General features: G+C 38.8%; 3 protein-coding genes across 17 annotated transcripts; 2 read left to right on the top strand and 1 right to left on the bottom strand.

The window, feature by feature from the left end:
• The first annotated feature begins 24,317 nt into the window (after positions 1-24,317).
• On the top strand, positions 24,318-69,885 carry R3HDM1 (R3H domain containing 1). 15 transcript variants are annotated; one of them, XM_088521770.1, is made up of 27 exons: positions 24,318-24,455; positions 25,271-25,481; positions 31,634-31,675; positions 32,125-32,214; positions 36,165-36,279; positions 36,850-36,928; positions 38,425-38,484; positions 38,562-38,702; positions 41,135-41,243; positions 41,343-41,438; positions 42,654-42,691; positions 42,774-42,824; positions 42,947-43,173; positions 45,842-46,096; positions 49,239-49,393; positions 51,047-51,148; positions 53,205-53,459; positions 54,233-54,356; positions 58,719-58,867; positions 59,323-59,471; positions 61,208-61,311; positions 61,949-62,116; positions 64,997-65,166; positions 65,382-65,532; positions 66,497-66,579; positions 67,230-67,386; positions 68,473-69,885. In XM_088521770.1, the coding sequence occupies exons 2-27, from the start codon at positions 25,311-25,313 to the stop codon at positions 68,841-68,843; spliced, it is 3,612 nt and encodes a 1,203-aa protein (XP_088377896.1). In that variant the 5' UTR covers positions 24,318-24,455; positions 25,271-25,310; the 3' UTR covers positions 68,844-69,885. The 15 variants fall into 15 exon arrangements, with proteins under 15 accessions (XP_088377896.1, XP_088377900.1, XP_088377897.1 ...); XM_088521774.1 differs by having other exon boundaries at positions 67,230-67,314; XM_088521771.1 differs by having other exon boundaries at positions 53,205-53,417.
• Positions 69,886-75,197: 5,312 nt separating this feature from the next.
• UBXN4 (UBX domain protein 4) lies at positions 75,198-88,121 on the top strand. The gene is made up of 13 exons (XM_088521786.1): positions 75,198-75,299; positions 79,415-79,517; positions 80,360-80,388; positions 81,270-81,388; positions 82,042-82,210; positions 82,646-82,754; positions 84,293-84,347; positions 84,505-84,669; positions 85,348-85,475; positions 85,786-85,888; positions 86,212-86,343; positions 86,648-86,856; positions 87,457-88,121. Exons 1-13 carry the CDS (start codon positions 75,218-75,220, stop codon positions 87,593-87,595), a joined length of 1,542 nt encoding a protein of 513 aa, XP_088377912.1. The 5' UTR covers positions 75,198-75,217; the 3' UTR covers positions 87,596-88,121.
• Positions 88,122-89,107: 986 nt separating this feature from the next.
• On the bottom strand, positions 89,108-105,181 carry LCT (lactase). The gene is given in 17 exon segments (XM_088521790.1): positions 89,108-89,322; positions 89,899-90,135; positions 90,389-90,609; positions 91,369-91,503; positions 93,088-93,197; positions 93,450-93,652; positions 93,900-94,098; positions 95,139-95,429; positions 95,709-95,977; positions 96,281-97,840; positions 98,925-99,570; positions 99,940-100,627; positions 101,192-101,270; positions 101,600-101,702; positions 103,187-103,270; positions 103,788-103,867; positions 104,524-105,181. Coding segments are annotated over 17 exon segments (5,778 nt in total).
• Positions 105,182-109,078: the final 3,897 nt, after the last annotated feature.

Raw genomic sequence — 109,078 nt, forward strand, 5'->3', positions numbered from 1 at the left:
TCTGCTGAGCCTTGGAAGAATTCAGGTTATTCACACTGTGGGATTTGTACAATCCCTGTTCTTCATAATTAAGCCTGTAGTGTAAGATGCATCTCATCAGATTTGCATGATACCCTAGGGCAGGTCTTGCTTTTGTGATCTCTGTAGAAGACTGGAAGAGGAAAGTGGTAGATGAAACCAAAAGGAGAGCTCTTTTGTTTGTTTGTTAATGGGCGCATTGTCAGAAAGCAGAATCCTTTAAATTCATTTCGTAAATGTGCCCTTATTTTACAAGCACAGAATTATAAGAGAGATCTTGTGCCTGTCATGTAGTTATGGAGAGCTTTTGATTTGTCTTGTTTATTAGTGTGTCTGAGACTTTGGCATTTTATTTTGCAAAATTGTAAATTACTATCAGCATCAACTGCTACTTTTCTGGGGAGCAAAAATGAGGCCCCAGTAGTTGTGAGGGATGTGCAGTATCCTAGGATAGGTTTGTTAACAGATTTCTAAGAACTATTAAGTAAAGCTTTAGAAAGGGTGAAATAATTGAGTCATCTGAAGTGGCCCTACCATTTCCTTTATTCCTACAAGGAGGAAATTTTATAAGAGCACAGATGCTGCTACTTCATTTTCTCTTCCCTTATCCATAATTCTCTCTGTCGTTGCTGCTTCCTTCTGTTAACTTACACAATTTTATTCTTCTTGTTTTAATATAGTTGCCTTGCATTCTAATCTCACTCATTGTATGCTGCTAACTTAAAGTCTGTCTGTGAAACTGCTTCAGAGCAGTTGGATGTTCTAGATGAACTTCTTCTTAAATATAGCTCTCAATAAGAAATGTGAATCTCCTGTTTGTTTGGTGATTGATTCATTGCAAGGTGCCTATGGTTTGAGAAATTATATTTTTGAGAAAGAATTATACTTTGAGAAATATAATGCCACATCTTTTAAACGAGATGTTATACTTCAAGTTTCAAGGCATTGTATTTTAGGTTTCTCAAAGTAGTTGATACAGTTGCATCTGTTCATCCCTCCAGGCGTATGTGGGACTTCTGATAGTGTGTTCCTGCTGGGAGAACTGTTAGTTCTATGAAGCAATATACATGTCAAATTAGCTGCAACATGTTATAGATTCAGTTCTTAACCTTTAAACATATTGAGAATATTTTTCGATGAACAAGGCTACTCTGGTATCATTTCACGACATGCAAAAAATACCAATAATTTTGGATGTTTTGAATAGTATTAGGCAATAAAATTAATTTATAGGATACATATAGATTCTAATTTTTTTGGTATGCACTAAGTGTACACATGTATTCTATAGGTATGTACAGAATATGTAAGGGCAAAATATGTTAAGTAAGGGGTGTTTCATCTAATTAGCTTTCATGATAGAATCCTGGCACTGTTAGACTGGGAGTACTGTGAGAATGTTTGGGTTTGGGAGTCCAGTTAAGCTTTATTGTGGCATTTTTTTTTCATGTATCCCATGCAGGAATGATTAGATAGGAGTGACCCAGGAGCTTTTAAATGCTGCATTCAAAATCAAGCCTTTTAATAATAGATAAGTAGCTTGCCTCGGCAGAAACTGCATATAAGGTCATTCATGTGCTACTTTTTTAAGGAAAGAAAAGTGTATGTGAATGCCTTAGTCTAATGCCCATTCAGATAGACTTTATGTCTATCTGTGTTTTTTTCGGCTTTTCTTTGAGGTGGTGGATGGGTGCTGTATAATGTTATGTTAAGAGGTTTTGGAAATAGACTCGAAAAGCTCTATTTTTAGAAGATCATAAATCAGCAACAGTTTCCGTTTAAATATTGTTGGGAAAAATTGTCCTTTAGGCCCGCCCTAATCTTTTTTCAAATTTTGATTCATGTTTTTTTTTTGGAAGAGAGAGTTAGAGGAAATACTGTCTGAAAACAGATTTATGAAAGCTAAGCTGCTTTAATTACAGAACAGCCTCCACTGCTCCTCCTGTAAATAGGCTAGTGTCTCCCAGTGTAAAGTACAAGAATATGTTATAAGAATCATGTCAATGTGTCATTCTGTGATAGAAATTCTTCTGCAGGACAGAGAATTAAGTTCCCAAGAATGTGATATTTGGCTATCCTGTACTTGTATCCAGGTTGCTGAAGCAAACTGTAGATTTGGAAAGTGTGGTTATGGGGTGCTTATTCAAGAGTTTCTCTTTTATTCTTGATCTTTGATCTCTGAAGGGATTGGTGCTTTTCCTCTGTAGACACTGTTTTCTACATAAATTCTTATATACTACTTTGTTCATCTGTCAGCTTTTAAGTTTCTGTGTTCTCCTCTTTCCAGTATCTATATTGTTGTTGGTTTTTATTCTGTTATCCCAAAGATCCCATGTTGGATTTACAATTTTTTCACAAAATCTTGTGTGATGGGAGACTTGCCTGTCAGTTAGGTTACCATGTTTGTTTTGAAGAATTTTATTTAATGCTAAATGAACTTAGCATGAAGTGCCTAGTTAACTCATTTTGCATGTTTTTTTTTTTCCTGTAAAAGGAAGTAAATAGATGTTGTTGCAAATAACTGCCTCTGTGGCTATCAGATAGGCTATTGCCCTGATTTAGTTTTAGCTTTTTGTTGCCCACTTCCCTTTCTCCCAATCAACCTTTGAGCTTCTCATTGAGCTGCTAGTGTGAGCAGTTCCTGGACATTTCCCTTTAGATGGTGCGGGATGATGTAGGTCTCCGTTATACTGCCTAACTGAAATGTTCAGGGAGATGCACAGGAACAGTTTAACTGACAGATGGAGGAAATGGTGACTGGGAGTCAGATTGGTGACTTCTTTTGCTAGCACAGCTAAATCTAGAAAAGCTGTTGGTACACAGTTGGTGAAGGAAGTTTGAGCTAATTCAAGTGTTTTTTGCCAACAGCAGATTGAGGAGTGTTCTCTCAGTTCCTTTTGATGTCAGAGCTTTGTGCATAAAAGCTTTCTGCTGGCGGTGAGTAGGTGGGAGCAGTTGCATCATTGACCAGCATGATGGAGCCACAAGACTCCATCTGTTGTCTTCCAAGTGAGCTCAGAAGAATTTGGTATGTCCTTTTAGAGTTTTGAGAGATATTGGAAAATTGGTCCTCATATGATACAGGCTTTGATCAAAGGTTCAGTTTTGGCACCCAGATGATGCAGTAGCAAAATTAATAAATCGGTTTGTGGGGAATTCTTGTCCATGTTATCACAGAGTGGTTTGGAGCATTTCTTTAGAAGGTATAGAAATAAGCCTTTTCTTTCAAAGCATCGTAAATCTCTATGTCCTTTGTGTGAAGAGCTGCTTTGCTGATTTAGGATAGCTTGAAAAAGTATAAAAAGTAAAACTTCATGTCAGGAATGTATATTCTTTCCTCTCTTTAATAGTCTATTGAATCTATTCTCCAAACTTAAAACTAGAACTCTCGTTGATTTCTGTCTTCTCATAAAAGTAACTGGATAGTGAGGTGTGACAGCACTACCTTGATTCAAAATAAAGCTTGGTTTATCTTTTTGAGTTGATGCAGCCTTGTCCTTTTAAGTCTGGAAAGCCTGACAATTTCCAAGCAAGAACATTTTGCCAAAGGACTTTACTGTTGACCAGAGGAAGCTGACTAATTTTCTTGCGTTAATGACTGTTGCATACACTTAAGTGGAAGAAACTGTGGAAAATGGGTAATTAGATCCTTAGTATCTGCTGATTGCATTTTTACTATTAGAACTGGTGATAATGAGTCTTTGACTTTTACTTGCAGTGAAGATTGCAAGTAATTAGCCTTCTAGTTTAGGTGTTTCTTCGTTCCCTCCATCCCCCACCCCCCTTTTTTTCTTTCCTCTTGCATGGCAGAGATCTTTAATGTGCTTTCATTGCAAATAATCTTTAAAAGGATTCTAGGCATATGCTTCACTGCACGTTAAGTTATTGTCAGGAAAAAATAAGCTACCCTTTCAAGGGATTAAAGCTCTACTAGAAGCCAGTACTGGTATTGCTCTCAGATATAATCATTGTGGTACAACTGGGGAGGGGGAAAAAGAAATGCAGAGGCAGACAGCAAGTGGTTTTATGAAGACTATTGTAGGACTACTGATGCCTTTTGATTACACTTGCAGCCTAGAAAATGGATAGTAATCTCTTACCATGTTAAGCTTTGGGCTACTTCTATTAAAAAAATAAATAGAATTTTAATCCTAATGATTTGTGTGGTAAGACCGCACAGGTTAATTTCTCACATTTGAATGTGAGATTAAAAGTGCAGGGGAAGGACCATTCTAAAAATTGATGGCGTTGATTAGACAAGATATGTGAATCCCAGCATGTTTGGGTTAGTGTTAGCAGTTCTAAAGCATGTTCCTTGACTAAGTTCAGACTGATCTGGTGGGGTTGTTAGTTTGCTGGTGACATGCTAAATATCTGGACTCCCTCTTTCACTCCAGAAGATCAGTGAGATCTCCTATAGCTCTGCATTATATCTGTCTGCACTAGATGTTTTTATCTGAGCAACTGATTAGCTCTTACTATGATAAGAAGGACAGTTTTCAAGCATGCGGTTGATAGGCATTCCACTCTTATTATTGCTCATTAACCTCAGGACTCTTATTTTTGCAGTTTCACTTGTCGTTTTCCATATCCATATTTTATTCATGTCTTCATTCTATGCAAGTACATGGTTATATTAATAGATGAAAAAAGATTAAACTGTGTAAATTCAGTTTGTGTAAGTATATGTATATAAGTTAAATGTAAACATTGCTACTGTAGGGAAACTCTATTCTCTCAAGTATTCAATCTTTCATAGAAATTTAATAGAAAATGAACTTCAAAAAAGTGTTTCCTTTTATTTTTAAAAGTAAAATTATTCAATTTAAGTAGTTTTAAGTCTACTTACATATAGGTTCAAATAGATAGGTTTTCTCCATTTTTTAAAGAAAAGTGTGGCTAATGCTAAAAAGATTTCTTAACGGGCCATTTGCATGTAAAATTGGATAAATAAATTTAAAAAATAGTAGTTAGCTATCCAGGTACTTAAGGTGTTGCATTAACAGTAATTACCAGCAAAATAATGGAATGTTTCCAGACAAGTATGCAAGTTACGTACTGCATGAGTATGGGTGAAGACTGTGTGTGTCACTTAGTCCAGTCCTTTGCTATTGCAGAGGTTAATAATCCATTCATAACATCTTTCATAATGTATCTTAAAATTATTCAGACTGCCAGTTTTCTTCTTTCCTGCTGGCATGCTGTTACAAAAATTGATTCTGCATTGTCTTACGATTTTCAGCCTAGCTGGTTGTGGCAAGTTTATAGATGTGTGGTTTTGTGAAAACATTCTCCTCCAGTTTAAGTAGCTCTTCTACCCACCTGTTGTGTCCCACAGCCCTGCATGTTGTCTAAGAAAGACCCGTTCCTGCACAGTGTGTGTTTTGACTGAGCTAAACAAGATAGCCTCCTGCAGTCTCTTCCTCTGCTACCCATATCCTTAGAGTTAAATGCCTTTTTGCATATAAATTCTTAGCAGTTCAAATATTATGTGTGTGATGTCTTGTCAGGGTTTTATTATAATGGTATTTATGCCTCTGTAGCTTTTCTGGGGATACCTTAGATAGTAACTCTTTCTGCATTTGTCTTTCTCATGGCTATGTTGCATTGTGAGAATTGTCGTTTTATGATTAGCTGTTTGCCTTCCGTCCTGTTTCCAGCTGAAGAATCCTGGATTTAAGAATTGCTGTAAATGTTAGCAGTACTGGTTTCCTACATTCTTTATTTATCAAAGTCCTCAAGGTCATCCCACATAGTCCCTTTTTTTGCCTATGTTGATGGTACCTCCCATGCTTGTGATCCACAGATGTTAATATTACGCCTTGCATACCAGGGTCAAAATGAAAGAAAGCTGGTACGAGGGTCATAAAATTCTGTTGCTAACTACTGTTTCAATTTTTCCCCTTCGTACTTTTTTTTTTTTTTTTTCTCATTCTGAAGTCAAATAACACAATGGTGTGTATTGAAGTGTTGTGGGCCTGAAGCTTTGGGACCTGCTATAAAGAGACAGTTCTTCTAACTTTCTGAAGTTACTGCATATGCTGTCTTGAATCTGGTTTTACCTTTGAGTGCCACCTTTTCAAATTTAGTTTCCGTTGTACTATAGTAGTTTTTCTTGTTCTTTCATATTTGCAGGGGTAACAAACATTATGTTAGCAAGTTTTGACTTGGTCTGGTACCTGTTTCTCTCTGTTTTCTGACTTAAGACTTGGGGTGCTTTTCTCCTTTCCAGATGCTTCTTTGTTCTGCCCTGGGAGTCTGTAGCAAGGATAAGTTTCATAGGTATTTTAAAGAGGACTCCTTAGGTAAGCAACATACACTGTTACATGTTACATTAAACACATGAATATATATATTTATAAAGATTATTGTAATTGCTGTGTCTATATAAAGAAAAAGCTAGATCAAGGACACATGGATTATCCTTATCCCTGGATTGTTACACTACGAGGTTATATCAAAGTCCCTGTCCTGGATTGCCTGCAAAGTAAAGCCTTTTGGTCAGAAAGAAGCAGGATTCTAGTCATCTTAAAATATTAATATTCTTTATTTGCTTGAATATTATGAAAAATACGAATAAGACTCCTAAAGATGGACTGAGCAGCGTTGAAGGTTGCTGTCTATTTGAACTTTTTCCTTTTCTTTGAAAACCTTTTTGCCTCTAAATTTAGATCATTATACCCAAACTTAGCTAGGGAAAAGGGCCCTTGGTATTTTTTTTTCTTGTTTGTAATGACTCTATCATACACTCCTGTAGATACTCCTGTAGATACTCCTGTAGATACTCCTGTAGATACTCCTGTAGATACTCCTGTAGATACTCCTGTAGATACTCCTGTAGATACTCCTGTAGATACTCCTGTAGATACTCCTATAATCATATACAAAGTGTTTTTGAAGAAAAAAGGGGCTTGTTTCTGTTATCTGTCTTGTATGTGTTAGTTCTAAGCTACTTTTCCAGCACTGTGTTAGTTCCACATCTAGGCTTTGAAGGGCAACAGAGGCCCTTCAGCATGTAAACTCATTGTACTATTTGTCCTTGTTTTTTAAAGGAAGTTTTATCATACTCTAATCAAAATCTTAAATTCATTCTTCATTCCTCCCTCTCTTCTGAAGAGAGACATAGCTGCTATGTTTGACCCTACTAAATTTCTTTAACACATATTTGTGTTTCAGTGATTATACCGAAGATTAGAGAAGCGTTGGGAGTTGGTGTGTCTCCCACCACCCCACTCCACACCCCCCCCCCCCCCAAAAAAAAAAAAAAAGGACAAAAGTTATCACAGCTTCCTTCACTGAGCCTTCTCTGCTTAGGATAATGAAGCATTATTGCAGAGTGCCAAGGTGGTAGAAAACTTTTTTATTATTATTTTTATTATTTATTTTTCCCTTGTTAGTAGAAGGGAAAAGCAGCTCCCATCTTCCTTATGCTTGTGCCTGACCAATTATGCTGCCACTCTTCTGGTGTTGTGCTTTCATAGGTGCTACTTTCACAAAGTAGCAGAATGCTGGATTTACTGCATTTTACTATTCAACCAGAATTTTCAGGTTAGATTTTTTTTTTTAAAAAAAAGGAAAGAAAAAAAGAACATGCTTAACAGCCGTTGGCTGAGGCCACCATAGCAGTGAGACAATTGGCTTCTGTCATCCCTCTGACCAGAAAGTTGAACAAAGGAATTTACAAGATTCAACTGCAATGCAGGGCATTGCTCAGCACTGGATCTTAAACCCATTCAGACTGAAGCTGCTGCAGAGGACAGTAACTCATTTATAAACAATCCGAGAGGACTGGCTGGCTGTAAGTGCCAGATACTTTAATCCTCTGGTAAGGAAGAGCCCCCAGAATTAAGCCGTTCCCATTAGATGCTCCTCTTTGAATTGCAAATTCTGTAGAAAAAGTGTTTAGCTATAACCTAGTTCAAGAAGTTACGGCAATGTAGAAATTTTCACTCATGCGACTTGATTAGATGTCAACTTTTTATTGTTGTGAGGTCTCAATAGATGAAATTCAGATTGAAAAATAGTTCTGTCTGCAAAACATTCAGATTTGTACAGTTGTCACATGATGACAAATTAATATGTTTTTTATTCTGTGGCTTTTAAGTAGCTAAACTGAAACAAATTGCATTATATTTATTAAATACCTTTATGGAGAAGAATAGTTCTATTTGGTACAAAAGTATAAAATAAATTGATCATTTGTTTATTTTATTCTTTTTTTCAATAGTCTTTTTAAGTAGTGTCAGCTTTTAGAAATGTTTTTCAAAACATTAACATTCCTTTTTTTGTGGCATGAATTTGTATCTCTTCAATGAACAGAATATGTTCATCTAGAAATTTGGGAACTTTGCTTAAAATAACTACAAATTATATTGCTGTTTAAAACAGACCTGAGATCTGTAACAAAGTGCTTTGGGGGAGGCCCATTAGTGCCTCTGAACTTGGTGCACTCACAGGGAGGATCAGGTAAGACCTAGAATGAGTGAAAATAGTTACATCTTGTCACATTTGGGAAAGGAGGAATAGCCACAGTTGGCCTTGCACGATGGATAAAATATGTCCTATTCTCTTCAGTTATATTGGTCCCTGAATCTTAATCGGTTACAGTTCTTCCTGACCCTCTGCAATTATTGCTGAATCAGTACAAGCAGAATCTTAGAAATTTAGATTTACTTAGAAAAAGATTATTTTAGATTGTATATCATATATCTCATGATTTTTAAGCAGCAAAATAGCTGCTTATTTTTCTGTACACTAGAGCCATGGTGATTTTTCTTTTGGTTCATAATAGCAATCATTTTACATATTGTGTTAAAGTGACCGAGATGTTTCTGTAGAACTCTTAATAAATATTCTAGACAGGATTTATAGTATTTCCATTTGTGGTGGTGAAATAAGGCTATTACTTTTATAAATTTTGCTCTTCAGGAGTATGTATGAATAATTTAGTCAGGAGTCTAAGCTTTTCATATATTGCCACCTGCTCATTATTCAGAAATTTTAGTTAGTCTGCTGTTGCCCTAGCAACATACTCAAAATTAGTGTTGCATCTATGGAAAGCTTTTGTTTATCTAGCAAAGCCCACTATCCAATCTGTATTATTGCAGGATGTATTTTAAGTGGATACTCCTAGGTTTTAGCCATAGTTTTTTTTTTTTTTTTTTTTTTTTTAAAGTGACATTAATTGAAATTTGTTATCTCTGTTTTTTAACTGTTCACAAATATTGATAGTTATTTACTTTCCAAAAAGAATTCTGAAGTGTCTTAACGTCTGTGTGTAGTAATACCACTGTAATATCTTTTTTCTCTCTCTGTCTCCTGCCCTTCTCTCAATTCCATCCTTTCTCTCCCTCCTGTCTTTGTGCTTGTGGGGTTACCATTAGCCAAAGAGGAAAGAATAATTCCCTCTTCAGAGGTTTTGAAGCTATTAATGCCATAGCTAAAAGAAAACTCTCCTATAGCTTCAGTTGAAGCTCCAAGTTGAACATGTCCATCTTACAAGATATACCAATGCCATTTACTTCTGGAACAATGTCTATAAGTAGAGCTGAAGTTCTGGAATTTTTGAAGGGAGAAAAGTAAGCTGTGAAAATATACAACATTTCAAATCCTCTGTATTGACATACAGCAAGAGAAAAGCCACAATCCACTTCCTAGCTTTTTGTTTGTTTTTGTTTTGTGGCCCATACCCACCTTTTGCATTGTGTTGTCCCTTGCTCAGTTTCCCCCCAGAGTTTCTCACCTTCTCTTTCTGTGTGGGTAGCAGGTAACCCATGCCAGCTCTAAAGGCATCTTGTTGTTCCTGCCTTATCTAATCAACATGTTGATTTTCAGATTGCCTAAATAGTAACAAAGGTTTTCTACTGAATTAACAAACCATAGTCAACCTTTACTTCTACAAAAGTATTTATTTGCAGACTTTCGAGTCTCTCTTCCTCTGAAGCACTAGATGAGGAGTTTGAGTCCTTGCATGTGTGCGTGTGCATGCACGTGTATGTGCTTCCTGACACAAAAGGATGCTGGTAGCCATTACTGCAAGTCTGGAATGTTTTAAGGCTATACAAGGCTGTAAAGAGAGTATAGTTAGAAAGGACGTCTTGGAAGTCACAAGCTTTCCAGAAGGTACTATTACTATTTTCACGAAACATCTGCTTTTGGTTTATAGTGATCTTAAGGATATTTGATCTTAAGGATTTTTAATCTTGGCATCTGATAACTGGAGACTTCTTAGATATGAGGTTGTGGAGAGGTGCAGTAAAGAATAACTGAAGCGAGTTATAACTGTGAGATTGCGCCTACATTGCTCTTGCTGTATTCACGGTGTAGCTTCCTGCTCTCTTGGTTTTTAGGCATCTGATATCTGAAAGCATATTCCCAGGCTCACAGTTGTTTAGAATTCTTTGGGTGATAACGTAACAATTTGAAGTCAGCTTCCCAAACACAGATTTTTACAAACATGAGAAAAGGTCTGTTGTTTGGGTTTTTGTTATTTCTGGTTTCTGGGGGTAGATGTTATTGTTTGGACACTTCTATTTCAGCTGTGCCTTTGCAGAAATGAACACTAGTTTTGAATAAACATCTTGCAGGTCACTATTTCCGCTCACTTGTTAGAATCTGATGGTCACTGAAACTTTTTGCTGGGATAGACAAATGCTTAGTATTATTAGTAGCCAAGCAATGTCTTTACCAAAAAAACTTTTATCTTCCCAGCTGCCTAAATTTGAAAGCCCTGTATGAGTTGGCCATGCTTTCTAAATGAGATGCATGCAAAATCAGTACATTGTAAAGAAAGGTTATTTGTACACCCTGTACCTCATGGATACTGGCTTTCATTTCACAGGGGAGAAAAAAAAATGTGAGATTTGGGAGTAAAATAATGGTGGTGAGGAGAGAATATCCAGTGCGACAATACAAGTTTGCTCTGGGAGCTGGTACTTAAAGTAGATACTGTAATTAACAAAAAAAAAAAAAAATCCTGTTCAGCATATGAGACTTTCATATATCTGCCCCCTGCTGTTTCAGTTGGCTTATTCAGCTACTTCTGGAGAAGAAGAAGTTGGGTGAGAATGTACAAATGGAGACTGTTTAGAATAGACTGAATTTTAACTTTCTCTTGAACTGTAGTTTCTATAAAGGTATGAATATAAAGGCAAACATACCTTGTTTGTTAGGCTTGCATTAGACTGCTATTCTTGAGACTAAACTTACGTTTAGTTTAAGTTTTTCCTTTATATTTTACCAACAAGGAAACGGGTTAGAACACCTACAGCGAAATTATGAAGGCCTTGAAAGGCTTTTAAAAGACTTATTTTAGACTTCACAGAATGAAGGAGAATGGTTGGTAATATGAGCAGCTGGGAGTGGAAGGAGAGCAAGTTACAGTGATAAAGTTCATCTGACAAAACTGAGTAACTGACTTTGGCCTGGTGATATATTCTCTTTGCTGGTTTTGCACACTGTTTAATATGAGGCTTTTCTTGATTGTTTGCTTAAACTGCGGAAGCTCTGCTTTATTTGCTTTATTAATCAGCAGGATTTTCTCTAGATTCCTGAAGAAAATCTGTAGTTAAATGTGATCTGAGTAGTTCTTATTCCAGCTTATGAATTTAGAGTTTATACTCACAACACTACTTTTTTTTTCTTCCCCATCCCTCTTCATTGATCATGACCTTAAGGACCAGAATTTATGAAATTTATGACTACTTAATAACTGTAGGATTTTCTCCAATAAAATTTGTTTTCTATTGAGTCTTTCTCTTCCTAAGGGACAAGACTTGAATCGCCTGGTATGGAAGGAAGACAGAATTTATCTTTCAGTGTCTTAGTCACCTTGTGTTCCCAAAAGCATTCTTTCCATGCTCTTAGTAATACCTTCTTTTGATAAATGCTTTTTCTTTCTTCTTCGAAAAGTCTTGTCATATGAAGGTCCTTTTATAGAAATTGTAAATGAGTAAATATGCCGTGTATACAACACTTGTAATTCTGGCTATAAGTAAACATCTAGTTTTCCGAAGCACTTATCTAGTAAATCATTCCTTATAATGATTTACTAGATAAGGAGTACTTGGGAAAGATTTTTTTTTTTTAATTTAATATTCTGTGGATGCCAGAAGTATTATTCCCATTTATTTAATTCCTAGCATACAAAATTTAGACTTTTTATTTATAGTCTGTCATGGACAATCATTCCCACCAAATGGATACTTGCTTATTTTGTGTCTGTTGTCCAGAAGACACTTGAAATGTAATTGCATTTAGTCTTTAAGGCTATCTGTGCATAGTCAGTGTTTTGGAGTTGCTTAAAAATTTATGCCTTTAGCCTAATGTCTTCTGTATTTAGATCTGTGCATCATTTTGTTAAACTTTATAGCAATGCCTAATTGGTAATCAGTTTCTAAACAGTAGTAAAAATGATTTTTATATACTAGTAACGAACTAGTAACAACAAACAACTAGTAACAAACAAACAACATTTAATTTCTTCGAACAAAAAAAAGAACAGGGACAGACTTATTGTAGCTTAATCATTATACCTTTTAAACCGATATGGTGCAAATGAAAATTGCAGGACTTCAGGAGTTGTGCTCTTTTTTGGAAGAGAGGCTTTTTAAAGTAAGATCACAGGAACTAAATACAGAGTAGGTATTCATGACTACCCTGAACAGAAAGAAATAACTTTATCTGTACCCTTAGGTAAATTACATTTGTCCAGTGGAATATCTTGATACTTATTAGCAGTTCAGTAAACGTAAAAAACAAGCATGGTAAAGTGGATAAAATTCATTGTATGGTCAGAAATACAGTTCATGCAGAACCTATTATGTTTTGTAGATATGACAGACATTGCTAATGCTGTCTCCCTTGAATAATTTCACATTTAACTGAGAAAAGTTGTTCTCGTTTTCTTTTAGGTTCATAGATGAACTTCATTTTGCAATTCTGGTAAGTATTCCATTTGATGTAGCATCCCATCCTGATATTTTTTTTCCCCCCCCAAATAATGCTGCTTTGGGGAATTTGTGGAGTCTTCTCATTTTAATTTGCTTGTTTTTGTTTACCTCTTTCTTCAGTGTTATCTAGGTCAAGAAGCTCGTTTTTTAAACTCTTTTTTTTGGTCTTGGAAGAATTCATTGATTTCTTTCCTCAGGCTTCCTGCTAAAACCAAAAACTATGGGTAAAATCTCTTAAGTTTTAGCCTTGTGCTTCCTCCAGAAGTTTGCGTGCCTTTTTTTCTGTCCCTGGAATATAAAAGCCTGTGAACATCACTTTTTTTTTTTTTTTTTTTTTTTTTGAATGGATCCCTTGTGTCTTAAATGATTGCATATTGCAGAGATACTAACATCTGTCTCACCAGTATATCTGATGTAACAGAGCATGCTATCTTTTTGCTTTTTTGGCCAATTTAGTTTTTGTCTGTGCAAATGCTTAAATTGGCATTTTCTTTAAGACTTAATTCAGGGCAGTTCAGTCCCCTTTGACCATCAGATGCCCATTTTGAGCCATCTTGTGGGGTATTTTGGCCATGCATTGGGTTGCATAATATAGCCATAAATAAAAAAAAGATGAAAATAACAATTTTTTATAATCGCCTAGTTGTACTTATTTTTTCAGTGCAACTAACATAAAGGATTTTCTTTTAAGAGAGGTGTTTTGAAGTGGCTGAGGGGCATATCATCACTCTTCATCTTTAAGGAGCCTAGAGAATCTTTTCTATTTAACGAGCATCTGATTGCTTGACAGATGGTTTCTCTCTTAAATACGTTCCATGTGTTCGATGTGTTGTGCTTTTGTATAGCTTTAAATTTAAATTGAATTGAAACTCTGATATTTGCATATCTGTTGCTGAGATTAAAATGCCTGTTTTGTCAGATAGGATATGTAATTGAGTGTTTGATAGCACATAAAACTTCCACATGTTTCTAGCTGAAGATCAACTAGCTCGAAGTCACTAATGAACTTGTAGGCACCAAGCACTCCAACTCCTGTTCCCAGGATATAAGGTTTCTAATTTGTCAAAAGCATATTCCTTCTGCATGTTGTCTTAGTTAGAAGTCTTACAGACATTATTCTTACTGTACATTCAATTCAAATTATTTTCCCACCACACACGTTCTAATGAGTTACGTCTATATTCTTTTGCACATAGCTGAGTTTGGCATATCTCTGTATGAAGACATGTATAAAGCTGTAGATGCAACATCAAATGGCCATCTATGCAGTGTGGGTAACTTGTTTCCTGCGTAGTTTTTTTTACTAAGTTTAAAATTCTTTCCCATCTCTTAAAGAGAAATATTGATCATTGTTATCATTGGTGGTTTTCCTACGGTTTCATCATCGTGCTTGTAAGCAAGCCCCCATGTGAAGGAATTAGAAACATTGTCTTTTGCAGTTATCATAACTAGATCTACATTTTGAGATATTCCACAATAGGCTGCCACTCTCTCTCCTCTTTTCCTTTCTATTTCATTTGCTTCTCACTTCACCCTTCTTTCCTCATCTCCCACTGTAATAAAATCTGCCACCAGAGAGCATACCTTCCTGCATCAATCTATATGGAACAGCAGTAACTGTATTTTGATGTACTTTGAATGAGTAAGCTAAACAAATGTCTTAATGAGTCCTGTATAGGCATTATCAAGATTAAAAACATGTAGCCTGCATCTGTGAAGCTCTGGCGTGGAGCTGAATCAAAGAAATAGCTGGTTTGAGGGGTAGTATGAGGAGGTACAGTCAGCAGGTACCTCCAGCCTGGTGTATGCAAGGAAGACCAGCTTTTCCAGGAAGCTGTCACCTTAGATAAAGGAAGAAGTTTAACACCTCTTTCTGTGTGAACCCACTGGTCAGGGATGGCAGCTGAGATGCATGGAGTGTGCTCTGCTGACCTTTGCAGCCAGGTGGTTTGGAGGATTTGAAGATGCAGCACAAAAGGGAAGAGATGAAGAGAATAATAAATGTGGGAATATTTAGAAATGTCATGGACTGAGCAGTCTTGGCACCAAAAAAGCTATTTTGCCTTTCCTTTGTCACACAAATATATGTCCTGATCACCTATTTACCAGGATTGACGGTCTTCCAAGATCTTACCCCCCCATTCTGTGGAGTCTCCAAATGAGCAGTGGTGCCCCAGTTGTCATGCTAGCCTTACTTGGCATGTGTGATTGTTCTGAGAGGTCGTTAGAAAACTGTAAAAGTAAGGACTATTCTTCTGTAGTTTGACAATTTAGAATAATCTGAGGATTATTCTGCTGAGCATCATGATAGTGCTAAATGTGAGATGGTGTTAGTTTCTCATAGACAAGAGAGCTATAGATCTCTGGTATAGGTTTCAAAAGTAAATTAGCATATCACGTGATTGTCTTTTTTTACTTTAGAACTGGTCTGACTCTTTTAGAGAATGTGAATGGAGAAAGTCAATAAAATCTGTACAACCATTTTATAGCACATTTATAGCTTCACAAAGCTTTTGCATCGTGTGCTTGGGAATTGCTAACGAAGAGCTCTAGGCAGGCTCTGCGCGTTCCGGTGGCTGGTTTGGGCTCATGGCATTGCGGTGCCCAGCTGATCATTTTCTCTGTCTTGGTGCTTTGACAAGTGCCTCAGCTGTCTGCTTGAGCACAGCCCTACAAGTGCCCAAGTGATCTGCTTGGTGTGTTTGTGCAGTGAGCTCTCTGAGGGAGCAACACAGAGCCCTGAGGACTGCGGGAGGTATTATGGAAAGCACATCTTCAGTAATTCCACATAATGAAGCAAAATGACAGTGTGATGCAGATATGTGAAATCTCTGTTTTGAGAATATTATTTTAATATTCTATTTCAGGAGTATAACATCTATGGACATCTTTGCATTTTTTTTTTTCTTCGCCAAAGCTGTTTTAGGCCTAATCAGTTAGCATAGAGATCATCAAAAGTCTTTTTTTTTTTTTTTTTTTTTATAGTGACTTTTAAAAATACTGCTTTTCTCTTACCCAGTTAAATATTTTTGCTATTTTTTACTTACTGAATACTTCTAGCTTTGGGGAGATGATTGTAAAGACAAGACAGTTTGCTTCGGTTATGAAAAGAGGGGATTGTATTTTTTTTTCTTTATAATGTTTGTTATCTCCATTCTAACGAGGAAATATTTTAAGATTAAAATACTTCCTTTTTAAAGACAGTAGGATGTTTTGAACTGAAGAATAACCTTCAAATGCATGTTTTTTACTGCAGGTTGCATAATTTTTTTTTTTATTTTGTTCTTATGCCAGACAGTTTTTTGTATTGTCAGATTCACCATGAGATAATGAGTGTGGGTTTTGTGTGTGCGTTTTTTGGCAGGGGTGGGTGTTTGTTGCAAATCATGACAGTTGATTTCATCAAGATCAAGGTCGTTTGCCTTTTAAAAACAAGTTGGGCACTGACAAATCTACCATCAGAGCTGTTATAGCTTTAATATAGACCATACAAAAATTCACTGCCAAAGAACTGTATGGGGTTTTTTTTCTATGTTAAGTAATGAATAGCACATCAAATTTTGCATATCAGTATATCTAATTTGGATAATCCATAACCTTTATTTAAAAACAAAGAAAAAACCTACCAGCTGAGATATGTTTGTGTCTAATCTGACAGCACAGATGAAAGTAGTGATATTGGCCCATGGAAAACTGAACGCGTGTTGTCAGTTTGTGGTGTCAGGTTACTTTAAGATGCTCTTTGTAATTTATGCTTTTGCTCCCTAACATTTTTGATTGCATACGTAATCTTTAGCATCCATGGCCCTCAACATAATCTTTCATCTGTCCTGTTAACTCTAGAAGCCTATTTCTTGACTTTCTTCTCATTTAGAAGCAGCTTGAGAGGTAAGAGTAATTTCTCTGCTCTCAGGTTTCTCTGAATGATGTGAGCTTAGCCATCAAAATCTTTTTGTCGCTGCACTTGCTTCTCTAGCGCTTTTGTTGGTGCAGTGGTGTCAAGTGAGAAGGGTGTTCATTTTTCATACCCCAAGCCAGCAGGACTACGCTAGCAAAAATCTAAAGACAAGCCATGTAGTATTTTATAAGCATTTCTAAGTAGTTGTTTCCTTGTACCTTTCTAGACATGCACATCCTTTTTGAGGAGAGGCTCAGTCACTCAATATATGTAGTTCCTACTAACCTAATGCTTCACCGTTTCTGAAATGCATACCTTTTTCAAAGGTTAATGCTATAATATTGTTCAGGCTAAAATGGCTTTTGCATTCCACAGTAAGTTGCACTGTGCAGATGCTTGCCAGCAAAACAATGATACTAAAAAGTGTTTTCAATGAAATGTCATGGAATCTTTCAGAAATCTTTTCTGTCTTTCTAGCCTTTTCCCTCTCTCCACAACTCACCCCCTCCCCCCCTCCAAAAAAAAAAAAAAAAAAAAAAAAAGAGAACAGATCTTAAAGGTGTTGCAATCTTAAAAAGTGCTTAAACAGTTTACCGCTGCTTTAGTGATGTTTTGACTGTCTGAATGAGAGGGGGCTAGCCTCAAACTTGTTTTACAATATCAGAATTTAAGTTTAAATAGAATCTACTGAAATAATATGTATTGAAAATTGGGGCATGAACTCTGGTCTGTCAGAAGAGCGAGCTCTGTTATTGATGTTGTGTTGTTCCGCTAGTCAAAACAAGGATTGTATGTTTTAGACAACATCCTAGAATGCAGGCCTTAGTTGTCTGCCTTTTTTTTTTTTTTTTTTTTTTACAAAAAGTGTGTATTTTGGTGGTGTACCAAAAAAAAAACCAAACTGTAAGCCCATTAAATCTAACAGTAGGGAGGGTGGCACTGAAAAAAGCAGCCTTAAAGGAAGCTCTTTCACATCTTAGATTTTTAATGATGAGTATATCCTTAAGACGGTTTCATTCACTGTGAGGAAGCCAGGTGAAGTTGTTCATTTCCTTTGATGCACTTTGGTCTGATTGTTCATAGTCTGAAAGTGCAAAGTGAAGTCCAAGAAGAGAATTGATACCTGAATGATAGCACTTTGCGCACAGTGGAGCAGCCCCAGAAGATCCAGTGCTCCAGCTAACGGTGAAGTGTGGTTTTACATGCTTTTTTACATGCTTTTACAGATTATCAAGATGACCAGATGTTTGGCAGTTAGTGTCTGATAAATCTTATTGCAGTGCATTAAGATGATGTCCCTTACCCTTCAGTCATACTGACTTTGCAAAGAAGTCAATAGACAGCAATGTGATGGCGTTGTCTTCACACGAGTGTGGAGCTCGGTATCTTGGTGTAAGCAGGCTCTGAAGGTCTCTGAGCTAAGAAGCAAGGCCAAGCATGAGTGCTCGAGGTGTAAACATCTCTTCTGCCAACATTTGCTGTCAGGGTAATAGCTCCAATAGAGGGGACAGCACAGATAAGTAAGGGAGAAGATAACCTTGTGTAACCAGTGGAACAAGATTAACTAAAGCATATTTATGAGAGCCTTTATCAGGATCACAATTTCGAGATTTTTTTCCTTCTGTTTTCTGAATTTCTGTTGGAGAGAGATTTCTCAAATAAGTCAGCAAATAAATACCTAATGGTAGGCTTAATATTATTTTCAACCAGGTGATTCTTTTTTTTTAAAATGCTCCCTACACTCAGTAGGTGGTGGCATGTGATTTGCATAGGTAGTAGAACACATCCTGTTCTTAATTCACTTTGTAAAAGGTAGGGCAACAGCATGTTTCGCTTTTGTATGTTATGCTGATTTACTGTCATATTATTTCTTTGAAAATGAGGTTGCTAAATAGCTTGCTAAATTGAATCAAACAAGTATCTTCATTGCTAATGCAGTAAATAGTATAACTTAATTATTAGTGTATAGCTTAAACCTCTGTAGTTAGGGAAAACCATAAATCTGTTATGTAACTGTATTAAAGTTAGTGCAGCATGGATTCATTTGTATGGTGTCTTTCAGTATAAAGATGTAAACAAGTTTGTTTTTTTGTTTGTTTTCGTTTGTGCTTCCAAGATGGACAGTTTTATTTATTTAAATGCTACAGAAACGATAAGATTAGTCCTGCATGATCAAAATAACAGTTAAGAGACCAGAGGAAGTCTTTATTCCTAGTTAATAGTTTAATGGTTTCAAATTTAAGACACTAGGAAACATTAGGAACTAATGCTAAGACATTAGGAAAACATGCAGGAAGTCTGTGCACAGTGTTGTTTTTATGTTGGCATTTTGGAAAATGAAAAGAGCTGTCCCTACATGATTCAGTTTTTTATGCCTTGTAAATTGGAAAGTTACTTTTTATTTTCTGTTAAATGAACGATCATAAGATCAGCTGCTACAAGTTAATAAAAACCGTGTAGTGGCTTAAAAAGTCTTCACAGACTTAAAGTCTTACAGGCTAAAGAGAGTAGTAAATGAATGAGGATATGGAAAACTTTTTGATAGCAGTGAGTTCTTCAATACAGCTGCTGGTGACATGAATCTTACTTGCCAAAATTGACTGTTTCTTCCTCCCCTTTGAGTTTGTCAGAGTTTGTTGATCCTCAAGAAATAGGAAGCTGAATGCAATAATTCTTCCTAGTTTTTATTAATGTAAGATTGAGATAATTCAGAGCTATACCTTTCTGCTTAGGGCGTAGACACTTTCCCCTTTCATCCTAATAAAGAACTGTGTGTTTGTGTGTGCGTATGCATCTATGAATCAAAGAGCATAGAAATTGGTGAAATCCAGCATTGGTTGGTTCCTACTAGTTAGAAACTAATAACCTACGAGTGTGACTTCCGTGGGCTTGTGTATGTGTGTGGAAGGGTCTTTCTCCTAAGAGGAAAGTCAGTTGTCTAGCTAAGAGCTAGCAGAGATAGGAAAGTCAGGAGAAAAAAAAAAGTTTATAGTAAAAGCAAGGTGACAAGAAAAATGTATAATTGGCAATATCTTCTATTACACTGATGTAATCTGCCTTCAGCGATTTCAAAACTAAGTTTTGAGCACATGCCCAGCCTGTTTACTGAATCTGATGGTGAGGGTGGCTCTTGTCATACTTGTATACAACACTGCTGCTTCTGGCTTCAAATTTTAATAGATTAAATATTTTTATGCTTTTTGTAGCATAGATACACAGTACAACAGGTTTGGCTTTGTCCAAAGTTTCATGTAAACTTGAGGGTTTTTATTTCAGGAAGAATAGAGATAGATAATTGAGCGCTTTTAAGCCTTTGCTGCTAGGCCAGTAAAGTAATTTTTAAAGATAAATACAGCTTTACAAGTATGAAGATGAAATCTGAAGGGGGCTGAGATGACATAAACTGCTGCATACAGTATGGTAATTCCTGAGCAACTTGAAACAAGACTGATTTAGGGGCCTTATTACAGAACCTGACTTTTGACTGTCAGGGTAGGGGGTGAATCAATTACAAGTTCAGTAAAAGGTAGATAAATACTGCCCAGAGCAACGGATGCTGTTTAGACCTGTGATAGAATCTGTTCAAATATCTGGTGAACAGAAGTCTCTCTCAGAAAGATGCTCTCATCTTACCACCTTATTGACAGTTTCTACTTTGTGTTGAATACAGATTTCCACCCCCACCTTTCTAATCCAATCTAATCCAGTCCTGAATTTGATTGATACCAGTTCTTTGGACATCTGTTCCTGAGATCTCTTCCAGAACAATGATATCAATAATAGCTTTAACAAAGAAAGATAAATCACCTTCTGTTTTCTTTTGTGTTCTCTTTAAAAGAAAAAGGATTTCTTTTGTCATAGGCAAAATAGAGCTTCTCATCTGCATTGCCCAACAAGAGGGAGATGTAAGTCTTGATGCTTATTACAGAAATTGGATTAAGTTTAGTAGATGCTATTCCCAGAAATATCCTCACTCGTTACAAGTCAGTTTACTGGATTTGCAAATGACAGTTTTCAACTTGGAAATTGAGACAAAGCATCCAGTTTTCCATGCATCACGATTTCTGAGGCTTCTCTATCAAAATATGTACTAGTAACTTTGCTTTGTTTTCCTGTTTTTTATCCCTTTGCTTTTGAATTGTAGAAAATAAAGCAGTAAGAGAACAATATTGACAGTTTTTATGAGCTTCTATCTGAAAAGTGCAAGTACTTCCTGCCTGTTAAAGCAGGAGTCTGTAGTGATCATCAATAAAGGATGCTGAAAGTGGAAGCCATTTTTGGTGAGAAACATTGCTATTCATTTAATTCAGGCAAGTAATCAATGCAGCTGTCCTCATGTTTCTAATGTTCTACCCTTCAGTGTTCAAATCCGAACTTTAAAACTTTTGGGGTAATTCTAGAGTGGACATATGATGTCCCCTGTATTTAAATCAGCTAAACCACATCGCTATCTACTCTTTGGCCAGTGTTGAGTTTTGAAGGATATTTAGCACATGCTTTGCTCACTCCGTGTAAGCTAGGAAACAAGAATTGTCTCAGCTATGAAAATTGTCTCAATTAGAAGCTTGAAGCATAGAACATTTTCTGAGTACTAATAACTCATTGTGGCCCTTACACCACAAGGTTGTATTACAATAATCTGTGGTCCTTACTACTCAGAACATATTTTTCAGGTAGCAAAGATGAACCTTTTTATATATTTCACTGTTGATCAGGAGCTCAGAGTGTGTCATTTACCCGTGGGTGTGCATGTGGTAATTCCAATTGATTCAGAAAAAGAAAAATCCAAAACACATTATTCATCATTTCAAATGAATTGAAACTGCACAGCTCTTCTTTGATTTTTTTGTCACATTCATTGTACCTTCTGCAGCACAATATGCCCAGCCTTCAAGTCTGTACACAAAAAAAATTGCTCATAGTTCTGAGGCTGTTTTATAGGTGTTATTTTCTAAAACAAAAGGATATTGTTTCTGTGCAGCAATTTTATAGAATGGAAAAAACGCGAATGTTTTATAGAGTGGAAAAACGTGAATTTGAATTAAGTCTTCAAGCTTTACTGAATATATGTGCATTTATGATTTGTATATGGAATAGCAATTAAATAACATTTTTTAAAGGTTTTTGTTTACGTTAAGGTCCTTAAGGTTGTGCAACTGGACTTGCATGTTTTTTCCCTGTGTCTTTGGCCTGAGCTTTTGAAGAGGTTCCTCTGAATACAATACAAATATCAGCAATCAAAATCAAATAGTGTTTTCAAGTCTTGCTGACAATAAAGTGTGATGCCAGCTCCTTAAACCATCATCTGGATCTTCTTGGGAAGTTAAGCAGACAGTGCTGCAGTTCTGCACCTGTCTTATTTCCAATTTGTTATTTCATCTCTACTCCCCTCCTCAATGATTGAATGAATAGGGTGTTTTGAAAAACTTCAATACTATGGTATTGAAGTACAGCCTACTCTCCTTGCTTTTTTCCCCAACTTTTTCACTATGAGGTTTCTTATGCCTGTAGTATCTTTCTTCTCTTGCCAAGTTGTGTATTTGTTCGGTTCAAAAAACTTATTGTTTTAGACTTAATCCCAATATGCTGCTGTTTCATGTCACTGTGGTCTTGGTCTCCTGAGGGAGGGAGTAGATCAGTGTGATACTCGAGGTGTATGTTTCAGATCTGCAGTCATTTCGGATGAATAAAGATCTTCTAGCACTTAAGAAGGTGTCAGCTGCCACACACTGAAAGAATAATTTCGAGTTCTTCCTACTCAAATTTCTTCTGCAATTTTCTTTTGCATGCAGTTTTGTATTGCTTCTGTACATATATCCTCTGAAATGCTGCTTGGTGCAGTTTTAACAGTTGTCATCTTCTTTAAAAAACTTTTTTTTTTTTTTTTTTAAAAAAAAAAGGGCACTGAATATAAGCTATTGGAAAGTTGCTTGTTGTGGGTGAGAGTGATTTGTGGGGTTTTTTTAGTGTGTGTTTTGTTGCCTCTTCCCTCTCTCTCTACTTCCCATCTTCAGTTTTGGGTATTCACTAGGAGTGGGGGGTGTGTGTGTGTATATTTTGTTGTTGCTATTTTATATTAAAAATCTTAGTACATTAACAAAACAACAAACTGATAAATGTTTGCGCACTGTCCGAACTTTATAATTTTTATATTTATTTGTTTTTCTAGTGACTTCATACTACCAAATGCTTAAATGCTTTCAAATTCTTTTAAGCTAAGTTGCAACTTTTTGGCGACATTAAGGATCTTGTAGGACTTGTCCATCCATTGTCTCAACATGCTGAGCAACTCTTCATTTTAAAAGCGAATAATTTGGTGTTAAGTTTGTTACCTACATCGATCAAAACTTTGTGTATACCTGCTCAGTAAATGTCTTCATGGCTTCTTTCATTTCACACAAATTTGTTGTTCATTTTTTATTATATATTTTATTTCCTATATATGTATAATATACATGTTTTTATTTTCTTGAAACCATTCTAATTACCATATCGATCACGTGAAATTTAAGTAGGTTAGCTGGGGAGACAGAAGGTATTCTTGGTGTTTGCTGTAACACACATCACTTGCGCTCTTTGTCATAAGCCGTTCCTTTTTTTCAGAAAAGTGGGAATGCAAAAATAATTTATTTTTTTATTTCAAACTTTCACAGATTTAAAAGACAAAATTATGCTCTCTGCTTTAGGGTATTTTTGCTATGTTCATGGTTTATGTTTTGCTTGCATTAGATGTTGTTCTCTGCCACTTCAAATACATGCTTCCTTGTGATTGGTGGTATTATTTCTTAGGAAAGCAAATCTGGAAAACAGGGAAAACAGAGCATTCACGTTTTTATAGATATTTGTAAATCTTCACTTGAGGGCAGTTACTATTTCATTTGAATAAAATAAGAATGTCTCCTGTAACACAAGTTGCCTCAAAGTGTGGATTATTTATTTGCTTCTAAATCATTAGCAGAGGAAGTTGCTGTTACACCACTATAGTTCTGTGAGCTTTAATGGCCGATTGCTCCTCCACACGTACTGGTCCTCTCATTTCAAACTGTCTTTTCCAGCTACTCCGGAAGACACCTTTTTGCTTATAGAAAGAAAGCATTGCTGAGGAATGCCAAGAGAGTGTTTATTATGACTACTTGTTAACTTTGCAATACAGAAGTACCCTGGCAGTCTGCTGGATATTGCTGCTCCTGCTAGATAAAGCAAGGAGAATGAAAGAATAAAAAGCAGTGTTTAAAACAAACAAACAAACAAAAACTACAAATGCTGCAAGTGGTCCTTATTCTATGTTTGCATTAAAAGTCTATTCCCAGTCATCTGTTTGCTCCCTTCATACTCCCCAGCCAAGAAAATTGTCATGCCTTTTTTTTTTTTTTTTTTCTTCAGGCATTTGAAAGGGATGTTATTGACTCCAGACGATATAGTTCTGCCCAGGACTCTACACCAGGGATAAGGACATGGGACTCCTCCTGCCAGATTCCAGATGGTTCATTACAACTGACATCTTGGTTGAAAACTGTGAAAAGAAACTTTGGATTATTTTATTTTATTTTTGTGGGAGACCACAATTCCCAAACTGTAGAACAGATCAGGTAATAGTTCAGATACCTCAACTTTTTCATAATATTATTTGATCTTTTTTTATTGATGAAGGGATTAAAACATTCAAGTTTAGTTTTCATCTTTATATTGTTAAAGAATTTGGAAGTCGTTATTTTCACATCTTGAACTGCAACTGGGTATTGACTGTAAGTTTTCTTTATATATAAATGAATGTGTGTGTATATATGAAAATTTGCACAAGGGTTAAAGCTGTAGTTATTAGAATTCTCTTTTTTTATATTATGGCAATTGCCTGTTGTTTCTTCAGTGCTTTACTAGTGCTTAATTTTTACTGGTTTCATTACTTTCAGTACAGAAAATGGTTCCTGCACTCATTAACTTGCCAAGTTGTTACTTGGGATTTTAAAGGTTTAATTGAATTCATAAATGCTTGCACATTTTAGTGTATTGTTATTCTTCTATATACATTCAATCCTTTTAAAATACACTTATCTGTAATTCCCTCTCCCTTTTAGAATTAGAAGAAACATCCTTAGATTTTGTTGGAACTGAGTTTGATTGGAGTATTTGATTTGCCCGTGTTTTTAATACAGAGAGAAAAGTCGGCAAATGTAGCTTTTAGTTCTCTCTTGTATAGACCTCAGTTGCATAAGCCTCTTGATAAACACGGTTAAAGAGAAGATAAGCCCTCACTGTGATATAGAATATCAAAAAGTCTTATACTGAGAACAGGAATCGTGACAGCAAAATCATGTTTATTGTTGGTAGTTGTGTATATGTGTAAGTACTTTCGGGTGAATTTAAAACTATTTAGTCATGTCTCTCTTTCTTTACCCTCTTAAAGGCTCCATATTTCTTCTAAAATTTTAAAATAATCTTTTCTAATGAGGATGTCTGATATTGTTACGGTAAAAGATGACACTGATGCAATGAAAGGTCCAGAAGCTGAACTTAAAGATACAGACCCAGTTGAACACTTCATAAAATCAGAAAGTCAGGAGCAAATTCAAGCAGATAAGGATGAAAATTGTCCTGACAGCAAAAACAATATGCCGGTAAGAATCTTTTATTTTCCCCTAGTATGTTATGTTAAATTAATCCGTTTCTTGTGCTTCTCCTTTCTCATGATCCTCTTACATGGGTTTTTGGAACAGACCTGGAAAACCTGACCGGTGTTTTGGAAAGAAGTAAAGTGATTATTGCTTTCTCTTTCCTCTTTTACCCTACTTTAATGGTTTGATTCATATGTAAATATGAGGGTCAGGTGATTTTTCTCTTTAAGTTGAGGTAAATTAAGAGTTTTCGAATGAACCAAGCTATTGTCCTTATGTTTTTTTTTTTTCTTGGGTGCATGTGTTGAGTCTTTTCTGTCAGAGGCAAATAAAGAAAATAAAATCAGCATCTCAGGTTTTCTTTATTTTGCAGTTGCTGAATCACGACCAAGTTTGAGATGAGTCTGTATTGGAAACACACTGTGTAGTAACAGTATGGTTTGGTGAAAACACTGTGGTGTTGGGTGTTGCTTGTATGAAGCTACCTAGTGCTACAGCACAAGCGTAACCTTTCACCTTTGGTAGGGGTGAACAGTATAGGGCTTTTGAGCTCTGTGCACTTGCAGGTGGTTTGGTGTAGCTTTTATGGCAGGGCTATGTCACATAAGGCTTAAGTAGTCACATGTATGTAATTCAAATCCCCAGGAGCCAGAGGAGTCAAGTGAAAATTGGAAAAAAGACAATGTATAAAAACATCTTGCAATAGAGGACACTCATAGGGATGGGTTTAAGTGTTTATGGCAGCACATTTAATACCTCAGAGATTTATCTACAGAGTTGGTGTTTGGCTCACCGATGCTAAAGGATAGGTGACTTTTAAAGGCCACTGATATATATATATATATATGTGTGTGTGTGTATATATATTTTCTTTCTCCCTCTTATGGCACAACCTAGAAAAGGGAGCAGGTACCTAAACAAAAGCACAGTAGCTTCTGTTTGAAAAGGTACTCACTTTTTATAGAAATTTTCTGTCTGTGTCTTCTGTGCTCTAATAATAAACATGTTCCTGGTAAAAATCTTGATCCAGATAGTGAGTATAGCAGCGTTCTCTTGTGAGCTATAAAAACAGGGAAGCTGCTTGCTGAGATGCTGTTGCTCGGAACTGGGTAAAAAGCTGTTTGGGAGTAGTTTATTGCTTACTAACATTTAAATATTCTGTTGACTGAGGAAAGGTTTGTTTTCTAGGATAAAATACTTGAAAATAAATGTTGTAGAACACTAAAAGCAATATAATTTTGCACCTTAATATCTACTGGATTTATTATGGCTGACATCAGTGTCAAAATAATTCATGAAAAATTGGAATCCTTACAAGTTAAATACTGTAATAAATTAGAAATAACGTCTATATTGGCATCTATTGTAGGTAAACTGTTGTAGGTAACTGTTATAGGTAAACTGCTATTTATCTTTATCATTTGGATATCGCAGACGTTAGTTTTTTTTAAAAAAAAGTCGAAAGCCTACTTGATTTTACGCAACTCAGTAATATGGAAAAATCTTATTTGCTTTCTTTTTCAATGAAAGTGGAAAAGAGCTATAGCGTAGAAATTTCTGAAACTCAAGTGGCAGATTTTTCCTTCCTCAAAACATAATTTTTGTTTGTTTAGGCCCAGTCCAGAGAAACACAACAGCAGCACTTGTGCTGCTCTTGGTGGTTCTGGGACTTTGGTTTCTTTAGCCAGAGTGGTGTTTGGTTTTGTTTTTACCAGAATAACAAGTAGTGGCTGCTATAATTATCTGCAGTATGCATGACGAATTGTACAGCTGTGTGATGGAAAGGCTTTCTGACTCACACAGCTGTACTGTCTTTTTGCATCAAAAGTTGATATAAGTGTAGTGGATGCCCTAAATAGTGGGAAGATTTACAAGATGAACCTTGTTAACAAAACCCTTTTGGAAGTGTACATAATTGAGTTCTGGGAAGGTGCACTGTGATAACTCCTAGTGCAAATATGTTTGTCATATATTCGAGATTTTTTAATTGACAATATTTCTTCTGCTAAAATATAAAAGAAAGATGATGTGTGTACGTGCTGAACAAAACTTCTGGTAATATTCAGGAAAGGTAGAGGAGTTGACAAGCTTTTAATTAACAGGTCGTTAAATAGTTTGACTAGAGATATTTAACCACATGTGCTTTTTTCATTTAAGTGCAGTTTAAGTTTTATTGTAATAACAGCAAACTATCAGCAGTTTATTGTAATTAGGTGCGTTCCTCTGCTGAATCAGAATTTTGGAGCATGGCGGGGGAGTGTTGGTCTTGTGTGGTTGGTTTTTGTTGTTGTGTTTTTTTTTTTTTTTTTTTTCTCTAACTGACATAACTGCTCTGTAAGTTTCATTTATGAACCAATCGCAGTAGTAATTCTGAATACAGTTACCGCTTGTCTCGCAAGTTGTAACTTCTTTACAGCCTAGTAATGAACTGGTTACAATTATTCCTCTGTCTAAATCTTTCACTGACTGATGGCAGGAACCTGATTAGTTTTGGAACCTGATCACAAATATTATTTCTTCATATCCAAATTCCAGGTTATTTTGTTGTGGTGCATTAGGAAGCTGTTTGCCGTTTTACGTGTTTTTGGAGGTACTGTGTAAATGAGAAAAATAGCGCCAGTGTAATATAACTGATAAATATGAATGCATGATACATGAGGATGTCATTAGGGACGCTTTTGAATTGTTATACTTTGAAATGACCATCAAGTAGCATTCAAATGAGTTTGGAAATGAGAAGCACTATAATGGAAGTTAACTTTTACAGGAGTGCATGGGCTGCACTGTGGTAGGTTTCGTGGTCATCAGTGACTATTGCCTGATACACATGCTTCAAGATCACTCATGTGTTAAGCTTGTCCATGCTATATGACTGTATACTGAATTAATCAGAACACCAGGTCTAAACTGTTTGTCTTGATCAGCTGGTGACAGGACATAATATGTTACTATGTTAACATAATATTTATTACCTTTCTGGCTGTAAATAAGTGTGTTTGTAATGACTGTCATATCCACTTGATTTCATTAATTTAGCATTCTTAGCTTTTTGTAGTTTTAAGTGTAGTTTCACTATTGGCCGCATTTTTAAACAAACAAAAAAACCCACTTGGTATATTCATGGTAAATTTACATTAAACCTTGGTTCATGGTATATTTATTCCAGAAAAGGCTGCTTTGTTCTTATCCTTTAATCTATGCACTACATTGAGGGAGGACAGGGAGCTTAAGTACTCAAGACATCTCTGCTGTAAAAAAAGCTGCTAAGTGACTATGAGATCCTCAACGGGATAATAATTGTCAAAGCAGTAAAAGATTAGGAGAAAGAAAGCTGCATATTGCTGCATATCTGGCAAGCTGTGGAGAGCAGAAAAAAGTCACACAAGATCTGTGAACACAAGACTCTACATACCTGTTGTATGTAACGTATAGGCAAGGCAAACGCTGTACTGAGTGCATATTATTCTGGTTTGGTTTTGTGATAATTAAGCAGATATCTTAGTCCTTCGGAGGAATTAAACTGACGTTTTTTCCTGAGCAGCTAGAAGACTACACTCATTTCTTCTCTCTATATTAGCACAAGTCTTTCTTTGCTTTTTGTACTCCTCAATTGACTTTCCCACAGCAGTTCTTGTCTGCTGTGTTACAAAGCTATAGTTGTTATCCTTTAACTGTATTTTGAGACCTCCTTGAACAGACCTAATTTAACAGAGTGGTAAAAAACAAACAAACGACAACAACAAAAAAACTCGCAAGTCCTTATAATGTTCTTGGTTCAGGGCTATCCTGTCTGTGCTCTGAAACAACCGAACAGTGCTTCAGAGCTATATGCAGTTCCTTCCTGCAAACCCTTCTCACTGTTGAGTTTGCTGTGGTGTGCGTGACCTCTCTTTAGTCAGTCAGCTTTACCTGCCTGTACCGGATCCAGTCCAGCATTTTTTACCTCTCCGTAATGGACATTGGGGTTTATCTTCCAAATTACAGCTGGTTTAGAGGGCCTAAAGTTCCATTTTTGTCATCCTTAAAGTCATCCAGTTGTTAAGAAAACAAGGAGCTTGGGTCTGTCAAAGAACTAATATTAGTAGCTTTTCAGGGCATGAAAAATTGAAGTTCTTTGCTAGTTACAATGTTTGGGAAGGTTTTTACCTTGTGTGTAACTCAGATTTGATACATATTAGACATGGGAGAATCTTTTCTCCTACTGTGTTCTTCAGCCTCCCAGCTCTCCCCATGGCCACTGATGTTGTATGAGGTTCCTAAAAACTGCCAGGCACTCAAGAAATAGTTGCCTAGTATTGAAATACCTTAGTTGACTGCCCTGAATACATGTGATGCTTTAACTCTTTCCTTAAAATTTGCAAATACCCATTGTTAAGTGCAAAATGCAACATATTTAGTAGCAGTAGTATCAGCTAGGTTGGCTTTTCAACCTGGAAACAAAACTGGAATTGTGTATCCAAATGGAAGATGGGGTATAGCATGGATAAAACATTATAAAGGAATGTACTACCAAGGTTGTGTTGTTGTGGTTGAAATCTGAAAGTGGCGTTTGTTTTAAACCTTCTTGCAAAATGAACTAGATTCACTTGAGTTTTAATATATCAATTATATTTTGAGATGCATGCTTCACTTTATCTGGCATAATAAGATATACTTTGATATCTGGCTGCAATAGATTCAGGAGACTTTACTGAAGTAAAATGAGGTATGTGCTGGGTAGTTTTTGGTCATCATTCATCTAAAAGTAAATGAAATTGATTATTAACAGTTGTCATAATGGAAACAACACTGGCCTGTTTAGACAGTGAACCGAAGACTGTACTAGTATTTCCCACTGTTTTTTTTTTTTTTTTTTTTAATGATTAGACTGCTTATTTTGAAGCAAGCTAAGATGATTGATGCTAGAGTAATTGAGAGAGGCTGGGAAATGGTTCAGTTCTTGAAAGTTGAATAACTTGGTCTAATAGAAACTTTGCCAAGGGTGTGTAAGCTGCCAGTTTTCCATATACAATGTCTGCTTGCAGAATAGATGACTGGAGGGGGGAAATGTTTTGCTGTTGTCAACAAGACACAAATGCTCTGTCTTGCTCCAAGTTTGAGAACAGTTGGAGAGGTCTTTGTTGCTCAAAACTTCAGCAAGCTTCAGTTAGAAAACTGATGACCAGATCAGTTAATCTTCAGTTCTGTTTTGTTAAAATCTTGTGCAGTAGTGAAATAGGGAGTATTTAAATGAGCTTTCTTTCTGCTGTTCTTCAGCTTAGCTGGAGCAATATCCAAAAAAGACATTTGAGACTAGAGGGAAATGAGAGAAATAACTATTATTCTTCCCTGGCTTGCTGAAACTCTTCACTTTAGGTTGGGTGTTTAGAACAGACAGCTGGCAGCTGCCTAAATGGAGAGGTAATGGAGCTGGCTGGTATAGCCAGCCAGCAAGAGATAGTGGTAAGTAGATGTGTGTAACATTTTATTAAAAGGGGGGGGGGGGAAAGCTAACGAAAATGTATTAAGTAGTATAGAGGTAGAAATATGAAAAAGATCATATTGCCTTGATTTTCTTTTGCATTTTTATAAGCAGGAGAATAAATGCTATAGGGTGGTGATTTTGTCAAGTGCATTGGAGTCCCAAGAAGTTTTGACCATTAGCTGGCCCTTTTTAAAGTCAGTGTTTAGGGAGAGAGGGAGAGAAGGGAATGTATTTTTTTACTGCTCTTATGCTAGGCCACTATCTGTTCCCCTTGTCAATGCAATGTCTTTTTTCATGTAATCATTTTTGCACATAGCTTCATGAACTGGAAGCAAATCTATAAAACAGTGTCATGTTGCAAAGGAAATTGGGGCATAAGAATTTCAAATACAGGAGCTGGCTAAGAGTCAGCTGTCTACTAGACAAAACCAAACAAGAATGGTTGCTTCATGTTCAATTTCTGTAATATCTGTTGTTGATAAATGAAGAAAGATCAAGGATTTCACACAGTGAAAATGGGGGGGGAAAAGCATGTAGTTCTTCAGCTGAAGGTACCTCTTGCTCATTTCACAGATATGACCATCATGTTGGTAGTAATTATTACAACATTCTCTGTTATATAGACTTTTGCATTAATAAAATTGAACTGTGAAGTTTAATATAAACCTTTTTTGTTGTGCCTATCATTCAGCGGCCAGTGCAGTCTTTTGGACAGACAGCCAAAAGATCAAAGGTACAGTCGACTCGTGTGCTAGCATGCTGAGGAAGTCCTTTGAGCTTGGTGAAGCCTTGTTACTTTGTGAAAAGTGCCTTTAGTTTTATCATTTATTTTTGGCAATGCAGCTTTGTTTTGCTCTGTTGTATTTTTGCCTTGCTTAGTTGTCTGCTTTTGTGGTTTGCCTTTATATTTTTTGGTGGCTTTTTATTGTTATGGAGAGAAACTCTTTTTTTTCCAAAGAGTTTATTTACTTGTCATTAGCTGTGCTCTATTGTGCTGACAGTGCCTTCAAGAGCTGCAATTGTTTGGGTTTTTTCTTCATACAGAAAATTCCTAATAATGCTATTTTAAATATTAAAATGCAGTTTTCAGCCAATTTGTTTTGCATAAGATAATATGCAAAGCAGTAGCTTAAGATATCTATTTTAAAGCCAGAGTTTTTAATTATACATACTTTCCTTTAGTCAAACACAAAGTTAAAGTTAGTTCGGAGCCTTGCTGTATGTGAAGAATATCCACCACCTCCTACAGCTGAAATATCACAGGACCTCCAGGTAAAAATGTTACTGAAATTTCTGAAATGATTTGAAGTAACATACTGTTCAAAAGCAAGTTTTTTGGGTACTCCTTAAATATGTAGGCATCACTTTTTATTATTTCTTTTTAAATACAGCTTTCACAAAGTTAGTAATCTCAGGAGGAATCTTTTGCTTTATTTTTCTGAACTACTGGGATGTTATCTGGCGTAAAGAGAGGGGGGTTTTGTTGGTTATTTTAGCGTTCTAATGTCACAGAGCCTAAGTAGTGTGGGTCATTCTTAAGACAATTAAAGAACAAATTTGTGATTAATTTGTAGCATAGCTTACCAGCTCTTCAGAGAACTTAGTTGTGACTGCCAGTGTCTTGTAAATCAGAGAAGTACATGTTGAAGAGAAGAATTGAAGATAGGAGTTTGTTGTGGTATTGTTGTTGTTTGATACCAGAGTTCCCAACCTATGGGCCATGGGTCTTGCGTGACCTGCGAGAACAACTCATACAGGCAACTTCTTCGCCCCTTTGCTTTCTTTCCCGAGTATTTTTTGGGAGCAGCGCGGACAAGTTTTTGTAAGCAACACTGTTGGCGGCTGCACTTCGAAAGAATGTGAAGCATGAGATGTATGCGCTAATTGCGCTTTGTGTGCGTGGGGAGGCTGGTGGCTAGGTGAAGCGAGAGGCTGTCGTGTATGGCCCTCTCTGGCATTAGAATAAACTTCTCTGCTGGAAAAGGTGATAGCATTGCTTTGTAGCCTGCAAGAGACTGTTCCTGAAAAATGTTTGTGTCATTCTAAAAATATCTTTTAAGAGTAAGGAAGAATAAAATTCAGAATAAAGTTGCTGGTAATACATGCATTCTCTCTACTTTTTAATCAAAGCGTTAGCTTTGATAGGATCCAGGATCCTATCAAACTGTGAAGTATCTCTTTTAGAGTATCTCTGTAGTCTTGTCTGCAACTCTTCAGTCCCTCCTTCTATGCCAGTGTGTACAGAGCTCTTGGCTGTGACACTGCCAGGCATGTAGCGGTGCGGATGTCACTGAGTGCATCACTGGGAGGTGGCTCCCCAGCTCTAGTGGAAGGCAGTAATGGAAAAGGAGCTAGACCAGATGAGTTCTAAGGCAAATCACTTTATTTTCCTAATTATTCTTCTGTATTTTCTTGAGCAATTATTTCCAACAGGGGAAAATATGCTCTTTAATTACTGAGGAATCTGGATAAGATCTTGCAAATTTTAAGCTTCAGTTATAACAAGCACAGATGGTCTGTTAATAAAGATGCTACAGAAATGCTAGCTTATTGATTTATTGTATGAAGAAAAATAAAACTGATTAATTTGGTCTTTTATCTTCAACAGCTCAAATGGAGGAGGGGGGGAAAAAAAAGGAAAAAAAAACAGTGTCCATAAGATTAGTTGATACTGACTTGTGTAAATTCCCATTGGAGATAGTTTGAGATTGATTATAAATGTAGGTCCTTTGAGTAAAATTCATAATGCTTCCTGTGTTTCTCTCAGGTGTTTTAATATGCAAGTAATTTTCAGAGTTTGTTTTTTGTTTGGGAAATTGAGTGGGAAGATGGTGTTTATTTCTATTTTAGTATCAGGATTTGGTGACAATTCCTGCTGCTATGATCTGTTGACTAAAATAACCATCCATTTTACCAAAGTGTGATCTTTAGGAATATATCCATGTCCAGGGTGAAATAGGTAACAACTTGTAAGAAGCAAAATGTGGCGATGAGTACTCTGATAATGATGATATCCTCTAGTCGGGGAAACCAAGGCTTGTTATTAGCACTGAAGACAATGTTTTGGAGACCTGCATTAAAAGACAAAGGAATGAGGATTTTAGGTAGGAAGGTTGTTGTGAAGATTCAGTTAAATCCATATGCTAGTAGAGGCTAGCTATCACTAGGGAAGGATTAAAAGACGGAAGGAAAAATATGACCTACTTGATGCATGACTGCAAAGCTACAGAAAAATCTAATTAGATGTTGCAGTTTTTATACCATGAAATCATAAGAAGCAGCATTTGTTATACTATTCTGTATCACACTTTGAAATAGAATTGGTGCTAGTAGCAGAATTGTTTTACAACATCGCTGATTTTTTTCCTGCTTCTGTTGGGGAAAGAAATATAAAGACATTTTTCATTGTAGTTTTAAGTATGACTTAAGTGTTGCCTCATGTTTTTACTTTGGATGAGCTTAGTACAGTTGGATCAAATTTCTAATGAAGACAAATAGTCACAGTTTGAAAATTATCCTTGTCATTAGTGATGAAGTAAATTCCTTGCTATATTGGTGGATCTGAGTTGGAAATAGTTTCTAAAGATGTAGACCATGTTTTTTTTGTAGTTGATTTTCTTTTCTTAAATAACAAACAGTTAGGTACCTAGTGGGAGAAGAGTTGAAGTGTAATGCAGTTATCGGTGAGAAGCACGTTGCTTATTTGTATTATATTTGGGTTTAAAGTACATTGAGAAATACAAAGTTTTTATTTTGGAAGCGAAGAGAATTCTCGTGACTGGCAAACAGTGTTACAGAAGAGGTTATTTTTAATGATTGGTAACAGATTCTGCTAGGATAAGGTGTAGAAAACTTCAGAAAGACTGATTAACTTGTATTTCTAATGCGAGTTTGCAGGATATATGTGTATTAATTAGTTTAAAATTTGAAATTAAATATTTTAATAGGCAATGATAAAAATGGGATTTGATAAAACTAGCACCCAGTTTGTTTACTCAGTTTAATGTTAAAATAGTTCTCTCCAAAAACAAAATTTGACACTATCGTTTAAGTGTAGAATTCCTGTTGTCCACAGAAAGGACCAGGGTAGAGAGCAATGTGGTTTGCTAGGGCAGGAGCCTGAGCACAGGCTGTGCCAAGATGTGCTTGCACATGAAGGGTTCCTTTGCCTTGGTGGAGCCTGATCACATTTAATTCTAGACAGCTTTCGTGGAAAAAGACCAATTCTGTAGTATGAGAGATATTAGTTAGGAATAGTTTTACAGCAGGTAGCTGGCTATGTGAACGAGAAGGCTTTAGCAAAATCATAAATAAAAATAGCAACAACATGGGGAAAAATGGGTTTGAAGGAAGAGTAAGGACTTGGAATGGGAAAGGATTTGGGTGCAGGATGGAAGAAGAGTGGAAGGGAAAAATAGATTTGGGTCAGGCTGCATGGGTTGGGAAGGGGTGGATGCTCTAAGGAAGTGGAGGAGGGAGCATAAACTCTCTTGGTGTCAATTCTGCTGCCCCAGAAGCCATTCAGGGAGTATTAGTGTAGGAAGAAGGGGGAGTCCTCTCCAAGCTTGTGGTTTTCCTGCTCTTCTTCTCAGCATCTCACAGAATTCTACATTATCTGCTCTTGTTATTCAAATAGTGTGGCCTTCACTAACATTAAAAAAAAAATCCCCTTTCCCATAATTAGGGGACAACTGTTCATTTTAGTTAAAAAGGAAAACTGCTGTACATGAAAAATACCTTCCACAATAATTGTCTAATTGTATAAAAATACAGATTTTGAAATGGTTGCACATAAAGCTACTTTGAAACATGCAGCAATTTAGCAATCTAAGCCTTGATAATGATATGGTTTGTTAATTCTGTCTTTATATTTTGAAATTTCACGTTTCTCTTTTTAGTGAAATTTGGATTGTTGCTCTGTCTTAAGTAGATTTAAAACCTCTTTTTAATATATATTTTTCCTTGATATTAAGAAAAAACATGGAGGGTGAGGTTTATTTTAAAAAAATAGATGATGTGTACAACTTGTCTTTATAGATTTTTTGATTCATCAGTAGTTTAATTTGTGTTTGCATAAAGTGCACGCGTGATTATAATGAATATGAACGCAGTTATTTTAATTGCTGCTACTTAAGTATGCACATAGAGTACAAAACGGTTCTCATGGTGGTGTATATAGTTCAAAATAACTTCCATGATGACTAATTTTTGCTTTTTGACAGGAGAAAATCCAAATCCAGTTATCACAGTCTTTTGAGAAAGAAGAAAAGCCTGCAAAAGATGAAACAGAAAAGGAAAAGTCAAGTGATAAACTACCCAGAAAAATGTTATCGAGAGGTTTGCCATCTATTATTCTGCTTTTAAGATCTAATTATAAATCTATCTAGAATTCCATACTCATAAACTTGAGTAACTTTGAGGGAAATTCTTCAGAATTACTGTAGAAATAAAAATGTAGCATTTTCTCAAGACTAAAGTTCATTTCTATGTTTTGTGCATCTTACTGCATGAGTCTTTGCATATCAATCCACAAAATCTCTCATGTGTGTGAATAAATGATAGTCTGAGCTGATAAATAGAAGATCAGTTGTGCATCTGCGTTTTACTTGTGTCAGCATAGCCAAGTAGTGTATAGTGTATAAATGGAGCTATTTGTTAATAGATTCGTGGCATTATTGAGGTCTTTGTTCTGTGTTACATGTTAAATTGTGGTACTTGAGGAAGCAGTTGTGGGACTGGGTATTTGCTTGAGCCTTTTCTCTGGAAAAGTGGAACTGTTTAATATTGGGAATCATATGCCTAATATTTGGGCAGTTTTGACAAATATGATGATTTTCAGCAATAAGTTGTGGGAAGGTATTAATACATTTTGAAAAAAGTAATTGTGCTCTTCCTCACCACACTTAGATTCCAGCCAAGAATACACAGATTCCACGGGCATAGATCTTCATGAATTTTTAGTAAATACATTAAAAAACAATCCCAGGTGAGTGTGAAAGAACTTAATTCTCTGTTTTTCTTTCTTGTTGTTAGAAGTATAACACCTCCTTTCTCAGCCCTTAATTATGTAACACTGCATGTTATTTAGGATGACATTTTGGTGTGTAGGCTCTCAGAAACACCAGTCCTTTGTATCATGTGTATTATAGGAGCAGAGATTCAGTGCACTGGCATGGTTTAAATGCTTTTCATGTTTAATGAGCAAACAATGCGTTCTGTCTGTGTGCAGTAGTCTGTCCCGGGGTGCTAATAATACTGTGTCTCTAAAATTTGCATTTTTTTAGTATTTCCTTTTTAGAGACCAAACTGTCTTTTGTTTTCTTCTGCCTTTTGCTAAATTTACAGAGGAACTTGTTTTAACCTGAACCGTGTAACTCTTTTTTTGGAGATAAACGTCTTTGCTTTGCATATCAGCAACCAAATCTGACCCAACTCAAGTCTGTTATTTCTTTTAGTAATATAGTTGACGTGGTTCTCTTGCTTTGAGATTGGAAGTATGCTGCTCTCTATTTTCTTTACCCTTTGCCTCAGTAGGAATTGATACTAGTACTGTGGATGTACATACAAAACAAAAACTCTGTGGAATTGTATTGCTATTGCAAAGACTAATTCCACTTCTATGTGTTACTTCCATTATGATTTCCAGTACAATAATGTATTGAGATTCCACATTGTCAACCAAATAATATGAAAGGGTCAGTCATAAGGGTCCCACACTGTTGCGTCCTACAAAGCTAAAGCACAGTTCCCGTTAGATTCTTACTGGCCCTGTTTGAAGTCATAAAACATCCTAGTGAAAATGAAAAATTGCAATTGAAAGTTTGCTGTGGTTTTACATACCCAGTACCTGGAAGCTTAGTTATCTGCCATACACAAATTATGAACTGTGAAAATTAATTTCATTACGTTTTAATAGTCTACTGAAATGGGCATAAACATTTTTAGAATTTCTATTGTATGATGATTTAGCTTATGTTTGTTTCAATTCCCTAGAATTCGCTTGAATTCCCCTCTTCCCTAGTTGTAGATATGTGCAACCTTTCCATTCTCTGTAATCCAGTCCTTCTTGGTATCAATAATTCCAATGCCCCAATTCACAACTGAAGGGCCAGTTGAGGCTTATCTGAGAGTCTTGCTACCCATGTTGATCAAAATGACAAATGAACATTTTTTTCCTTTCTTCTTGATACCATCTTCTCCATGACTTCTACTTGTACTAAAGTCATTCAACAGAGATTACATGGAGGAACAGCTTCTTCACTAGGCAGGCTCAGTAAAATATAGCTTAGTGAAAAATGCATTATTTTTTCTTTAAAACAAAATAAGCAAACAAAAAAAACAACAAAAAATTGGTACTTGGTGGCCTTGTTTGTGATCTGCTGTCATCCATTGATCACAGATGTTGACTGTGTATTCTTAAGATGAATACAGCTGCAGTTATTGGTGTGTCTCATATGTGAGTTGCTGTGTTTTTATTTTCAGGGACAGAATGATGCTGCTGAAATTAGAACAGGAAATTTTAGATTTCATTGGTAATAATGAGTAAGTACTGTACTCTTATAGGAAGAAAAAAAAAGAGACTGTTCCTGTTTAATAAAGCTACTATTCCTTTCTTCCAGAGTTCCAAGAAAAAAGTTTCCCCCAATGACATCTTACCATAGAATGCTGTTGCACAGGGTAGCTGCTTACTTTGGATTAGAGCACAACGTGGACCAGAGTGGGAAATCAGTCATAGTAAATAAAACTAGCAATACAAGAATGTAAGTGTAAAGAATCTTGAAAATAATTGTTTTTGGTGCATGGATTTAGCATCTGGGATTTCTTAAGCAATGATGCTGCATCTGTAGGAATATATTTAGTCATTGGGAGCCGGGCAACAAGGTGGGGTGATTGCAAGGTCTTCACAGCTTGGGGTCCAGTGGTGTGCAATGATGTGATCTGCTCATGTTTAAAGCATTTGAAAGAAGAATGTTATCTGTAAACTAAGACTTTTTTTTTGGTGGTGGCGGCTTTCATGCAGAAAAGTATTACAAACTGTGTTCTCATAAAATACGTTTTTTTTTGTATATTATTTATCTCTTTCAAGATTTACATCCAGCTTTGAGTGCAATCCTCTCTTCCTTTGGAAAACAGTTGGAATATTTGGACAATGTAGAACAGGACAGTTTACAATAGGGTGAGGGGAGGGAGCAAGATCCATAGAACATTTTGTACTGTAAGGAGCTATTGGGAAAAGTTGGACATGGAAAACACATTGACAAAATAATGTTGCTTATAGATACCACACTGCCTTACAAAGTAAATGTAGCAGGGAAGCCATGTCTCATCAGTGCAAGTATACACAAGGTTAGCAAGTGATGGCCTGCTACTTGACTGAGGGCTGGAAAGTTCTTGGTGAAACCTCTAGGAAAATCCCTATTACCAAAGGTACCACTGGATTCCTGGCGTCTACAAATTCCGGGCACAGCTGACATGTTTCATTAACAGGACCTGTCTGTTCTCTGTCCTCTGCTTTTGTACTCTCCGGTTCTCTTTCAGAAATACGAAGAAGTAATGTGTTGGCATATTTAAGATTTTAGCACCTAGTTTCTAGTTCTGAGTTTGCATGACACCGTTCTTTAATTATTCTATAATTTGAGCACAGGTATAGTACACGGCTCCTCCATCCTCATTACTGTCCATATATAGATTCTGACTGAATTTTGGAGAACAGAATCTAATTATCTGCCTCAATTTTGGAGTCAGTAGAGCTAACATGTCCCACTGAAACTTCACTTAAGTAATACGTTCCTCCTCAGAATGCTTCAGAAAGCTATACAGAGTTTGAATATACATTAAATATGCATTTTTTTCACTTTGATTATAAATTCTGTGTGTGAAATTCTAAGTCTGAAGCTTTCAGTCTATCACTTCAAGCGTGGAATAAAAATTATTAAAAAAAAAAAAAAGCATATTTTTTTAATCTAATGTAGTTAAAATCCCAGGGCCTCTGGAAGCCCCCTATAGTTGTAGTTACTAATTAGCAGGCATTTCATCTAACCTGTAGACATTAGGATTCTTAATGTTTTCAGTATTCTTATTTTAAATCACTTTGGATATAAAATAAGAATTTGGAAAGAAAACCTTGGAGATCTGCTCCATGCTGAATAAAACCAAACTTACCTTTTCCTCATAGGCAGATTCCCGGCTCCAGCGCCGCTCAGTGATGTTACTGACATCAACAACCCAGTGCATACTGGGACGCCTCAGTGGAGTGGGAAGTTGGTGATTGCAGGGCAGTAAATTCAGGGACCTTTAAAAGAAAGAGGTAAGAGAGTCTAAAGGTTCTCTGAAATGCCTGCTAATTATGTCTGGGCATCCAGTAACTGGTAGTTAGGTTTGGCTGTTTAACAGAAAAAGTTCTCCTGATTTTTATAAGTGCCCTGAGTACTAAGTGAACAGAAATAGAGGTCATATGTATGCCATGTGTTTTATCGGGCAAATGATTTCTGATTTGTCTGAACATCTCATATCATACTAGTCATTTTATTGTCTAGGTAGTTGGTATCCAGTTTTGATAACAATAGTTTGCAAAATCTCGTTACTCTTTCACAAAGTAGATAAAATACCAAGACTGTTTATAATCTGTTGCTTAATCCTTTCACTGTTGTATTCTGAAGTTCTTGCTTGTGAGCATCCCTGTCATTCTTCTCTTGCGTATTTCTACTTTATCTTTGTTTTAAAAGTTCGTAAATTTTAAAGCTTTCTCCTACATGTATGTCCTTATCTTTTGTTTTCCTTTTAAATGAATTTGGAGTTATTGCAGCTCTAGCAGAAAGCACCAATCATCATTTCCATGCATGGCCAATGTTTCTTGCACAGCACAAGTCTGGATTCAAGAGTACTTCTCTGTCCCTCAGGGCATGTGATTGCTTGGCACCTTAATTGGAATTTGATGCAAAACCTTTGAAGGAAGAGATTTTAAAAGCAGGTTTGTTATGCCTCAGGAACAGGAATTGTCAACTGCACAGAACATCTTATATTTTTTGATACCGTTTCCATTGCCGGGGCAACAGACTGTTGTCAAAATTTGTCACTTCAGTTAGAATACTGAATATATGCATCACTGATCCATCATGCATCACTTGGTTCCACTATGTATAGTATACATTTACAAATCCATAAGTCTTTTCTTTCTAATGACTTTTTGTAGACCTGACCAAAAGTTTTCTGAGCATATAAAGGATGAGAAGAGTGATGATTTTCAGAAACGGTACATCCTTAAAAGAGATAACTCTAGTTTAGACAAAGATGACAACCAGGTAAATACTTACAGATTATTTTCCCCTTCAACTGAATATGTTTGACTGTATATTTATACTATTTTCCTCTAGAAGTTGACACTGTGTCACTTAATTTAGATGAGAATGCGATTAAAAGATGACAGAAGAAGTAAATCCATAGAAGAACGTGAAGAAGAATATCAAAGAGCTAGAGAGAGAATATTTGCACAAGATGTAGGTATCACATAAAATCTTACTCTTTTGGCCACTTGCCATTCATGTGTGTTTTTTTTTTTTTTTCTTGTTTGTTTGTTTTGAGATGATAAGAGCAGATAAGAATTATTAGTGTGGCTTGACTGAATTTTAAGTAATACTGAAACTATTTTTAATGTATTTAATGAATTACTGTGTCAAGCTCAGACTTCCTTAAAGAAGTATTTTGATGCATTCTCTAACATTACCTATTTCAATGCATGTTTTGCCCCTTACTGAAATTTAAGTTATGGCGTGTTAGTACTGCAATCCTTTCAAGTGTTAACTCAGAACAATAACTATAAAAATGACATTGTAGTTTCTCTCACTTCTGTCTTCATGTATCTAGTCAAAAAGTTCAAATGTGGCCAATTTTTAATAGCATTGACTAAAACAGAACAGATATCATTTCAAAAAATGTGTGTATTACTGCACTCTTTCTGACATTATCTGTATGCTCTCACATACCCCAAAAAGATCCTTATTCTGAAGAAGGGTTAATGAATTATAAGAATTCTGTAGAAAATTTGCTACATCCAAATATTTTTCCAAAGTGTTTTGTTTGCTTCAGCTACAAAAAGGATGGATTTTTACAGATAAAATTACCTTCTCCTTACCTTTCATACTTGTTTATCTTAGTATTGTATACTTAGAAAGATTTGTACCAAGTGTTAGAAGTTGGAGTTAATAATAGAGTTGAAATAGTCTTTCTCATTGTATACTCTCTCAACTATTTAGTATTTGTGTGCTTGCTCCCAAAGAGTTCAGAATACAGTTATTGCAGTAGTCAATTTTGTTGTCTTCATGCTTCAAGGGAAAGGCAAGGGTGGTGGTGTTAATTTGTTTATATAGACTATCCAGTCGCACAACAGTGGGAAGCTACATAAGACATGGAAGGTCCTATGCAAGAAAATAAAGCTTCAGAAAAATATCGTTACAGATAAAATGGGGTCAGCATTGTGATCTTTTTAGTGCTAATTGTTATTTCCTGCGTGTGGGCCTACTTTACTCATTTTTTTAGTGTAAATTCTTCACTGAAGAGGCAGGTGTTTCAGACAGCTTAACATACAGAGGATGCTTAGAAAGTTCATATATAATACAGAGGACTTTAGATTGCATTTTTTGTTTGTACAGTGTAGTGGGGCTATTAGTTTAGATGCCATTAATAGTAAGTTCTGTACTTTTTTCTGTCCTCAGTCCCTGTGTTCCCAAGAGAATTACATTATTGATAAAAGGTAAGAAAACTTGTGGTTTCGTTTTGTTTCGTTCTTATATTTTATTAAAAAATATTAAGCTGTCTTATTAAAATATCAACAGAATCCAGGAGGAAGAAACTAATAGTACACAACAAAGACGGCAGATATTTAGGTATTTGCATTCTTTCAAAAAACAAATCCCAACGTATTTTGCATGCATTTCACTTTTTTTCTTTTCTTTTCCCCTTATTTTTCAGTTGATGCTTTGCTAAAAGTTTAGTTTATATCTTACAGGATCAATAAGGAAGCATCGGGGAGATCAGCCAACAGCCATCAGAGCAGTACTGAGAACGAGCTGAAGTACTGTGAACCGCGTCCCTGGAGCAGCACCGACTCCGATAGCTCCAGCCGCAATCTGAAGCCAGCTGTAACCAAAGCCAGCAGCTTCAGTGGGATATCAGTCCTGACAAGAGGAGATAGCTCTGGAAGCAGCAAAAGCACGGGCAGGCTGTCTAAGACAGGTAGAACATCTGTACAAACACATAATTACATTGCAGTGAAGTATGAGATGATTTGGTTACTTAATGCGTATCACAGGTGTGCGTGTGTGTGTATATATATAATGAGGGGCCTCAGTCTCATAGGGGCCCTGTGCATACAACTCCGAGTGCAGTGGGTGCTGCATACATAGCATGGCTACACGCTTAGGCCTACAGTGCTCAAATTCAGATTACAAATTAAGACTTGGTAGGAATTAAAAGTGAATTACAGATGGTTTAAGCTAAATGTTTCATCCCATGTAAAGCATTTGAAAACACTTAACATATGAAACAAATATATTTAAGCGTTCAAATTGCACTAGATACCAACTCCTTAACTGCAGTGTGATAGAGCTGCATTCTGCAGTCTAAGGAAACTGTGCTATTACCATGCTAAATAGGGGGGAAAATAAGCAATAAATTCTGTAAATCATTAGTTACATTTGTTGTGCTCTTTCTTAGTACCATCGTGGAACTTGAATATGGCTAAAAAGTTTTTATTTAATTTTTAGATTGCTGAAAATTTGGATCAGTGGAGCAAAGTATACTGTTTTATTGTAAGATTCAGAAAAGTTGAAAAATACTCATTTTATAAAATTCTGGGCTTCAAAGGTGTGCTAACTTATTGATGTCAAAACAACCTCAGAAAATTGGATGCAAATACTCTGTGGGTCAAACTGAAAGAAATTTAGTAAATTAGTATTTGAATACAGTTATTTGATGCCATAGATCTTGGTTGTGGTGAGTTTTGAGTCTTGAAATAGATGGGTGGATTACAGTGGTGCTGTTTCAGAATATGAAGTAAATCTGTAAAAAAGCGGAGTGTGATTGCTTGGCTGTATTGTGTTTGGCTTTGCTCTTATTTATAAACTTTGTTTCAAATGAAAATCTGTTTACAAAGTTTTTGCTTCCCCTTAAACCACCACTACCTCATAATTACAGCATCACACTTTTCTGTCCAAATACAGCAAAATAGCTCTCTAGCTGTATAACAATACTTTGTCACCTGTATACTTATGTAAATTTTATTGCAAAACACCTCACTGATTTCTGCACATGCTTTGAGTTTGTATCCTCATACTGAGGACAGCTGTGTAAAAATATTTGGCATAACCCAAAACCAAATTAAAAGCTGACAACATTATACATAAAACATTCTTAAAAAGCCATCTATTCTGAACTGTGAGAGCATAAATTGCTTCTTAATTTCACTGGAAATTTTATTTCGGCCTTCTGAGAGTTAGCATCTGAAGTTCAGAATGCCTATTTTGGTTGTTGTTGCTTCACTGCAGTTAAAGGTTGTGGTGATTTTTGCATGTGTTTGATTATTTTTGTTCATTTTGGTCTACAATGTAATTGGCTTCAACCTAACTTCTCTACATAATCTAGAAGTGGATAATTTGTAAACAAATTTTAATCAAGGTAGCTCAGGTCGAGTGAGGATTGTGTTGTAGGATGGGTTGCCTTATTTTGCTATGTTTATAACTTGTAGGTTTGTGTTTCATTCCATTTTAAGGAAAAAAATAATAAATAAAAAAAATCTCTAAGAGCTTTGAGCTATACTAACTCGTCATCCACACAAGTGAAAGGGTCACAGTTGCAAATTTCTGTGAAGGTCTGCAAAGTGATTACAAACAGTAGATAAATATCATTATAGTACTTTTTTTTTTTTTTTTTTAGTCTTGCTTTCTCTTCTAGATTGTATAGAGGCAGTTGATGAAGAATATTTGACCAATTATTTTCTGTCCCCCAAATCCTGCAAGTATCATAGTAAAGACCTACTTGGGAGTGTGATAAATTGTACAAAGAGAGGTCTCTAGGAACAGTGACGTTCTTGAGACCTCTCCATGTCAGACTTCTGGAAGATTGCATTTCGTTGCATGCGCTGGCTTTCCCAAAGCTCAGGGTCTGATTCTCCACTGCCTTGCAATATTTGTAGAATATTTGTAAGATAATTGCTATTTTAACACAGTTTTATTTCAGTCCTTCAACTTTTGAATTGTTACGCAAGACTATTTAACCTAGAACTGCCATACTGCTGGATTCTTCTTCCAGTTGTGTTCTTGATTTCAACCTGAAAATTCTCAGAGGAAAACTGTGGTTTGCAGGGAGGTGGAGGACGAGGGTTGATGTTGTGCAACTTGCCTAGGTCTACAGAGCATGTAAACCTAGCTGGTGTGTCTGGAGAGGCTTTGAACCCACACATCTGCATTACCCAATGGCCTCTGCATAACAGTAGTTCTAGTGTGTGCATATGTAGTAAATCCTGCAAATTCAGACCACTGGATAGATTGATATGTGCACATGGTTCATTCTGGTATATATGAACAGCCATCTGAATTATGGATGAGCTGGACTGTGGTATGTTTGCAGGTGTACCAGTATACCTTTTCTTTCCAGAATATCCATTCTAGATATTAAAGCCTCCCTTTACAGTGCAAAGCAGTGATGAATCGACCCTTGGTTTATAGGAGGAAGCTTGTTAATGGTACTTCGGGGAGGTGAGGGGCAAGTTCATTGAAGAGACTATTGTTTAATAATGTATTAATATGCTGAGCTTTAAGGATAAGCATTCATAGATATATATTTTAAGTGAGCATGATGTCTCTTGTCACTAGGTAAAAACAATTTCTCGTTACTCCTTTCCTAGGTTCAGACTCTTCTAGTAGTGTAGGGTCATCCACGGGTTCTCTTTCTCACACCCAGCAGCCTCTCCCGGTGCCAGCTCTAAGCCAGCCTTCTCATGGCCCGCCGGCCGTCTATCCAACTGTCAGCACTAGTCACTCTCTTTCCTTTGATGGTGGCATAAGTGGGCAAGTGGCACCTACTAGCACTAGCTTCTTTTTGCTTCCCTTGGAAGCGGCAGGCATACCACCTGGCAGTATTCTGATGAACCCTCAAACAGGTTGGTATCCGCTTGCGGATGTTTCTTATTACAGTTGAGAACTTAGAGAAAAATGTGTGAATTGTCTCTGTGAGTTTTAATTTCAGTATTGTCTTTTCCTCCTGAAGTTGTGCAGTGTTTGTTCAATGCACTTAATTTAAAAAAGCATGACTCTAAAATAACAAGAATAAGTAAACTTGCTTGTTTTTCTCTAGTAGAGTTTTAATTTGTATGTGATATTTCAGTGGTTGACTTGCACAGAATAGGAGACTACCATCGCTGTTTTCAAGAAAGAATGACAAACAGCCATGGTTTGGGCTTTTGACTGGAGAGTTGAGTCTTCCACAGTACTAATATTAAATAAAATTTATGTGAGTTGAGAAAGGGACCGTGACCAAGTACTCATGTTGATTTGAAAGAATTTATCATCTTTCATTTCATTTATGTCTCAACATACATTTTTATTTTATGATTGTGACACTGCTGTCTCAATGCAAGGGAAATAGACACACATTTACATACTGTGCCTGAGCTCTTGTTTGTTGGTCTGTTACACATTGGCATATTTGGCCAATACTCCAGTTTTGGTGAGTAGCAGGAAAAAGTTTTCTTTGTAGTGATGCAAATCTGACTAGAGGTGGAGCTACTTTTGTGGATTAAAAAAAAAAAAAAAAGTTGGCATTGCCTGATCAAACTTTTACTCTGTTGGATAAGTTCAGAAATCCTGAAAGTTCTACAGATGAACTTCATTATATTCAAGTATATTGCATCTATTTTCTATTAGTTTTCTCTTCAGCATTGTTAGAAAGACCTTTTATTGAATTATTTGACTTCTGAAACTATATACATAGTTCTACTGAAATAGGTAATTCTCTTTCATTAACATAAATCAAATGTTGCTGGTTTATATTGAATTGGATAACATTTTAGATAGTGATTCTGTGTATTGATATGCAGCAGACACTTCTCAAATGTGTTAAAACAAGAGTTAAAGCTGTCCCTGATAAAAGTTGGTTATCAACTTATAACCAGCTGTAGCATTAAATTTTCATAGTCATTGTATTCTGAGTCAAATGTATTTGCTAATTCTAGAGTTAGGTTCTAGAGATGGCTCTGTAGGCTTAGCTTACTTAGTCATAAATTGATAGTCATGCTTTTTATACATGAATTTTTCTTCATGCGCATGTGAAGCATCTCAAGACAAATGTGGTGACTGATTAGTGAAGAGCTTTTACTAGACGAATAAGAACTTCTAGGGTCTCTGTATGCTAGAGTATTTTGAATATATCAAGTATGAAGATTGCTGGCTATCATTTTTCATATTGAGTTTGTAGCATGCTCATGCATTCTAATAACTCTTCAGATTTATTGCACAACAAGACACATATTGCAGACACTAGAAAGGATGCTATCAGCTTGAAAATGGTTACACCTTAAACATCCTACAATTTTTCATTTACATATTTTTTTTCCTGTCATCTTCCAGTTGGTTTCATGCTTGTCAATGTTTTTTTGTGTGATTAGTTTTGCTTTGTTCCTCCTGCACTGTTGGCCATTCTCCCTGTTGCTGTGTGGAAGTCCCATCATTGCAGCGGGGAAGGGCAAAGAAACACGTGTGACCAAGAAGTTGTTTTTCGTGTTTAAGATCTTGTACCGCACACACATGTGCATGTACACCCCACCTCAGAAGAGACAGCAGAATTGTAGACACTGGTTAGTTATTCATTAAAATTAGCTTGATTTCAAGCTGTGAATTGTTTTTAGTCAGTATGAACTTAAACCTAGTCATTAATACTCTTTCATAATACATTATTTTATATCTAATGATTGTCTAATAGAAGAGAAGGTACCTTTCCAGAGCAGACAACATCTAGGTTCAGATAAACTTATGAATTATAACTAATATACTTGGGTCCATTATATTTCACTATTGTTCCTTTGCCTTTATTGTCCCAAATTAGAAGAGTTCAAAGAGGATAATTAGTTTTTTTTAGCATTTTTGACAGAGGGTCTAATGACCTTGTGTCAAGAGAGTCAGTCTGCTCAGCAGATGAAAGCAGTAATGGAGAAAAGGTGATTCTTTATTCAGTCCCTGTAGTAGGCAAGTTAGGTTTTGGTGAACACCAGGGAATGATGGGAAGAAATAAAATCTGTAATGTTTAAGTGAATATTCCCAGTTTTGGGACATTAAAGAGAAATCAGTTAAACGGAACATAGCTTGACCACCTGCAACCTAGTTGTGTGATATGCAGGCAATGATTTTTTTTGAATGACTCTGTCCTTCTGAAGGCATTGGTTGCCTCCATCTCCCTACTGCTCACCCAGCAGCTCTTATACTGGCAGACCAATTGCATCTAAATATGGTGGAAGAAGTCTGTAAGAGCACTACAGTCCACTGGAAACCTTCTTTGTTTGCATTTTCCCTAACCGAAATAAATCATTCTTCATCTATTTTATGCATTTTTTTTGGTTCTTTTGCATTTAGTCCGCTACTGTAATATTGAAGCTGCAAATTACTAAATAGAAAGAATAATACTGCATTATTTGATTTGAAAGTTAAAAGAGAATTCATTTATGAATAGGGGGAAAGAAGCCTTTAACAATAACCTTATTAGAAGCTGTAGGAGTACAGTTATAACTACTGTATTTTACAGATTAAAAGAAAAAAATACCTTTGAGCTGTTCAGTGTTCAAACTGATTAAAGGATATTCATTTAATTGTCTTTAAATGTTCCTTAAAATATTACTTAAGAAGCACTTTTGCCTACTACTATTGCCTCTTTCAAACTACTTAATTAAAAACAGACTCTCAAAACTGAAAAAATAAAATGGCTATTTAAATTCACCAAGCAAAGACTGTTTTGTGTCTGTGTATTTTTTTTCCTTTTTTTTTCTATTTTTTTTTCTCTTTTTACCAGAACATTCATGTTTTTAACTGCATGTAGTTTGTCAAATTAGGTCAATTTGGTCATTACTGCTCCAAATGTAGTGTGTTTGGTGGGGGATGGCACAACTTCAGCATGCGAAAAAATAGTTATGATTTAATTTATTTTCAAATTTTGTAACTTAATTTTGCCTATTTTAAATACATTTACCTTTATTGCCTCCAAACTTAAATAATGCAGCTCTCTCCTTTGGCTATGTTTGTTCTCTAACTTCTCAGGTCAGCCATTCCTTAATCCAGATGGCACTCCAGTTGTGTACAATCCTCCAATGCCTCAGCAACCTGTTAGGACCCAAGTGCCTGGACCTCTGCAACAGCCACCTCTTCCCCTTCCACCTCAGCAACAGCCAGCAGCTAATCACATCCTGTCACAGGTGCACATGTCCAATACGTGGTGTTTGCATTGACTGTCAATAATATTGTATGCTGGTCTGATAAGAAGGCATCAGTAGGTTCTGCTGAATCATTAAAAAAAAAAAAAGGCAGTAGCTGCACTATTATGCACTGCATAGGTAACTGGACCCCCTCCTTCCCCAATGTTGTCAGGCCTATGAGTTTTTCTCATAACTGCACAGGCTAGGTAGGCTCTCTTTAAGAATACAGAGCATAAAGAGTGTTCTGAACCTGTTTTGTTATCAAGAATTTCTGCTGTCAATAGAAAGCAACATGATATTGCTATCACTTCCGTGGAAGATTAAAGTTAAAAATCAGGACAGGCATGTTGAACTGATGGACAGCCCTTCAGCCTTCTCCTCTTCTGGCTAACTTGTACTGTTGGCTGCTATCCCACTGTCTCCTCTCAGTTAAAGTTAACAGTTGACCTCCTAAGATGCTCAGTTGTGCAACTTGTGTGCCCCAGGCAAGGGATGTTTGCACTGATCGTGTAGTTTCATGATCAGTTTAAGCCAGTGTAATCTTAGATGGCTCTGGAAAATGGATTCTGCCATCATCCTTAGTCGCAGTGCCTGGCTAGTCCTGACATCAACAGTGATGTGGTCACTGGGTAGGAAACAATTAAACTGCTTTTTGTGTATATCTCTCTCTTTTTTTTTTTTTTTTTCCCCTCTTTTTTTCCCTCTTATCTTAAGGCTGTTTTTCAGCCACATGAATTCTTGGGCTGTACAAGCAATACTGGTGGCACAGAAGAGGTACATGAGGGCTGGTAGGGCATGAATGAATGCTTCTTTAGTGAGCACTTAGGCTAACACTGCTCACAAAACTGCATACTGAAGGATAAAATGTATCCTATTCTTTTTGTCTTGTACTAGAGAAACTTAGTAAAGTAGGTCAGATCAAGGATGACCTTAACCCTTGAAGAAGACCAAAAAAAAAAAAAATGTGTATGGAGGTGGGCAAGAGGAAGGGTTTTACTTTTAGCAGGTATTAAGCACCAAACTCTTTGCTATAGTGTCCCAGTATTTTCAGATAAAATTCAGATTATCTTCAAATTTGGCCAAAAAATTATTTTTAGAATTTGAGCTACACCTTTATTCTTGTTTATCAGCTGCATATGCTGCAGTAGTGGTGGTCTTATTTTGGAAAAAGGCTCATCTGTACTCCTTATCACTCTCTGGTTTTCAAGTGTTTAGTATCAGGACATTTCCTCACAAATCGTTTACAGCTTGTAACGTTTTGATCTGTGGTTAGTAGTAAATTTGTTTGTCTCTAAAGATTTGGAAACAACTTGCATTTGGAATACATGCGATTTGTGATGTCAGAGTCTTCCTAAAAGAAAAAGTAACTGTGGCACTGAACTGTTGCCTTAAATTGCTGATTTTTATAGTTAATATAAATAAAGCAAATGTATTTCTTCTGGTAGGGAGAGATACAGCAAGGGGCTGCTTTTTATTTTATTATTTTTTTCCCCTCTCTGTGCGGTCTTTCGATTTTAAAAAGGAAGAATTCCTTCCTTTTCTGGTATTGATCGGAGTGTAATTGTTTTCTTCCGTTTGCAAAGCTTTTGACTCTATCTTCATTTCTCTTTTACTTTGATTCTAACCATATTTATAAACTTGTTACTTCTTCAGCCTCTCCGGCCTCTGCAGCCTTCCTCGCAGCTTGTTCAGTACTCCGCAGTCTCTTATCCGCCCCCGCTCCTGCCCGTCTCCTCTACCCAGCAATATTCTGTGGTACTATATCTTCTGTGGATCTCCGCCTGGGTTAATCTTTAGTGGATGCTGATTTTTGCTTAATTGTTTGCAAATGGTTTGTGGTACAGGTATAGTGACTGGCTACTTGCAGTCACAGTGAAACATTACCCGAATGGGATAAAAAATAGTTCCTGAGATGTATGTTTGTTTCAAGTTCAATGGGAATGCATACAATTGCAATATTTTCTTTAACAATCTAAGGGAACAGCTTTTCGGTGCTATTGGCTTGTTAATCAGTCAGTACCTATTTCTGTGTCTCTGGATTAACCTCTTGCCATCCTGTCTTGTTTCTTTTTGTGTCTGGTGGTTCTGCTTGGAAGCAAAATCCATTAGTGTTTTGTGAACATTAAAAAAACAAACAAACCAAAAAAAAACAGTCATCTGAATACAGAAAGAAACTGAATTCTAATAAAGGAGAAACTAGTTATCTAAGGTAGAATCTGAACTAGCATTCAGATAAAAGATGGAGGCTTTCTGGCTTCCAAACCTCTGCTCTGGCCTGCTGATGAAAAAGTGATACAACATGTATTTAAAGTTAGTTATTTTTGTTGCTATTTTCAGTGTTAATCAGAAATGTCTTCTAATGAAACAGATGCAGATTTATCTGAATTCAAAAATCTGCATATAACAAACTATTTGCTACCTGTACTTAGGTTCACAATGTTAAAAGGAATTTGTACTTTGTGCAAGGTGTTTTGTTTTTAGCATCATTTTTCATGCTACTTTGAATAAATTTAGTTTTTTTCATCTTAGCTTGAGCATATATCAACTGCAGTTGGCATAATTTATCATTCTCAAAATGGTAACTTAGGCTATATGAGCTTTCTGTGCAAGTTTTGCCTATGATCATTTTGCCTATATGCAATCTCTGTAAAGGATTGCATATATATGTTAAAACAGAAAATGAACCTCCTTGCAGATTTATAATCGTTTCACATATTTCACATTCAGGAAATACACATTCAAGAAATGTATTTAAATATAATCCATATTGGCAGTTTCACAACTTCTATAATTTAAGGAAAAGAGTTTGTTCATAATGTGTATGAAACCCATCTATAGTTGGTAACAAATAAGTTTGGTTTATCTGTTTATTGGTAATACCATGTTTCCTTGATTTCTTGTGGTTGTACTATACCATGTCTTCAGGTGATACCTTTCACCTAGGTCTTTAGGTGAAAATTCGCATTTATAGCAGTAATTAATATTTCAACCTTGAAATGAAAAATTTTCACAAAATGAGAACTCAGATAATCTGTAAAATATGGAAGTTGCATGTTTCTTTTAGTTTTCCCATGATTTTTTTCTCCCCTCCCAATTGTTAATTTCATAGCACTGCAAGAGCTTTTATCTTCTTTAGGGCAATCTGAGAGAAGATCAGGTAGTGCTAAAACTGTCAGTGTTCCTCAGTGTTTGGCAAGTCCACTTTAAAAATGTCAACTAAATCTTCCAGATTAGCAAAGATATAATACTAGTGATTGCTCTTATTTTACATGATGTTGATAATCTGTTTGATTGCTTGGAGAAAGGGAGTAGGGAGGAAGAAGCATTTGGAGTTACAGTAATAGAAGTTTGAAATTTCACAGGATGCCTGCAGTGCTCAGTGCCATCACTGCCAGAGTAGAAGAAATGCCAGTTTAGACTAATGAACCTTGTTGCTAAGGATTTGAGATTCAACCTCTTAAAATAAAAAATTGCTCTAGCAATACAAACTTTCCTTTTAATCAGGATCAGATATCTTCACTCAGCCTTTAGAGTCCGATTGGAAATTATTAGTGACATAATTGTCACAATAAGATCATAATTTTACATTTTACAGTAGGTAGAGGCAAAATAGTAATATGATAAAAATAAAACAAATCTGAAGCTAGAAGCTAGAAGCGAAGAGTCTGCATGTGAACATTCATTCAGCCAGTCAGCCCTGATGGCAGTTTGCTGCTGGGTTGCACTGTGTTCCAAAGCTTTCCTGTTTCACTAACACATGATATTTTGTGACATGGAGATCTGAAACATTTTTTTTCTTTATCTATTATAGCAAGACAACCTGGGATCCCAGTTTAGCCATATGAGTCTTGCCCGCCAGCCATCTGCTGATCCAGCTGAACCTCACACCACTATGTTCCAGTCCACTGTGGTCCTCCAGCCCCCGCAGCAGCCTGGTTATATCATTGCAGCTGCTCCACCACCTTCTGGCCAAGCAGTTTCTACTCCAGGCTACTCTACTTCTGGCCACCCTGTCAACCAGCAGGTACTCCAGCAGCAGGGATATATGCAGCAACCTGTGCCACAGGTAGACTGGCTCTGTTTCCCTTCCCCAAAAGCTGTATTTAAAAACTGATCATGCTGTTCCGTTAATGAGCTTGTTACATGGTATAGGGCTCCTTGTTAAAAAGAGTGGAGCATTATTTTTTTTGCTTATGTGCTTGGAAATAAATTATTTCAGTTTATTTGGGAGAAATCCAGGTTTGGCTATTCACCTGTAGCTGGTAAAAGCATGCTGATTTCAGAGCTTGCTTACTAGTAGGAAAATTCTAAAACTGCCAAGTGTGTATTTGGTATATTCTCCTGTCTTTCATGTGTTGATGGCTTTCTGGTGTTTAAAATGTTGCATTGCATAAAATTGGTCCAAAGTGCCCAACACTATCTTGTTGTATTTACAGAGCTTCCTTCCTTCTTCCACTCTAGGCTCTCTGCTTTGTGCTTTCACTTCGGAGGTGCTACTTGGTTTACAGTTATAAACCCCAGTCTTTAGTTAACAGTGGTTTTTGTCCTCTGATTTTTTAGAGCTTGCTAAAAGCAGTTAATGAACAACTGTTATTGCCAATTTTCTATGTAGGGAATTTAGTAAATTGGAACTTTCTTTTACAGTGAGAACAAAAGAGGAGCAGCTATTAAAGGAGGAGTTTATGTAGAATAAGCACTTTTGATGGCTGAAGCATATGGCACTAGTGGCACCATTTAATGAGTTTTGTGTCTGCCTTTTACCATTTGCTTCTTTTTTCCTTTAGTGTTGTGATGTTTGACTTCTTTGAAGTTACAGGTTGTGTTTTTGTTTTATTTTAGATGCCAGCGTGTTATTGTACCCCCAGTCAGTATTCACACTCCACTCAGCAATATCGGCCCGTTACTTCAGTCCATTATAACGCGCAGCAAAACCAGCCATTGGCACAGCCTGGACAGCAGACAGGTTTGTTTTAGTTTTTTCAGTACTTCATTAGAATACATCTTTTGTGCATTTACTCCTGTTCTTATGTAGGTTTTTTTTGTTTGTTTGTTTTGCTTTTTATTATTATTTTTTAACTTACTTTGCTGCATCTTTGGTAATAATTCAAGTATGGGGATGCAGTGTGCAACTAACCTTAAGTGGAAAAATTCAAGTTGGTTGCTCATGAAATTTGAGGTATGGTCATTAATGTGAATGGCTCTTGTAGTTGTAGGATAATTTATTTTTAGTGTAGAGCTGAACAATTAAGAAGAATTAAAACTAAGCAACTCTCAGAATAGGATTAAATAACAATTCTGAAGTAACATTTCAGAGATGTACTTTAACTGAAAGTTCAAAACAAAACAAAAAAAAAGTTGATTTTAAACATTGTGACATGAAAAGGCTACTGAAGAGAAGATACTGTTGATATATTATTCTGTTTAAGAGTGCACATAGAATAAAGTGTTTTCTGTCCTCTGCGACTAAAAGTATCTGGGTATTGAGCAGTACATAAAGCAATTTTGCATGATTAGTTTTCTGTTCCTTCTATTTTTAATAATTCAAAAATAGTAGAAAAGTTTATCTGTCATGCCACCAAAGCTTTATTTCTTAGTCCTTTTTCTTTGCTATTGTGACTTTTTTTTCCTTACAAGTTTTAACTGGAGCTATTGCTATCCTGATTCTGTGCAAATAAAAATATTATTACTTTTTCTATAAAATGCGAAATCCTAAAGCAAACTTATTTCTGAGTAATAACTTGACTCACAATTAAACCTTTCAGAAGTAATAAGCTATATTTGGAGGCCATCTTGACAGAGATCCTTAAAAACAGACTTTTATAGCATGCCTTAGCTGAGTATGTTAGGTTTAACTTGTCCTCTTGAGCTTCCTTCAGGAAAAAAGGAACTCTTTAACTTTTTTAACTTGTCTCCAGACTAAATAAATGTTTTAACATGATATGATGACGGATCAACTCGTACAAATATAAGCTTGATTTCTTTGTAATTGTTCTATGAAGCAATCAATGAGAAAGTGTTCAGAAGGGATGGCTGCCTCTTCTGTGGCAGTCTTAGGATACTGCTCCAATAGCAAAGCAACACTTGGTTGGGTTATTTAAGGCTCAGTTCACAAATTTATGCAGGATAACTTCGTTGCAGAATCATCAAGATGTCATGCCTGTTAGGCAGGGTTGTCAGACAATTTAAAAATACTGTAACTACCTGCAATATAGATCACCACTTTTCAGTCTTTAGAAGTGGAAGTGTATTGACAATTGCTCAAAGAAGAACAAAATGCTATTTTTTTTTACTAGTTGTTTTATCCGTCTGTGCTAAAGATGTGTTATCCATCTGCATTCTGCAACCTGCTTTCCTTCTTCAGAATTTTTGATACCTAGGCTAGAGTTGAGGCACAGCTGGGGTTACTTTGCTGTTTCTGGGGATACCCTATAGCTCCTGGACTCTGACTCAGAGGCAGCCCAGTGTATTGTGTAGCTACCTAAAAGAATCTGAATTCTGAATTTGCAAGCATGGGGTGGAGGTGCATCGACACTAAGATGCAAAGGGAGGAGTCAGTTACTATTAGGTAAGTGTCTTTTTGTATGTTTTTTTAGCTCTCTACATTTTCCCTGAATTTCACTGCTTGTATCATGGACAGGGTGATGAAAAGCATCGGCAATTAAAATCTTCACCTATGTCAGAAGAAATAGGACAGTAAAGAGAGACAGTAAGATAGCTGTACAGACAATGTTTGTTACTTTGACAGTAATACCTTGTACCTGTAATCCTGATACTAGGCTTAACTGGTGAAAGAGTGGTCAAGCTAGTAAGTCCATTTCATTCCTTGTTGGTTACTTGGTATGTAGCTAGTACCAACTGGAGAGATGGATACTTTACTGATAACTGCAGTATTTGATCTTGTAAAATGCTAAGGAACAATTAAATAACTTTCCAAACACAAATTTAGCTAAAAGAACTGCTTCTGAAAATGTGGCAAATGAAGCCATGTTGGGTTTAATGTTGTGGAATGGCTTGGTTGTGTTTGAGCTGTTGGATTCGGGGCCGTAACACTGTCTGAGAGGTGTACATTTCTCACAGTGAACCGGTCTCTTTTTCAGCTGCTTCCCAGCATCCTTTTTAAAGGGGTTTCAGGTGTGATATTTAAAGGGTTGACTTTTATTAAAATGCTTTGCTTGCCCAAAAGATAGTGGGAAAAGAAAGAGCATTTCAGCTCGTGAAACTGAGGGCCTGCTTACCATGAGACCCAGCTGTAGCCTGAATAAAAAAATTTGTACCTGAACTACTGTTGTTCTGGGAACATCAGTTAAACTAGCTTCTGATGCATGACTGCCAGTTAAGTAACTCTTAGATGTATAACATGGTCAACCAAGTTACTAAACTTACTTTTTAATGTGTTGCTCATAAAAGGTATTTCTATATTCCTAGGTTAACTTAAGTGATTTGTTTTGAATTTTATGTTATGTAAATATTAAGCAACATGCTCCTTTTTGTAGCTGCTGTAGCTGCTGTTTCAAGGTATTTCTGTATAATGAGACAGTCTACAATAGCAGGAGCATATTTTTCTGCAGAGTGCTGCCTTACTGTTAAACCACTTTCCGTGGAGAGGTGAAGTTGCAAAGCTCAAAGTAGAGCCGCCTTTGGAATTCTGATGGGCACCTTCTTGGTGAATTTATATTGTCCCAGTTCTCTCTGCTTACAAAATGTATTATGTCTGTCTGCAAGTGCCAGAAGACGCTGAAAAATATTCACAGCTACACTTCAGTTTCTGAGAAATGAGGATTTTAGATTGCAGGTCTGCTGATTGAATCTGTCTCATACTGCAGCTTTCCATTAGACCTGCTTTCTAGGTGTTATAGATCACTTTGTAACAAAATTCTTAAAATATACTTTGTTTATTATATATGTCTGAGAGAGGGAGAGGTTTTTTTATATGCAGGTTGAAATTAGTTTATTAAAATGAATTTAATTACTAATCCTGATTCAGGTATGCATTGCTCTGAATGTTAAATGCCTTGAAAATATCTATATGCCTTGTGTGTTTCTAACGAACAAACTGATTCTTCTTCCCTTTAATGTTCTGAAGCCAATATTTGATTATGTTAATGATCTGTCAGATGAAACTTTAGTTCACAGTGCTCATTGTACCCAATGAGCATCTTTTAATATATTTTTTTAAAAGAGTATTTGCCACTGTATTTTTTATACTAAAATATAGCTCAATATCAAGGCAGAGAGCCCGGGGAACATCAAGCTCAGTAGAATGTGAATGCGCCCCAATCAATTACCTGCACATTCCTCCTGCCTGTGTCTGTGCTTCACAGTCCTGACCAGGCCAGTTCTGTTATTCCTGAGTGGTGACTGGCCTTGTCTCACAAACACTGGTATTTATGGGTTTTGCAGAAATAATAAGTAGTTAAGTTCCTACATGTGTGACAGAGTATAACAAAGAATTTTACTTGTCATCTGTATGTGATTTTGTCTATGGTGACGGTGTAGCTTTTGGATGCTTAAAAAGGGGAGTGGGAATGGCAAGACTGCAGTAAAGGTACCCATGCCATTTCCTGTTTGGTCCCATGCTTAACTGTTATTTTTTATTTAGGCCTTTTTTATGATAGCATTTGGCCACCTGTTTAAGCAATAATAAACTGTTACAGAGGAGGCTGTAAAGGGCCTGATGTGAGAGCTTTTTTCCAGATCGTCTTGAATAAAAAATGTCTTTGGCTGCATATAAGCATGACTTTTAGCTGGAGGAATTTTCTCAGTACATGCTTGTTTTTATTTATTTATTTATTTATTGGCATTATGGTCTCCAACAAAAATTACCCTTTTTAAAAGGACTTGCATACATGCCTTGCACAAACTTCCTTGAAGTGTGCTTAGGTCTTGAATCATTGTTAAGATATTTTCCTCTCTATGGCACCAAAGATGCTAGTTATTTAGCATAACATACCTAAAATAGCCTTGTTTCTACTAAAGGACAAGTAATTCTGAGCTTTCAGCAATAAAATCAAGGTGTTAATACCTGTTACTCACTACAATATAGATAAATATTGTAAGCATGCCATCATATACTAGCAGCATTGCAAGTAGTGCATACAGCATTTCATGCTGGAATCAGATGGATCCAAATGAACAACTCTGCTAATTTCTTATGTTGTCTTTTTTGTATTATGGTAAGCTCAACCATTTTTAAAGCTGTGATGTTTAATTTAAAAAAAAAATAGACTTTGGAAAATGTCACAGAAACTTTTTCTTATAGGCACCTGTGTACAAAATGAGATCACATATAATTATTTCAAAATAAGATTTAAATATATGATTTCAGGTTACCAAGTTTTGCCTAACCAGCAACAAAACTACCAGGGCTTAGTTGGAGTTCAGCAGAATCAGAATCTAGTCAGTGGCCAACACAACAACATTGGGAATCAAATTCAAGGTGTGATTGTTCCTTATCCTTCAGTGCCATCTTATCAGGTGGGTAATTAATTAATTCATAACTTTTCAGCAACTCTTCTGCAGGTTGGGGGAGGGAGGGAGGGAGTTGTTTTTTAAACCACATTGCTGTGTAATAGTGAATTTGACAATTTGTACTTGCTGTCAACAAAGTTGTTTAAAAGGAGAACTTATCTATAAAGACTGCATTTTTTATTTGATCTTTGACAAAACTTTGAAGGGTAGGAGACATGCTATGGCAACCCCATTCTGAGCAGTGTCCTTATAAAATCACATCTCTTGTGTTGCAGTGCACAAGTTCAGTGCAAATCGGTCTTCATGTCATGTTAAATCCACACTTGCTAAGTGTTTATTTCTTAAATGATGTATATATTTCTTATATAGAAAATTAAAATGCTTATATACCCAGGTAATGATCAGGAAGCAGAAGAAAACTTTGTCTGCAGAAGAAAGTCTTAATGTGCTCTCAATTTTAGGTTTCCATGCCTCAAGGTTCCCAAGCCATGCCCCAGCAGACATATCAGCAGCCGGTTTTAATTCCCAGTCAGTCAAATCAAGGATTGCCAGCAGCAGGAATGCCAGTTTACTATAGTGTCATTCCATCAAGTCAGCAGAATAATTTAAGGTGAGTTTAACTCCATTACTTTATCTTCAGTATTTTTTTTTCCAATTAGCTAAAATAACAAATACTGGTTTAACTGGGACTTACTTGTTTACTGCAAAGTAGTATTTCCATCTCATATTTACCAATAGCTTATTGTAATAGAATTCTAAGTCTTAGTTTTAAACTGTCTACTCCTTTCATTCGTATCCTTATATGAAACATCTTTTTACAATGACGTGTAGGATGACTGAGTTTATTCACTGTTTTTTTCAAAGACGCTACTTTAAGAAGGGATAGAGAAAAGAGATTTGAGCCCCCAGAAATAGACTGTTAATTTCTTCCTCTTTTGGAGGATTGTCTGGAAGGAGCTTAGCTTGCTTTGTCTATGTAGCTAATCAAACTTGCTGGCACACACCTGGCTATGAAATGAGTATAGGAATACTTTTTTGTGTGTTCAGGTTTTATTTGGAAAATAACTTTTTTAACCTGCTCCTTAGCAGCAAGTTAGTCTATGTGTACAGACTTTCCTGTGTGTCCCAATGATATGAATATTGATAAGAGAACAGGTAAATGTTTATGAGAAATAATTTGCATTAATGCTTATCACAAATTTTCCTTTACTTAGTCTTTTTGGATTTAAATTTGAACAAGCAGCAACAGTGTGAAGTCCTTCATACTGCTCAGCAGCAGTGCTTCATCCTTTTGTGAGTGCAGAGAAAATAATGAGGGAAATGTTTGCTTGGAATTCCAGGCAGCCTAAAATATAGTGGCAGCATCTTACTCCTGCCAATATAGGTATGTTAGAGAGCTTGGACAAGAAAGTACTGTTCTACAGGGGATGGATATTTTCAAGCCCATATGTTGAAAATGAAACTGTCATCTGTAGACATGTGAGAAGCTGTGTGGATCCGCACATTTCACATGCAGATATGAAATTATCTGTTTCAGCTGCACTGAGTTTTGCCTGCTTAAATAGAGCACTTTAGTTAAAATTATGTAAATACATATGTGGGATGAAGAACAGGGCAAATTGCTTGTGAGGACATGGGTAAAGATGATATGGCCAACAGGATTTGTGCCTACCTTTTTCCCCCACAGCTTGCAGTTATAAAAAATCTGTATCATTCCTGCTAGATCTTTATTTTATCTGTTATAATCCTGTACTTCATTTTGGAACTATAGATGCTGTTCTGCCTGTAGTCCATCAAGCTAATATTTTAACTCAGTAGCGTGTTTCAGTAGAGAGAGTTGCCTTCACAGTTCCCACAGTTTCTGTAACTGGAAAGCTGCAACACCAGTATGGCAACTGGAAATGGGAAAATTTATTTAAATTATTGCTTTGTAGACTATCCCATTTGGCAAATATTTTTAAGCATATGATTAAATTTCATTATGCATCTCACTGATATCTTGTAAAAGTTTTCTTGAACTTGTGTATTTCTATAAAGCAAGAAGTTGGTAGTATGACAGAAGTTGGCTAGGTCTGTCACTTAGCTTTCTTTCCCCTGAATGCATGAATAATATCTGGTATAAATGAACTTTTTCTGTGGTGATCAGATACGGTTTATGAAGAGAGATTTTTTTTTCCTTAGATTCTTAATTAAAAATAGATTCTGTTAAAAGCTGAGGGAAGAGATTATAGATTTAAAGTTATTTCATCTGCAGTATGTGCAAATGACTAAAGCAGCAGCCATGATTAAAAGTAGTATTGCGTAGGTCCTTTTCTGTTAGTGATTTTCTTCTTATTATTATTACAGTTCATCAGTAGGATATTTGCAGCCTCCCGGATCGGAGCAGATACAGTTTCCTAGAACATCATCACCATGCCACTCACAGCAGCTTCAAGGACAGCAGTGTGCAGGTTTGGGAATAAATAGTGGGTTTTTGGCTAACTTAAAATGTTTCCAGCTATTATGCTCAGTAATTGGATGTTAAATTGGATATTGCTATTAAGGGTGTGTTTAGAGTTAAATATTATTTCTTTCTGTATCTCATATTTTTTAAGTTGTAGTGGGGGCATCTTAACTTCTTAATTGTTGAAAACTCTCAATTTATCTAAAAATCAATAATATGCATCAGAATGCCTTCCTTGTATGCTTGTGAGTTGTGAAAGAAAGATACAGGAATAAATGCAGTTTCAGGAGAATGACTTCCTAAATACCGGCATAGGTCTGAAAAAAATGAGATTTGGGGCTACATCTGATGGAGCTAAAATCACTGTGGCTCTTCTGCTTGAAAAACATTCGAGATTATTTGTTTGAATAAACTAGAAGGGGTGTGTGTGTGTGTGTGTGTGTGTGTGTATTTTTACCAGGAGTTTGTGGGAAGAAAATAATGACAAAAAAAAAAATAGTATTCTTTTTGGACCTCTTGGAGGGGGAAATGAAATACTTAAGTGTTTTGGTATGTGGTGCTGCTTTTTTGCTTTGTGTTTTTTTTGTTTGTTCGTTCATGTTTGTTTTTAATAGTAGCCTTATCGACTGCTTTTACTTCCGTAGTTTATAACAACCATTCGAGTCGGAAGCCATCACCTCCTACATTATTACCACCTTCATCAAAATCAAAGCCACAACAGGCTGCTTCCATTGTGCACTACAGCATAGTGTCTTCACCCTCATCCTGTAAAAGTTCGCCCACTGGTCTTTCCATCATGCAGCCCATAAAAGGTATATTTTGGTAGGATTTTCGTGTAAGCCATTCTGCTTAGAGATCTGTTGTGAGTTATCAGCTTGACTTCCTGGCTGAATTGACCTCAGTGCCAATCTATACAAATACTTGTGAACCTGGTTCAGAATGCTGTGACCTGCAAGATATTTGAGTGTTTTAGATGCATAAAAGCAGCCTCAATGGGGTATGAAAACAGCATTGATACAGTGTTTGTTATATCGGCAAAACATTTATAAGAGCTAATACCTGAACTTCTGTGTCCTGTGAATTACAAGCTGCAACTCTCATTGACAGACTGCTCAGGAAATTCTAGATGTTAGGGATAGAATCCAAACAAGGAGGTTATAGAACAATCCTATAGTGATATTGGTTCTGTCTTCCTTTTACTGATAGGAAATTGGATGTATTACAGGCTGGCTTGCCAAAAAAGGTATAATCTCAAATATTTCTATCTCTGTATTTTCCAAGCAGCCAGTAGATTAAACAACCCTGGATCAATGACCTGTGGTCCAGTATAAATGTGATTTTTCTTATTAGTGTTTATCTTTTAAAGTATTTTTAGCCTGTTTATTAGTAAATGGTTAACATGCAATTAAATGGCAAGGTAGCTGGCCTTTTAACAGTATATTTTCATTGATGTACAGGCTTGATTTGTGTTTGCTTTTTCCTTGGAGTTTCTTCGGCTGCAGTTCTTGAAGACTTTGTCATTTCAGGATGTCTAAAATTGGTCTTGCTATAGCTTGTTTTTCCATCCTGTCTTGATAATGATCATTTTAGGAAGTTTTGAAGGCTTGATTCAAATTTATTAGGCTGTGTGATTTAAAGAAGTTCGTGGAAAGGAAATCCTTCTATGACACAGAGCAAATATTGAGAGGTTTTAAATGGCACTGCTACAGTGCTACTGAGGTGATGATTCAAATGATTAAGCATGATGAGGACATACAGAGACAGGAAGTTCAGTGATGCTTTTTCTGCAATTTGTGTTTTTATTATTATTTTTATGAATAATATTATTATGGACTGAATCGGGACACCTTTGGGGATTTTTTTTTTACAAGTTTCCTTTCTGAGATATTTTGATCGCTGATGAGGTGTCTGCATACTGACTTGAGCCCTCTCTGAGGCTTTGCTTCATCAGCAGGCTTAAGAAAAGGATTCTCTTTATTTCCATTTATTGACATGGTGGGGAACTAGTAGGGAAAAAAACAAAATGTGCCTTTCTGGGTAAACAAACTTCTTTTTGCATTCTAAATAGTATTTTTAGTTTGTGACAGTGGGTTACAATGGGCTTTGGGGGGGTGGGTTTGTTTGTTTTAAGAAATGATACTGTGATTTTTTTTTTTTTTTTTTTTTGGAATGGCATTTTTATTGCGTGTGCAATAAAGAAAAAAAGAGCCCAAAACAGTAGTATGTTGAGCGTTGTAGAATAAAATATTAAAGTATTATAAAGCAGATGAGAAAATATATATTTTATAACATCCATAAAACGTGGATATTGTGAATAAAACATTTAAAATGAATCAGTGTTCATGTGCAAAATGTAAAGCTTGCCTGGTACATTTTAGCTTTACATAGAATCTAAATGTATGACTTTGTCGTTTGGAAACTCCTATAGCTATTCTGACTAAGTAGCTATGTTGGCATATAGTAAAATGGGAGCATTCACAAGCTGCGTCCTGAGGGGATGGAACAAGGACTCTTTAATTTATATTCTCTCCTCAAGTTGACCTGATACCTGACCCTTTCATTTCTATCCATAATAGTTCTTTCTTGGCTTTGAAAATATTATTCTGATCCTTGATTACAAAAGAAGCATAGGTTTTGAAACCATTGCTGTTATTATTTCCTATGTTTTGATAAATAGCAGCTGGTAAATATTTCAGAATACAACTTACAAAAGTTAAGGTAGGTGTAGCAGAATGATGTATATTTTTGTTGTTTGCTTTGCTTTTCAGTCTAGTCAGATTGTTTCTTTTAGTGAAGTGTATGAGCAGTGAAAACAATAACCCGTTAAAAAAAAAGATTCAAAATACATTCATCTTGCATCTGGCCTGTAACTGAAAATGTACTGGGTAGTGAAATGAGAAGACTCATTCCTCTTTAAAGCTGGATGATTAGATGATTTTTAAAACCCATATTTTAATCATGGTTTCTGAGAAATTATGTGAAGAGTTAGTGGCTAGAGCAGAGAAAGGAGATGGCAAGCAACCAGTTAGAAGTGAACAGGACATGATATAAATTGCCCAGAAGCCAAGCCCAAGGGGAAGGCACTTAAAGCCTCTGGCTGTTCTCCCCTCACTTGGGAACTTCTGTAGCTTCCACAGTAACAAGGTAGCACAGGATAGGATTTACAATCTTTGCCCAGAAAAATGATTTTGTATAGAAACTAATAGTCAATAAGGCTAAATTAGCCTTCTTTTGCTGTAAAGAATAATTCTATGTCTTTATGATGTGTGGTATTGTGTTGGAGAAAATATTTTGAGTCTATATTGCTGATGAAATGTTGTGTAATTTGTATTTTTAAATACTGCTTCTTTTTATGACCTGTTCATTGATACATTGCAATAATAATGCTAAGTACTTTCACCTAAATTAAATGGTTTGTTTAAAAAATATTCTCAATAATGAGTTTCAGTGGTTTTACATTTATATTTCTAAGTTCTGAGAAGCCTTCTGTGTTATCCATTAAAGATTTATCTGCTACAGAAGTGTAACAGTACAGAAGACACTGCCCTAGTTTCCTAGTACTCAGCAGTATACTTTGAAAAATGTTCATTATATAATTTGCCTTTTTTTTTTTTAATTCATTGCTAAAAAAATAAAAAGAAAATTAAAATGTTCAGTGAGCTAACAGTATCTACTTGTTTCTTGTGTTGTAGCAGTAGCACCACCACCAGGTGGAGGAGTAGTAATGATGCAACTAAATATACCTAATAATCCCCAGCCTCGGAACCATTCGCCTCCACAGTGGAAACACAATAAATATTACTGTGATCATCAAAGGGGGCAGAAGTCCACAGAATTTAGCACTTTAGACAGTGCCACACAGGTATGAGGTTCTTGGTTTGCTTTTTGCAATCATATGCTATCTGTAAATTGCATCCTTGCATGTCTTTTTAAGTTCTTTCGGGGAAAGTAAATCTTTGCTGGTGCTACTAATTACAGCTACTTGGCTTCCCATGTTTGAATGGTGTAGGTATTATGTAGCTCATTCAACAAAATATGTTTTTAAACACTAACATCTTGGCATTATCTTTATTATAGTTGCAGCATAGTCCTCAACTAGGTAGTCCTGTCACCTCGCCGGCCCAATCACCAGCACCAGCTCAGCTATCAAATATGAAGAACATCCGTCCCACTTTAACACCTCTTTCTATTGTGTCCCAGTTTTCTAGACCTTTTGTCTCTGGACAAGGTATATTTTCAGTTAACTAAGATGTGTATTTCCTATTTGCTTTTGCTTGTTTCTTTAATAATTTCTACAAGGATTTTCTGATAAACAGGTTCGCTTTTTAGTAATGCTTTCAAAGCAGGATCAGAATCAGGCACTCTTCACCATGTAAAAAAAATCATCCTTATTTTTCTGCACCAGAAAGGATTGATCTTTGTGTTACTGGGAGAGCTTTTATAACCATCTAGGTTTCTCATGTGCAGAATTTCTCCTTTCGGCACTGTATATCCTGATGGTGTTTGACATAACTTTACTTTAAATTTTAACTATAAATCAAGAAATTTTCCACATTTAAAATGGACCAAGTTTAAGAACTACAAAGACATGGAGGACCAACTGGTCTCAATATGTCAGGTGGATGTTGTTCCTTGAGGGAAAACACAAAGAAACATCATGTTAAGATAAAGAGTTCTGCCAAACTCTTGTTTTTTGATGGTGCACTGAATCAAACCAGTATGAATTAATTCCTTCCTAGTGACACTATCATGGTGGGTCTGGAACCTCTAGCCAATACTGCTATTTCAAATAGTAATAAATGGTTCTGTTATCCTCCTTTAGGTTCTCCCACCCAAAGATATAAGAAATTCCTTGCAGAAGAGTATCAGTCCTCTGCTGCCCTAGTAATAGAAGAACAGCAGATAGAATTTTCAGGGATATGAATATTGATGATGTTTAAAAATAAATGGTAAAAGAAAAAAAGAACATGGGCAACAACTTCTTGTCACTGACTAAAGAGGTCCTGATATAGTTTCTAAGCTAAAAACTAATTGATCTGTTTTTAGAAAAGGGAGTGACAAAGAGTAAGGTGAAATTACAGGAAAAAACTGTGCGTCTTCCTTTTTGATAAAACCTTATTGTCTTTGCATGTATAATCTTTGCATAATTGCTGTTTTCCACTTTGATTGCAAAAATTACCCCTCTCTTTAAGGAGATGCAAGATACCCACTGCTTGGCCAGCCCCTGCAATACAATCCACCATCTTTATTACGTGGACAAGTAACAAGCCAACAGGTACGAAAGAACCTTCTCCTGGCCACACTGAAAAGAGCAATTCAGGACTGCCACTACTATAGCTGCGAACAGAGCAATATATTATTGCACTAGAAATGTAACGATTGGAAGATAGTTGCCTTTCAATAACAGTTTTATTCTGCATTGATTCTTCCCATTGTCTTTTGTTTAAAAAACAGTGAAAAATATTATTTTGAAATCTAGCTTTTTTATAATTTTCCTAAATTTCAGCCTGCAAAAGAAGACACGAGGCATAATGTAGACTGCTTTGTTTGCCAGCAGTTCCAAAAAACCAGAGAGATAATGTGTGCTTCCAGTTTTATTTGAGTAACAACTTCAAAAAGTAAAAAATACATATGGGTATTTCTGAAGAAAGAGATGGAGTGCTTTTGCTTGTTTGTTTTTAGCTTCCCATAGAGAAAGGTTTAGAATGAATTTTTTCCCTTTATTTTTCTTGTGAAGCCATGGATTGAACGTGTCTGCCTGCATGTTTGCTACACTAATATTAGGTCCAAAAATCTTCTCGGTGCCACTGCAGTGCAGATTAATCTCCAGCCATTCTTCTGTACCATCTCTCATTGAGTTGATAATGAAATTTTACATACTGATGCAGTGTCATTCAAGTATGTGATTTATATCCATCTTTCCAGTGTCAGCCTGGAAACAGACACGGAAACAGGGGAAAGAAGACAGCAAAGAAGGCTGCTTCAGCAGATCTTGGTGCTGGAGAACCAGGTATAGAATTGCTGATTGACCCAGTCCTCCAACAGAATGGATTAATCAGAACAGAGCAGAGACAGCTGAAATGTATGTAGGGTGTGGTAGTGTTTTTTTATTGTTATTATCTCATGTGGTGAATTATGATGACAATCTGGGGGCTAACAAGAAAAGTACAGATGAAAGCAGGCAAAAAATAAGGGTAATTGGACAAAAATTGGACAAGGCAAATGCTGGAAAAAGTAAGGATGGAAGGGAAGAAGACTCTCATCAGGAGAGAGAAGGGAAAAAAGGGTATTTAATGCAGAAACATGGTGTCATTCCAAGGGCTGGGGGAAGGATTAGGACAAGACTGAAAGAAAAAAGTTTTGAGTTTACTGGACATTATTAACCAGGCAATACTGGTTCCTGATATTGCATTAAATATACAGAACCTTCACTTCCTTTTACTTGCATGAACTTTGAAATCATACACAGACCACGTAAGAGCTTCTGCCTTCCCTCCCGCCCCGTCCCTTTCTGATATAAATAAGCACACGTATCTGGGGGAGCCAGTAAGCCTACTGGTGACAAGGCCTGCTGTCCAGTAAGGAAACAGTTGTCCAGACTGCAAAATGCTGAACTCTGTTGTAATTTCTCAGGGTACCTACAGATTAGCTCTTTGGAGTGGGTAGAAATGTCATGCAGATTAAACTTGACATGTGCCATCTTCAAATATTTACTGGAAAGAAATGCTGTTGTAAATGCTGCCTATTACAAACCGTTTTTTTTCCCCATAATGTAAAGATAAATTAGCTTTTTTCTAACAATTTATTGGTCAGAGAAGATAGACCAGTCTTCTGTAACACTGTGTCAGAAGGTAGTAAGAGTTCTTAAACCTGCTGCAAAATTAGGCGTACATATATATATATATATATGTGTGTGTGTGTGTGTATATATATACACATATATATTTTGAGGGGCCTGTTTCTAGCTTGTCTTCTAAGCTTTTGTTTGTATACTTGTACATGGTGCTAAGTGTGAAAGCACAAGTCTCTTTAAAGCACCAGAAATTGAGTGTGGGTGTATTTGACAATTAAACTGCAGATGGGAGGATACATTTACTCGCTGTTGATTTGTGCATTATGTATCTTAAGTGCAATGAACATTCTTAAGGTAATGTTCTTGTTGTTTCAGTTGTGGGAAAAGTTTTAGAAATCACTGAACTACCGGAAGGAATAACTCGTATGGAAGCAGAAAAACTCTTTGGAGAACTTTTTAAAGTCGGTGCCAAGATTCGGTGGCTGAGGGATTCCCAGTGTCTCCAAACGCCGCCGCAGCAGCAGCATCGTCGTCACTGTAGCAGTGGAGATAGTAACGTGAACACTGAGCCTTCCAAACCTAGTGACTTGGCCTCCACTTACACAGTTCTGGCTACGTTCCCTACAATGACAGCTGCTCAGAATGCATTGAAGAAACAAAGTAGTACTTCAGTTAACAAGTTCAGGCTGAGAACGAGCAAGAAGCACTACGACTTTCACGTTCTGGAAAGGGCTAGTTCTCAGTAGCAGTTACATCAGTGGACACTCAGCCTTTACTACTTCCATGTCCTTCCCTCCTTGATTGGCTTGATGTTATGGGGTTTCTGTTCTCTTCATAGAGACTCCTGGGATGTTTTGTCATATTAGCCATTGAAGAATAACCCAGTGATCCAGCAAGATGAAGAAAAAAAGTACAGATTTAATCCCAGACAATAGCAAGCAATCATCTTTGAGACAGAAAGGCAGCTTTCTATAAGGAATGCTGTTAAAATGCCCCCTACTTTTATAGTAGTTTTGTTTTATATTTCTGAATTCTTGTATCAGATCCAAAGTTCTATTGTACAGCAAATGTTCATAACAAATACCCATGTTCAGATTTGTATTTTATAGTCCCTTTTCACTGCCAGCACACAGCTATCCTTTCCAAGGCAGGAACCTGGGGGAGAGGGGGGAGAGAACCATTTTTCAAGGAATTACACTGTTTTCTAAGAGACTACCCCAAATCTTCAAGTTAACTCCTTCCTTTTTCCTTTGTATGTGTTTTTTTTTAACAACATAATTTTAGTAACTAGTTAATTCCTTAGATGTCATGTTTCTTTTGAGATTCATTCAAGCAATGTCAAAAGAATTTACAAGTATGTGTGTACCCTTGAAGGATTTGCTTCTGATCCAGCAAGATTAATAAGTATATAAAGGGGAATATGAATGGATTACAAAGAATGTTCACAGAATCACCTTTTAATATTTGTTCTTTTTAGCAAAAGTGTGAGGAAACTAGAATGTATCTTCACAAGTGACAAAACATTTGCACTTTAATTGTGTTCCCACCAGTATGGATCTCTCTTCTTTTTCACGCTAAGATAATTGTGTTTGATAAGTGCTGGAACCCTCTTTAATGGTTTAAGTTTTCATCATTTGCAGAGGATCACTGGACATCAAAAGATTCATTGCACATACAAATGAGACAAGAAACCTTTTTTCCAATTTCTGTGTAATTTGCAAGGCTGTACAATGTGTGCTGATGCAAGCCTTTTTCAGTTCAAGAAAAATAAATGTTTACAAACACCAACTTTTTCAGTGCACTTGTTTCAACTTCTAGGAGTCTTCTGGACTGGATGAACATCCTCTGAAGGGTTAGGTTCCCTTTATATGTGAGAAAGGAAACTTGTAAATACTGTAAATATTAGAACTTTTCAAAGAATCACAGTCTCTTTTCCTCTTACTGGAAGCATTTAAGTTATTCTGTCCTTTGTTTTTTAAATGTTTGTCTCGAAGTAAAAAGACAAAGAAACTGATCATAGCCTAAAAGGGGCGGCTCCCCTGCCTTATCACAGGCACTGACTTGATGTGTAGACAACCCAGTGGGTGATTTGCTCTGTTCATTTGCAGCTGTAGCTTTGCTAAAGATACTGCTGTAACCTCTGTAAGCCAAAAACCCAGGGTGTAAGTTATGTTTGAAGTACATAATTTAGACAGGAAAGTACAAATTCAGTTGCCCCAATTCACATTAGTTTTATTTTTTTGTACCAAAAATTCTGACATGACACTGAACAACCAAATGCATGAAGTTGCAAGAACTGTCCTATGTGTGTTTAATTCTTACATGCTTAATGTGATTTAAACAGAATCAAATTACTCGGAAAACTGATTTTCCTGGGAGCACTATAGCCTAACAAATTAGGCAAATGAGATTTTTTTTTTTTTTTCCTGTAATGTTGTACTGGCAGGTATTTACGTAACTAAAGCTAAACTTTCACTTAGATGCTGTGCTGAAGCTGAGGTAAAATATTCAGTGTCAAGCCCATATGGTTTTAATCCTGTAAAAGTTATTAATAGACTCAAGGTCTGTAAGAACAGCTGTTCACAACGCCCAGAGGCAGCCACCTCCTGTGGCTAACAAGCTCCAGGACAAGATTTTTGATAGAAAAGAGAATCCATAGCAGGCAGTTTCTATCCATTTTGAATAACCTAAGCAAAGAGACCATCAAACCCAAGCTTTCTCAGAGGATGCTGTATGACTTGCAGTTTTTAATAAGTTTTCCTGTAGCAAGCGAAGAAAATGTAATGGGAGAGGTAAGCATGGAGAAAACAAACAGTCTGAGAAAAAGGAGGTAGCTGATACAGTGGTTATGAACTGCTCGAGGCAACTATTTAATTCTAACCATGTTGTAAATTCTCCAGTGAAGGCTGCTGTGGGATTAAAAAAATACATCCCTTAATAGGTTACTTATATTCTATTGAGCATCTTGAATGTGATAACCTACACAGGCAGGCACCCAGGTGTAGGCAAAATACAGTTTCTGAGAATCTGTGTTTATTTCTGCTAAGTAGGGGCAATTACATTTTTGATCTGGACATGCTGCTGTGAGACTCAGGGATATTCACAGGATATTGGAAGTGTTGAAAACCACTGGTGTCAAAAGTGGGCACCAACTAATGCATTCCTGCTTTACAGTGTGACTGGTTTTTGTGGCATCTGGTACTGTCTGTAGTAACTGAACAGGGCATGACATGTTATCTCGCAAACTCAGCTAACAAAGGTGGTACAGTACTTTCCTGCTTTTACTCTACTGTCTTAGCACTTCTGACCTCCTCTTAGTTAGAACACATAAACCTAGGGACTGCATTCAAAAACCCAAGAACTAGATTTGCACCATAGATTTGGATCATGTTCTAGAAAGCAAATAAATGTACTTTATGGCAGGAAAGGGATGTTGTGTTCTCAGGTATGCTCAGCTAGTGTTCTGGTACTAGAGAACTGGAGTTTCCTGTCACTTAACATGGTAACAATTTTTAAAGTAAATAATGACAGGAATTGAGTGAAGATTTACCGTATATTGCAATGATGGACTTGTCAGTTAACTGGGAGCATTTCTTATGACTTCTAAAAGCTGAGGAAATAACAAATTTAGTAACTTCCTTGTACAAAGAAGACAGCTATATCTTGTTTTTTAAATTTGATAATTCTGTATAAATGCATTCCTGAACTTGTGAACAGGCTTAATGTGATGATACAATGAAAATGATCATTCAAAATTAAGAAAAGAATTTTAAGTCCTCTTTTCTGGGAGCGCTCACATGCACATGAGGTTGAATATTGTAACAACACATTTTGTTCAGCTTCCTCACCAGTGCCAGGCTAAGCACCACATTCTTTGTGTTTCAGTAAGACTGGACTGATATAAAGTGAAATGTAAATAATACGCAGCTTACCTTAAGTTCCTTAGTGAGCAAATTTATTCTGTTTTCATGTTGAAATCCTTTTCTTTCACCCATGTGTGTAGACTCAAGAGGAAAATGGCCATAAAAAGGAGAACACTGGTTGTCATTTCAGTGCAACATCTACAAAGACAGATGTATAGCACTGTGGTATACGGGGACTGAAGAATTGATACTACTTGGTGTTTCTACCTGCAAACACCTCTAATCTTGCTGGTCTTCTAAGGCTGAGGCCTCCATGTTGTGCTTCAAGACCCGGATGGGGACACTGGTATGTAGATAGGAATATAATTTTATCAAAGTAATAGAAAATTTGTTTAGCTTGAGGAACTAAATAAAGTACATGCACCCCTAACATGCTTTTCACAGTAAGGCTGGCTTTTTTTTTCTTGTACTGTACAAGTAGCTCCACATCCTTTTTCCTTTTTATTGATGCAAGTCCATCTCTCAAAGTGGAATAAATAGTTATATTTTCATGCTTTGACACGCACTTCTGCCTTAACACGTTCACGATGTTTTGGCTGTTTTAAGCAATCTTGATATTTTGTTGCCTGGGTAAATCTTGTACTAACTTGTTAAAATGTTCAGGAGGAAGCTATAATTATAATTGCAACTAGCTTATTTTCTAAAGATATATTTAGCTCCAGGACTATTCTTTCCCCCTAGAAAATTGGTGCGGACTGTAATTTCCTGTATTTAACCTTGAGACAAAGAATATTCTGAAGAAAACTGATCAAACCACATTTAGTCATGAAAAAAATATTCTAGCTAAAATTTTTATTGTAGTCTATTTCTAGCTCAGAATGACTTATTTTAATACCTTCAGTGTTTCTGTAGCAGTCTACCTGAGGATTGATATTTGAAATAATGAGTTGAACTTTCAGTGATCAGGTCCACACTTGCTGAAATCCTGATTCTGCTCACATTTAAAATGTTTTGGGCTTGGAGTGTTTCTGGCCAGTGATGTCAGCGGGTATAAAAAACTGTTCACACTGCAAAATGTCAATGTGACTCCATTTGGGGAGCCTTAATTCTCAGGTGTAGACCAGAACCCATGAAAGGGCCTTAATTCCCATTTCTGAAAATGAAGTCCCTTTAAGTTCTCTCATTCTTCAAATTCATGGCAAATTAGCTATTTAAATTTGAAAACTTTAGATATGTGGTTCAAGTTGCCTCTTACCTGACTTGAGAATGTATGTTCCTATCACAGCAGGTAGGAGCCTCCTTTTGTAATAATGCCTGTAATCATGGAATTTGGACCTGAGTCTCTTTGGCAGACCATTATTAACGATTTTTTTTATTCTGCTTTTAACTCCTTGACTTTTGGTCATGTTTGCTTATTGTCAAAATTGGTCAGGTTGAAAGTGGATCTTGCTTAGAAATCCTTAAGAGCATTAAAATAAAATTTGGTTCAGGACACAAATTTTAGGGCTCCAACTCCCCTTTTATTTTCCCTTTTCCTCCCCATTTATCAGTCTTACAGGTAATCCACATAAGCTTAATGGATAGGATATACGGTGCATAAAACTGTAATGAGTAGTTTCTGCACTTCTCCAGAGGAGTTTGAATTTCAGATGGGACTAGTGCTGTAAACCAAAGAGCTATATAGGAAACCTGTATGTTTCTGATAGTTGCATGCATTCAAAAATGGTCCAAAGTACAAAAGAAAATGTGTTGGTGCATCATGCTTAATAGTGGAGTTTACTCTTAATTTGGTTCATGTGCCCCAGATAACTAAGAAATCAAAACTAGACTGACCTTCTCATGGTTTAAGAAATAGTTATCCTGAGGAGCAGCACTCTGAAATGCACTCTGCTAATCCATTGCACTGATTTACAGATACCGAGTAGCTTGTCTCCATGTGTTAACCCAGTTTCTCTACCATTTTTGCTTGACTTAACCTAATATGTGGACCTACAGTTTTAGTAAACCTTTGGATTTAGTGCCAATTAAAAACAAAAATTCACTAAAAATTATCTTTCTACTGCAAGTACTTTGAGGAAGAGGAGTCTTAAAATGTAAAGGACTCTCTTGCTTTGTTTCCCAAAGTCCCTGCAGATTTCAGATTTGCCTGTCTCAACAAGCTAGCTGAAATGTCGCAGGAGCGGGGCCTGTGAGTTCAGTCGCACCTGCCTGTGTGCGCTGGGAGTCTCGGACTGGCAGCAGCGGGTGCTCCAGAGGCTTCCTCAGATGTTGCACCAACTTGCTATCGCAAGTGCTTTGGGAAGCCAGGTGGATAGGGGAGAGGCCTCTCAAACTAGCTTAGAAGAAGGGAAAAAATCGGCACGTTCTCTTGATCTATGTGTGGTTTTCCCTTTTCCAAAGTTCTTATTTATGCATAGCTCTGTCTCCTCTATGCATGCATGTGCAACAGAGATGACTCCCACTTTGTCTTTGCAAAACCTATATTGTTTAATGCTGTCCCGACTATGAAATACATCCCTCAACAGTGCTGCTTTAATCTATTTGATACCATGAGGAGAGACACGTGCACAACAACAGCCCTTTTGCCAGAAAGGTGGCAGTCGTGACTGCCTGCAGCAGTACCACGTAGGCAGAGCCAACGTAACCAGCAACCAGCATGACCATGGAGCGGGTTTCCCCTATGCATTACGTTGAGAAAGACAGCTATTGTACATTGCTGTTAGCAGTGGTTTGCCCCTTTTCATGATAGCTTCTTGTCTCTACATGGTTTCTTTGCCTATTGATTTTTTTTCTCCCTAACTAAACTACTGCTGCCATGTACTCCAGGGCCTGAAGCCCGTCCCTTTCCAGCCTCCCGCATGTTTTACATCTGTTCCCAGTCTCCTCAATCCTTCCCCCCAGACCTTGTCCCCAGAGCTCGTGAGAGACAGGGCCATTTTCTTGCTACAGGGACAGGCCCCATCGGGGCCAACGTGGTGCTACCCCCCGCCGGGCCGAACCCAGGGCCCTCGCGGCGCTGCGGCCGCCATTTCGTGGGGGGCAGCGGGGGCACAACGCGCGGACCCGACATGGCCGCCGCCCCCGTCCCTGTGGCTGCGGCGAATGTGCCGCCGCCGAACGCGCGGCAAAGGCGGGAGTTGAATCTGCGGCTGCGAATCGGCAGGCGGCGCTGCGGCGGGCGCGCGCGCAGGCGCCGGCAGAGCCGTTGCCCCCCTGCTGCGGCGCATGCGCGCGGCGGCGCCCGGGCCGGCGGCACCATGATGTGGTTCGGCGGCTCCATCCCGGCCGCCATCGCCGCCGCCAAGCAGCGCAGCTCTGTCTTCGTCGTCTTCGTGGCAGGTACGGCTCGAAGCGGGGCGCCGGGGGCTCCCGCCGCGCCGCCCGCGCTGCCACGCCGCACCGGGGCCCTTTCTGCTGTGTCAGCGCGGCCTGGCGCGCGGCCCCGGGGCTCCGAGCGGAGGCCCCTGCCGCTCCCCCGCGTGACGAACGTTGGCTCCTGCCGCTGCCGGTGCTAACGACCTCCCGGGGCTGCAGTGTCCCCCGAGTGCCCCGGACCTGTTTTGTGCCTGGCGGTGGCAGAAGCTGGAAGGAGCTCACGCCGCCGTTATGTAGATTGTGTTCCTTCCCGAAAGGCACGGGAACGGGTCAGGGGGGCAGTAGCCGCTTTTTGCTGTCCTGTAGGTTTGTGTGTGCCTGTGACCGTGGTGTCTCCTGTGTTTCTTTGCTAATGCTCCTTGCAGAGGCACCTGCGCACAGGCAGGCGGGGCTGGGGTTTCTCCCTTAGGGGTCACTGAAGCACAGGATTCGTTTAGCAACCAAAAGAAGATAAGCAGAAAACCAGGTTGCCTTTGGCTTGCTTTGATACAGCAGAATGGCTGTAGCAGAATCACTACTGCATGGGGAACATCATGCTGGAAGGATCTTGTCAGCCTGTTAAGACAGCGTGTTTAAAGCCCACAGATCATGATGGCAGGTGCATGCTGTGCTGAAAGCCCTTTAAAAAAAAAATGTGTTTTAGCATGTTTGCTTATGGCGCATAGCTCTCTGCCTCTATAGCCAGTAGTGCCAAGATCACTGTACCCATGTAAAACTCAGTGGAAGCCCCTTGGTAAACAACAACAAGCAATCTCCTGACCCGGGCGTTTTGCAACGCTTGGTCTCTTTAGCTCTGAAACACAACACGCTGCAGCTTGTGTATAGGCTGCTCCCCCACCCCCGCCTACTCGGGGTTAAAAATTTTCTACCAAGTTTTTTGGATGTTTCAAATGCTTGAAGAACTTGTAATAGTAATTCACTACCTACGACTTTGATATATGTCTGGAGTTAAGTCCCCATTGTAGCTTGTTTAAAGTATGTTTGATGAATTCAAAGTTCTACACAAACACATCCTTTTTTTTTAAGCATAAATGTTTACTGTGTGGGGGAAGGAGGGTGTTAGTAGGGAGGCCATGTCACCAGAATGAAATGGTTGGAGAGCTCTGCTGAACTCAGATCTTCCCTGGAAATGACAGGATTAAGGAGCTCCCCAGGGGCTGACCTGATCGAGAAGCTGCCTTGTTCTGCCTGTTGGGAAGGAGAGATGAAGCCCAGGAATAGAGGGTTTCTTGCCCTGGGGTGTCTGAAGGCGATTCAGAGCTGAAATGTTTCTTTTTCTGCTGGCAGTGGCTAGGTGTGTTGTTGGGGAAGGTCCGTGTTCGGAACCGCACGGTGGAGATGGTTACTCTGAGCCTTTGCACGGAACGCTTGCCGCTACTGTTCCACAGCAGTGCTCCGAGTAGGAAAACGGGGTTTTGGAAACGTTCAGGGCAATGTTTTGTTTCATATATTTCTTCCATAAATTATACTGGGATTCAAAGTTTAAAAAGGAAAACAAAAATATGAAAGGAATTTTTCTTTCTGCTGCCGTCTGTCCCTCTTTCCCAGTCCACTGCACTCCTCTCAACAAGCACTAGGAAATAAAAGTCTTGATTATTCTTCCTGATTCTGGAATATCTTTCAGTCAAGCAAGGGTTATTGTGGCTATTTATCTTTATAATGAGGTGATGTCTTGTTCTATAAATGCACATTGGTCAACCTTTTTTTTTTTTTCTTTAAAGTTATTGTTTGCCATGATAGTGCTAAAATATTTCTTTTTTTTTTTTTTTGAGAAGCAAAAAGAGTGAGGGGAGAGAAAAGAATAAACTTTGAAGGAAAAATGTTTATGTTCATTCTGGGAACTGTATTTCTCAGGCAGTTGTGATGGCTCTGGATTTAGCAGTTATGTCAAGTCCCATTCTGCTTGACTGCTTCCTTTTTCTGATACTTTTCCTGTCATGTGGCTGCTTAGAACTTAGTTTGGTGGATTTAATTTCAGGATACAGCTACTACTGTAGAACTGTAATAAATTAACTTTACCCCCAAAAGGAGAAAAGTCACATTATCGAAACATAACAGCTATAAAACAAGTGACTACCGTATGGCTGGTCACATGCTAAGTTGGTGCTGCAGTTGCACAGAATGTGGGTTATCAGCATTTCCATTCATAGATGGCATCTCGTCGAGCGAGCGAGCGCTTTGCCACCAGTCGCCAGCTGCTTTGTGGCTTTCTACAGTCTTTTGCCAACTACAGCAGTTGTGTGTGTGTGGAAAAGTTAGTATTAGGTAAGTGCTTGGGTATTTTTAGTAGTCTAATTGGATAAGCACATGTCCTTTGAACAAAGTGTGTGTGGTGAAGAGGCTGTTTGTGTCCGAGCTTTTGGAAATGGAGGGAGGAGAGCAAATAGCTGTAGTTGAACCGCTCCTGGCAGAACAGCTGCACCACTAAGCACAGTTAAAGGGAGAGCAGAGTCCTGGGTAAAATCTCCTAAGTATTTTCTTGAGGTATGTAGGATTGTAGTGCTAGAGAGGAGTACATATTACATGAAATAATAAATAGGATGAAAGAAACACATGCCTTGCTGTTGTCACTGACTAACAGGCATCTGTATCAACTTAGCAATGAAGACTGTAATTCAAAGAGGACAGTTGATCCCAAGCTGCTAAGAATTAATAGTAACTACAGATGCATAAGATGCATAAGTGGTTGTAGGCTAATTCTGGATGGTAACTCCTTGAAAACTGATTACTGTTCTTTGTTAATAAATACATTAACCCAAATCCTCACTGAGCCAGTGCTTTGGAAGGTAAAACTCTGGTTGATGTGGTTGCATCTGGCTTCTGAGTCTGCGGCACCAGAGGATTATTTCCAGTGGCATCCTTCAATAGCCCCTTTTCCACGGTTGTTCTTGTTTCTGTGTGCTCCTTGTTCCTTTTTCTCCCCTCCCACTGTCACTGTTACCTACTGGGTCACACAATGGACTGCAATACAAAACTGAGTTGCAAATAATCCTGCAAAAATATATATATAGTTTCTTTTTCAATACTATCAATACCATTAAACTGTAAAATATTGTCTTCTGAATTATGCATTTGTAAAGGGAGAAAAGTGTATTTTTACACAAAACAGGTGCGGTACCAATATGTAATTAAATTTATAATGAAAAAAAGCAGTGAATAGTTTTAGCATGTTAGCAGGTCAAATATAATGCTAGGAAGAAGCAGTGGGTCACTGCTGGAAAAAGATACTAACACATAGCGTGCACTTGTCACATGAACATGGATCTCCTGAGGTGCCATTGCCACCGGGGTGGTTCAGTTGCTAACTTCTTGGTCTATTAAGTGTATTGGTTAGGCTTTTTGGTCTCTTAGATTTCTGGCATGTTTTCAAGGTGAACCTTGAACAAGCTGGAGTTTGTTATCTTCAGGTTATAAAAAAGTGGTAAAGTGGTTCATGATTTGACAAAGATTATGAAGGCAGTCTTAAAAAAAAAAAAGTTGAGAAATGGACCTTTATTAAATACACACTTATATGAAGACATAAGACTACTAAATACAGGCATTTGTTTTACAGATACTTTTGAAAGTTTGAAAATATTTAAAATATATTAAATGAGAGCAATACATTGATGTGTTAATTATTTTGTGTTTAAATAGCTGCGTATTAAAAGTTTCATGAATATTGTACAGTTTTTACAGTAATGCTTAGTAGTAAGAAAAAGCATTCAGCAGGATGTTCTAAAATATATATAGCACACCCTTAGGAAGGGGAGAGTAAAAGTGGTGATGCTCTGTATGCTTTTCAAATAAAGCACCAAAATTTGGACTGGTTGTTTCATTATGAAATCTTATGTGTTAGCAAAGTGCATCTTTATACATTTGGAGATTTCCTGTTTTTTTTTTTTTTTTTTTCTTTTTCATTTGTTTGTTTGATCCTAATCTTTTATGCAAGCATCTGTTTTTCGGGATATTAATTGTATTTATAGACTGCTACAGTTGCTTTCAGAGCTGATCTCAGGCCATCAAAGCACGAAATAAAATCAGGCCAGAGGTGGTCGTTTGTGGTGTGTTTAGCTTCACATGTGCTCTGTGTCTTGCAGGTGAGGATGAACAGTCCACAGAGATGGCTGCAAGGTGGGAAGATGAGAAGGTGACAGAAGCTGCTTCGGAGGGTTTTGTTGCTATTAAAATTGACACCAAAAGGTTTGATCCTATCCTAATTCTTTTGCATGCATTTTTTTTGTTTGTTTCTCATTATGAAAATATGGATCTTTTGAAGTCCTTGCCCTGAGGAATACCTGCCTGCAGGTACTCTGAGTATTCAGTGTATAAGTTACTGATATATCTGAAGCCTCAGAGACTGAGAAAATTCCAAGAGCTAGAGAAATTTGGTGTCACTTTCTGCAGAGTATTCATCACTCACTTCTGATGCATTTGGTACCAGTAAGAAGGGTTGGGATTGTTCTTCTTCAACATGGAAAAGATGCAAAAAGGCCAAGAAAAAAAGACTAGCATAGTGCATTCTTAAGACAATTCTTGGTTTGTCAAGTTACGTAACTTGCTTTCAAAAGCTTGCATGAATTTAGAAAGATAAAAACCTTTAAGGCCCCACCAAGTACATGCTTGTCTGTAGTGTAACACACAGAGTGCAGGAACATCAAGGTTCCTTACTCAGATAAGTCTCTTTTGCTGTATGCAGATACTACAGTCCAGGTGCACTGAAATTTCAAACATATTGTTTGAAATGCTCTATAGATGTTTTAAAAGACTTATTATTTGCTTTCAGCAGACTAGATGCTTTTTCCTAATTTGCTTCTTAGCATTGTTTCCTAAATAATCTCCTATAGTCAGCTGTGGCAACCAGAAATTGTCACCATGTCAACGCTTTGGAAAATGCTAATGGAGTATGCAATGCAAGTTTGCTTTCAGTGTTCTCTCAAGTGTTTAAATAGTTTCGTGTGTGGTAGTAGGGCAGTTATTTTTATGCTGAAAGACTTGAGAGTTGTTGCAGAGTGCTAAACAAATATATCTTTTATTTTAAACAGCGAAGCATGCCTGCAGTTTTCTCAAATTTGTATCCTTTTGACATCGGTTCAGATGCTACTTTATAATTACAGATGTTTGTTCTTTACACCCTAATTCTATTCTTAAGACAGATACTTACAAGCAGCATTGTTGAAAATACTTCTTATGGAAAAAAAAACGCAATAAGCGACGTAGTTAAAATGTACCATCTGTTAACGTGTATTTGGCTTTCAGTCTGTTAGTGAAAGCTGAACAAGTTTGTCAAATGCTAATCCTGCATAATCCTCCGCATAGATGACCCGGTTCTTTGTGTAAATGGAATTATCTGTTAATTTGAGCCGTGATGTTTGCTGGTGTGAACTGGTATTGCTAACTAGCACTCATAAACTCAAAAATCCCAAAGCTTTAGATTATTAGCTGGATTTCAGAACTGTGGAGGAGGAAGAACAAGTACGGAGTTTGGTATCTGTTAGATGGGTTTTAAATTAGGTGAACATCTCTTAAGTAAGTTACTTTTAACTTCGGAATTTTGCATGATGCTGAATTTTATATTATAAAATTATATGCATATGCATTTAGTACCTTATCTTGGATTTTCTTCATACTGTAAGGAATTCATTGTTATTTATGTAAAATGTTTTCTCATGCTAAAACAGAATTCTTCAAGTCAAAGCATAATCAGTGGTCCAGTATTTGTGTGTGTTGAGGGAAAATATTTTGCCTTATCCCGTGTGAAAGAATACAATAAATGCTAATCAATTGTATGCAGCTTTCCCATGCATTTGGTAGGTTTGTTTTTCTTCCTCCCTTGCCAGTTACTACTGGCAACTACAGGGATATAGGATATTGAACAAGATGGTTTAGTCTGATAATACTTTTCAGCCTACTTTTAAACTGCCTCATTTGTTAGCCTTTACTGTTGCTGTGCAGATCCTGTAGTGTGCATTCCCTCCAGTTTCTTTATTGGAGACAATGGGATCCCTTTGGAAGTAATTGCTGGCAGTGTTTCTGTTGAAGAACTTGTTACCAGAATCCAAAAAGTAAAACAGGTAATGCCTGCAATCCAAAAAGTAACCAGGAACCAGGTCTTTCAGGTGGAGATGGGTATGTTCACGTGCTCAGGGCTGGAGATATCCCTGGTTCTTAGCATGTTCCTTTAAGTAAGAGAAAGAATAAATAATTGGTTCCATATCCTTCCTGCAACAAAATCTGCAAACTTAAATGCAATATGCAAACAGATTTTGAAAGTTTGGAAGCACTGTGTAGAAGTTCTAGTGATTTTTTTGGGGGGGAGAGGGGAGGTGTTTAGATAATCTGTGCAACACCTGCAGATGTGAGGAAATACGCCAAGAACTCCAGATGACACACCAGTAACTCCATAAGTATAGTTCATATGTGGCTTTGTAATACTGTTTTTCTTAATGTGGGTTTGCAAAACCGTACTACAGAATGTAATGTAAATGTCTAAAATTTCATCACTGGTTTTAAGTGTAAGTATGAAATTAGGAAAAAAAACATTAAGTGTTTTATAATTGGGTCAAACCCCAAAATATGTGATTATTATTATTTTAGTCTTATATTATAAGTAGGATTAACTGATTCTCCAAGAGTAGTTTAATAGCCTAGACCTTTGAATCAGAGGAAAAAAATTCTAAATTTCAATTTTGATTTTTTTTTGTTGTTGTTTTTTAACCACTCATAGATGCACACAGTAAAAAGGCAACCTCTGGAAAATGGAGCTCAGTCAACTGCTCCGTGTCCCTCCCTTCAGTCTGACAGTGCTCCAGAAAATACGCAGTCCAGAGCGGGAGAGTTATGTGATTCTCACGAGCCTGTTGTGTCTGAGACAGTAAGACCTTCTGCTGCTAATGGTTAGTGTTTTTACACAGATGCTAGCTCATTTGCTTTTGAAATCCTTTTAATTGTGCTCTTAAATAAAAGCTTAATGTATTGAGTAGACTTATTGAGGAAGAGTTGTATATCCTGGAGTGCCTCTTGCAGTCTAAAGGGAAGAATAACTTGTCACTTGGCTTTCTTTTAGTGCTAGAGAAATATATGGTTTATAATACAGTAAGATTATACACCCTTTCTTTACATGAATTCAATTTTGAAAGGTCCTGTTGATTAGTAAAGTGAATATACACACATATTTGAATAGCTGAACCTTGTATCTCTGAGAAATCCTTTCTGTTGTTCTTGCCAATTATTACTAATGGTCTCTTTTTATTTTTTTTTTCTTTTTTGCAATAAGAAATAATGCCTCACATTTTTCTTTTGTGCCTAACTTTCTCATAAACCACTTGAAGATGAAGTAAACTCAGGTCAAGCAAGCCAGTCTCAGGAAGCAACTAATTCTTCAGATGGGCAAGTGAGTGCTGCTCAGCCTGTGAATGATCTTTCAGTCAAAGTAGAAAGGTAAATACCCTCACCTAGACCTTCTGGTGTCCTCTGCTCATTTCTACAGAGACCGTTAGTTTTTGGTGGGGGGACAATACAGGGGAGCAGGCAAGATGGATTACAGATATTTTGTGTTCAACCTGTTCTCTTCTGGCAAACATTTCTCTGGCCTTTTCTTTCTAGGGCTGATAAAAAAAAAAACAGCTTTTAAGTCAGTCTAATCATTCAGTTTAATCTCATCACTTGGGTATAACTTTAATTCAAACAGGTATGTTTGCTGCAGAAGTTTTGAAGGAGGTAAAGGGATGAACAGGAAGCATTTGGAATGAGGGTAATGAAGTGGTTATGTGCAGAGGTGTCATCTTGCCTCCATTTTTCATCTCTTCTACTCCATGCCTGCCTGTAGCTTAGACATACACAAAGAGCAGGAAGAATTGCATTTTGAGGCTCCTTTGCTTTTATTTTGATCTGATGACGGGGGGTTAGTTGCAGTATTTTAAGTTGTGGTGACCAGAAGCATCTGGTTCAGTATGTGGTTCATTCATTAAATTGTTTTCAACTACTGGATTTAGCTTATAAAAATAATTTTTTTAGCATAAGAATGACTGATTCTGCCTAGACAATGCCACCTACTTAGTAAATGGGATTATTTATCTTATTAAAACACTTTTTTCACACAATTTCAGCTTTATTCCAAAGATGTTAAGCAGTAAGTCTAATTTTTACTTACAACTAATAATACAACTAATACTTCTTCTATCATGAATACTGAGAATTCTTTTAAAATTATACCTTAATCCTTATTTGCACCATATGTCTTCAGCATCTTTTTCAGGAAGACAAGAAGCAAAGCTCTGAGAACTATATTTTTCTGTTAAAAAGGCAAAACGGCCACCATACAAGCGAAGTTTTCTTTTGCTTGATTATCCGACTTATATTATTCCATAATACCTGCCCTTTCCCACTACCCCAGGTTCAGAATCTGTTGTAAATCAGTGTTTTTAATTCAGTCTTTATTCTGAGGCACTTTTTTAGATAAATGGGATTGATTTGCATGCATTCATGTCAGGCTATATGCCGTTTGCTTTCCATTTTAGGATATTATGTACAGAAGAAACTAGGAGATGATGTACAGAAGAAACTAGTTCTCAGTAGCAGATGGCTGAAATAACGACAAACAGATTGAGACTTGAGTTTCCATTACCGTGATTCATAAATAGTCCTGGGTTTGTGTGACTTAAAAATTGATTCAGCAGTGAGAATATGTGTGGTCTGTCCTTCACTGAGCAGAAAAGGATAGAAGAAATATGTTAAAGCTGTCACTAGAGGCTGGAATCCAGGTGGTGAATCACCCAAGTGAATCTAGGTGGTTCTTACATATGGTGGAGCCCCGTGCAAGTGACTTTTTACCGTTACATCAGGTAGCAGCAGTATGTTAAAGATTCACTTTCACATGTTCCTTTGTTCTGTGTTTGCAACTGTTTAGTAAAATTTCAAAATGTTAATAACCAACACTGGTGTTTAAAGATTTGTTTTCATTTTGTTTTCAAATTTAGAATAACCAAAAAGCTTGAAGAAAGACGAGAAGAGAAAAGAAAAGAAGAAGAACAGGTAACACATAAATGTATAGCAGCTTGCAGAGTTTTTTTTAGATATCCTTATTTGAATAATTGCTTTATTTCTTTTTTTTAAACAAATACTTCAGTCTTGTCTTGTCCTTGTCCAAGACACTTTGGTGGTCCAGTTTTCCATGTCTTTGTTTCCTCAGAAAGAAATCAAGAAAGAAATAGAACGGAGAAAAACTGGAAAAGAAATGTTGGAGTACAAACGACGCCAGGAAGAAGAACTGACTAAACGAATGTTAGAGGAAAGGAACAGAGAAAAGGCAGAAGAGAAAGCAGCCAGAGAGCGTATAAGACAGCAGATTGCATTGGTAATTGCCTCTATTTCTGAAAAAACCCTGCTTCAATTCTCTGTCACAAGAGCCACCAGTGCACTAAAAGCAGAAAGTTTTCTCATTCAGTGAAATGTTCAAGGATTTTCCTTTTTTTTTTTTTCTGCTTGGAATCCTATAAGCTTGTATTGTAACAATTTATCTTTTTTTTTTTTTTTCCTTCTGTTAATAACATTTGCTTTGGGTAAAATGAAGCTCCTGCTTCACAGTGATGATGTTCTGTTTTGGGGTTTTTAGGGTACATTTCTATGTATGCATATAAGAAATCAATAGCAATTGAAATCCCTTGTCGTTATTAGGTTTTAGGTTGGATGCTTAGAACTGCAGCAGTGTAACTTATAAGATTTTTGCTGTTCTCTGCACTAGAAATATTAAAACCTATGTTTAACTCAATGCTAAACTTCCATTGGAAGATCAGCTTTTAGTAATGGTTTGGATGAAGCAATTCATTGAAAAGCAAATGTCGTCTTGGCTAGTGACAAGAGGTTGTGCATTTTGGCAGTGGATTCTGTTTTGCAACATTTCTCTTTTTTCTCCATATGTTGTACTTACATCAGTGTAATTGGATGCTGCCTGCAGATTGTGGCATTCTGTTTTAATGAATATTAAGCTACAATTTCTTGTAAAAATTAAGGCTTTTGTTTGATGCTTGTAAAGGACCGTGCTGAGAGAGCAGCTCGCTTTGCAAAATCAAAGGAAGAAGCAGAAGCTGCGAAAGCTGCAGCTCTTCAGGCAAAACAGGCTGAAATAGAGGCCAGGAAAGAAGCATCTCAGAAGGAGCGAAGGTGAGTTGCTTTGGGCAAAGCAGCAATGTGTGTTTTGGGGGATAGAGAAAACACCATGTTACATAGACTTTACTAAGTGACTTTTATAAAACGTCTCGTTTCCGTAATCTTGGGCTCTGATCAAATCCAAAGGAGTTACAGCCTCGCACACGAGCTGTGTGAGTTACGTGTATGTCAGTAGCCGCAGATCCGCATTTATAACCCACCGAACGGGCTATAAACTGGGAGACTGTCCTTCCTGGGGCTCCGGGAGCGGGAGGCTCCGTGCAGCCGGCCCTGGTGCCGGCTGACCAGGCTGTGTTTCCCGCAGTGCCGTAGCCAGGATCCAGTTCCGCCTCCCCGACGGCTCTTCCTTCACTAACCAGTTTCCGTCCGACGCGCGGCTGGAGGAAGCCAGGCAGTTTGCTGCACAGGTAAAGCCGGGTGTCGTTCTGTCAGCTGCCGCCTGGCTACAGCGGGGTTGGCTGCTGGTTATTGTGGAAATACAGCAAACTGCTTCCACGGTGTTTATTGGAAGGGGGTTTGATAGCAGCCTTTTCCAGTGCCTGTGTGCTACAGCAGCATGTTGTTGCTAGCAGAAGGGAGAGCAGGATAATGGGAACAACACTCCTTTCGCCTTGTAAAGATGCTTGTTGGTTTGTGTTATAACTGCTTGGTCCATGTGGCAGGGTGGTAAATCTGAAATGACTCTCAGAAAGTGACTGGTTATAAATCAAGTGTCTTTATACTTCTACAGACGGTTGGTAATGCCTATGGCAATTTCTCACTGGCAACAATGTTTCCCAGAAGGGAGTTTACCAAAGAAGATTATGGAAAGAAATTATTGGAGCTGGAGTTAGCACCCAGTGCTTCAGTGGTGTTGCTGCCGGTAGGTGTTGTCTTAGCTTTTATTTCCCTGAAAATAGCAATGCTGAAGCTGTACAGCTGTTTTAAGTAGGGCACTATAATATTCTGTTTGAATTTAGTTTTTACTGCGTCTAAGACAACTTGTCAAAAAAAAAACTGCAATACTCATTGGGAGGATTTTTCTGCAGATTTATGGTAGTGTAGGTATTTTTGTCTAATGAGTAACCAGGGAGCTGCTTCTGCTGAGCTGCTTCTAAATTATGCATGAAATAGTCTGCCTAAACTCCTGTAATATCTGCCCGTTTGCTTTGTGTGTTCACGGACAGGCGGGACGACCTGCTTCCTCTGTGGTCCAGGCCTCAGGGGGGGATCTGTGGAAGTTCCTGGGCACGATCCTCTACCCTCTCCTGGCAGTTTGGAGATTTATTAGCAACTTCCTATTCACCAGCCCCCCACCCGCACAAGCCGCAGCGAGACCAGCTCATCAGCAGGAACACTCAAGTCCTTCAGCTTCTAGCAGCATTGAGCAAAGCAGGTAACCCAAGTGCTGAAGGTGACTCGTTTTCAACCTTCCCTGTGGGTAAAAGCGATGGACCTGGTGGCTGGCAACTCCACAGCAGCTCTGGCTGGGAGGCCTGGGGTTCGCATGCGTGAGGAGCCCAACTCCTTGCTGTTTGCTGCTGTTCCTAGCTGCAGAACAGGAGGAACGTGGCTCAGCGCTCAGTTATGAACAGGGAACTCAGCTACACCTGAAACGCAGCTTCACTCAAGCTGATACTGTGTAGAAGATAAAAACTCAAAATTAAATGTCCGGCTGTTACAGCAGGGCTGTGCAAGAAACTTGAACAACTTTGAGTTTGGCTCTTAAGGTTTTGCAGTGTTTGAGAGATCTCCTGGGCAGGGGGGCCTGAAGCAGCCTCGTGTCGCTGCAGTAGCAGCTGCTCTCCAGGGCAATGAGATTCTTCGAGTTTGTGCAACTCCTAAATGACCAACTTCCCTCGAGACAGAGGCCTGAGAAAATTATCAGTGGGGAGAAGGGCAGAAAGGGCGGGCAATTTATACAAGGGGAGTGACTGTAATAAATGCACTTAACACTGAGGGAAACTGTCAGACTTCTCTGTCATTTGTACCCTAGGCAAGCAGTCAGGAAACGAGTAATGGAAAAGCGGGGGGAAGACTTCAAAAAAGAAGGCAAAATATATAGACTGAGGACTCAAGATGATGGAGAAGATGAAAATAATACATGGAATGGAAATTCTACACAACAAATGTAGTTTTAAGTAACTGCAATAACGGCTGTCTGGTGTTCTCTCTCTCTCTCTCTTTTTTTTTTTTTTTTTTTCTCCTTCTTACTTTGATTTAAGTCAACTAAAGTTTCTGGACATGTGGGGCTTATCTTACGCTGACTGAACTACAACATTCTTATTCCTGCAGTAGAGCGAGGAATAAAGTTGCCTAAGTCAGAAAAATCAAGTGGGGGTAGCTGAGGTGGGTAGAAGCTCTAAGGAATTAAAGATTGAAAAATCTCCCTCAGCTTTCATAATCACTAGCCCTATTACCATAGAAAGGCACTTTCTAATCTATAAATATTCTGCTATGTAAACTAAAGGGCCATATATTAATATAAAGGTGGGGGTAGACAATGACTGGTTAAGATGAGGGTTTCAGAAACACTATAAGTAGCAAATCAGATACCTAATTTATGTTAAACATTTTTCTCGCTTCTGCAGCTGCAAGCAAAACCTTGTAGTTTTTAATTCCCCAAGCAGCACTCAATAAAATGTTTTTCAGAAAACGGAACTGGCTTCTCTTGTAACTCCTGCAGAAGAGCTGCTGTGCCCTGAGGAAGGCTGCAAAACAAGGCTTAGCCGCTGCAGTTAGGAATGGAGTGGAAAAAACTTGTTCCACTTTAAATGACTTTACTCGGGCCTTATTCTTCTTGCAACCTGGTAAAATGCCCATCATGTTCTGGGTCTGGACTGCACTATAGGGAGAAGGACACTTGTTTCTCTCAGGAAATGGAAGTGCTGGTAGGAGGGGGGATAATGACATTTTTCCTTCCCTGAAAGAGCTCGAACTCTCTTTCCCTCTCCCACCCCATTATTGTGCATCTCCCTTCTTTGGACTTGACTATTACTGGTGTTCTCGCTACTTCAGATTCCTATTTAAAAGCAGCTTTATTTAATAAAGTACCACAGGGTTCAATTGTAAAGGCATAGTGCTGGGACAACATTTATTTTGATTTTTAACAATTTATTTCATAATATACAAGTAAAAGAAATCCTGTAAATACTGTTTAAATCAAATAAAGGATATAGCATCCACATCATGATGGAAAAAGGGCTCCTCTGTACAGTAGCCATACTAGAACAGTGCACATTCCAGGCCCATTTTCACCTGTACTAAGAGTAACTTGTTTTAAGAACGCAAAGAAACTGTAGATCTTTACTGAGAGTCTCTCCAAGGCTCCTGATGATGAAGAGTAGATGAAAGTTCAAGTTCAGAAACCATCTACATTCTGAAACAAGTAAAGGCAAAACTAACATTAAGCAATCTCATCAGCCACATTTGGAAATAGCTCAGTTAAGGTATTTTATATTTGTATTTTGAAGTTGTTAAACAAGCAACAGAATGAGAGGAAGCCAGGCCTAAGACAGGATACTAAATTGCAGTAGCAGAAGCATTAACCTGTCGTCGTCTTTGTGGTGGCACATGCAACACAATGTTCGTGGTTGCAAGGTTAAAGAGCACCTCTGTTCCCCACCTTCCAGCAGGCAAAACGAAACTTACATGTTGCTGAGTGTCACGTGTTACCTTTCCCGGGACCTTCTGGAGAGCCTTCCATAGAGACCGGAGAAGAGAGCCAGCCCCAGGGCCCCCACGGCCGCGAGAGCCAGGAGCGCGTACAGGGCCACCTCTGCGGTGTGCGGCGTCAGCTGCAAGCCCAGGAAGCGAACGGCCTGGGCCAGCCCCGGGGCGGCCGCTGTTGGCGTCACCGGCACTGGGGGAAACAGCCACAAGGTCAGTGCTCAGCATCCCCCAGCCTCTCGCGTTGTGACACTGAGGAGTAGCTGGGAATAAAGGCACAGCTGAGGCTCGCAGTAGAGCCCCTGAGACTCTGAGAGAGGCCACTGGCAGCTACAGTCACCCCACAGGCTTGATAGGGTTATTGCGAAAAAAGCATCAGCGACAGTTATGTAATTAATGTATGCCCCCCGCCCTACCCCAAGCACACTTCAGAGAACACAGGCAAGAGGATTTCCAAAGGCTTAGGCAAAATACTGAGTCCTTAACTAGTAGTTGTTGTATTACTAATTTAGACCAAAAGTACTGCATTCCTGTGGTTCAGCAAACACCGCAGGTACCTGAGCACACGCTTTGCTTCAATTAACTGCTTTTGGGGCCAGGCCTTTCACTAGGTGTGTTACTACCCCGGGCATTTTTACCTAGCCTGGCTGTGCATGCAGAAGAGACCCAATTCCAGAAAACACGAGTGTCCTTTGAGGCCGTGGCTCCCGGGAATCTAGGGATTAGGGATATCCACAGCTCCCAGATGCCGGGGCTCTGCGTTACTCACCGTCCGTCTCAGGGTGCAGGCAGGGGTGGTCGCCGTCCGCGGGGTCTGGGAAGCCGTTGCAGCGCACGAGCTGGGCGTAGAACTTGGCCGAGGCCTTGGGCAGCCGCGGCAACGCGGGGTCTGTGCGATTCACGTAGTAGAACCCGAACCTCTCGGTGAAGCCTGCTGCCCACTCTAAGTTGTCCATGAGCGTCCAGGCCGTGTAGCCGCACAGGTTGACATCCTGGATCAAATAGGCTGCGAGCAGGAGCGAGCGGGAGCGTTAGGTACGTGGGGATGCCGCAGGAGCTGGGCACAGTGCATGGGTTCGGCCACGTTATCACTGGCCTCCCTTGTGCCCCCAGCTCCCAGCAGCAGACACGGAATAACCCTAGAGGGACGTGAGCCTTGCAGCTCTGCCGCGAGCAGCCGCGCGCCTCTGCTCCGCACCCCTTCCCTCAGCGCCCGGCTCACCAGACCCCTGGCTGCCCACCATGACGAGCAGCTTTACCTTTGAGTGCTTCATTGAGGTAACTCTTATGGTAATGGATCCGCCACGTATCATTGAGGTTGACGTCACCCCTTTCCGAAATCCCGTTTTCGGTCACATAAATGGGAGCCCCGTACTCGTCCGTTAGCCATTTCAGGAGCTTGCGGAAGCCAGTGGGTGTCACGTACAGCCAGAAGGAGCCCGAGCCCAGCCAGCTGCGGTCGAACACGGAGGCGACACCCCTGCGGGGGACACGCTCAGCACTCACCTCCTCCTCGGAAAGCAGGTTCTGCCTAAACCAGCTACAGCTCAGAAGCGGGGGGTAGTTCACACCACCACACCTTGATGGGGCTCTAGGATTTAAAACCCTTCCTACTTTTCAGCCTATAATCGACATCACAGCGATTCTACACCCCAAATTGGTATTTGCGCCTACAAACAGAACAGCTTGTGTTCCCTCATGGTGGGGCTTCATAATTACCTTAACAAGACTCTACTGTTTAGCATCTGAAACTGGGGAAGGAAAGTCATAGCTAAAAAAAAAAATCTTGAATTCTGTATATTTACACATGAAGCAATTTAACTATTTAGCCTTCTAACTTAGAGAGGGAACCAACCACTGCTGAACAGGAAATGGAGCAGGATCCAGAAATGAGGCAAGTCTAATATTTCAAACTGCATTTTGGCCAGAGAATATGATAAATACTATCTAAAGCAGATACCAGACCATGAAGAGACTCAGAAGTGTTGACTTTTAGAAGCTACTTAATTTAACCATTTGCTTTTATAACCAGCTCTGTGTAAAAAAAAAAAAAAAAAAGACCATCACTGCAGAGGCAAACACAGGCATCCCCGTTACTGCCTGTGGAAGTTTTCTCTAGTGTTGCCTACAACAGCTTAATGTATTTGTCCCCTGGTTTGCCAGCACCTTACAATACAAATGGGCACAGGCTCCAGCAGGGCACGTTTTGTTTGACCACGAATCTACAGTCCCATCTTACCTATCTGAGTCATAGGACGCAAGAGCCGCAGGATAGTTTAGGTTGTAGACCAAGGCTGTAGTGTAATGATTGAGCCCGAAGAAGTCGTAGGTGCCTTTAATTCTCTGCTTCTCGCTTTCTGTAAATTCTGGCAGTCTGCAATAGGAAGCACAGACCTCTCAAAACACAAGTTTTTTTTTCAGGATTTCCCCTTCTGTTTCTATCATCTGCCCCACTTCAATCCTTTTATATAAGCTAAAGATATGGATGGTATTTACCAGTTATCTGCCAGTCCTGTTTGATCTCAAAGGTGCATTTGAGTCAGAAAAGTCAGGAAGGCTCTAAGAGCACCTGACAAAGCAAAGCCGACGAGCAACATTCTGCCCTTTGAGCGCATGTTTCTCCCCAGGTGTAGGATGCAAAGGGTTAATTAAACTTATATGGACTCTCCTCACTGCTGCAGTTTGCTAAATATAACATCAAGAGAGCTAAAAGCCCAAAGGAACAGGCAAGGAAGATGATGGGTAATGAACAGGCACATGGAAAGCGCTGCTTGGCCAAGAAGTAACCAAGCCCTCTGCTTCCAGGCTCGCTCAGAAGTGTGTTCACGTGGGGGACGAGACTGCAATGAAGCCGTGAGGTGTCTCTGGGTAGGAATCGGCACAGGCCTGAAAGGGAATCCTGGCCCCTGATAAGCCCAGGACGAGGAAGGAAAGAAAAACAAGTACCCACAGAGCCGCACTGGGAGCAGCTGTGCTCGTGGCCGCCCGCCGCAGCGCGGAGCAGGGACCGGTGCCTCTGCAGCCACTGCCCTCCTGCTCGCCCGCTTGGCGCCTGCAAAGGGCTCCCCGGGAGCACAGGAACAAGCAGCAGCTACAAGAGCTCCTTTCTGTGAGGAACTTACTTAAAGTCCTTTGCAAATGGGCCACCTCAGAGCCAGCACCTGTAGCTGAAGCCCTGTGTGCTGTCCCTGCCATGACAGAGCAGGAAACCGAGCTGGGGACACCAAGGATACCCTGGAGGAAGGTGCGAGTCCCCAGCTCTTCTTCTAGTCAGAAGAGAAGGTCCCCTTGGGAATTTGGTCCACGGGCAATTGCTGCTTAAAACGCACCCAATGCTCCTAGGGAGGTGGGGCTGCCCGAGGGTTGGCAGTCTGAGACTGAGGGCAGGGTTTATTCCCCAAAGCAGGACGTGCTGGAGGGCACTTTATCTCAAAGCAAAGCAGAGACTCTGCTATCGTTAACAGCAGCAACAGAAAAGAAACAGCCTGTAAAAGGAAGCCTGCACAAATCCACGTGCTTGAGGCACACACGAAAGCGTAACTCAAACCCTGAAGGGAGCTGCCTTGCTGCAGAGCACACCCCAACCCTTCCAACACCAGCACGCCATGAAGGGGAGGGAGAAGAATGAAACAGCACAGTAGAAGTGAGAATAGTAGGACTGTCAAATAATAAAGGTAGTTCAGAGACACCGATGAGCTTTAGTGATTGTGTCCACTCCATCATCATAAGAACCTTAAACACATTTACACGGTGCAGAAAAGCACAGTCTGATGCAGGTCATTTATTACACTACCCAAACCTATTATGCTGAAGGAAGAAGTATGAAGTTTTTCTATGAGGTTACAACAAGATTTTCCAAGTAACTGTTCAAGGGATTCATTCTGAGTTAGCAGATCTAGCCGAAAAGCAAGTTTTAGTCCAACAAGAAAAACAAGTAACTATGTGCCTGTGCCCTTACCTTGACTGGCTCAGGCCTTGGGCCAAACTGCGTTCCTGAATCCTCGTTTTCATCACTTCACTATAATCACCATTTTTGAAAATAGGATGGGCAAACCAACCTACAAGGAACTAAACCAAGAAACAAGGAATAAATCACGTATCAAAACAAATGTTTAACTAGTTACTCTCCATGTGCTGCTTTATATCTCAAATTACAATGAACAAACTTGTGGAGAGAGGCAGACAGCCACCCCATCGGTGGCCAGTTCAACAAGCTGGTGCGGGGAGGAGCCGACACGGGCTCTGGGCATCCCCAGCACACGGAGGAGGGCTGGGGACACACACAGCAGCGTGAGCAGCCGTGGTGGCAGCCTCACGCACCTGCATGTAGCGTTTGGCAGCGTCGTGGTCCTCCTGCTTGTGGGGATTCCTCGGCTCTGCCCAGTCTGAGTTGATGCTGATGGAGATCAAGCCTTGCTGCGTCGCACGGTACTTGTCGTTGTAGACGTGCCAGGCTTCAGCATGGGCCTTTATTAAGTTGTGCCCCACGATGTAGGGGGCTCGCCCCGGCCGGAGGAAGATACCTGCAGTGCAGGGACAGCCATGGCACAGGCAGCACCGCAGGGCTGCTGCTGCCACCAGGGGCTGCGTGACCCGGCACGTTCATTTGGAGGCTGTGCAGGGTGGGAGCAATAGGGGACAGGGCGCTGGAGGTGGAAGGCAGAGCGGGAGGCCCCTTCACTGCCCCCACAGGAGCCCAGTCCCCCTCTGCCCAGCCCCGTGCCAGGCCCTGGCTCCTGCTCTGCTGCAGCTCCAGCCGAGCAGACTCACCCGGCGCGGCTGTGCCTGTGCCGTGCCCATAGTACGCCACGTTGTACGGTTCGTTGATGGTTATCCAAAATTTCACTCTGTCTCCCAGCCTCTGGAAAAGCAGCTCAGCGTATTCCTTAAACCTCTCCACAATAGTGTCGTTCTCCCAGCCCCCGACGTTCTGCAGCGCCTGCGGGAGGTCCCAGTGATAAATTGTTACCTGTGGGGAAGAGAGAGAGAGAGACAACTCAGCAGACACTCAAACCACCTTCCCAAGGCAGGACAGTGAAGCAGCTCATCTACCAGCACCAACCCTGCTTTGATTTGCACAGCTCTCTGTTGCTAACAGGCACGTAGCAACGTGGGTGTCCTGTGTCAGGCCGTGTCCAAGCTCACAGTGATCACCCACGCACTCAAATACAGCACCTCCTTGTCAGGATCTCAGGTTCCTCAGGACATGGGGAAAGGACCAACTCCAGGGCCCTGCCTCACTGCAAAGGCAATGACCTTCAGTCTTACAAGCCAAAACCAAAAGACTCCTGACAGCAACACCTCAGGTCAGTGAGGAACTGCTGCAGCTGCACGGACAGACAAAAAGCAGCCCCGCAGAAGCACCTATTTGCTCTGCTGTATCAGCCCAACCACTCGAGAGCAACACCATGAAGACACAGGTCTGCTCAGGCACAGCCACGGCCCTCCTGGGCGGGTGGCAGCCAGGCTGCCTCGCCTCCCCCCCGGCGGACATTGTGGCACAGGGCAGGGGGCAGAAGGGAGGAGGAAAGGCTGTTTTCTTCCCGCCATCCCACCGCATCATCTCAATAACAGGTACGGCAGCTACATAGTAAAGCTATGAACAAATAAATGAAACAGTCCTAGATAACAAAAGCACATATAGTTATCTATACTCTTATGCTTGCTTACCCTACCTCTGAATAGGGGAGAGGTAGGAGACAAATAAACATAAAAACAGACAAAATACAAGAAAATGCAAGCACATAAAAAGCGAAGGCAACAGGGACTGCTGGTACAGGCCCAGGCCAGAATCTGGTGAGGGCACCGAAAGGCTGATGGAGCTGCGAGATCCCTGCCTGCGATTTGTGAAAAATCACTGGGATCAACAGGTTCCTGAGGGTTTCTTATGGAGGCATCAGATCATGGGGATCAGGCAGGGAAATCCAAGAGTCAGGATTTAATCTTTGACGCCAGGATAATTCCCGTCTCCTGCATTTTGTCAGATTTCCAGATGATCTGTCCTGTTACCTGAGGCTTAATGTTAGCTGCCAGAAGGGCATCGATGAGCCTCTCGTAGTAGTTCAGTCCCGCTTCGTTGATGTAGCCGGTAGTCCCGTCCGGGAGAACGCGCGGCCAGGAGATGGAAAAGCGGTAGTGAGACACCTGGAGCCCCTTCAGCATTTCCACATCCTCCTCGATCTTGTGGTAGCTGTCACAGGCTACGTCACCAGTCTCATCGTTGCCGATTTTCAAGGGAGTATGAGCATATTGATCCCAAATGCTAAGTCCTTTCCCATCTGCTCTCCATGCTCCCTCGATCTTTAATTAGAGTTGTGATGGGGGAAAAAACATTGTTAGTAAACTCTTGTTTACTAGTAAAACTAACGTTAGTTAGAATTAGGACTTGACCTAAAAAAACAATTCAGCCTTGTTAGGCCTTTTGGCACCACCCCCCAGTATTTTAATTTATCAGTGTGAGACTAGAAGCAGTAACATTTTTGCTGCACCAAATCACTAAGACCTTGTGGGCCTCAAAGCAAGACTTATCAGCAAAGCCCAGCATCACAGAAACTTGTTTCAGTTCAGCTCCTTCCTAACCTGATATGCTGCAGTTGCTACACTCCAAGCAAAGCCCTTTGGAAACTCCCCGTACATGAAGCTATCATCCATGGGCTCCGGGATACCGTTATTGCGGATGATTTCTGAATAGTAGATGGCGGAGCGCTTTGGAGTCCTTGGCCTGTTTGGATTATCAAAATCAACCTGGTGCAATCCAAACCTGGGATCATACCCACTCAACCATTCAAAGTTATCCATGAAAGACCAAGCGACATATCCTCGCAGGTTAACACCATCCAGTCTGTAAGCTGAAAGCACATATTTTGAGATATGTTAGACCAAAAACAGTGGAAGAGCATCCGCGGTATCACACATTAAGGGAATGACAAGCAGTTCATAGACAAACACCTCACACCTTAAAACTGACAGTAAATAACTACAGGGTAAATGGACACAGAGGAGAGCACAAAAAGAAACTGTATGTTTGTATGGTGTTCGGACTAGTTCAAGACTGACACCAAGTGCTTAAAAGCTATTCCTTAGTAGAAGAAATTAAGCAGAATTTGAGGCGGGGAAGACGCACAGATACCCCACAGAATAAAAACTGGTACCTTTCAGAGCTTCATCGATGTACGTTTTGTAGTAAAATATCCTGGCATTGTCGTCAACATCCGAGTCGGTCTTTATCCCTACCCCATTTTCAGTGACATAAATTGGGGGATTTCCATATTCCTCTTTGATCCAATTCAGCAGCCTCCTCATTCCCCAGGCCACAGCCCGATGTCCAGTAACAGCTGAGGAAGGCCAAGAGCTGTTAACGGATACTGAAACTTCCTGGTCATGCTCATAGGAGAAGGGCCTGAGACGGGTGGTTGCGTGAGTTATAATTTTGGAGGTGTAGGTGTTGAAACAGAAAACATCTGCCGTGCCCCTGATGTAGTCGCGCTCCTCAGCCGTGAAAACCGGTAAGCGGGACGACGGCAGGTTCTGCAGGTCACTCCTGTTCCCCACTTTCCATTTCATGACGTCAGGGTAGTCTCCGTTTTTGAAGATGGGGTGTGCAAACCAGCCCAACAAAAACTGCAGGTACCTGTCTGCAGCCTCCAAGTCCCTGGGGTCGCTCGGCGTCTTCGGCTCAGCCCAGTCAACGTTGAGGCTCAGAGAGACGATGCCGCCCTGGCTCGCTCTGTATTTGCTGTCGTACGTGTGGTAGACCCTGGCGTGAGCTTTCAGCAGGGTGTGTGCAACCCTGTAGGGAGCATCACCAGGATCGTTGACATTGGGTGGGACCTCCCCTGCGCCATAGCCGACCCAGGCGACGACATGGGGCTCGTTGAACGTAAGCCAGAACTTCACGCGGTCCCCAAAGGTCTGGAAACAGAAGTCTGCAAAGCTGTCGAACAGCTCGATGAGCGTGCTGTTCTCCCAGCCCCCCTCGTCCTGCAGAGCCTGCGGCAGGTCCCAGTGATACAGCGTGACCACTGGAGTGATGTTGCTTGCAACCAGCCCGTTAATGAGACGGTTATAGTAGTCAACGCCGTGGCTGTTTATTGAATTGTTTCTTCCAGTAGGGAAAATCCGAGGCCAAGACAGAGAGAAACGGTAGCTGTTCACCCCTAAGGCTCTCAGCATGTAAAGATCTTCCTCCACTTTGTTGTAGCTATCACAGGCTACATCTCCAGTATCATCGTTATTTATGTTGCCTGGGACATGGGTGAAAGTATCCCAAATGCTGGGACCTTTGCCATCGGCATCCCAACCTCCTTCTACCTGGTAGGCTGAGGACGACACACCCCACAGGAAGTCCTCTGGGAAGGTGCCATAGAAGTACATATCCCTTTCAAACTTTGTTTGCGACGAAAACTTCTCCCAAACAACCTTTGCCTTTGAGGGAACTTCAGACGCTGGTAAACTGGGCAATTTTGATGACACAGGTAGGTTAAATGCCACAGGAGTAGAAAATCTGTTTGAGACTTTGGCTGGGAAACCATTATTTTCAATAACACTGGAGTAGAAAGAAGCAGATGCCTTGGGGGTCCTTGGTCTATTGCTATCTTCAAAATCGACATAATGTAGCCCAAATTTTAGGCTGTACCCCATCGGGCCTTCAAAGCCATCAATCAATGATCGAGCAATGTATGACTGAACATCAACTGCATCAAGTTTCACCGCTGTCACAGAAATAGGAAAAGACACCGTTAGATATTTGAAGGTTTTCTGAATAAAGGTACAAACACAGCTGAGGGTAACAGCCAAGCAATCAAACATCCATGAATGGGTTTTTAGGCATAAAACCAAAACAACTGGAGTATCTGGCAAGAGCAGGTGTCAGTGTTGTAATAAGAGCTGGTCAAATGCTCCATGACAAAAGTGTATCAGAAAAGAAATATTCATTAGGAGATATGCAAGTACAGGACACTTATGCCACTGGTATGCCATTCACTATATTCTTGTTTGTGAGCACAGTTACTGAGTTTAGATATATGGATCACTTCTAAATTACCACTGTAAACTGAAACGTGTATTTAGTGCTTCTCTGTCTCGCCCTGGGTACATGGGAAGCACTCATGGTACTTTTTACGTGACAGCATATCCAATACCTGCAGAGGCAAGAGCAGCTTCCTGCCCCACACTGCCTACAAAAAAGTACTAGATCCCTCAATCCAGAGGAGTTTGTTTCCCATATACAGCCCCTCTTCTGTACTGCTCAGAAATAACTGTTCTGCCATTTTGTCTTCTGTATCTCTTTTCACACAAATATCAGTATGTTGAGAACCAGATCAAGAAGAACGAATGCTATATACTGACCACCTCTCAAGAAAGAATGAGTAAAATCTGTATTTGTCATTTCCTGACACGTCTAGAACTGAAGTCATTGCAAAGGTACAGGCATATCTTGATTCTTGCTCAAAAGAATCAAGATATAAATATATCCTTACAAATTCTCTTCAGGAAAGCTGAAGTACATAAGCTGTCTTTCAACAGAGAGACTGACCTTGGGGTGCAGCCCTCTATCTGCCTATATGAAAATCCTATTCCCACATCTAAACAGAATGGAAAATCCCAATCTGGACACCAGATGGCCTCAAGTTTAGAACATCACACTAAATATAGCAGAAGCAGTTGACTTCTCATCACTACACAAATGCTGACATTTTAAAGATAACCATTGTAGAAACAATAAAATAAGTAGTTGCCACCATGAGGGAAAAAAAGAAAATCAGCAAGAACAAAATATCTTCCCATTTTCCATACCTTTTAGAGCCTCATTGATGTACAGACGGAAATAGTCCACTCGCAGAGTGTCATTAATAACATCCTCCCCGTCTGCTGTCGGCACACCATTTCCTGCTATGTAAATCGGGATCTTCGTCCCCGTGTATTCCTGGGACACGAACTTCAGCAGCCTTCTTAGTCCCCAAGGGACCACATGGATCGAGGAGGAGGCAGTCTGTGGCCAGGCCGGATCCACGTGCAGCGAGAAGTTCCCAATGCTCTCGTAGGTGGGAGCGCAGGTGCTGTTAGTCACCGCGCTGACCAGGCGCGTAGTGTAATGCGACAGAGCAAAGAAATCTGCAGTCCCCTTCACCCAGGACTTCTCCTCCTCAGTAAACACAGGCAGCTGGGCAACTGTTGTGGAGCACTGCTGGTTGACTTGCTGGATCTGAGCCTTCAGGATATCTGGGTAATCCCCGTTAACAAATATAGGATGAGCAAACCAGCCGAGCATGAACTGCAGGTACCTCTCGGATGCTATCACGTCCTCAGGGTTGGTTGGAGTCTTGGGTTCAGCCCAATCTGAATTCAGCACCAGCCCTACCTTTCCCCCCTGCACAGAACGGTATCTGTCATTATACAGGTGCCAAACCTTGGCGTGAGCCTTCAGAATTGTGTGAGCCACCTGGGGACAGAAAACAGGAAAGTACGTTGCACAACTTTGCACAAGAACTCCTAAAAGTTAATATTACAGCTGTGTGAGAACATTGGCTCCCTCTGAAACAAGAAACCCTAACAAGATAAAGAGCCACAGCCAGAGAGTGCAGCAGGGAAACTGCTTTGAATTAAGCAGGGGAAGAACCTGGCTATCAACATCAGCTTCTAGAAAGGAAGAATAAAGACATAATTCATTAACCACTCTCTTTTCTCTCAAGTATTACATATTCAAAAAGCAATTCTCAGAGGCCACATGAGGCTTTAGCATAGCTGAAGTACAGAACTGGCAGAGAAAAACAACAGTAGCTGCTGGATCCTAGCTATGGCTACGTCTCACCTTGTAAGATGCTCCTCCTGGGTCAGTGATTCCTGGAGGATGCTCTCCGGTGCCATAGCCAGCGTAGCTGATAACCCAAGGCTCATGGAAAGTAATCCAGTACTTGACCCCATACCCAAAGGTGGCAAAGCACAAGTCTGCATAGCTTACAAAAATGTCTATGATGCTTTCATTCTGCCAGCCACCAGGAACCTGCAGAGCTTGAGGGAGATCCCAGTGGAACAGAGTCACCATGGGCTCAATGTTAGAGTCTAGCAGGCTCCTAATTAATTGGTTATAATAATGCACGCCCTTTTCATTGAAGGCAGTTCTGATGCCAGAAGGGAGAATTCTCGACCAGGATATAGAAAATTTATACAGCTGGGGCCGAAGACCCCTGAGCAGGTAGACATCATAGCTGGTTTTATAGTAGCTGTCACATGCCACATCCGCTGTTTGATTCATGTAGACATGGCCTTCATGCCCAAAGTGATCCCAAATGGTCTCTCCTTTGCCATCCTCTGCCCAGCCTCCTTCAACATTAAAGGCACCTGTGGATGTGCCCCAGAGGAAACCAGTGGGGAAAACATCCTGCAGAAAAGAATCCCTCTCCAATTTAGACTGGCTAGCAAACATCTCCCAAACGGTTTGATAGGAGGACTGGGAGGCAAGAACAGCAGCTGCTCTCTTCCTTGGAGTATTTGTTATGCTGGAAGCAGACAAAAAAAGTTATTAAAATTTTTGAGGTGAATTAAAGGGTTGTTTGCATTCAGCTCTGCATGCTATGCAGGGTATAACTCCTTCATTATCTGATCAATCAAACTTACTGCCATTCAGCTGGCAGACGAAGCTGGTGTGCAAAGAGTTAAACACAGAGATGCTCAAGAGCAACGCATCTGAAGCATTTTTGGGGGTAGTTTTGCATAATTCATTACATCTAAGTCAAAGATGCAAAAAAAAGTCCTTGCAGTATGTAGCTACTTCACATAATTAAATTGTTGTATGGGTTTCCACTGGATAAACTAAAATGTTGCTGTACCAAGGGCTTGAAGGTGCAATCTGGATGACTAAGAGCGAGAGTGTGGGGGATTACACAACACACTCACCTCTAAGCGACTAGACTCAGCAGAAAGGCACTCCTTTCCAGGCCTTTCAGAGACCAGGAGCAGACTTTTCAACTAAAAATCTCTTGTGACTGGCTAACACACTTGTTTTTTAAAACACCACCTTCTTATAGTATCTCATTTAAGGGACGAAAAGAAAAAAGATGTACCTTGAGGCATGATTCGATGAGAAGTTCAAGAATTCATTAATGTCATACCCAATTGTAAGTGGCTTTTCTTTATTAATGGCTGAAAACAAACAAACAAGAAGCAATAAACTCGGTCAGAACTTACATCCCACATACTGAATGACATAGTTGTGCCCACAACAACTTTTGAAACTCTATTTTTTTTCCCATAAACAATGTCCGGTTTTCCTCAAGTCCAATTCACTGTGTTTTTATTATGCATTTACAATCTCTCATTAAAAAAAAAGTGTTACAAAGAAACTACACAATTATTTAATCAAATAACACTGCCTAGACTGAACAACTTTGAATCCTCTCTGTAATTTCCCATTCAGAGTGTATCTAAAAAGCACTCCTCTTTCCTGAAAGAAAACCCTCCTCTTTACTTACCTCTGATAATAAAAGGCAGTGGCATGAGCGGATTCTCGTCCTTGGAAATACAATTAATGAACTTCACACTAAAAAGCAAAATCTCTGCGTCCTTCCAGATATTCTACAAAATCAAAAGTCAAACAGAGTTGTAGGAAATAAGTACAGGTCAGCTAGTAAAAACATGCTCTTGGCATTTGTTGCTTTCAATACAGAACATGAAATATCTAGAAAAAGGAGCATCAGAGGAAGTTCTTCAAACCTTAATTCATTAATCAAGATACACATTAAATATCAGCAATTATTTTTCTCTGATCCCACAAAAAAGCCCCATGCAAATCAAAACATACATACCAAAAAGTTTTGGTGTTCAACTTTTCATTGAGAAGGCAGAGAGAAGTATATTTTTTCTGAAAGTTTACTTGTTTAGAATCAGTTGCCATATATGTTTGACCCATTTCAGATTTTTGGAGTAAATACACCATGCTGGGACCTTAAAGAGAACAAGCCTAGCAGAAGACTTCTTGTTCTGCCATCCAGTTGCTGGGTGACTCTTATCTTACCCTTTTTAAGAATGCAATTCAGTACTAGAGGTTTTAATATCAGTACGAGCCTATAACATCCCCAACTATCGCCGCTGCCACGTGGTGCTACCCGTTTGCAAACTTGTCCTCGTTAATGTTGCCAGCACTGCCTCTGCTGACAAGGAGTTGAAACGTTCCGTAGTACAGTTGCAAAACCAACTCTAGAACATAATAGTATCTTTCTATATAAAACTACCAACCTAACAGCTTGTAGAGAGCAATTCAAAGTCTTGGATAAGAGAATTATGCCATTCCAGTTACTCACTGCATCAGTGAGCACAAGTGGATCATTTTCAGTACTTTCAGACACTGTTTTCAAAACAGAAAAACAGCGAGCAGCATGCTGCTGTTTCCTAGCAGAGCTGCTGTCTGAGCTCTCACAGCAAATCAGCAGCACTTAGAAACGCTTCACAGAACATGGAGTTCCCCTCTATTTACGGTCTGCTTTCCACTTCTGCAATTCTATCAATCTTCACCATTTTTCTATTCATTAATGATATTCCAAAGCTGATATGTAGAAAGTTTCCACTTCTTGCTCTTCATTTCTGGCCTGTCAACCACTCTCCTATTTATAGGGAATAACTATGCTGTTATCAATACACAGGAGAGAGAGATAAGCCAGAGCCTTACGAAGTCCTTTCTGGCTGTTCTTCCCTTTGCTATATGACCCTGAGCAAGGCTCACAGTCTCTGTGCTCATCTCTGCAGAAGCAAGGATCATGTAGGTCTAGGATCTTCCAGAAGATATCCAAGAGATAGCAAATTATGGTTTTTTTTTTTTTGTGTGTGTGTACATCTTCATCATACATAGTATATTAAAGCACTTTCCCTTTTTGGAAAACCTCAATAAAGTAATTTAAAAGTATTAAAGACATGATTTTCCCTTCGCCTAGATGGGCGCAAATCCCAGACATATTTGGAGCTGTATAAACTGAAAGCAAATTGGAACTTCATCAGTCTGGAGCACTACAGAAATCCAAAAAATGCAATGTTCATTTTAGCATTAATATTGTACATACAGTTACCTGAAATTCACCCAACTTCATGTAGAAATCCTTTTCATTTCCACAATTGTAATGCACGTTGAGAGACAGAAAGTCTAATGAATCCTGGAAACATCAAAATAAAAAAAAATAATCCTGGAGAAACCTGTTTGTTGGTTTTTTTGTAGGTATTATGTTAACAATACATAAAACAGTTAATGTGGTTAAATACAGGTAAGTTTTTCAAATAAGAAGTCATACAGCTATAAGGGAGGCCTGAACAACACAATGTCTACGAACTGGATACTGCCAGGGAAGACTTTTCTTAGTGTCTCTTTCCAAACAATGCAAAATCTTAGAAGCATTAGCACAAATTAAAAGTGGACTTTATGCATTTCATATTCATCATTTATAACTGCATCTTAAATTAGTAAGACTGAGGGAATCAATGATTAATGAAGTAGAGAAACCTTTGCAACTAACAATGTGGTTCAGTGAGGCCTTATCAGTAATATTTTGGGGAAAGTCCACTTCAGAAATCTTTGATCCTGTGATCAGTTGAGCTTGATCACTTGATCCTGTACATAAAAGTTAATCTAATGAAATTATTTCATTTTGGAAGCCATTTCTATTAGAGTGTTACCTGAAGAGAAACTGACAGCAATTGGAAAGAAGGAACATCCAAGATGTGATCCAAATCTAAAGCAATGGACATTTTTCCACCTTGAAAGAAAAGGGAAACCTATTAGTGTATTAAGAAGGGCAAATAAAAAATTGCAATACATTTTAGTTATTTTAAAGTCAGCTGGAAATTTTTGAAGCTGTGAATCATCAGAGACAGTGCCCTAAGTAGCAGTTCAGAGAATACCCATTGTGATTTTAGAGGGGAGTTGAAGAAGGCAGAAGTCCAATGGCAGAGTTCAGGAGCTGCTGTTCAAGGCATTTCCTTGTCAGTCTTAAGATTTTTAAGATGTTTATGAGCAGCAGTGATAGCCTTGCTGCTTGCAAGAAGGAGGATCCAAAAGCAACTACCCAGTGGGTTCTCTTCTGTATTATGCTTACAAGGAAGATCTTTAATTTTCATTACTTCAGTGGTTGTTCTATAATAAAGTTAATTGTGAACCAGATGATTTTTAAGAAAAGCCTACAAAAGGCCAAAATGTTACATATTTCTCCTCAATCGTTTTGGCTACCCTTTCAAGTGAAACATAATTATCAGTAAGCTATAAACCATTATCAGGATAACGAATGTGAAGAAGTCTACCACTCAAACATCTCTGTGCAGCTCAGAGAGCAGGGATAGCATGTTCACACACAGAACTGCCGTTTATCCCCCCACAGATCATTAGTGAAAGGTGCTCCGGAGCGCCCGTCTCTACCTGCGGGCGCGTACTTCTCGCGGTAGATGCGGTAAGCGCGCTCGTGAGCGGCGGCCAGGGCCCGCGCGCGCTCCTGCTGCTCGCCGTGGGGCAGGCTCCGCAGCACCGCCGGCACGTCGCCGAAGGAGAGCCACACGTGGGCCAGGGCCCCAAAGGACCTGAAGCTGAACTCTGCGTATTCCGCAAACAGGTCAGCGAAGGCGCCGGGCGCCCCGCGCGCCACACGGGCGAGCACGGCGCCGGGCACGCGCTGCGCGTGCAGCACCAGCAGCGGCTGCAGGCCGGCCGCGGCCAGCGCCGCCAGCAGCTCCCGGTACCGCCGCACTTGGGCTTCGGCCGGCTGCTTGGAGTCTCCCTCTGGCAGGAGGCAGCCCCATGGCAGGAAGACTTTGTAGTGCGTCGCCCCGGCCTCGCGGAGCTGGGAGAGGTAGCGGGGTAGCTCGGAAGCCAAAGGATCCCGTTGGCACAGGTCGTCGTGGGCTTCGCCTCCAGCAGGGGCCTGAGTTTCCTCGGATAGGACTTGGTTGTGCAGATGCAGATTGTCTTCTAGCTCCCTGGGTCCAGCAATGGAAATAAGTTTCTGAGCTAATCCTCTGTGTATCACGAAACTGGGAGAGGCTAGCAAGAAAAGGAAGATCACCTTATTTACCAGCTCCATCTCTGGCCCTACTTCAAGTTATTTCATATTATTTATACTATAGTAAAAATAATATTTAACTGAAATTACCTATCGCACAAAAAAGCGTTCCCAGAACGAGCTGACACAAGAATGATAATGTATCAGGACTTTTAGCAGATAGATAAAACAAACAGATTAATCCCTCAAAACACTACCAATTGGTTGGACAAAGGTCACATGGAAACACTGGGTTAATATTTTCCTCGATGCTCAGGTTCCCCTTTTCTTTTGGGCACAGACATTTGGTAGTAGACAACAATCAGACCATGCTTTTCATCTCTTCCTCATGGCTTTCTTTGTCTTAAGAAAAATCCCAGCACACAAAAACCCCACCAGGAGTAGTTACGCTCACGGTAGGCCCCAGAAGGAGCTGTGCTCGTGCTTCCAGGCTTGGGCGCTTCAAGGCGACACGGGATGTGGCATCCTACCTAGGGGAAGGAAAAGTGGTTGTTTTCTGAATCCAGGCAAGGTATGCGTTCCGTGGAGCTATCCCCACACCCGGCAACCTCAGGGAGGTTGAACAATATAATTTATTGTATTCTAAAGTCCTCCTTCCTCTAGCCCTGAGAACACATGCTCTCTCATGCACAGCACACACACACAGATCACCCACTCAGTTCACACACACCACCGGAACTGCGCAAGGAGGAGAAAATCCTATTTTGCTGTGTTCAAATACAGCAGAACGGAAAAGCTGAGCACATTTGTTGAACCTGTTCTCTACGCTGCCTTAATACAGAACAGGTTTAAATCAACTATTTCCTTTCACAAGCAGGTGTGGTCTGAAACATAGCCAGAAGCAGTTGGTTAACTTACTGCTCTGTCAAACAACGACATCTTTATTATTTATGCTACAGTAGAAACTGTCACTGAACTCAAGATAGCTAACGTTTTACTTATACAGAGATTATAATTTACACACTTGATTCCGAAAAGCACTTTTTTTTTCCCCCTCCCTAAGGAAGCCTTAAAAAATCTTGCTGAAATTTTGTGCTGGCTGTTCTTAACACCTAATTAAGAACTCTTTTTTTTTTTTTTTTTTCCTTGATGGATGTACCAAATACTTAAATAGGAAATATACAGCACCACCTGCTGCTTATTTTTCAGTAGAGCAGTGTTAACTCCAGCAAGAACTGAACAGAACCGTTTCCACCCAGTGAAGTGCGTTATACTGGCAGGAAAGAGGAAGCAAAATTATTTTATTTTTCCATGTGAAAAGTGTTCATTGTGTAAGATTAGGTGTGGGCTTCTGCCCCTTTACACAATTTATAACAAACATCTTTCTGTACTTATTTCAAAAGCAAGTTACAAATAATATAGAATAAAGCTATTGTTGCAAATGGATGGTCATTCTTACTGAGACACACCGTTTGCCAGGCTGTAGTTAATGAAAGGAATTAGTGGTGAAAAGCTACTGCAGCTGCAAGTTAGTACCCATTGATTCAGTAGTTCTGGTGAGAAGTAGTTATGCTTTTTCTTCCCCAAACCATAAATATAACAGCTATCTTTCATGATATACTTAGCCAGACTGAGGTATACTTAGAAGTAATGCAGGATTCCTTTTACACAGACAATGGAGAGAAATAGGAATTCGACTGCTTAGCCCTCTAGAAGAGCCTACCTCTCTATCAAATTCATAAAGAATCTAAGCTCCTACCTGGAAATCTAAGGGAAGACTGTACCACTACTTTCCTGGGTCTCCATTTCATACTGCTTTTGCTGGGCACAATAAGATCTTTTCTTTATCATTGTAAGGTCTTAGCCTACAATAAAGAAGGATGAGTGTACTTGTCTATAGGCATTAATAAGAGCTCCACAGCTAAATTTATACATTGCATTTAAAAACACTGTTTTCAGACAGACATTTAGGAAACCTGTCAGTAGTAAAGTCTTATGCTCCAGGAGATGGAAATATTTATGAACTACATTACTGAAAACATAGGAATAGGTTGGCCAGAAAAGTGGTGGAATCTTTCTCCCTGGAGCCATTCAAGACTCAGTGGGAAAGGGTATTGGATAACCTAATTTAAAGCTCTACTGTCAACAAGAAGATGGAGAAGATGACTTCCAGGGGTGTATTCCAACCTAGTCTTTTCTATTATTTTTGTGTAGAAAACATGAGTTTTTCTTTCAGCTCCTCTGGAATTGGCAGCTAAATTACAATGCCACAAAACAGAATGTTCATGCAGCTTCAGAAGAAAAATCTGTTCCTACATGTTCAGCATTTGATCCTTACTGTAAACACGAACACACCTTCCCCAAACTGGCACTGACATAGCAGGGAGTTCTTACCCATCACTGCTGGTCTCAGTAACTTCAAGACTAACCTGATTCCTTGATTACCTGCTATGCTGTCTAAATTGTTTTCAATCTTCTCTCCTCAATCTCCAAGAAGCCTCTTAAAACTCAATTGGACCTGACAGATCTGAAAGCAAAGAGAGCAGAGATGAATGATTTACAAATATGATTTAACTAAACAACACCATAGCACGTGTATGCTTTAACGCTTGCAAACTCACACACAGGTTCACGTTACTTCTTCTGAAGTAACGTGGCATTCAGTTCAGTTGGATGGGCTTAAAACTGCAATAGAAAATACTTGCACCTGCAAATAAAACCCAAATATCAATTCCTAATCAAATGTAAATTAATGAAAGGAATTCCCCCAAACGTCTGCAAGGATCACCCTAAGTGTAGCTGAAAAAAAAAACTGCTGAAGCATTCTCAACAATGGAATTGAATCCTAACGCCACAAGGTTTTCCAGGTGAAAGACAGGACATCAGTTGGGCACATGGAGAGAAGGAAGAGCATTCTTCCCAGCCTTACTAACACAGCTGTCTAAGATGCAGGATGTGCTGGAAAAGGGAAAAAGCCTTAATTCTACGGGGCACATAAGAAATCAAGGGAGAGGGCAGAGGGTAGGGAATCCTCCTGATTATGTTCGATAAGGGAAGCACAGTGTTCCCTCAAAATGACAGCACTATTCTGAAATATTAGTGTTCAGACTGGAGCTGAATATTACCTAATGAATCATATTTTGAAACAGAGATAAATGAAGCAATGATCACAAACACAGCTCTAACTCTCCTAGATCACCTCAGGTTAGTTTGCAAACAATAAATTCTCAGGACTTTAAGGTATGACATATGGCTTCACAACAACATTGAAATGGCCCTCAATGCCAACTATAACTTTTAGTGTAACAAAAGGAACAGGAAAAAGAAAAAAAAAAAAAAAAAGAGAGAGAATTGCTCTATTAAAATGCATGCTTGCTGATAAGTTTGCCTAATGTGCTTATGGTCTAGCTAAAAAAAAGTTAGTTTCCAAATCAGTTATGTTGGTCCTTATTTTACTGTACATTTTATAATCAGATAAACTGGAAATTCATGCATTTATGCAGGCATTTTTTTCCTGTGCTGGCCAAATATAAACTCTTCCCCCTGTAAATGATAATTTAACCCCCTCACAAATTAGCTGTGAAAAAGGTTATACAGACAAATCCCTCTTTACCTGCTGGCAAGTATCTATTAGCTCGCTGGGTAGTGGTCCAGTAATGGTAATAAGATTCTGAGCTAATCCTCTCTCTATTGCAAGGCTAGGAGCTGCTAACAGAAAAAAAAAAGAAAAAAGACCATCTTAAACAGCTCTATGTCTAAACCTGCTTGAGAAGCAGTTACTTCATATTTACACTTAGCATATATAGCTTTTGTATTTTTCATGTGCTTAAAATATTTTTAGGTGTTGGTATCACATAGATAAGGCATTCAGGTAAAAAGAATGACAGTACATAAAGGAGATAAATAAAAATGCAAATAAAATATTTTCTTCTATGAAAGTACGAGAATAATTTTGCAAACATACTAAATAAAAACTTT

Source organism: Tinamus guttatus, unplaced genomic scaffold, assembly GCF_059628265.1.
Source record: "Tinamus guttatus ecotype Peru unplaced genomic scaffold, ASM5962826v1 Tinamus_guttatus_pri_ptg000133l, whole genome shotgun sequence".
NCBI classification, from domain to species: domain Eukaryota; kingdom Metazoa; phylum Chordata; class Aves; order Tinamiformes; family Tinamidae; genus Tinamus; species Tinamus guttatus.

Coding starts and splice junctions, on each gene's coding strand:
- R3HDM1 (XM_088521770.1), top strand. CDS start 25,311: ATGAGGATGTCTGATATTGTTACGGTAAAAGATGACACTGATGCAATG. Junction 32,215..36,164: donor AAATATCACAGGACCTCCAG/GTAAAAATGTTA, acceptor GCTTTTTGACAG/GAGAAAATCCAAATCCAGTT. Junction 65,167..65,381: donor CTTTAGACAGTGCCACACAG/GTATGAGGTTCT, acceptor TCTTTATTATAG/TTGCAGCATAGTCCTCAACT.
- UBXN4 (XM_088521786.1), top strand. CDS start 75,218: ATGATGTGGTTCGGCGGCTCCATCCCGGCCGCCATCGCCGCCGCCAAG. Junction 81,389..82,041: donor GAATCCAAAAAGTAAAACAG/GTAATGCCTGCA, acceptor AACCACTCATAG/ATGCACACAGTAAAAAGGCA. Junction 86,857..87,456: donor AGCAGCATTGAGCAAAGCAG/GTAACCCAAGTG, acceptor TTTGTACCCTAG/GCAAGCAGTCAGGAAACGAG.